The sequence below is a fragment of the Neopsephotus bourkii genome, unplaced genomic scaffold (assembly GCF_033783945.1).
Source record: "Neopsephotus bourkii isolate Nb327-2 ecotype Australia unplaced genomic scaffold, CSIRO-AGI_Nbou_v1 NB_678, whole genome shotgun sequence".
Classification (NCBI taxonomy): Eukaryota; Metazoa; Chordata; class Aves; order Psittaciformes; family Psittacidae; genus Neopsephotus; species Neopsephotus bourkii.
In genome coordinates this window covers 2,578,308-2,722,486 of record NW_026901177.1, presented here as the reverse complement: position 1 = coordinate 2,722,486, position 144,179 = coordinate 2,578,308, and the positions used below count along the sequence as shown (strand labels likewise).

The 144,179-nt window shown below is 39.7% G+C and overlaps 1 protein-coding gene across 8 annotated transcripts; it reads right to left on the bottom strand.

Moving 5' to 3' along the window:
* Nucleotides 1–25,667: 25,667 nt before the first annotated feature.
* Nucleotides 25,668–140,745, bottom strand: TBL1XR1 (TBL1X/Y related 1). Of its 8 annotated transcripts, XM_061353562.1 has the most exons (19): nt 140,510–140,745; nt 89,539–89,603; nt 67,448–67,661; nt 66,292–66,359; nt 48,656–48,788; nt 48,190–48,292; nt 45,875–46,020; nt 44,227–44,446; nt 42,018–42,150; nt 41,720–41,861; nt 41,390–41,453; nt 41,191–41,288; nt 39,453–39,513; nt 38,155–38,276; nt 37,600–37,674; nt 35,026–35,153; nt 34,682–34,847; nt 32,860–32,961; nt 25,668–31,061 (listed from the first exon to the last, which is right to left on the bottom strand). In XM_061353562.1, the coding sequence occupies exons 6-19, from the start codon at nt 48,245–48,247 to the stop codon at nt 31,035–31,037; spliced, it is 1,542 nt and encodes a 513-aa protein (XP_061209546.1). In that variant the 5' UTR covers nt 48,248–48,292; nt 48,656–48,788; nt 66,292–66,359; nt 67,448–67,661; nt 89,539–89,603; nt 140,510–140,745; the 3' UTR covers nt 25,668–31,034. The 8 variants fall into 8 exon arrangements, with proteins under 8 accessions (XP_061209546.1, XP_061209544.1, XP_061209545.1 ...); XM_061353560.1 differs by lacking the exon at nt 48,656–48,788; XM_061353561.1 differs by lacking the exon at nt 67,448–67,661.
* Between the last annotated feature and the right edge of the window lie 3,434 nt (nt 140,746–144,179).

Here is a 144,179-nt window from a genome sequence, read left to right as displayed (position 1 = left end):
CAAGCCCTGCTATTAGTTACGCCAATGCAAATGCCAGCAGAAGTTGAGCCTGTTGTTAACATCAGTGGAATTATTGTTGCAATCAATTTGTCTCATGGTTGGAGTTTGAGCTCATTTTTCTGAGTACTTTGGAAAAAAAATCACCTGCTCACAGCCTCTTCACTGATTGTGATGTGCAGAAGTTGTACAGGATCATGATACGCCTCAGTCTGAAAACATGACTGATTATGGATGAGGGAATTCAGGTGCAGAGATGCTGAAAAGACATTAGGTACCCAAATGTACAACAAGACAAATATTAAATATGAATGTATTTAGCTTCCCTGCTCTCCACTCAGGCAGGTACATCTTCATTGCTTCCACTACACAAGGAAATTATAGTGTAGACAAAGAAGTACAATGTTTTCAAAGGTATTCACTTCAGTTTGGGTCTGCCTGATCTAGTCTCAGGCACCTGACAGGTTGTGGCGATTTCGCAAACCAAATCCCCTCTGCAGACATCCATCTCCCTCTGCTGGACCACAACGGTCCTGACTGCAGTTACCTCTGTTATGTGTCAACAGTTTGATGGCAGAATTTCATCCCTGACTTTCCTAAATGTGGTCACATCCTCATTACCCAGACCTCAGAGAAGTGTCAGTGCCAGGGCTGAACAGAAGCCAGGTCTGGTCCTGCTCCCAGCCACCTGCCTGCTGAAGGACTCTGTCCCCGCACGCAGTCCTACCCAAACATCCCTCCTGCCAAAGCAGTACACATTTTCTGTCCCTGCTGCTCATTTCCACAGGGCAGAAAACCATGCTGTGACAGTTTACATCATGTTTCATCCATTTGCTACTCAATGAATAGAACGATTGCATTCACATGATTAAGTAGTCTCCAGATAGGGCATTAAATGCATAAACTCTAACACTGACGTGCGGTCCCAGACATGCCTACGTCATCATGTTCTTGCTCACATCTCTAGAAAAGCCTTTTTACAAAATTAAACTTGGTTAAGGTGCTAAAGGACCCTTCTTTCCTATAAATACAACTTCAGACAGCAAGCATAAGAAAATAAAATAAATTTCATAACAAATATGCACTGTAAGAAACTGTATAATCAGTGCAAACTCAGTGGATTTTGGGTAACTCAGATGCACAGAAATAGCAATAAGGATAGAAAAATATAGAAATAACAATGCAGTTTCTACTAATCCCAACATAGAAACCTAGCAAGGCGGTCAGTGCAATGCTCTTTGAGTTTAGCACTAATTAGCAAGGTTAACCCAATACCTATCTTGATCTTCCCAACTGCTGTGAAGCACCTTCATTGACTGTGTAAGAGTTCACAAAGCACTGTCAACTTCCAGTGATCCAAATCTTGACTGCAGTTGCCCCACCATCATGATGCAGTCTTTAAAATCAGGAAGTTAAAAAACAAATTTCAATAAATACTAACAGCATTTAGCAATCATTTGTGGATGACGTTTGCTTTTCTAGGTAGGAACTAACTTCTGATCTTCAAAATACAGGGTCATATTTGCTTAACATTTCAAACTTTTCTCTGGAAGATAAAAGTCTGATCTTTCATTTTCTTTTCAAGAAACATGAGTTTTACCTAAAATAACATGATTACAGCAACCAGACCAGTTTTTATTGTTGGGGCATTTTTAGTTGCTAGACCAGGTGATATGACTGCAGCAGAGCCACTTCCATGGCATCTACTAAGTTTATGATTGTTGTAATACAGTCAACAACAACTGTGTTACTGCCTATTTGCTCTGAAGCAGCCCCATTTACCTAAGCCTGACTTCAGGTCCCTCTTCTACTGCACATGCATGTTATAGCAGCTGAGTTTCTGTCCTTCAGGGATGCAGCAGCAATAGTGCAACATAGTGGGAAAACAGAGAAAAGACATTTTGTTCCCTCTTTATTCCTAGAAAATAAGGAGCAGGAAAAAATAGTGTGTCATTATTAAGCTTTTCTATTAAACACACTATGCTCATGCTCAGAAGTAGCTGGACTCAGAATATCTCTCCAGCCATGGTCACAGAGTGTTTGCTTAAGGCCAGCATCATATCCAGGTCTGAATTGGCTCCCAGTTAAACAGCTCAGAGTTTGGGCAGCATTGCCTCGTATCAGCCTGCTCATGACCATGCTCACTGAGAAGTGGGTACTTTTGCCAGACAAATTGTCACTGCCACTGGCATACACAGGAACAAACTCACAACGCATGCTCCTCTCAGCTAGGTGCTAGCCAAGCTCTGTGCGTGGAAAGGAAAGACACATGGGCAATTGATTGCAAAATGCATTTTAGTGTCACAGTGGAAATAATCTGTCCAGCTTCCCAAGTTAATGTTGCTGTGGATCTATATGCCTCGTTCCTGGGGCCATGCTGCATGTGTGCAACCTGCTGGGCTGTGACTACTGAGCCTGTATGTTGCACTCCGAATGTTATACCTCCATAACTGGAAGTTTCTTGTTCTGATCTTTGGAGGCCTTCCATGGAAAAGAAATCTTGAGGACAGAAAAGCAAATATTTCCAAGGTAGCCCTACGTGAAACTGTCCTGAAGAGGTTCTGGAAGGGATGCATGGAACCTAAACTGACTTCTGGAAAGCCAAAATACATTTTTTCCCTCTGAGTGAGCCCTGAGAGGACAACAGTGACTGGTGAGGTCCTTGCCCCAGCACCACTAGCCCTTACATCTTTTTTCTCACTAATGCACAGATAAGGGAGGGCAGTATATAATACACAACAGGGGAGTCTGGAGAAAGTCAAACTTTCTGTGTATGCATTACCATGAAAAATAATCACACTAAGCAAGTATACTCATGATTAAACTCTGAAGAACACTTTCCTGAGCTCTTTTTTTTGATCTTCCTCCCCACACTCAAAGTTTTATCCTTCTGACAATCATAAAATACAAAACTTTTACCATTCCACCAGTGCAAGCTTTATGAAATTAAGATGTTTACACAGCTACAGAGGTTAAATTCACATATTTCCGGCTGACTTCACTAGTTTTAACCTTTTAAGTTTGGTTGTGAAAATCCGCAGCCCATCCACATGAAACAAACTGAAAAATTCAAAGAGCAGTTTTGTTTGGGATTACTCAGGGGTGTCCGAGAAGGTATTAGGTCTGCCTCTCTCGAAGCACTGCAAAAATGATTTGTCTCCCTGTAAAAAAAATAAGATAACCCTTTCCTATGCACACACACAGAGCTGCATAGGGGCAGGGCAGAGGGTCAAAGTTACTGTGTATCCTCCCTATTTTAAAGACAGTTGAACCATTTCTCTACCAGTCTGTGTAATACACCACAGCCACAACTACTTTCCTGTATCAGAAAATACCTCTTGAACAGGGATGACTGCCAGCAGGTTCAGGACAGGACTTGGATGCACAAGCACACTAGGACAAGAAGTAGTCCTACATGGATCTGTGACAGCAAAGCTGCTCCAGGAAGCTGGTGAAGACCTCAGGTACACAGACTTGCAGAGAAGCCATTCTGGTTATAGCTACCTGGATGAGGGATTAAAAATAACAAAGTGAAGGAAGGTTTGGGGTGTCTTTTTTTTGAGTCAGGTCAGCAAAAGAGGCAAGAGCCTTAAGTCTACACCTGGGTTTTTATTATATTTATGTGACCATACTCAAACGGAGCATTTACAGCCATCTACAGGTTCTTCTGAAAACCCTGCACTTCCTCATCGCTCATTAAGAGTGTCCTCTGGCATCAGCTCAAGAACATGTCGGTGCTAGGAAAGATAAGGTCTTGTGTGCCAGGCTGAGCAACAGAGAGGAGTAGAGCCCTACAGAAAGGGCGTTTTGAGAATTACACCTCACAGGAGGCAGTGTTGTAGCAGACAGGAGTTGTTTTCCAGGAGTGTGGTACATCTAATTACATTTGATATTCTCCAGTGAGGGCTGCCTTTCAGAACAATAAATATTTTTTGCCAATTTTTAGCATTCTCCTGTCAGCAGCGTAAAATCTCTATGAAATTAAGACTACCTGAATTCTGCAGAGATCTGCAGCATCAGGAGCTGAAGGCAATATGGCCCACAGTCTGGGTGTGTGGGAGTCCCAGACCCACTTGATACCTGTGCAGAGCTCAAGCAGCTTATTGAGCTGAGACTGAACAAGAGCACAAGTGTCATTGCCTCTTGCTCAGAAAACATCCTCATTATAGAAAACATTAGGAGCAAACAATCAATTAAAGGAACAAAAGAAATGTTCAGAGCCAGGACTTAGAAACCCATCTGCATCTGTTTCTCTTTTGTCATGAGTATCACCTTATGCTTTCTGAGGGTCTGATCCTGCTTTTGATGCATAAGCATCAGCTAGAGCTGCATGCACATAGCAAGGAGAGAGTGAGACCCCGTGAGCAAAATCACTCAGTGTTGCTGGAGCACATCTCAGGTTGATGACAATGTTCTTGACAACAGCAGAAATGCAGAAGCACGCCCATAGCTGCGGTAGATATCACATGTCAACATCAGCACTTCCCATGTTTATGAAGAATTTGATTGAATAAAGGGCCTGGCAATAAACTATACAAGTGATTCCAGATTGCAGCACACATCCATCATATGCCTTTTCTCCCCTAGAATATTGCATTTCACCTAATTGGTGACACAATGTTAAGTGACTCAGACTGTTGACCACCCGTGCAGAGCAATGGTTCCCTCATTCTTCATTGCTGTGCCTTCCCGAGAACAGCAACTCCTCCAGGTTCACCAAAACCACCTCATTTCACCAAAGTACATTCTTCCACCTTTAGTGGGAACACAGCATGCACATGAACTTATGACAGTAAAACGTAATTTGTTCACATCTTTGCCTTCAGGGTGAACACTAAGATGCTGCCACCAGCCAGAAAATTTGTGATCTAATTTAGAGGCAGTGATACATGTCTTTTCTCTGAGGCTTCTGGAAAACAGAGCTGGGTTCTGCCTTTCACATGCTAAAAATGTCCAGGTTTTATCCAAAAGGCAGCAGGCTGAGACAGAAATGAAGGCACCTCACAGAGGGCTGTTGGCTGTGCACACAGGCCCGTGCTCCAGGCAGGCTAGCATGCACTTGGACACCAAGTTTGATGCTGGGAGTCCCTCAGCTGCTGCCGGCAATGGTCATTTGCAACCACCAGCAAGGGGGAAAAGCAGGGTTTTGAGATTCATTTTTGTCACAGCTGCCCTATTAATTGTTTTAAATGGCTGCTCTACAATCTTCTATGCACTTTCTCCTTAGCCTTCAATTGCAGTGCAGAATAATGCAGCTACAATGAGTGATAGGATGTTTCAGCTACAATTTTAATGCACAGCATCCCATTTCACCTGCTTAACCCTGCCTCCTGCGGGGTGTTTGAGATGGGCTTAGAAATATCACACAAAAAGACCAGAAATATTTTTTCCTCTTTTAGAAAATTTCTGGGTAAAGTCTGATTCTTCCAGTCAAGCTAAAAATACTGCTGCTTCATTGTGAAGCAGCACTCGGAAAGGTTTCCTAAAGGTCATAGACTGGGACTGAGGGTTTGAGCTCCCAAGATTTACACTTAGCTCTTGCTCTAAACTGTTATGTGTTATATGCCTTTGCTCTCCTTTGCCCTGACGTACTCAGACAAGTGACAACTGCAGGGTTGGAGATGCCAGCATGTCCAGCTCATACGTGCCCTGCTAAACAGCAGCTGGAGCACAAGATACCACCACACATCCCCAGGCCAACAGGGTTGTGAGGGAGTCATCGCCTTGGCTCCTGGTAACTTGGATTAGGAGGCTCTTTCTTGGGGAGGGCCATTTCTAGCCAGTCTCACATCTGGTACTTAGCTCTGGCTCTATCCCCATGGCATCACCCAGCAGATGAGCAGTACAGAAGTATGGTTAACACCAGAGAGCACTGGATTTGGGGCAAAGAAACAGAAAGATATCCCACACCTTAGCAGATCCATCCCTTCTGACAGAACATTTCCCTTGTTCTACCTTTCTTCCCAGAAGCAACTCCCTAGGGGCACCAGAGGGGGAGACATGGAGATCCAGGGCCAAAACTGAGACCTGAAAACGAAACATTTACCACTAGTCCAGCTCCTTGCTCCCACCATGGGACTTACATACTAACCTAATTTAGCAAGAAGCGTTGCTGCTGCTTTGTTAGGGATATCGCTTTAGTGGTAAAGACAGTGTCTCACAAGAGCTCCGGTTCTCCTCAAGTTAACTACAGCTGAATGCAACTGCTTCAGCACTCTCCTTTTGGGGGCTTTCAAGCCAGGCAGAAATTCAGTGGATTTGGAATTAAAACCTTGAACCAAATCTCCCTGATGAACAGTAATTTCCAAGGAGCTTCTTAACTGTACAATAAAAGGGTTTTCCAGGCTTGTTGATATTCTTCGCTGCAGTTCAGCAGTAGCATGGGCAGGAAGACAAATACAATACATTACTGCCGTGTGCTGTCAAGAATTAACAAGTGAGAAATAAGTGTGAGCTGCGTGTTCGGCAGGCGCTGCCTGCACCCTCAAACACCCTCCGCGGTGACAACAGGCATCCCTCAGGGACGCGGCTAAAACCTCCGCGCACTGATTCTCGCCGCACCTGCCACGTGTAACGCCCCAGCTGCGGAGCTGCGCAGGAAGGCGATCCTGTCCGAATCCCTGCGGAATCGGGCCTGTAGTAAGCATCAAAGCTCCTGAGGTAACCCCGGAGGCCAGGGGTGAGTTTTGGGGATGACTCCGGGTCACCGCGGCGCTCAGCTCGCAGGAGCGCTGAGGGGCGGGAGGGAAGCGGTACTGCGGCGGTGCGCGGGCGCCACCTGGCGACGGCAAGAAGCGGCTGCAGCGCGGGGCCCTGCAGGGACGCGGCCCCTCAGCAGTACCGGCCTCCGGCTCACGCCCTCCTTCCTGCGGCTCGGGCTGGGCTAAATTAAGCTGAGAATCACCCTTGCCGCCGCTGGGAAGCTGGGGGACTGCCAGCGTCCCGCTCGGACCTTCCTCCACAGGCTTCACCCGCAAAACCGAAGTCAAAGACCCTACAACAGCACTGGTGTTGCCGCAGCCCGCACAGGCCCGTGGCTGCAGCGCAGTCTGCAGTTTGCCTGCGGTGCCAGGGAGGTCAGCAGTCACCCACCCACCGCCCTGGATAACCACTTAAATTATCATAAATAACGTTGTTACCAAGCTCTTCGACAGAGTTTCTGCCATGCAGGCCAGGGACATCCTGCCAGCACCCAGAACAGCTCTGTCTCATCCACAAAGCACCAGAGCTGGCAGAAATGACTGTTACAGGCATTTACGTTCAATCCCTGCTCTCCAGAAACTAAGCTCTTCCAGCAATTGAAAACAGTCAGCAGTATCCTAGATAGTGTAAACAATTGCAACCAGGAAGTGAAGATACCACTTCCCCATCTTAGCTGCTGAATGACTGCTGCCATATGATACCCCTCCGATCCCTCCACTTTGTCACTTAAAAAAAAACAACGAACAAGCCCCCAAGAATCCACTCCCTCCCCCCCCCCCAAAAAAAAAACCAAAACACAACAATCCCCAGTGTTTACATCATAGCAAGTAAAGATAATGTGAAAGATACTGGGTTAAGCCACTTACATACAACGGTGTTGTCCAATTCCACAGACAAGAAGACCTAAGAATACGTGTTAGGTCCTTAACTGAAGTCTCTTGACTTTATAGCATTGTTGGCTTTAGAGGTGAGAAGAACTGGAACACAAAACTGGAAGGCTCATATTTAATTCTCAGCTGTTCTCTGAGGCTCCTATGACTGATTTCAGACCTGCCCCGGCACCACAACCTGGACATATAAATGACCTCATCCACAGGGTCTGGAGCATTTGTGATTTTGGGTTACTTGCCCTGTGTCTCACTCTCCCATCCATGATGCAAGAAGACAGATGACTGTCACAGAGACTTGTGTGAGATGCTGGTACATGAATTAAGCTGGTCACAAACCTTTCCCATTCACTTGTCACCCATATGAGGGAAAAAAAACATCATCATGGTACCTTGCTGCCAGCCTGGGAGAGCAAAGAGAAGATGCAGGTTATGCCCAGGAACAGCCTGCTCCCCATATTGGCACAAGCTCACTTGCAGTTGGAAATCTATCAACTGGCTTTTGCAGACGTCTTGCACATTTACATCTCTCTGCAGACCCTATTTGTATCTGTCTGTGTATTTAAGCCTTTCTGTTGGAGCCAGTTAGGAAAGAAGAGGGTGATTCTAGACAACACAGTAAGGTGACATTAATGCTCCAAGCTCACAGCCTTAAGTAGAGGATCATAACTATTGTGGGGCTGGGGTATTCATCATCACCAGGGACTAGAGTGAGCATGAAGCCAACAGCATTCAATGCTATGTAAAGGTCAAACTGCACACTTGAACAACATCTTACCTCAGAATTGCTTTCTGGGGACTATTAGCCCAGTTTCAGTGCCTTGTGATGATGCACTGAATAACCAGTGCTGTTCCCATTTAACATGTGGGTAAGTGAGATGGAGATAAAATGATTCACCTGCCCAAACATTACTCCACTTGTCCCACCAGCAAACTCCACAGCAGCAGTTACAGTCAGAAATTCCCAGGCCCTAAATCTGGCTTTTATTCTAGCTGCTTTCCACCAGAAAAGAGACTTAAATGTTGAGATTTCACCAAAGGTGAGTGACAGAGTTTCCCCCATACAGGGAAGTTTTTATCTGATAGAAAATGAAAGCTTTCCTGGAGCTCCTGGAAGGAAGAAAGGCCTGTGGTGAAAAAGCTGACCACAATTCCATCACATGCAACATTCGTTTTGTACCCTTGGGGCTGCCTTTGCTTTGTCTTCTGTGGGTCCCGGGGACTGAACAGCTAAAACTTAAAAAAGCCTGGCACCCAAGTGAGAGCTCAAAGGAAAATTGTAGCTATCAGAAGTCAGAGCCTGGAAAATGAGCATTATCATCTCTGTGGAAAAAACAAGTGCACATACAGCTGAGATCGGTCATTTCAATCTTGGCTTCTAGAGCTCTACCAGAGCACTCAGACTGTGATAATTTATAATTAGGAGTGGGTGATTTATTGCACACTGATAGCCTTGTAAATCAAGCTGAAAAACCAGGCCTGTCAGAAGCTGTCTGTTAGCATTTCTATCTCTTTCTATGCTTACTGCTACTGAAGAAACTTCAGACTGTGCTATTGCAGGTCCCACTTTCCTTTCACCTGTCATTTTAAGAATTTCTGCTCCTATGAAAGGGCTGAAAAATCTGGGGTTTGATGCTGCAGGTCATGGCCCAAAATACTCCCCCAAACCTATTCCTCCCAAGAACACAAAAAACCTCTCCCGTCTACTGCATTTTGTGTCCCGCATTTAAGGAACGCGCAAAACTTCAAATACACTCAGAGACAAGCTGGTTGCAACTCACAGGAGCAGTGCGGGCAACCACAGTGCAATGCAAAGCCAGATCAGAAGAATGAGGAAAATATTTAATCTCCATGAATCTTCTTACCAGCCTGGCTCCCTGCACACATCACATGAGCTCCCCGCCTGCTGCTGCAGCCCATTTTGACAAACGAACCATCCTCTCTCTGACACTGCTTTTCGTCTTCCCTGGATGTGGGTCTCCCCAGGGTACCAGCCGTTGCATGCACCACCTCCCCTGTCTGAACCCACTGCTGCAGTATTAGTTTCTCCACCTGTCTTACAGAGAAATGGCAAAAGAGAGATCCATAAAAGATGCAGATAATATATTTATATAATGTAACACTCCTGCTGGCTGGTCTGGTCACCCTAGGCTAGTTGTGGGAAGGACCACAAAGGTCCAGGCACATTTTCCCTGTTGCTTAGTTTACCCCATGAGGAGCAGTGTGGTCTTTTCCCACTTTGACACTGTTTTTTCCTTTTCAGGAAATTTCTTCCTGACCCCATCAGTTTGTACCCTGAAACATGAAAATAGATAAATATAGAGATGACAATTTCATTTCCAACCATATTTTTTGTTTTCATAAATGTCTCTAGTTTAAGGTGCTTGGCAGTTTGCATATTAAATAGCCTGCCTAGTTTTCATTTTGCCACATCTTTGTATTATATTATTTTTACAGCTGACAAGCACTGTTAGACTGTAGGAATGCTGCAGTGTCAAGAGCAGATTGAATTTGCTGATTGCTGGAGTTCTTTGTGCTGCTCACACAAAATTTCTTTCCCCTATGATACATCTGTTGTTTGTATATTCGATAAAGTTAATATCTGTGAAATCAGTCATTTCCCCTAGCTCTAAATTATACTGCAACAGACAGAAGATTGACTTCATTGTATTGACAAGAGAGCTCTCAATGCTTATTATTTGTGGTGACTTGGAGAGATTACAAAAGCACACAGAATGGCTTTATCAGGGGAGTATATTTCTATAAAACGTGATAAGGTGGTGTATGCACACTAACAGTGGGAATACTTTTTAACAAACTTCAACTTTTCTAGTATTTGGGGGAGGAAGAATTAAAAAAAAAATAGCTTAAATCAATGTATCATTCTTTTCCTCCCTTCATGCCAGTATCCTGTTTAACACCAATCTCATGTGCAATATTTATGTCTACATAAATAATTTAGGAACCAATTAATCCAATTCTTTTATAATTACCTCTTATAATGGCATACAGCCCAAATCCCAGCAGCTTAATTGCTACTTAATGGAGATATTTATGACACCAGCACTAGTAAAGAATATAGGCGCTCTCACTTATTTCAAGCAGATTTGAGGCTTAAGCTAATAAACTGCTGATTTGAATTTCAAACGCCTCCAAAGTTCTGGCATTTGAAGACACATGTTTTTTTCAATTTGGAGCAAGAGGCTTCAACTCTTCTATTTCACATCTGACCAGATGTTAGGGCACAGGAGTCAGCACTCATTTACTGCAAGACAACAATACTGCAGTACTATTTCTCTGATGCTTTTGTTAGAAAAAGGTGAAGATTTTATGCTAAAACAATCATATAAAACAGTAGAACTGATTATATTTAAGAAATTTTAAATCAATAGTGTGGTTTTGTATATTAGGAAATGTTGTAACTTTGTAGCTTGGTTTGCGGTCCTGTACCATGGTTACTCTAAACAAATGTTACAATGGTAGCAAGAGCTAACATACCCATATATGGTGAAGGGTACATGAGCAGATATGAAAAAGTATTGTAAAACTCTATTGAAGCAGAAACCACGGGCATACTAAGGGTAGTCAAGTGAGGATAAGAGAATGCTGGCGTCTACATAATGGTTGGGGCCTGTCCAAAGAACGAAAGGTGAAAAAGGACAGAGCAAGGAAGACTCCTTACTTCATCAGGGCGACCACCAGAGGGGGCTGCGCAAGCACAGGGGAGGATGATGTCATAATAGACTGATGTGGTAATCCTTAATGCATCTGTATTAGTCAATGATGTAATCTGTATTGAATAGTGTATAAATTGCGGACTCGATGTGATGGGGGTCGAAGCCAGATTTGGGCGCGTGCCCCTGGTTTCCCAGCGCTGCAATAAAACACCTCGTATAACCATTCCGGCGGTTATATGCCAGTTCTTACGCTAACACTTTGACTCTTGCAAGCAGGGCTGTGCTGGGTTTTGACCCCACAAATATGACCAAGTTTGACCAGGTTAGCTTAGCACATCGTGAGTATAACCAGAGTGCAGATCACTCTGAGTTCAATCTATAAGCCTTGCTCAGTACATGGGAGTGCCCTGATTGCTAAGGGCATCTCAGATGGGAATGGGATGCGATGCATTATGAATCCTGTCTTAATGAACCACCCCAAGGACCATAGTAAATGCTTAAGTGAATAGCATCACTCAGACAGGTGAGAGCAGAAATGTATCATGTAGATCTGGGAATGTTAGAATCAGGTAAAAGGTTTCTTATGTACTATTCACCCATCAGAGAGAAAGATGTAAGGGCAATCTCCAGCTTTGCCAATGTTCCCACCAATGCCTCTATGCGGATCCAGGAGTTTATCATTTCCATCTGTGGCCAGCACTGCAGTGATCCAGCATGCCACAAACCTGATTAGCACAAATAGTCTGGTGCTTGACACAGCTGCCTGTGCCAGTCCCCAATTACATTTTCATAAGCATGGAAGGAAAGTGTAACATGGCAAACAAGGATGGTCCTGCAACTCTCTCAGGACTGGCCAAAACTGTGGGAGCAGCTGGCAGTGAGAGGCCCTGACATCTGAGTGCCAAGTTAAGGTCTGCAGCATGCATCAGGATGCTCCTGCAGAGATGGGAGTGCTGTAGCCAGCAGTACTGTGCCACCCTGGCCAGTCCCACAGGAAGGAGGACAGAGGTCAGATTTTGTTAGGCTGGAACAGTTTAAGGATTGATTTTGCTTATTTGCCACATGCAAATACAAAATTTAGTAACAGCACAACCTCACAGTAGATGCAGGTAGCAGCTTAGTGAGTATTTATGATAGTTACCTGAAAGAACTGGATAACCAGCTTTGTCTGCTAACAATAGATTAGAAAACACTTGGAAAAGTAAACAGCATATAAAGGGATCTTTCAGGTCATAACTCAGCAGAGCTTTTGCTCTAGTCATATCTGTTGACACTTTGATGTCTTGTTTTATGCAGTCAGGTTAATAAGGAAATTAAGATCACAAGCAGAGTCACGAATAATCAGGTGTCACTGGTCACGTCCTCTTGTTCTGTCATTTATACCTCAATAGGGGAAAAATGACATGATTTAGAAACAAAGGAAAGTTAGCTCTCCCTGCTTCAGCTTAGCAGGCCTGTAATTTTTCCATCATCCCTTCAGAGGAAAAAGTGAAAAAGAAACCTTACAAAAGGAATAAATGCTTAGGGGCTATCTAATTTGGTAGTCAACTCTACAACATGATTTCAAGCGAGTAGCATATTTCCTGAGCATGGTTTGACACACACTGCCTGCTATATGATCATCTTGTGAGGTTGTCTCACACATCATTTAAAATAAACCTCCTTGAAAATGCGAGAGCATTCCTTGAAGTGTCATATAATTACATATGTGGTGCCTTTTCCTTTGCGTATGTTGCATGTCTCTCAGTATGGCTGTGCACATGCTCTGACATAACTCAACATCTAGAGCAAAGGAAGGGGAAAAGCCTGGAGCAGTACCCTGCACCCTTCCTGGCAGGGATGCTTCACATTCATGGACTGTTTTAAGCAGCATGTTACAAGATAGGCACTGGTATTCAGGTAGTCAGAGGCAAGTGTGGCATTTCTGAGTAAGGCTTTGTCTGCATTGGGTGGCTGCATCAATCTGGTTTACTTCAGCCTCTGAAGCAGCAAAGTTTATTAAGCAGTACAAACAACCATCGGCATATATGCATTTGGGATTCAAGGGACTGCATTCAAGTCGAGCTCAATGCAGTCTCGAGTGATTTAAATTAAGGGAAAATAAACAGTTCTTAAATGAAAAATGAACACCCACAAATTGTCTGGCACAGGTTTATACTCTCAGAAAATCACTCCTTCTACTAGTGTAATTTTCCCATCATGAATAAGTTCTAAAATGTTAATGGCTTTCAACTTGCAAGCACACAATGCCCTGAAACTTTGCCCTGTTACTTGTAAAGTGTGCTCTACCAAGAAGTACTTGATAATTAGAGGGGAATGTGCTGGTGTGAATATAGAAAACTCATTTAAAACTATTTAAAAGCTCAAGAATACAGCTTCAAACTGAGAGTCACTTAGGTTTTATGATTGCTTTTATCTGTACTAGCAGCTAAAGACATCCTCTGAAATCTTAAACTAGTCCTAAAGATGGTTTAGTCAGGGTATTTTCACGATACCTGCCAAATTTATTCCATTGTGCTGCTATTAACTGGTGGATATTTATGCATTAAGATGCAAAGGAGTCACTCCTACAACTAGCAATTCACTAAGGAAGGCTTTGTAATTAGACCAAGAGACTGGGAATTTGGATTCCTGTGTTTCTTCTGAGCTGTGGGACAGACATAATGTGCTGTCCTCAAACTGAGTCACTTTTATTCCCTTATCCACTGAATGCTCAATAAAGTTGATAAGAAATTATTGTGATATGTGTCAAGAACTGCTCAATAAAAGGATGAATTTGGGGGCATTTGATTCCCTCACCTGCATGCTCACTCTAGGGCATTTTACTGCTGGTAAGGATCTTTGAGATTCTAAAATCTACTGTTATGAGTACTTCTATTAGTGTTTATGGGTGGTTAATGAATTAATCCCAATCTGTTTGTCTCTGACCTGAATCACAAAAACCAGAAAGCTGAATTTGAACCAACAACACTGGGTAAGAGGTAGAACAGAGACATTTACAAGGAAATTAAAAAGAAATAGAGTTGTTACTGAAAGTATTTTCAAATTAGCCCTTTTTATTTGGGGAGAGGATGATATTTTTCTGGAACTATCAAATTTCTTAGGAAGAAAATTAAGCCACCCACACTCCAAGACACAAAGACTGAGGCTCACCATTTCTTGGAGAAACTTCCAGCTTTGTTTTCTCAATAAAATAGAAAGAAAACCTGACCTTCTATGTACATGCTCCTAGATCCTTCACTTTCAGCATCTGATGAACAGACAGGGCAGAGAAGCACCAGCAATCACCTGAAGAAACATCATGCAGCAGTCAGCAGGGGCCTCAGAGGGACACCACTTCACTTGTCTTGCAGAAGTCCCAAAGGGTAGCTTAGAGGGAGCATCAGGTTTCCTCTCCTCTATCTGCAGAGAGCTGGGCAGACCACTCTTTCCAGATACTGTTCTAATCTCAGCCTCTTGTTCTATTTTTAGTACACTTGTCCCCAAGGACAGGGTTATGAATAAGCCCCTTGGAGAGTCCCATCATTTTTAGAATTATGAGCCTTAATTGTTACCTCCACGAGAACTTCATCACCAGTGGTACTGTGCCCAGGCTGTACCGCACCAGTACAAGTGTGGCAAGTGCTGATCTCCCATCTCCCCACTCCTCCAAATAATCACTATCAACATTTATGATATGGGAACAAAACTGAACGCTATCAAAAGCGTTAATAAAAAAATGGAAGAATCACAGGCCAGGACAGCTCCCATGCCAGGATAGCTTTCTATGGATGTCCTCACTGCAGTCTGCCACAATTCCAGGTGGGCAACCTAACCTTTGGCTGTTGCATGGGCCAGTCTAGCCCTGAATACAGAAAACTGCTGGGTTCAAATTTTTCACTGAAGTAGCTTTATCTGGTTGAAATGTTCAACAAGACACACTCTAGAGAAAGATATTTTATCCAGAAGAATGTCTTGAGTTTAGTAACTCCACTGACTTCGATGGAAGAAGTCTCCTTTCTGAGCTGATGGTGATTTATCTGCTCCATTAAGTCCAATGACCAAGCGCACAGTGCTTTCAATGGGACCAGAAATTAGACTGTCTGTGAAAAGGAAACGGACAGAGGTTTCACCTCAGTTACTCTGATTTAAATGCAGAGAAGCTCTTGTGACTTCTTCTGTGTTATTTCAGTTCTAAAGGAACAAAATGGAGAGCAGAGCTGTGCCAGTGAACAGTTGCCTAGGCTCAAAATAGCAGGTAGTTAAAGCAAAAAATATATTCTTTTATCATGGAATTCCCCAGTATATTTGAGAAGTTACTGATTCATTTCTCACAAGTAACAAATTATTTGCATTTAATGAAAAGAAATCCTTTGCCATTTCTCACTTATTTTAAGAACATACTTACCTGAACCTGTGTATTTTGTTGGGTTTTTTTCCTCCACATATCTCTCAAGGTACAATTCAGCTAACAATAAACAAATATCTTATCCCCCATATTTAACAAATGGAATTCCATGGTAATTTCACAATCAACAATGCCTGGTGTTAAGGATTTCATTATTAAATCTGATTGAATATGATTAAACATGGCTCATGCTTTCCAAAATGGGTTGCATGATAGATTTAAATGAACTTATTAGTGGTTAATGCAGCAAAGCGTTTTCTAAACGCTAATGTTTGGCTGCCTTTGGCTCGTTAATTAGTTTGAAGATTGTGTAATTATCAGAGGTTTCAATTAGCATACATCTACTTCTTTTTATTCCCAAACGACAGTTGTTTCCGTGTAGCTATTGGAAATTCAATTATATTTATAATAAAAATAGGACATCAAACTGCACAAACAAGCACACTCTGCATGGGAACAGCATCTTTTCCTTTAAAGCCTCTTTTATTACAGCTATTTTCAAAAAGAATATAGGCTCAGCAGCTTTCTCTCAGCACAAAGAAGGGATAGCAAAGTACACGGCTTTACCAGATAATTATATACCTCTGAAGAGTTGTGCAAGATGCACGAGGTCTGAATAGGGCTTGGAAAGAAGCAGGAGCAAAGCCTGACTTTTTTTCCCTCCCTATCCCCCCTCCTTTTTTCATTTCTTTAGTACTTTGCTTTTAAAGGCCAGCAGCTATGACATGAGGCAATACAGCACAAATGCCCTATCCAGAACAGCTGAGCTGCTGTGTACATGAGGACATGGCACAAACCCAGATCCTGGTAGATGTGCAGAACCACAGAGCCATGGGCTTCAGCACAGACTAGGGAAGGGTCACCAGTTAAATACACTGATATTCAGAACAATGAATGCACCAGCAGTTCTACTTTAAAAAATACAAAAGCATGGAGATAAAGCAGAAATAGTCTCTTAAGCAGATACTAGGCACGATAGGGCCATAAATGCAACAGAAACTGAGAAATGAACAAAGTGTTACAGTCAAGGCTTGTGTCTGTAAAAGAAAGATGTGGGTTATGAGATACGGGCACTTCAGAAACATCAGCATGGACTTAGGAGAGGTGCCATAAGGATAACTCATGTCCAAGTTTCCTGGAGCTGGAAGGCTCTTGGGTGGAATTAAAAAACAGCTTGCTTTTTTTTTTTTTCCTGCAGGCATATTGAATGACAATAGCTAAAAAACCCCACAACCTGACTGGATCATTTTTCTCACACTTTTTAAAGGCATCTGTTTTCTCCAGCAAGCCTCCATGATTGTCTTTACAGCACATGCCGAATTCATGTCAGTCCTTACAACTTTTAACAGGGAACTTGTTTGTCATCAGTAGGTCTTGTTTCCACTAAATGCGGAATTCCCTGCTGTAGTTAGAGGGCCAAGCAACTGAAGTGGCAGCACAAGTGTACAAGCCAGAAAAATCAAACCTCGTAGCTGCTGGCAGAGAAGGGCTCTGTTCAGGCAATGACATGCATGCTAATGAACCACAAGAGCCACAATGCATTAACAAATGGAATAATTAAGCCCAATAAGTAACTATTACATTTGCTAGTGAAATAAAACAACTTCATTTTCTCAGTCAACTTGTGTCTCAATACCAACCAACGTGCACCACTTAGGTAAATCACCTGATGAGTTTGGGTTTTAAATTGCTATTAATCGTGAATGTTCATCCTATGCACTTTTGTGTGTGTACTTGTTATTCAAAAATGATCAACATGGCAGGATTAGGTGGATAACACTTTATGCCCCCCAAAACCTCAACACCCCCAAATCTCCATTCAAGGGAAAAAGGTAAAGAATGATTACAAAGCAAAATGTGTCACCCTTAACTTCTAAGCTATTGCTTGTTCTAATGAAAAAACAATTTTTTAATTCTTTGGTTTTCACTAAAGTAGCTGCCTATGCAATTCTTATTTCAGACAGAGATCTACCTCAACCAGTAGCAGGGGGGTTAAAAAGATAAGGCTGGGTTCCATTAATAATTTACAGTGAAATAGGGATGCCAAGGTGGTATCTTAGAGAAAAAAGAATCACACTTCCAGTGGATGCAAAGGCCTGTCACCAGGTTTACTGTTATACAGGAGCACAGACACGTTACTGGACAGGTTACCCAGTGCTCAGCCAAATTGATTAATGCCCGCAAATCCTCTCAGACCCTGCTTCCCATCTCTAAAACATGCACACCCAAGCGTCTCAGCATGGCCTAGGAGATGGCAATGACCCCCCAGCAGCAGCTCACTGTCAAGTCTTGCTGCATGTGAAAAGCCACGTTCTTCCCTCAGCCTCCACCGCCAGCTTAGAGAGACAGCAAACACAGACAGCCCATGGCACATAAGGCCCAAGGAATATAAATGGGCCCATCAGGTCAGTGAAGAATATTATTGTTGAAGGGTGCAGGGACTGGCAACATGGTGAAAAATCACAGAGCTTTTGCCACAGAATCTGAAGGGGAAGGCAGAGAATGACGAAAGGAACCAGGCTCCCAGGCAGCTCCTGGAACCTGTGAAGAGTCCCCTGGGCTGATGAAAAACTGATAAATCAAAACTTGAAATATGCACTTAAATCATTGCATTGACTTCAGGAAAAGGTGCGGCTTGGTTCAGCAGGACACCACTGAAAAGTGACAGGAAAGCGTGGCTTTTAATGGCAAATTGCAGCTGCTGAGGCAGAGGTCTCACCAAAGGTCTACAATGAATTTTTAAAGCCAGCAAAAGTGATGAAAATTTTGTTGTTCTGATGTTCTCTAGAGATTTGGCTACTGATTTCCATGGAGCCAGCAGTCAGTCACCCTAGAAATATCTGCAACACCAAGAGGGAAAAAGCCTCCCACTCTCCTGGGTATGACATTTATAGATGGGAAGGGCAAATGTGGCATTGCTCAAATGCTTTTCCTTGCTGTTGATTAGGAGGCTGCCTCTGATATTAATCATGCAGACATCCCTTTAAATCCTGCATTTAGTGCTAATGTCTGTGGGCCATGCCCCGGGAAGCTACAACAGTGGGATCAGGCAGCTCTCCTCCAAGACAAACCAATGCAAGGAAATGAGAGGAAGGTCTTTTAAATGCACAGTAGCTGACCCCAATCTCCAAAGACAACTGTGTCACACCATGCTGACAGCCTGCTACTCTTCATGCAGCCCTCATCTTTCTCTTCTCCCCTGTACGCCCACAGACACACACGCACCTGCCATAACAGACATTACATCGGAAGAACACTCCATCCACCCATCAGCTGAAAGGGCTGATGGTCCCACCGCATCATCTGTTGTATTTGCCTTTTTATCTCTTGTACTTTTTTTCTGTACTTGAGGCATACTCCAGCATCTTTAGTTCTGCAGACAGCAAAGGCCTGTACACTATCATTTACTCAGTGGATGATGAATTTGACAGCCTAATCTTAAGTTCTTAACAGCTGTGTTTATTTACTAAAGTAGTAAATTGTTTCCTCTAAAGCACAGAAGGGTTGGTTTGAACAAACTAACATCTCTGCAATTTGCTGAGATTCGGTACTCACACATGCTTTCTCTTGAAACTATACATTTTTCTATCACTGATGTATCTGAATTATAGGCAATCTTGGGATCCAATCTTTATTTTAATGACTGCTCTGGCTGCTGTATTGCATAGAGAAGGAAGTGTGGAAGTACAGTAAATGGGCTTACAGGAAATGTAAGAACCTCTGTTCTGAATCTCACTGACTACATTTGCCCCCATTCCAAGACTCTTTTCTGTTTGGTTCAGATTACACAACTCATTGCAGCACTACACTGCTCTTTTATCTTGTCTCCACACTTAACACAAACTGGACACTGGATAGTTGCATGCAAGCAGCAATGCTCTAGGTCAGAAAAGATGTTAGGATACCCTAATGTGTCTCACCTGCCCACTGAAACTTGAACCCCAGCCCTATTAGCCCAGACCAGTTTGGGTTTTGAGTTTCTGGAAATGGCTTTCAATAAGAGGCGAGCCTTGACCCCTTGCAGCAGCCCCTGAGCTGCTGGGCTTCCCACGGTGTCTGGCTTGCACCATGATGCTGCATGCTCCTTCTCTTGCCCCAGGATTGTGACTGCTTAGGAGCCTGTACAAAGCACAGCTCCTGCCCTAACAGCGGGGAAAGGAAAGCAAAATCTTGCAGCTTATCATGAGCTAAGTGTAGGTTTGCTGCAGCAAATCCAGCTGGAACAGCAGGTTTTGGAAGACCGTGGAGATGCACAAACCTAGTGGGAATACAGCACATCTTTCTTGTTCAGCAGACAGTTCAGTGATAAAACAATGCTAATAAAACCTCCTTTTGTAGTTTCCACTTCTCCTTGGGGGTATGGAAGCAGCTGAGAATACAGTACACACTTGCCCCCTCCACCACCACTGGGACTGTTGGATCCTTAAAATCCCTCTCTCAATTAGGGCCGATAAAGGAGATGTCTTTTCTTCCAACTTACTTCCTCCAGCATCAGCAGCAGTCACACCAAGACCCCAGTAGGAACGGTTCAAGTGGCTCCCCAATACAGGAAAGAGCAGAGCAGGTCATAACCCAGAACTAGAAGTGATCTGCATACTGAAAGAACAGTTTATACTTCCCACCCCCCCTCCTTTTTCTGTCATTCCCCACATACCCATAGACATGAAAGCATTTGCTCAAGAATACATCCAGACATCTCAGCATGTATCAGGCTTTTGCAGTGCGTGCAGGTAGATGTGGCAGCTGCACCCACTCTGCTGCTGGGTGATCCCACTGCCTCCATCTCTGCTGTTCCTCCCCTATAAAAACCAGACATTTTTTGCTGGGTCAGCAGGCTGAAGCAGCACACAGACAGGAACCTTGTCTCTCCTTGTGGGAGATCTTAACTGCTCTTCTACCAAGGAACACATGGTGGATGCTGTCTTAGCTGGGATGGCCGGTGCCATGTAAGCGGTATGCCTGGAACTGGTTGCTCTGGTGGCCTGTCACAGGCTGTTTCACAGTGACTAGGGCTGCAGCCAGCTGTGACTGCTAAGCAGAGTACTTGAGAGATACTACAGATGTTTGATTCTTACAACTTGCACTTTGTCCTTCAAAATTCCCATTTAGATTGAAATGACTTACACATGGCATCAGTTGAGAATTACTTCTGCATGAGTTTGCAGATGTTTGGGGGTTTTCCTGTTTTAAAAGGTGATATGTTTTTAAAAGCTTTTTATTTACAATAGATTCGGTTATTTTTGAAGCCCTGTGACACTGGTCTATTTAAAAGAAGCTCCTTGGGAAACAAGAGAGCTCTGTGATCAGAAATCAGGAATATGTGGGTCTCCCTGAGACAGAAGCAGCTCTGACTGAAATATATTTTTATCACTTTAAAAAACGTTTATTGCCTGAAAACATATTTGATATAAAGCATCAAAATTTCTTTCTCTCCTTCTTAGTACTCTTACCAAGCATATTAGCGTATCACTGGAGCATTTCATGAATTCATTCTGTCTCAATGCAGGCACCATGGCGGTGCCCCCCAGGGGGCCCTTCCCCATTTTCATTGTTTCTGGAACATTTCTGTAGCAGTGTTGGTTTGGGAGGGTTGTCCCAGGTGGAAGCCATGGGCAGATACAACCCTCAGCCTGGTCTTCTGTTCTATTTTGAGGGAAATTTAGTTTTATTTCTATCTCTGCTATAGACTTGCTTGGCAACTATGGACAAAACCTGTCACTAGCTGAAAACCAGGAAGGGGGAATAGTGCAAAGGCTTCTAGGAGAGAAAAAAGGCGTTTATGTAAAACTTCCAAGAACAATGGGGTCCCATCTTCGCTGGGACATCAGTAATGCAAACCCATTAATTACTGAGCCATTGTTCGTATTTGTTATAGCAGAATTGCAGAACTAGGAGTCTCATTTCATTTTCAGGCCCCCTCTTCCTCTCTTGTGACCATATTTCTTACAAAAGATTCTTATTTCAGTATTCATTAGATTGTTTGTCAAGAAGAGCAGGTGGTGTTGATGAACTGATAAAGATGCAATGAGGAAGGTTCAGCCTAAACAAGAAAAGACACAGTAACAGATTTCAAACATGCAAAAGGCTGCTGCGAACAATAAAGAAACAGCTTTTTTCTTTCCCCCACATTTAGTGTGGACAAAATAGTAAGATCTAAACTGCAACAGAGAAGATACAGATTAGACAAAAGTGCTTTGACATTAAGGCTATCACACAGTATTGAAACAGGTAGCTCAAGACAGCCTTTAAGGCCAGACTGGCAGGTGTCTGTCAGAAACAGGTGCCTGCTGCCTGCATGCCTGCTGAGTTCTCTTTTAGATCTACAATTGCAGTCATTTCCCCTTGCCTCCCCAATTATTTGATGACTCCATTATTTTCAGACACTCCAAACCCAAAAGTATTCCATTTGGTCCTGCTGTTTAAAAAATCCTCCTAAAGTGGAAAGTTGAGAAGCTGGAGAGACAGAACCTCCAAATTCCTGTATCCATGCCTGTAAAGCATGATCCAGCTGCAAACGATGCAGAAAGCCATGCAATGGGCTGATGTTCAAACTAACAGAGTACTATGGGCACATATTTCTTATCCTTATTATTCCTTATAATTGTTTCTTATTATTTCTTGTCCAATTCAGAGGCATAACTTACCTGCAATGAGAAAAGCATCTGCTGGAAACACCAAGTTGATTCATCCACCCAGCCAAGTAAATTGCAATAAGCCAAGAGATAAACAAATAAGTGGGTCAACAAGTATTTCACACTTAGAGTGCCCTAGATAAGAAATCATATACCTAAACCCCAAACTCGGAGGCATACCCACTGTCCAGAGACCAGCAACAAACGACACCTCTATTTAACTAACATTTCAAATTGGTACCAAACAGGAAATTTCCCCCTTTTTAACAACACATGGTGCAAAGTTACAATTTGTTTGCTATGAAAACTCTATTGAATGATTTCTTGCAAAATTAGCTGCAGGAAATGAACTGAAATGGAATATCTAATAGAATAAAATAATAGAATATTTAATTCAGCACACACAGCAAGATTTACTGACTTGAGCATGAGATGGTAAACAATGCAATTGCAACAAATACACAATGCTCCTACTTCTTTGCCTTGGGAATTGGCTTCTGGCTTCAAATTACTTACTGCTAGAAAGCAGTCTGTTGCCATCCACCTAATCAGCATCTGACTTTGCTGCAGTATTCAAACAAACTGAAGATAGATGAGATGTGGCAATAGAATGTGAAAGAACAGCAAAACTTTCAAAAAACAATTTAAAAAGTAAACTAAGCATGGGTAATTGCATTTTTTCACTATTTTCCTGAGGAAGGAATTCTCTATCTTAAAAATTATTCACTTAAAAGAAATTAAGGGATGTATGTCAGAATCCACTGTGGCTCCCAATTTAAATATCAGGAATGCATGGTTATTAGATCATAAGATCATACCCTTTACAGAACAGTTTGGATTGGAAAAGGCCTTAAAGACCATCTAGTTTCAACCCCCTGCCATGGGCAGGAACACCTTCCGCTAGACCAGGCTGCTCCAAGACCCATCCAACCTTGAACACTGCCAAGGATGGGGCAACCACAACTTCCTTGGGCAGCCTGTTCCAGTGCATTGCCACTCTCACAGTAAAGATCTTCTTCCCAACATCTAACCTAAATTCACCCTCTTTTGGTCTAAATTCTCCCTTGTCCTGACATTAAAATGTCTTTTTCCATATTCATGGAATGTAAGGTGTCAATGCAGTTCAAGTGTAGCAGACATTACACTCTTAGCAGCTTTTGTAATTGAAAATGATGCAGCACTGCAACTCTGTAAGCAAGAGAGAGATTTTAACGACCCAATGCAGCTTTGGAGAACCAACAGGCGCATTCAGAAGATTTACACCCTCCTTGTGTCTGGCATTTACTGCAGGTTGACCCTTACACCTTCAGATATTCTTGTCAATAGAAGACATTTGAAGCAGGGACAAAGGTAGCAATTAAACTAAATGGAGCCTGCAGATTTAATGTTTTCTATCAAGGCTGATAGAAAACATAAAGAATGCCTTAGATTTGTTGTATGTGCACTTCCATACAGTGGAATGGGAAATACGACCTTTAATAGATGGGTTTTTAATATTTGTCAGAAAAAAAACCCTCATCTCACCAACATTTATTTTCAGAAGTGCTGCCCTAGGTCTGCTCACACTGAAGTAACTGGAAATTTCCCTTCAGCATCGCTGCAAACAGTGGCCTTTCATTTTCTGACGGGAAAGGGAGAACGCCCAATCAGAGCTGTCATCAGTGCAGTGAAGATGTCTTGAAATGTTCAAGAACATGTAATTCAGAAAGCTCAAAATGCAGCTCTCTCAAAATGAAAATCAGGGTTCTCTGCATATAGAGCAAGTCAGAAAAATCTCTGCGGAAACAACAAAACGTTCAGCTGAAATTACTTAACCTGTACTGAGACTTCTTGACATCTTCTTGAGACTAAAACTTTGACTTGGTGTCAGAAGAATGACTCCAGGAGCTGCACATTTTTACATTCAATCTAGCAAGAAAATCTTCTTTAATCCTTCAAATAATCCTTTATGGTACCAATTTTCAGTTAGTCAGATAAATGCACACACAGCAACTCCTGGGTCAGCATTCCTTAAGGACAAATTGTACTAACTGGGACATTACTGTTCTCTACAGAATGATCAATAACTGCCTCCTAAATTATTATTCTGTTACAGCTGCTCTGTGCTGCCATCAGTGAACCAAAGATGTTGCTTAGACTTCCATTAAGTCATTTCCCTACAAGGTAGGGAACATGGATTTTATGAATCTGTGACTCGCTAGAGAACTGCAAACCCCAGGTTGTTCCAGCACGAGGGTAACTAACCTTTCACAGGGAAGATGTGGGCAGTAATGACATGAGGCACCTACCTGGGATACTGTCTCCTCCTCCCAGGATGGAAGTGGGCATCACTACTGCACAAGCATAGTATTTGTGTACCACAACACTGCTCTGGGGTTCCTGCATCTTATGGTGGCCATATTCCGGAGGGCAGCATTTGTGCTAATGAATCTTCCAGACACACAGATTTTTGTATCGTGACACTAGTTACTACAGTCTGTCTCAAACCCACGAAATTGCTTCAATATTGCTATCTCAAAATTCAAACAGCAACGGAGAAATACTCAGGTGAACTCAGACTCCAGGGGAAGGGAATCCAAGAGTGGTTTTACACTTGTAAAATATAGTCTTGCCTCTGTTTTCAATCTATTATATATGCTTTCAACAGCAAGTTTCAACATACTAAAATTGATTTCGGTAATATTATTGAAATAAGAAAGCTTACTACTCCTGAACACTTTATAGCAAATAAAAAACCTACATGAAAAAGCAGTATTTCACCATAAAGCTCTAGCAACATTAAAAATAAGCCATCCAGGTTCTCTCTCTTGGATTATGACATGACCCACAATTCTAAAGGAATTAAACCATCGTTAAGTGTAGATGGATGCGTGTTATGGCACGTGCAATCTAAATGCTTTCAAGTGCCTGAAATACAGTAACGCAAATGACATTCCTTTGCATAATCAAATTGAATCACTCCATAAGAACAGACCTCTGATGTGACCACAGAGCCTGCTCCCACACCTCCGATGCCTTCTGAACAGCTGGAGCGTAGCTGCGAGTATCACTAGACTCAGCTTCGCTTCCACAATTGCATGGGTAAAGAGAAGATGAAGCACATAAAATGCACACAAGAGAATTCAGTTCGCCTAAATCAGACGCACAGCGGTAAATGGTGGCAGAGGATAGCTCCACTGTTTCAGAGGATCTATTGTGTGTGTGCACAAAGAGTACATAGCTATACAAGGTATTGTCTCCCACTACTTCTTACATATTCTTGCAGCTGGAAATGTACCAAACTAAATATTAAAACCGGTGTTTCAGTCAGTCACTTCTCCAACTTGATCTGTAGATCTTCTGTACCGAGCATTTAAAGTTACTGGTATATAACATACAGGCAAGGTAATATCAAAATATATTTTATTCTGGACCTCTTTCAGATCTGATTCAAATTACAGTTGTCAAAGCAATACAATGCAAAGGGAAACTGCAACAGAAAATGTGCCTAGAAGGGATATAAGGGCCTTGGGGACAAATCATTGTGATGTAGAACCAAAATACATCATAAAGTGTAATTAACATGGTCCAGGACAGTATAGAACATCTATATCAGTCTTCTTTAGACAATAATCATGAAAACGGAACAATAAAAGTCCTTTAAACAAGTACAAAAAACTGTCATGGGCTGGTTTACACTTTTACAACAGTTGTAATTTAACTGGATAACTGAAGAAATGATGCAGACATTTTAATCCAGTGCTATAGGTAGGCTCACAGAATTAGACCCAAAGGATTTGTAACTCCAAATGAAACCATTACAACTACAATGTCAATGTCAGGAGAGAGAGAAAATTACTTCTGTATTCTAGAATTACTGTTCTGCACACTGCAGTCTGTTGGGGACAAGATTGCAAAAGTACACTGGACTAGCAACAACATGCAGACTGGTTTCTTGTATTTACCCACAAATGTCAAAAAACATTATGAAGTAGAAATGAATGATTATTTAAAAAAGAAAACAAAACAAAAACATGCCTCAAGTTATTGTCAAGCTTCAAACTTAAAGGCCGAGAGAGCGAATTATGTACTCAAAACTACTGATCTGAAGCACTATTAACACTAAACCTGCAATCCACAAGAAAAGGCAGATTTTCCTGGTTCATCTGCCTTCTATCGGACTGACAGCAAAGACAGTCACACCTTCACAGAACATGGTATTTCAGAGCTTTCTCTAGAAGGAGAGGTGAGGATTATGCCACTGCTCTCCCCCTACGGAACATGTTAGGGATCTTGATGGAGCTTTACTGCTGTCTCCCAAAGCCATATTTGCTTCTAACATGCCACAATGTTGCTTCTGCTTTCTTCAGACTTCTGGAGAGTGTGAAACTGCTCCCACAGGGTAATAGCTCTACAGGACTTTGTGAAGGGAGAAGCACTCATGCTTGTCAATGAAAAAGGAACACTGGGCTGAATCTGGCAGGCCCTGCTGTGGCAAAACGCTCACCTAAGCCAAGGGGAGTCCTGGCTCAAGCGAGATGTGGCTCGCTTTACCTATGCAGCACGCTGTGCGGTGTTATGCAGACCCAACACCTCCAATGCCGACTGTGGCAAGGTTTTCTCATGAGGTGAAAGACAATGGGATTTCTGGTTATGTAAAGATTGGAAAAAATCGTGTCCCAAGGCTCCTCTTTGCTAAACAGACAAGAACATACAACCTCTTATTTACAAGCTGAAAAACCCAGTTTGCAATTTGTATGAAATTCCTTCATTCAGCAGAACTGAATGCATCAGCTGCTAAGACTGCTCTGTAGGCAAACTGGCACAACCGCCCTATGCCACCTACTGTTCTTCCTAAACACAAAGAACACTGCGAAAGTACAATGTCCCATTAAATACCCTAGCATGAGGTAAGCAGTGTAAGGAAAAAGGAGTGCTTTTCAAAATTAAATTTAATTAAAATTGGTAGAAATCTTTGGCCTTTCTCTCAAGATGCATTAAAGTGTCACGAAATCAAGAAACATGCTTCAAAATGCCATGTCATTCTAACTCTGGTAACTGTTACCTCCCTCCACCCAACCCAGAAAAAGAGGCACTTTTAGTGTTTCATACAAGATTTCCAATCATCTAGTAGACATGCTAAATAACCCTGCACAACTGTAGCCCCAGAATAAACTGAGTTTATCAACATTACAAAGAGTTTAAAAAAACATTTATGAGGACCTAGATATTCTCTTAACTACACTAAAAAGTCCACTGGTTGGGAATCTTTACATCAATTTAAAAATGCAGAAAAAGGTAAAGTAAAAATAGAAAAGAGGAACTCTACAGAAACCTGGACCTAATTATGCAGAAATGAGAAATGGGATTCTGAGATGGATGCATAGAAAGACAGAGAACTTGAGTACAGTTCATTTCTTATTCCATCATTAATTCTGAGCCCAGTTTTCCCCCTTCCTTTTATCCTCTATTTAGATGTTTGCCCATTAATGACTCAAACAGGAAAGAATAGGAACTATAATATATGCAAAGGCTTATGCACATGTTTGCCTATATATTTGGGAAACGGGCAAGACAGAATTACTCAGTACATAAGACTAAGCATGTGCATACATTCATACAAAGTCAGGGTCTCAATGACATCTGGCATACCCAATTCATAGGAACAATTTGGACAGTCACCTCACTACTGAAGACGAGGTCGTTGTGCTATAAAAGATAATAATTAATGTCATGGTTTGCTTTTTTTTTCTTTTTGCTTCATGTAATCACAGAACCTAGCACACCTTGCATGCATGCATTTAGCAATGTATAAAACAAGAGGTGAGAAGAGGTGTGAGCAGGAGCAGCACTGTGGCATGCTAGTAAAGGACAACAATAAAATACCTATTGGCCAGATCCTTTGCTAGTGGAAACTGGCATCATTCCACTACAGTGGGACACTGGATTAACACCAGGTTGGGGGTCACTGCCTGCACATCCAGAGCACTCAAGTCAACAGATTTGACGTTCCTGCTGGACTGTGCTTCAAGCACCTGAAAACCCTGGACCTCTGAGACTGAAGCTCTGTTTTTCCTATTTCTGAATACGTGATTCTATGCTTAAGCAACCAGAATTACAACCAAAACAGCTGATGATTGAGAAAGAGGAAAATGGCAATACCTTAAAACATGGCTGTGTGATTTTGCAGCTATGTCGCAGAATTCCACCACAATTGTTTAGATTGGCTGAAAGAATCATCCAATAACTTGTATGAAAAAGAATAAACTGTCCATATTAAAATACAAAAGTACTATCAAGAATCACTTCTGACTTTCAAATTTAAATTCAGTGCAATTGACAAATGCATTGCTAAACGAAAAATGCAGCTTAAACATACTCAAAACATTTGTGTCTATTCCTGGGAGCACAGTTTAAAATTATTGCACAGATTTTATTTTTTATTTTTTTTTCATTAAATGACAGAGGTCAGCCACAGTCATGGACCTCCAGCAATAAAAGCAATATTTCAAGTGCCAGACACTCAATATATTAAATTACCTACATATTGTAACTCACAGGTAATTGCTCTAAACATTTGTAATATGTTCCAAACCCCTAAATATAGCTGGCACTGAACCACTGCAGATGACCATCTTTATCGATATGACTTTTCGTTGGTTTTAAATGTTGTGTATGAGAGTATTATAATCCTGGGGTACATATAAAAGAATGCGTTTTGTTGACTTCTCTATACCACTGGCAAATTGCTATCCTACCTTAACCAAACTCAGACTTGCTTCAAGTCATATTTATTCCATGAAATAGCAGAAATCAATTCCTAAAGAACAATGGTTAAAATGTCAAAGCTGCATTACCTCAATTAAATCAATTTGTACCTAACTTGAAGGGAGGAAAAAAACAAAACAAAAACAAAACAAATAGGTTAGAGACTAGCAGTCATAAGCCACAAAATCATTTGTGATTGAAACAGTGTTATAAAACTGGTAACTTTGCAAAGCTCTGTAATATAAACCATTCCATAAGTAAAATTCCTGTGACATAAATTTGACAACCTCTCTTTTTATAAATTTACACTCTTGGAATCTTATGCAAGACATGATGCAACCTTTTCAACTACACGTACTTGTAAACACAACCTCATGCTATCATTTACAAATAAAATCACTATCAGTATACTTTTAATCACATGAGCAGAAAAAGGTTTGCCATATACATCTGTCATTGTAAGAAAAATACTTGATATTGTAAACAGAGTAAAAGACGCTATATAGTAGTGATTATTAAAAAAATAGCAGCTTACATCTACCCTATATTTGGAAAAAAATGTAGTCACAAGATACAATAAACTGCAGGACTGGAGCAGCAGGGGAATTAGTGCAAGTATTCATCTTTTAAATAAGCTGAATCACTGCTATTAAAATAAACTTGAAGCAAGTCCTCTGTTTAAGGTTTGTGGGGTTTTTTTAAATCTAAGGTAGTAAACATTTTGCCTCTTAATGGCAGTGTTATCAAATATATGCCAAAGATTTTAATAAAGAAAATTACATGAGATACTTTTGATACTGGAGTTTGATTACAATTATACATCTAAGCTCCTACAAATAATGATGGGCAACTCTCGAAGAAGCTGTGGCATGAATCCTTGTCCAGAAAGATCTTAGACTCTGAAAAACAATCCCCCAGCTACACTTTGCTCCTTCTCACAATAGTGCACAATTCAACCATACTTCAGCTATGGTCTGAAAGCCACAGAAGATACATTTTTCCTTTTTTTTTCTTTTTTTTTCCTTTTTTTTTTTTTCCCTGCATCCCTGTATTTTTTTCTGTATTTTTGTGCCCTTCTGCTCTTAAATTTGGCAGAATTATGTCTCAAATAAGAAACTACTGCATTTCAGCCATGTCACCAGAAAATAAAATATAGCATTACACCCATTACTGTCATATTTTGTAGATGAGCAGGACGTGAAACATCACGCCTCGAAGCAGGATTTTTTTTCTTCTTCTTTTTTTATTTCTGTCTCCAAAATCCCTTTTCCACCCTCCCTCTGTTCACAAAATTGTGCTCTGGGAGCCACAAAATGTACCGAACAGTATCAGGTTCAATCTACCTCTTCAAAGAATGCACTAAAATATGTTTCAAAGAAACACTTTTTTCCAAGGTGAAAAAAACATAAACAAGAAACTAATTCACTCCCTTACTTCATGCATCCGTAAACTTAACCAAAACAAAACAGAAAACCCAACGTTTAGAAGCAAAGAAAAAAAACTACTGCTGCAGATTTCTGTAAGTCCATTTTCTCTGTACACACAAACTGCTCAACTACTAAGAAAGAAAACAAAAATACCCCACAATCCATTGTCATAACGAATTTAAAGGGGGGAAGGGGTAATGAAGGCTGCCATTAATATCTTCTGAATTTGGTATGTATATGGGTCTGCTCTTGTATATGGTATATTTCTCTCTCTCTCTCTCTCTTCTGTTTTTCATATCCAAAACCTTTAGATGTTATTTCGGGGCACAGCAGATTCCAGCACTTGGTGAACAGGATTCACAAGCTGTGACAAAACTCTGTCATCCTCTTCAGGGTGTCTTTTTATTTTTTTTTTCCCCTCATTTTTTTTATATACAGTATATGTATATATTTCTTTTATGTTTGGCTGTAGTGGACTGGCCATGGTTCAATTGGGACTATAGCAGTACATGGGTCAGGGACAGTCATTTTGGCTATGTACACATTCATAGTCGGTCCATGGCTTCCAACTAATAGCGCTATTTCCGTAGGTCTAATACACAAACCTGCAAGAAAAAACATGGATACAGAAATTGCACATGGCACAATATTACATACTTACACAATAACGTGTCAAGTATCTGAGCAAAACCTACAAAACAGATTGTGTAAGCTTAATCTTATATCTATTAAAAATAGACTGGGCAGAAAAAAAGTCACCAGGTGAACAATCTGTCTTACAGTTAGACCCGGGTACTGCTGCCTAATGAATTACTATCAGAACATTAACAACATCTTCTGTAAGTGGTTTTCCTGTTATTTGATATTATGGAGCTGAGAACTTACTTCAATCTAGGCTATAAAAATACAGTAAAATGAAATTAAAAATTTGTGGCCAAATCTATAATTGATCAGAACAGTTCTGAATAAACAGTTAACGGTACACAAATTCCAGTTTTTGTCTTCACAAAACCTTCACCAACTAGTGCTTCTAGTTCTGTCAGATATAGAAATCTATAAAAGCTATGCTTTTAGTCATCAAATAGTTCAAAAGTGCCTGTATTTGTTTAGTTGTTACCAGCTATAAATATATTTAAAACAGGAGAGAAGAAGGGCTTTCGCTAGCAAATATAGAACAAAATAAGCTGAAAACTTTTAGAAGAGCAGAAACTAAATGAAAGTAAGTCTGCTGCAAGTACAATCAGCCTCTTGGGACAAATTAACTGGAGGACTGGACAGGTTTCACAGCATGTATATAAAAGGGTCATCGGGAGGGAGTGATAATTAATTTCTACTCAGGGTATGCCTTGAGCTTTTTCTCTATGTATGATACTGCCTATACTTGCAGGATTAAAATAATATGAAAGACAAATCAGAATCAATTCTCTAGAATTTAATCTACCTGAAATCTAGAACTTCCTATTTTCTATTCTTAACTGTAACAATGTCATCTTGCTTACCAGCATAGAGCATGCACAACAGGAGAGTGCTTTGGCACATCTGTCAGGATACTGAGACTGGACTATAGAAAGCCACCAGGATTGCCACTTACTGACATCTGTTAATTTAAGCTACAGAGCTTCAAAATATGATCCCTTTATGACTCTCATTTTATTTTAATTTTGCTTTTCCTTGGACTCCCTTCTCCTTTTTTAAAAACGATGGCAAGAGAAAGAGGGGTAAGCAAAAAAAAAATCCAAGCATTGTCCTTGTTTTGAAGAACTGCAAGTTATATCTTACTGCAATACTTTGTAGAACAATGTCAGAAGAGGAAGGAGATGACGCTACAGTACACTAGATGATAGAGGGTGCATTCATGATTAGTTAAACGTGAATCAATATCCTGCTTTTTCTAAGCACAGTAAGCAGACTGGTATTTACGTATAGCTCCTACCATTTTTAATAACTTTAATGATGAGCATTCAGAAATTTGTACTTTGTTTTGCTGTACTTTCTGCTGAATGCAATGCAGAAGATATTTAATTCCTATCATGCACTGTAATAATATCACCTACATTGAACATTTTCACTCAGAAAGACTAAAATTAATTTGTTTCCAGGCTACAATGAAAAGACCAGTCACACTGAATACATTTCCATAGTAAGCTCCCATAAGGACAGAAAATCTAAATTAGAGGCATCTTCACCTTCTGAGATTTTTGGAGGATTTAGAACAGTAATGCATTAAGCTGGAATAAAGACATTCTCCTTATGACATTACCGAACTCTAGCAGGCAAAACCTACAAGTGAGCTGACTGCATTCAAACTTCAGCTACAGAAGAAAATTTTGTCTTCGTTGTTAGTCAAAAGATTTCCAGAAGATGCTGGTTGTTAGAAGGGCAGCCAAGTCAAGCAACACTTACTGAACCATCTGAAGCACTTGCTCCAACTTTGTCTCCTGCTGCATTCCAGCAAACCTCAAAAATCCCTCCTGTTCCCCGGTAACTGTGAACTAGGGCGCCTGTCTAAAAAAGGGACAAAACATGTAATTAATATAATGAATAAAATCCAAGCAAGCAATTAAGATTCGTATAAAATGTAAAACTTTCCCACGGCTTTTAAAGGCTGAAATTCTCAGAGGAAATGATTCAGATGAGACTTCTGGGTAATCTCAGCACTGTGTTAAAGGACACGACAGTGTACCTTGATCTCATGTTTGACAGGCAAAACTGGGGATGGCCATGACTACCTGAAATTACTAAAATAAACCTCTTAAAACTTAATATCCAATTAATTCCCAGTAGTCAGAAATCACATGTTCTGACGCAAAGGTCTTTAGACTTTCATTTGTAATCAGCCTTTTTTTTTTGTTTACCTGAGATGCAAAGCCAGTAATAGTGTCCTTTCTTAGAATGCTACATTGTGTCATCATTTCTCACTTTACATTGTCTTATTTTCAGTGAAATTCAATAAAATAGCTATGAGATTTGTATGTCTACACGTAGTCATCACTTTCAAAGCAAAACTGTTATCAAGAGTTTAAAGTTAACAAGGAATGCCATCCAGAGGGACATTGACATGCTTGTGAGGTGGACTGATGCCAACCTCATGGAGTTTAACCATGACAAGTGCAAGGTCCTGCACCTGGGTTGAAGCAATCCCAGGCACAGCTACAGGTTGGGCAAAGAAGAGATTCAGAGCAGCCCTGCGGAGAAGGACTTGGGGTGCTGGTCGATGAGAAAATGAACATGAGCCGGCTTCAGTGTGAGCTCACAGCCCAGAAAGCCAACCGTATCCTGGGCTGCATCAAAAGCAGTGTGACCCGCAGGTCAAAGGAGGTGATCCTGCCCCTTTATTCTGCTCTTGTGACACCTCACTTGGAGTACTGTGTACAGTTCTGGTGTCCTCAACATAAAAAGGACATGGAATTGTTGGAACAAGTCGAGAGAAGAGCCACAGGGATGATCGGGGACTGGAACACCTCCCATATGAAGATCGGCTGAGAAAGTTGGGGCTGTTCAGCCTGGAGAAGAGAAGGCTGCGTGGAGACCTCATAGCAGCCTTCCAGTATCTGAGGGGGGCCTAGGGATGCCGGGAAGGGACTCTTCATTAGGGACTGTAGTGATAGGACAAGGAGTAACGGGTTAAAACTTAAACAGGGGAAGTTTAGATTGGATATAAGGAGGAAGTTTTCCTGTTAGGGTGGTGAGGCACTGGAACAGGTTGCCCAGGGAGGTTGTGAATACTCCCTCCCTGGCAGTGTTCAAGACCAGGTTAGACGAGGCCCTGGGTGATATGGCTGGGTTGGATCTAGATAGTTGGGTTGGAACTAGATGATTTTAAGGTCCTTTCCATCCCTAACTATTCTGTGATTCTATCACAAAGACAATTTTTGGATGCAACATGCTATTGGAAACACTGCTGAATGTATTTTGTTGGAAGTGGTGTGGTTTTGGTTGGTTGTTGGGAGTTTTGTGTTTGTTTGGGTGGGTTTTTTTTGTGGGGTTTTATTGTTGTTTTTATTTCTAAGTAAAGACAATGTAAATACAATTATTGCTTCACCCTAGCCAAGAACTCAAAGAGATAAATTAAGTGTACATCCAGCAACAGAAATAACATTAGACCAAAGAGAAAGCGAAGCAGGGTGTTAGGAATGGCAAAGCAATCTGTGGCCAAAACATGGTGGAAGGGTGCTGATGGAAAAGACCAAAACACAAACTTCTAAACAAGACAGAAGAGCTATACCTGTGTATTCCAGATGTGTACACATTTATCAAAGGAGCCACTGGCCAGGTATCTGCCATCAGGACTGAAAGCTACACTGTACACAGGTTCTTGATGTTTTGTCAGAGTATGAATACAAATTCCTCTGTCTACATCCCATAACCTAACAGTAGAATCAAAGGATGCACTGCCAAGGAAAAAATACAGATTAATTAACATCTTGATTTGACATATTTTTGTTACTAATACAAACACAATATGATAAAGTATCTTACATGCTTCAAAACATTCTGTGAACCTACATATATAAAGAGTGAAGTAAAAATTATGCTTAATAGGTATTTAAAATCAGGATTAAATACTACCTGGCTAACATAAGATTGGCATTTGGATTATTTGTTCCTGGTCCTGTAGGACTCCATTTGATAGTATAAATTTCTTTGTTGTGTGCTTGTAAATCATGGACACAACTGTCTTGTTTCATACTCCAGATCTACGATAAAAATGAAAGAGAACACAAAGACACTTAGCACAATATTCTACTAAAATACTTTCTTCCTTATCATTTGCAGCTTTTTAGGCCACTCAAAACGTTTGCTATGACTACTGGGTTTCTTAAGTAATTATGACAAATATTATTCCAGTACCCTCCATTCTTTGAGTTGTAAGCACCTGGTGGGGTTAATGAGTAATAAAGGTCCTGTCTATTGAAAGCAATCTACAAATGTTAACTTTCAAAACACTTTTTAAAAAAGTGTTAACTTTCAAGCCTCTTAAAAAGTGCACGGATGAGAACAGATGCTAAAATGAGAAGAGCAATGTGTATATATTCATGTCTGAATTGAGAAGCATCACAGTCCTATTATAAATGAACTTTTTGCTACATAGACCAAGTGACATAAAGGTAAAGGAAGTAAATGTTCTGCCTCTATACAAGCATTTTCCTGGCTTATTTGGATTTGCATTTCTAGGTGTTTGTTCAGTACTTCACTCAGTTCCTTAGGACTGCAACTCCTTCATGATAACCTTCGATAAGCAAAATAACTTTATTCTATTAAGGGTTTACATTGCCACTACAGAGGAGATTTTGGAAGGCTCTTACACCTTTTCCTAAATGTGAAACTTGATATGGTAGCTAATCATCTAAATGCTTTTTTTTTTTGATGATATCTGTTTCAGTAGTGCTTGTATCTCACCTTTTGTTAGAAAAAACTAAGAGGCATGTTTAAGCCCAACTGTACTCAAGATACAATTGAGGCAAATGTTTAAATGAATAATGCTCTTCAGAACTAGTGCCTCACTGAAGGGGAAGTTGATTTTCAATATGCAGACAGAATTAAAATTTTTTCAGTTTAAATTGATGGGATCAAAATCTAGTGTCTCCAAAACTAGTAGAGATAGAAAGAACCTTAGAGAGCATCAAGGTGGTATCACAAGAGAGAAAAATACATAAATCAGTCAATCAATCATCTTCCATATGCTTCAAACCCCGACATTCATTGCTACTGCCATTGAAAATAAGTGGCCCATTAGTGATGTGTAAACTTATCTACAATTAGTCTTCTAGATAATCCCGAATAAAAAGATAAGATTCTTTCCAGTCTGGGCTGAATTCAAAAAAGCAACCAAGTGAATTGCCTGAAGTGCCTGAGCCCACAAACAGTGACATGTTCCCAATTGTCACCTCTCTAACTCACTGAGAGGCAGCAACAACACCTTAAACTCTAGACTGGAATTTATCTCACCTGAGTTTCAGCTGTCTAAGTATTAAATAGCTTGCTTAAGCTGGCTATTTTGACTCCATCCATTGCCAATGGAGAGCGACTGACGCTCTCAGGGGTTTACTCATCACACTTGACTTAGACACTCAACTTAGGAAAAGATGAATTATTCCCCAGTGGTTCTAGACACTCTCTGGACTAAAGATTTGTAGACATCAAGCTTTGTATTTAGATAAGGTGACTTCCATTGCAAAAGCCTGACCGTGTGCCAGCAGAGGAGGGAATAGCTGGCTACTCATTCAGACATTCCTATCTCTGATTAAACGATAGCGAGCTTGATGGAAATAACTGTCCCAAGGGCTACTAGCATGACAGCACTGTCAACATAAAATATGATATCTGAAACTTGACCTAACACCCTAAAACACCCACTAAATGTAAAGCAGTATGGGAGTAATAGGAAAGCATCTGTACTGTGGAAACAGCACAGGCCTGTCAGGCATGAATTACCTCATTTCTTCTAGTGTATCTAACCTGGTGGGATCCTTCTATGGTTCTCCAATGGATTTTGAAGTCATACGTGTAAGTTACAGTATGCTCTACATTCATGAGTTTGCCTCAGTTCTACAAGCAAGCATGTTGCTAGGAATTATTTGGAGGAAAAGAACCCAGGACAATGGGCAACTAAAAACTTACACTGGGAGTAAAATTACTGGAAAAAAACAAAGACGGGAAAAAAAAAAACAAAAACAAAAAAGAACTGGAAAAAAACCAAAGAGAACTCTGTCTTTTTTAAGACACGATATGCCAAAGATTTTAGCTAAGAAGAAAGGGAAAATAAAGGAAAACCAGGAAAAGGGCTAGTCATCCATTCTTGTATGTGGTACACAACTTGTATGCATTCCAACTCTACCTTCTAACCAAAACCAGCCACCTAGTGTGACAGGTTAATGATTAATGACCCGATTCTGTAAACAGCTAAAAGCACCTAATAAATCATGCTTCAAGTCTCAGGGTGTCAGCCTGTAACAAGTTCTCTGGACAAAAGCTTGGCTCTGATTAACAAGTATTTGCTAGGACTGCCTAACTTTGCTGTATTAAAAAAGAGTAAATATTAGACGACACGGCAAGAACAGTGGTACTGCTGGATTCCCCAAGCTAATGCTGTGCATTTCAGAGTCCTGCAAAGACAAGAGCCAGTACCAGAACTCCCGTTACCTTTAGAGTCATATCATCAGAGCAGGATGCTAGAAGATTACCAGTTGGATCCCATTTGATTGCGTTTACTTCATTCTAAAATTGAACAGCGAGAATAAGTTGGAGTCTTCACTTCCATGACACATGACAGCTTACAAAAGATAAAGCTGGACAGTAGTTTTAAGTATTTGTATAACTTAATATTCTAACATTTAATTTTCATTCCTAGCTTTGCCTGCAGTAACAGCAACTATTACTGAAGTTCATCATAGTATTACCATCATTATCCCAGGCTGTGCATAACAAAGTTTTAGAGTATTTCCTCTTCTGAAGCTAATTTTTGCTATGCCATCCTGGCACTGGGAAAGAAAGCTACACACGGGAGTCAGAATTCTTCTAATAATAACAGAGACTACAGTTAACATATGACCTTAACTATAACTACCTGCACATGTGTATCCACTGCCTGTTGCCACAGACCCGCCATCACACGAGTGCTGTATACTAGCAAGTATATATGTCCCCCAATCTCTTATTAATAAAAATATATAGCAACCCCAGTTTTTCAGTACTTACTGTGTGACCCTGGAAGGTTTTGATGGGCCTATCTTGTCCAAGTTTACAGACGTGAATACACATGTCTGTACTGCAAGAGGCAAATGTGTTGTTACTCTGCCAATCAACATCTAATGCTGGTGCTAAAAGAAAAACAAAGATATTTAAAACTATAGTATGCATTCTGCAGGAGTCTGATTTGCAAATTTAGCATGGACCACCTTAGAATAAATCCCAACAGGAAGCAATCATTAAATTTACAGCAGTTCTGAAGATAATCAAACACTATGAACAGTGAGAAATGCAGTCAAAACCAGTCTCACACAAAGAAACTGAACAAAATTTAATACAAGTCACTAAAACATGGAATATATCTGAAATGAAACAGTCATACAGAAGACAGTACAACAGGACAACAAGATGTAGTTAAGCCACCTATGATTAAATCTCAAGAGTCAGCAACAAGAACAGGTTCCCACAACTTAACACATCACCATGCGTGACCTTATCTCCACTAACAGCCTATGCTTGTGCTGATACATGGCAGCCAGTAAAAGGTAATGATTTATTTCCTTTCTTAATTCCAGCACTATAAGATGTGGTAACTTGAAGCTTAATCATGGGCAACATACTCCATTTGATCAAGCCAAGATATTTATGGCAGATAACACACAGAATTGCTTGATGTTTTTGACTGTTGTCATACCACTGAAAATGCAGTGCGAGTGGAATAAAAGCCAGAAATGAGACACATCCCTTGAAGGCCCTTCAACAATGTGTTCATCATCCTCTCTATTCTATTTACCAGCTGATTCTGGCAGGCTTGCACAGCATGCAGCCCACAGAGCAATTTGTCTGACCTCCTGAGGCGCTGTGCTCTTATCCCAGCTGGCCAGTGAACAGCCTTTCAGCTGGTTTGTGGCCAAACAAATTGGGGGCAGCACAGCAGGCAGCACAGAACAATGGGATGCGGAGCTGGGATTATTACAGCAGGAAGATGACAAATGCACTCCTTACCTAATAAACACAAATCCTTTTTGGCCCATCCACTTAATTTGTCTGCCACTGTACTACAAAAAGTCAGTAATATTGGGGTTCTCTCTTCACTTTCATAGAACTGTAATAAAAGTGTGAGCTACAAAATTATAAAATCAGAAAAAATCTACATTTACATTCTCAAAATTTCTAAGATTATTAATATAGGAGTCAGTATCCAAAGACTGCCTGTAAGACTTCAAAAGGGTGTAAACAATCACCATCGATGTCATTTATTTCATCCTTTTAGATCATAATCCTGAATGATCAAAATCAAGACTTACCAGAATGAAAAGGAAACTGCTGCTTGGCTTCACCAGTGTGGGCATCCCAAATAATTGTGGTCTGTATTAAACAGATAAATAATAAACAAACTTATAAAAATTGCTAATATCCCCACAACTACCACCACTGATATGTATAAGACTACCTAGTCTACTTCCCATTGCCCATATCTGCTCCTATCTTCCCAATCGTGTTTCTAGTGTTTTACCCAGTACTTAAAGAAATGGTAGTAGAGGTACAGAGAAGAGTAAAAAATCTTAGCATAATGCAATATTAGAAAGGTGTTTAATCACGTTTTGGGGTTTAGAGGGAAGAAGGGGATTCTGTTGGTTTTGTTTTTTTATTTCACTTAATAAACAAAAATGAAACAGATTCATTTCTTTAGTCCTAATTGTATTCTTGTAATCCACTCCACACACCTTTTTTAATTTCAAATACCTGTATATTCAAATTATAATTTCAAATACTCATTTGTTCCTAAGGAGATCTTTACATAAACAGTCTCATGAATATGAAAGATTTAAGGGTTGAATTTTGTTCTGACTTGTTCTCTGCCAATACTTCTGATATCTTTCCGATGAAAGAAATTTTACATGACAAAATTAGTACTTTATAATCACTACATTATATGCCAATAATCCTGACCTACCTCAACAGTCAATGAGAATTTTGACACGGGAAGCATGAACGCAAATTATTCATGGAAAAGCAGCATAAGGTTGGGTCAATCTTTTTTGCTAACGCTGAATATTTCTCAAAGCATAATCTCAGTGGTTTTGTCCAAGTTTTAGTGACTGAAACAAGGCTTCTACCTCTTCCAGAATACCTCCACAAAGATTTAAAAATTGGCATATCACAGCTGCCAAAAGAAGAAAACCATCCTTTTTTATGCTTCAAGACATTTACTTTTCCCTCCTTTGTGCCAGCACTAGCATTTATAAAGCTGGGCACTAAAGTAAATCACATTAAATGTTTGCAGGAAAAAAGTAATAAATAAAGAAGAAAATCTAGTACTTTACAGTGACACTGCCAGTTTTATATATTGTGGGCCTGTGGTTTTACTGAGCTTGTAGTTTGCCAGTCTTACTAAGAGAAAGCCTGTGTTTACTTCTGCACTTTAAAAGGGAAAACTAAACTCTTGTTACTGTTTGAATAGTCTGTTCTACCCTTTGAATTCATCTTAAGTCTATTCTTCATCACTAGGTGCTTTTCCTACCTTTCATAAAATTTCCCTCATCAACAAAGGCTTTGAATTTAAAGACCGTGTGAGTCTAAGTTTGTTTAGAGATATGAAATAAAACAGAGTTATCAGTATATATTGACTTTTCTTACGTTCCAGCTCTAACCTTTTTAACCATTGTCAGGCTTGACTGATACCCAGATCAGCATCAAACTACTCCTTCAGTGCAATTGTTTTTTTGTGGCTTTCATAAAGTGCTTCACCAAATTTTAGATGATTTGGTTTTACAAGGGTTTACTGTTCCTATGTTCAATGCACTTACTTAGGCTAACCTAATTGGGAAGAGATCTAGGGACACTGAAATCTAATAAAATATCTCAATAAACGACTACATAACACAAGGAAGCCTTGCTAGCATTACAAGTTCTTTGTAAGCACATATTTACATCCCCTGCCTTTAGTTTCATTTACTTACTTTCTATTGCTTTGCTATTACGTTTACAATTAGATTATAAAGGTGAAGGAAAGAATTTTAACTTTACCAAAGATTATCTCACCTTGTCCACTCCTGCACTTAAAATGAAGTTTCCTTTCTTGTTCCATTTTAACGCAAATATAGGACCTTTATGTTGCCCTAAGGTGCTGGCAAGATTACCTGAAAATTTATATTGATATGAATACATTAAAAAAATAAAAAACTATGCTGTGAGCCACAATACAGGAAAATATACTGGAAATGAAAACTATTTAACTTACCATCTTTAGTCCATATCCTTGCAAAGCCATCGTAAGACCCAGTTGCTAGAAGTGTACCTTCACTCTGCCAGCAGAAAGGTTATTTTACTTATTTTTACTATATGACACAAAGTAAATGCAAAAGATTTACTTACAATATTTATTCCACTGACTATAACTTACTAAAAAGTCCCTGAAGCATAATACAAGAAATTACAATGGAACTCAAAAATAGAAATATTTCAGGAACTGTAGCAGAAGATGCACAGTTGCTGTCACTTAAAATTTGACTATGCAATATTACAGATACAATTTTCTTGGAGTATTTTGAGCACTGCCATTTCTACTTACGTTCCAATCCAGCGATGTCACATCTTTGTTGCTGGGTACATCCTGCCCTCCTTCTCGTATACAGTGTCGAAGTACCAGCTGTGTAGAGCCGCTCGTGCTGTTTTCACTGAGGTTCCATATCCGTGCTGTTGAATCTCCAGATCTACAAAAAAGTTACTGAGAATATAAGTCTCCCAATTAACTCAATTTTTAAAAGCACTATTTTTAGAACAGTAATTATTTTAATTTGCTACCATCAACATATAAAAGTATGCCAATGAGCACTGATATTATGTACATACATGGTTAATGCACATACCCTGAGGCCAAAAGGTCACTAACGGGATTCCAGGCACAAATGAATACTTCAGATTCATGGCCACGCAGCACCACTGCCTTGTTGGGAGGAATTTCAACATCACCATCTACTTCCATCATATCTGTATGATTATCTGCATTATGGGAAACAACAGTATAGAAAGGTGGATTTTAATATTTTGGGACAGTACACTGTAACTACTGTATGTGTCATATTCTTCCAATATGAACATAACTATTAATTCACAATTTATGTAGATCAAAAGTTGACAAAGCTGTAATGTCCCTTTATTTTTATTTATGAAGTACTATAAACAGATGGGATATTTCAAAAATATGATAAAGCTCTTAACCCTTTTAAACATCATCATCTAAATGGATTTAATTTTGAAACTTTAAATTGAGGCCAAAAGTTAATTCTTTGCTATGTGAAAAAATAAACGCTGATGTTGAAAGTATTGACAGTTTTTCAGGCACAATACTGTGCAGTACAATATGTTACCAGTCTATGTTGTGCTTTAAAAATACGTTTATGACACATCCATTTTCAAAACTCTCTTTCCACCAACTGCAGTCAAACAGGTTTTAAATCAACATCTCAGACGCTTCATTTACAAAATGGCTTTAATTAATATAATAACATTTGGTGATACAGTAAACTGATAACAGAGCGTTTTAAACTGCATCGGCAATTACGGTGGAATTGTGGCAACACATAGCTGTCTGTGTGGAAGTGATGTTGAATCCATATTGTTCTGCAAAACGTACTGGAGGTAATTCAACTGACAGAACAGTTTCCTTGGCGGCTACCATCAATAATTTTCTTTTAAAAATAAATTCACACTAATGTAAATGCAAAATATAAAAAATGCTGAGGAGTTCACCTGCTCTGTATTTATTCACTGTGGCTAAAGAAACCATTTCACATCTATTACTTGATTTAACATTAAGGGTTTCTGTTGCTGTTTGTATGCATGAGAGAACAGAAACGAGTAAGAGAACATGCATATTTTAAAGAAAGAGCACCATATAAAAAACATTGCTTCAGCTTAAGAGAATCAGTGCCAGTACAATTTGGTGTAGCAGCCAGTAGGGGTTGCTGGAATCACATTTAACAGTGGCTAAAATCTGAAATTTACACCTACTCTATCCAGTTCACAGTTAACAAGTAAATATTCCTTTGAGATTTTTAAATGAAAACATCAAAGTAAAGAGCTTATTTTTTTAAAGACAAGGATTATTTTTCCAGTTTATTTATCATATAGAATAAAGAAAAAAAATCTACTGAAATCCACCTGTAAAATGCAAAACTTGGATGTGGCTTGATACTAATATTCTCTCAAAAATATCTCTTTTCTCCATGTGCTTTTGCAGCAAAAGCTGTAGCTCCACTCAAATATGTAATTCAATAACTGCCAGAAGAATATTTTTAAAATCACATTTTAATGCCTGACCAGAACTTTTCTGTACTAAGCTTGATTGTAAGATATGTTCCTTTGACCGGTGATGACAAATCTTGTTTCAGGAATCACAATTAAAATGGAACCAATGAATAACCCAAACCTGCAAGCAGTTGCATTGAGTAATTCTGAACAGTAAATCATGAAAACTGATACCCATAAAGGAGACAAATGACGCAGGATTTGTCTCAGCAGCTATGATGATCTCAGCATGACAAGGAGGTCTGCCCTACAGAGAGCAAGTTACAGCTCTCCGATGCACAGGGTTAGCAGAACCCATCAGAAGTAAGTTTGCAGAGCTTCACAAGAAATGCTCAGTGTGGATTAGAAAACGCTCCTTATTCTTTGCACAGCCAAAGCTGAGAAGATGTAATATTTAAAGTGCTATCTCTGATTCCTCCCCTCTCTCCACACCCCTTTACGAAAAGGCTCTCAGAGAGTCCTGTGAAAAACCTTCAGATAACTGGAAAAGAGCAGTGCTGGAAGTGAGACTGGTCAAAGGAATATCGTGAATTAGTGAATTCGGAAGTCTGCATCTCCTCCTGCCATATGTCAAACTGGGGACAGTCAAAGGTGAGACACCATCTGTTAAAGTATCACCTGTGAAGAAGCATTCCCTGCAAGATGAAGTGTTACTAGTACTTCTACACATTTACCTCTCTCTACTAGCTCATAGTATGAGCCTGTACTATGACAAACGATAAGTAAATGATGTTAACATAGGTTAAGGTCATGTCTGTCTCAACTTACTTGCTATAGTATGTGCTCCATTCTCTTCTCCATTTGCAGTATTTTCTCCATTTTTCGCTGATCCCTGTTGGTTAGTTGCTGCTGCAGCTGCAGCAGCTGCTGCCTGCTGTTGTGCAAGTTTATCTCTGTAGGCCTGTTGTCTTGTCTGTACCACATCAGGCATTACTGCATCTATCAGTGAGAGAGACTCTATCGGCCTACCATCAAACAAGGTACCATCCTAAATAGCAGCAGAGGGAGAAAACAGAAAAACACAAGACCAAGTACAAATTAACATTATGGGGATAAATTCCAGGAAAAAAATAAATTTGAAGCTTTGATTTAATAGAGTAAACCAGTTTACAAATGGTGATATTCCATGACTGTTGTGTTTAGGATTGGAATTTTAGTCTAAAGTCACCACCATAAATATGCAAAAAAGGCACTGCAGGCCTCTGGCAGAACTTCTGGAGTCAAAAGTTACATGCTTCAAGTTTGCTAAGTAGTCTGCTAAAGCAAAAAATTCTGTAAGCTTTCCACGAGTATGATTTCAAACATGAGTGGCCGCAACAAAATCTAATGGTTTGTTTGAAGAGCTGCCAAACATTGCAAGCCTGGTCACTGGCTTGTGAAGTTATTCTATCTATTAGACTAATACTTTCCATAAACATATTATCTGGAGAGTTGACTAGTTTTCTTCCTTTTTTTAAACTGTGCTGGCATGCTTTCAAATAGCAAGAAAGAATTTTATCCTGAAATGGACAAGACCCAGTTAAAAATACCATGATACATATGCTAGGGCTTTGTAAGGATCTATTTTTAGGAGCTAGAAGGATTACTTGCAATAAATACAGAGTCCCCTTCTATTCCAATCACTTGCTTTATTTTTCTGAGGCTTCCTAAGGGAAAGGATTTGCTTCACTGGGACTGTGAAAACTACACATACACAGCAGACATAAAGGAGACTGGAAAGAGAGCAGAATTAGTAAAAAACCCACTTTCCTTCTGTAATATAACTGACACATACGAATGCTGCTAACCTTCCAGGCATAAATGAGAATGGAAACTGAGGGTGAGGATCTACACCATCAGGCAGGAAGACACATAGCTTTCTGTATTGCTGGAATAACTACTTAAACATCAAATTTAATAGATCCTACTAAAGATGAATTAGCCAGCAGAGGCGAACAAGCAAACTGGCATATACCTTCATCCTTCCTGCCACAAATTAAACCCCCCTCTCTATCTGGAAACCTTGCCTTTGACCTCTCATTACTTCATTATAATGATACATCACCTAAATGAGAGGTACATAGTGCTCTCCCACCTCCCTAGTGCAAGTCTACAAAAATAAAGAGGTTACTTGTCTCAATTATTATCTTATTGCTTTACTACAACAATATATTAGGGTAAAAACTCTACAGACAACGGACCTTTAAGCAATGAGCCAGAACACCATGCCTGGTGTTGTGTGGCTGCACTGGGCAGAACCCCTACCCAGTTATGTCAGTCCATTCTGGTTCCACCACTGGAGTCATGGTGAACACCAGCAGTAAGGAATCTGAAGTAAAAGTAAATAAATAGGATACAAGAAAGTTAAGAAAAAATACTAACATTCAAACTTACTGCAAGCAAGGACATAATGCTGCTGCAGGCAAAGCCTCCTTACCTCATTAATACTGACTTCTGCCTCTACATACTGCAGACCTTTCTGGATGATGGAAATCAAAGCAGCTGGTGGCACCAGAGCACCATTTATATTAGACTGGCTGATATGGCTCTCTATACCAAAGGTAAATGCTGAATGGGAAAACCCTAAAGACAAGGCAAAGACATCATAATTGATTTATCGGCAATGCTACTTGCCACACCACTGCAGGATCTTCTGTTTACAAACCTATGCAAATTATACAAAGTTATAGTATGTTTATGAACTACAAAAAAACTCATAAAAACACCTCTGTTGTTTCTCTTATGTTTTTAGCTTAAATGTACAAAAAGAGAAAAACAAAGTTTATATATAAACACAGAAGTTATTAATTACAGTATCATTGGCAAAGCATTTCTGAGTGACTAAATACAAAAAAAAACATAAAATACACAATTTGCAATAGCATTTACATATACTTACATATTCTCAAACTATATATATGTATTGTATCACACACAGCATATAATAAAATATCTCTCTCCAATACACCAAGACTTACTTGTTATTTACACTCACTGATTTGCTATACATGAAAGTGAAATGAATCTGTATGTAGAACAGAGTTCCATTCATGGTACAGTTCTGTCATAATTATATATGTTTTGGCACTTCGAACTACACCAGTATTGTGCACTGATTAAGCAGCAAGCGTGCTATGGTGCAGCACTCCTAGTGGCTTGCTATTTATTTGATCATCCTGAAAAGGAAAATTAAACCAAGAGAAAAACAGTTGTTTCAGCAAATTAACTTTACTGACACAGAATTTTTTTCTTAAACTCCTTTGATTTTTTTGTTGTTGTTTTTTGTGGGTTTTTTTGGTTGCTATTTTTTTCTGTCAGGTAACTAAGAAGCTGACTGCAAACTTTCAAATGATGATAAAGCAATTTTGTAAGTTTGGCTTCTGTAACAAAAGCAATATGAATAAGAACTTGTAATAGTTTTCAGTAAATTCAGGTGGAACAATGAGCTTCTGCTTTCTTCTGACAAGCAGAAACTGAAAAACTCTGCTGTCCACCACTGCTCCTTGTGCTGCTTTGCCTTAGTTTGAGAAATCCATGAGCAGTGGACATAAGCAGTGCGCAGATGTTACATCAGTCAAATGCATTTTCAAGAACCCTGAAGCCACCTATCAATCACTGAACAAAACTAAGAAACAGTAGCTGTTGAAACAACAAAGTAACATACACATTAAAGCTGGTCCTTACATTGTTACCTTAACATTGGGATTCGGGGGGAGGGTGTTTTGCTTTAATATTCTGGCTTTTTTTTAATGTATTGCTAAGGTCATATTCCCTCCTGCCAACTGACAATCATCACTTGTTCATTTCCTGGGGCATGCCCTGATTTCCAGCCAGATCACCTGTTCTAAATGTAGGCTGCTTTAGGCAATTGGTATCACAGCTGTAAGTAAAAGATAATGTCTTTTACGTAGCTTCAAGACCAAAAAAAAACACTGCAAATCCCTCTCCAACCACATGGCTAAATCTAGAAACCCAAATATGCAACACAAACTGCTAATCCAACAGGGTTTGGGAAGTTTTAAACTGTCAAGGGAACACTACTGCATTCTATCTTGTATTTTCCAGACACAGCCAGTTTGGACAAATATGACAGGACAGAAGTTCCTTGTCAAGTTCGGCAGTATTCAACCATCTCTGGCTCTTATTCCTAAGAAGCAAAAAGCTTTGGCTAGCCTGACACTAAAGGACAAAATCCTCCAAGAAATTCTCCTGCAGGGAGGAAGGATTTTCATAACTCAGGAGTCACTTCAAATGATACAAGTTACACCGGCACAGTTGCCACTTCTTCCTTTGAAATACAGAAACATCTGCCCTCCCCCACAGTCACATTCGGGTAAGGAATTCAGCCATGTAAGAGCAGCTCACAGGAGCACCATTACTCCAAGACAGAAAAGGAAAAAACAGTATTTTGGTGGTCATCCTTTTTTCTTCTTCATGCAGCCCCAATGAAAATGGTGTGAAGTATCATCATCATCCTGTAGATAAGGGATCTCCAGGAAAATGCATTTCTAGCAATCCTTGGTTGGTTGACTGCCATCTGAAGATTCCAAATGACTAAATCTGATTAAATTACAGACGGTAACTTGGCAGAAATTCATTCTCTTACTGAGAAAAAACACCAAAAAACAGTTCAGACAGAAGCACATGCCTACTGGCAAAATAATTAAACGAGTCCACATTTGCTAAAGCCAGTTGCAGATGAATACCAAGTAAATAATGCATTATTTAACAACCAGAATTGTAAGAACTCACCTGACTCTTGCAAGTATCTATATACCAGGAAGTTAACCTCATCACTGCTTATACTCATCTTTATTCCCAGTTAAACCATGAGGTCACAACAAAGGACACAACCCTGAAAATAAAGAAGTAGGTCAATTAAATATGTTTAATTCTTAATATGTATTTCTCAACAAACACTGTATTTATAAAGTAAGTAGCTCCCTGGCAGCATAGACAATGCTTTTATTTTATAATGCAAATAAGTCTAGTCATGAAAAAGTAATTTCTCTCACCACAACATAAAGGTCAGTAAATTAAATATTGAAGGGCAGATTCTCAAGTGACACAAATTGGTAAGGACTTGGGAACTATGCTGCTTAATACCAGTATTAAAAAGGCCTCAATTCATGGATTTAAAAGAAATAATCAAGTGAGTATCATCTAATCAACATTGCTGCTATAGAACATGTTTTTCAAAATGTGGATTTCTCTCTACCTGTATAACAAAGACCTAGACCTTGGTTTCACACCGGTATCCAGACAAGATCCCACTTTTACTTTCTCATCCTTTTCAATTTTTAGGTACTCCTGCTCTAGTAAAAAGGTGCAATATGGGTTGTACCATGTATCTGTTCAAAGAAAGCCCAGATAGTTCCACTAAAAATTAGAAAACATCTCAGCCATACACTTAGGCTTTGCAAAAGGAATTCTCAAAATAAGAAACAAGCTTTAACCAGACCATTTTTAGTAACATTTCTCTAGGTTTTCAATCAATGCTTTAAAATATGGATGGACATACACACAATTTTCCCTTGATTTTATTAACAGTAAATATTCAGCATGACAAATACTGTATCAGACAACACATGCTTCTGGATGACAAAGTTTGAAAATATGAAGCAACAGCAGTCTTTAAAACACAAGATAGCAGAGACGGAAAACATTATTTTCCTAACTTTAAGCCCTATTTTTGAGAACATTCTCAAGACTTCTGAACATTCGATAATCCTCATCTTTCTATAGCATCTAGTAAATAATAAAAACATCAGATCCACAACACAGTATGAAATAAAGTCCATCTCCTGTTCCTAGTATCCACCCAACACTTTTCAGTAGCATCAAGGTTTTTACCCAGCCACCCACAACTATCACTTTCTCCTATGGAACTGCAGTCTGAGAAGGTGAAGGACTTTCCTACTTTTATTTGACAGTTCAACCTGGAACTGACATAAAAAATGGGACCACAGAACAGGTTTTCCTGTTCATTTGAAATAAAGAGTTCTTGCTACATGGCTGCGTGGTAAGGCAACTCACCACTGTTGCCCAAAGTGGGAAAGCAGTTAACACGACAATAAGCAACAACTGTGAGATTATGATTGGATGAGATTATGATTTTATATTGCATAGAAAGAAGAAATTCTTTACTGTGAGGGTGGTGAGGCACTGGAATGGGTTGCCCAGGGAAGCTGTGAATGCTCCACCCCTGGCGGTGTTCAAGGCCAGGTTGGACAGAGCCTTGGGTGGCATGGTTTAGTGGGAGGTGGCCCTGCCCATGGCAGGGAGGTTCAACTAGATGATTTTAAGGTCCTTTCAAACCCTAACTATTCTATGATTCGCATTACAAGGCTGCCATACATATTCTTTCTAGGTATCTTTTCCTAGCAAGATTTCCCAAGGAAATAGGAGAAAATAACCACATTCTCTTTCTTATCATCTGACTTCTGAATTTTAACAGTCAATTGCAAACAAATTTGATGGTGGGAAGAGCTCTTCAAGATGTGACTTTCCAGAAGTCCCATAATGTTGTAGAAGAAAGACCCAATTAAACTCCTCAAGAATAAGAGAGGCTACAGGATGTACCTGGACATCAAAAGGTCAAAACACATGAACACTGGTGAGTCAGTGACCACATGGACACCCCCAAACCCACCATAGCCATGTGGCCACCTCCCAGCTAATAGCTGGAGGAAAACATTATTTTCTTAACTTTAACTTCCTAACTTGAAGTGGGACCGGGAAAAGTAACGCAGCCCAAGAGCTGCACAGGGAGGGCTCAGACCCAGTAGGGGCTGGTGGGAGAGCTGGGGTTATCCTGCAGGGAAAATGGGGGGTTGTAAACGATGCTGGATGTGTTCACAGAAACCCACGTTTCATGCTTGAGCATACTGTGCTGCCAAAGGTAAGAAAGATGGGGTTAGTTGACTAAAGAAATAAATACAAATACAGAGCTACTTAAATCCATCTCATTTCTACATGAAAAAATAATTGATGAAGTGCAATAGCTTCTAGACAGTGCAACACAACTTGCAAAGAAAGGTGCTTTGATACTCAAGCCACCTCACCCCTCCACAGCCCCCAGCGTTGTCTGACATACAAGGTATACCTGCCAAACTACAACATACCTTGATGGCTCATTTACTGAGCAGTGTGTGAAATGAATGTAATTTTTAGCCATTTCATGCATTAGCAACTGATTCTGCCATGTGCAAGACCAAACATTTTATTTAGCAATGTTTTTTTGTCACACCTGGTGGAAACTATCTTTAAGACTGCTTCTTAGAGAAGTTCTGTATGAAGAGAAACAATATTCTTCTTAGGAAAAAAAAAGGTAACTAAATTTCTGAAGACTCGTAAAGAAGCCTTTATATATTACATACGTGCACAAACAGTGTACTTCATAGATCTGTTACTGATTTTTTAAATCTTACTGCATCATTGAGAAGGTAGATCAAAATGCAGAAATCAGATGAAAATGCCATTTGCCACACAGAGATGACCTGCGTGTTTAATAATGTCCCCCCCCCGTGTCATGTCGTCGCCCCCCCCCCCCCCTCCCCCGGAGAATTGTGGAGATGCCACGTATTTTCACCCATTATGGAGCTGGATAGCTAAAGAAAATAAAAGCTAACATTTTGCTTGTCTGTCAAAAGCGTTATTCAACCTGTCCAAGTCAAATGAGCACCACTTTTCAAGGCTAGTTCACAGTGTTTTCCAGAAGATGCTTTGGTAAGGCAAGTACTGCCACATGCTGTCCTGCCCAGCTATCAAGAGGTGGCAGTGCAACACTGGCTTTGGTACTCTAAAGTCCAGAAAATAGAAATGTGTTCAACAAATACACAGCTTGCCTCATGAGGACATGAAAACGAAAAGGGCTCAAAAAGCTCCAGTTTTTTTTACCACGATATTGTTTTATCCGTTATTTTTTTTATGCGTATTTAAATTTTGTGAAAATATTTCTGTATTTATCCCTCCTCACAGGCCCAGTCATTCAGCCCTGGAGACAACCATCACTCAGCAAACACACAGTCAAGGGAAGTGAGGAACTGCGAACAGATCAAGCAACACCAAACCACCTTCCTGCCCATCCCAAAAGTAAACTATCACATTAAAGAGAAAATAGAGCAAAAATACAGATAGCAGAGGATACAATAATTATTTCTGCTTGACAAACTTGGAATTGATACCAAGCTTGATTCTGACTGCTGGGCTTATGCTGCCAACCCTTGAAAGCAAGGGCTGAGCCAAATACCCCAGCAAAGGGCTCTGCAACATAGCCACCTCCAGCCTCAGGATCAGACTTTGCAGACAGATGAAGAAGCAGGTCAGAGCTGCATGAACCCCATCACACATGATGGTGAAGCTGCTGCTGTTCCTAGCCCTGGGAACCATGCTGCCTCCTTCTTCGTTCACAACTTCCTGGGATGTAATCAGCAGGAACGACCTGAGACTGTGGCAGCAAGAGGATGATGGGGAAACGGAGCAGAGGCAGGATGGGGAGGGGATCCACTGACCCCAGGGCCACCAGCCATATTGCTCTCAGTGCTCATTACGCATGGCCTCCCCTTCATGCTGAAGTTACAACTTACCAAGGATGTCTGCCAAATTAAAAACAGTAATGGGAAGGAAAGTAAAACCCCTAACCTATGAAGCACATGAACAACAGTTTCCCTAATGCCCCAACACAGCCCCAGGCTTTGTTTGGGAGGTGACAGAGAAGATTTCTTCGTGGTGTCATGTAAACGGAAACATAAACATGAACAGAGGAGGAAAGGCAGAAAATAAGTAGAGGAAAAGCAAAAAAAAAAAAAAAATTTACCTTTATGTATGCACCCATGCATGTACACACTCCACGTACTAACAAATCTACTTCATTAATGCTGGTGTATTTTCCCTAACTCCCCTATTTATATGTGCAATCAAGTACTTATTTTTGGCACTTCATAGATATTAATATTGCTTTTTATTTTAGATACAAGAACTAAATAACCAAAAGGACAGAAAAATGAGCCAAAAATAAATAGATGTGACACATGATTCCTGTCAGTCTTAAATTTCTAGCCTAATTTGCAAAGCCCATTAAAAATATCTCACAATATCTCTATGCCCCAAATCCATTCTGAAAATAAAACAAGATCCTTGAGGACTTTTTTTCTGGCCCTTATAAAAATTCCAAGTCTTCATCCAAACATTCCATGAATTTACAGGAAACACAGCAAAGTATGATGCACCCACACTACTGTTTTAGCTCCAAGTGCGCTTTTAAAGGAAATCTCTCCCACTTGCCTCTACTTTTGTTTTGCACGTTGGAGCAGTCACAGTGCATGTGAAGTAGATTTTTTATCAGTACAAATAGGATTAAAACAAACAAACAGAATTAAAACATGGGTTAAAAAAGGATGTGCACAAAGGCTTACAAATCATGCCCCTATTGGTCTCAGGCTTCCAGTCCCTAGGACCACACCAGGATTGATATTAATTGCTCAAACAGAGCCCACTTCCGCACACCTGTCTCTCAATCCACACATGTCACTGCAACGTTCAGCAGTGCCACAGTGCCAGTGAAACTGTATTACAGCATAGCTAACCCATCACCCTGTTCTCCCTCAGTCATCTGAAACCACTGGTTATCTGTAGGATTCCCAGCCAAAACCAGTACAATCCCCTTCCTAAGCCTGTGGTTTGTAACACCACTGTTCAATTAGAATCAGCACAGTACCAAGATACTCCAAGTAATTTTTAATACTGCTATAGAAAGTCTCTGAACTCCCAAAATTTATCAGGAATAAAACGTATCAGCCACAAAAGTCAACTGTCTATACAGCTGCTGGCCTCAAGATCTACTCAAGAACTACCACAGGACAGGAACAGACAAGACGCACGTGTCTGCTTTAGACAAACTGACCTACCCATTCCAACTCTGAATACGTTTTAGAAATCCCACAACTACTTTTTTTCAAAGGAAACGAGGTTTCTTGCCCTAAAGCCAACATACCAACTCTGACTTAGCTTCCACAGAGCAAAAATGTGCCTGTACTTCTTATAATAAGCCTACAGTAACTCAGACACATAGGTGTCGCAGAGGCTTGTCCATCCCTTGAGGACCATTCTACACTTTCATACCTGGGACAAAATTTACAAGTAAAATCCATTATAATGAGATTAAGTTTCACTATCACAAGCACTGCCTCTGCAGACTAATGGAAGCCCAACAGTACAAAACTGATTGCATTTCTTACAAATTATTATTCTACACTGCAAGTTCACGCTAGCTTTGTATTCTTCTTCCAGGTTCATGCTAAATGCTGGAGAACAGATGCCACCTGATATGGCTCTTGGCCTAATAGGTGTTTTGTTTCTTTCTTTTTTTTTTAATAAACAAACCTGAACTAGCAGAGAGAGTTCGTACATCAGATTAGTGCCCTGTATCTCTCAGTCATGGTTTTATAACATATAATAAATCTAACTGTAGCAAATCTACTATATCATCAAACAACAGCCTAAGAAAGCAGTATTTCCGCAGTTTTAGGTGGGCTCTAACAGATCCTAATTAGGTAGGATAACAGAAAAACCTGGCAGGCTGCTGTGAATCATACTTCCCCAAAACATACCAATCATTAGTTTGATACCAAATGTGGTAAGTTAAAGGGAACAGATAATGCTCTGGGTAGCTTTGAAAAATGTTCAGTGTTCAGATATAAACAGAAGCATGGCTACAGAAACAACAAATCCCCTACAACAGAAATATTGCCCCTAGTCCTTTTTCCTTCTTTCACAAGAAATCCAGACAAATATTTTGCCAGCATGTGTGCCCACAGACAATGATACCTTTTTTTTTTTAACTGCTGTTTAAGAATCTTTTTTTTTAAATGACTATGATGATTTATTAAAAAAAAAAAAAAAAAAAAAAAGCAAGTTACATGACCCAACCTGGAAATTTTTTAATTCTTCCCCAAACCCCTGAAATTGTGTAAATGTCCTCTGGAAATTTTTATTACAATTCTGTTTTACATCTGTATTACCTCTCTCAAGAATAAAAATGAAGTCCTGCATGCGATACACAATTCCTCTTCATTACACTTTGCAACTAACGCCGGATCCCCTCAGCCTGCCAAATCTACCTGCTGAGTTCAACAGCTAAGTGCTTGCTGTCATGGTGACTCAGGAGACAGACAATACACCATAGCTCAGGAAGGCGCTGATAAAACTGCATCCAGGTCGATTAAGACTGTGAGGTACCAATGCCACCAAGTCTGCTTGGATTTATCAAATCAGAGGCGCTGAATAAAGTGAAAAGGGTTGCTATTTAAGTCCAGCCACTCAGACCAGGTGAAATACTGGATGCATGAGGTTTCAGAAGGACTTAATTTGGGTACTAAATCTACCATGTGAGTACCTTGCAGAACTGGAGTTTTAAACCAGGACTCCACAAAATGCTGCTGTTGGTGACTGATGCTGTACAAAGGCATTCTCCAAAGACTCTTCCCAAGATGTGGTGTGTCTACCCCAAATAGCTGCTGAACTCAGTAAGACTATATTCAAAATAGAGTTATGTATAGCCCTTTAGAAATAGTTTATAAAAGAAAACTCGTAAAATAAATTGGTGGTTCCGGTATGTCAAGCAGGCAGTGCACGACCAATGTTGTATGTCCTTCTCTGTAAGAATTTATTAGACATCAATTTCAATCAAAAGAACATTTTCTCATACTTTAAAAAGAAGAAAAAAAAAAAAGGTTGAGTTTTCTTTAACCACTTCAACTGATAGCTCTAAACACTCCTATTTCACATCTTCACTTTAGAGATAAGGTGCAATACTGCATTGGGCACAATATAAATGAGCCTTTATTAAAGTTCTACTATCTGACAATCTGCAATTAGGAGTTCTTTCTAACCTCCTGAATTTAAAGGAAAATGATTTTTAACTGAAATGTACAAGCTTTGCTGTAATATATCTCAAAATGAAAGTTATCTTATTTTCCGCATTTTTACCTATATCTAAATTGCTATTACCTAAATGTGCCCTTCTTAATTTTAAGATTCAATAATCTATGTCAAATGTGAACTTGCAAAAAAAAAAAAAAGAAAGAAATCTGTACTTTCACCTAGTGAACCTTCTTACTGATTTCCCACATGATCAAGCTTTACTAGTTTTCCTTCTAGCAACTTAAACAAAATGCTTCTCGTGTTCTAAATACTGCTTTGCTTTTAATCTCAAAATACAGCTTCATTTCCAAATACTAAAAAAATACTTTTTCCTTTCCTCATCTGAATTGTTTTCCTTAGCTCAGGCGACAAATATTTGTATTCTGTACTTCAGCTTTAGTGACCTAATTTATGGCAACAGCCTCTGTCTTTCTGTGCCAATTTGAGAGTATGAAGCATACAAGATGACAAAGCCAGTCTGAAATTTTCTGAAGAACAAGAATTACAGCCCTGAAAGGAAGAAGAAAAAAAAAAATTGCCAAAACCACCCAAAACCTTAGCTAAATATACTGCCTACTTATCTGAGTACTCAGTCCCCAGAAATGCCAAGTGCAGTCCTGAGTACTATTACAAAATAAGCTGCAGATGAAGCCCATTTGTTGGTTTTGCCTAGAGCAAAGTAGTATTTAATTACTGAACCATGAATCTCCTCCCCAAAGTCATATGCTGCATGACCCAGGAGACTGGGATTCCGGATGTTTCTGTAGAGAAACAAGCCACAGTATATTCAGTATCATATTTCCAGGGCTATGGCTACAAAGCTGCAAAGTTTTATGCTTTCTAGAGTCTTCCTGGGCAGCTATATGGCATTTTGCAGTGATTCCTGGCTGCCATATTCTGTAAATGCCTAGACTGACTAACGAAGGATATTTCTGGTACCAACACTTTCTTCAGCACTCTCTAGGTTCTTAAACATCTTTTTTATCTTGCTATAGGGCAACACAAGAAGGAATGAAGTGTTTAGGGGAGACATTTTTCTCCTTATTTCCTGTATTAGAATAGCAAATGGTTACTGTATATTAGTATTTTAAAGACCTTACAAATGTTTGGGGAACAATGAAAATAGACATCTCTTTCCAGACACAACTCTTATGCAAGATAATTACAACCCTATTGAAATGGAGGTAAGTAGGGATACATCTTTCTTGAGAAGCAAATATGCTATTCCTCAAAAATTAAAAGACAAACCTAGCTGCTCAGCACATGCACCCATATTCCAGTAAAACCACCAGCAGAAGAAAAACCTGCCTCAATTTTGACTACTTCATCAAAGCCATTCCTCCCTAAATTCCCACAAGATCCCAAGCCCAAGCATCTCATCTCACTCTCCTGGGGGCAGCTAAGGGGAGGTTTTTTAATCACAGACTCACTGATGCAGGCAAATTAGGATTAAATGAAAACTGTTCAAAAGTAGTAGTTAAAAAGCTAAATCACCAACCTCTTTCAATACTTGAATAATTTTTAGAGTGCTCCAGGAAATATAACCAAATGTTATGATATTCTCCTTAATAAAACACCTCATCCAGGCTAAAGGCATTTTGTTGGAAAGAAGGAAGCCACAGCTTGATGGGATGACCTACAGGGTTAGACTGTCCTACCTGCACAGAAGTTGGGCAGATGTCCATAGCAGAAAAACTGGAAATGCAACATTTGTAAAACTGATCAGAAACAGATAGCTTCTGATCGATGACCAGAATTAGCACAGTTACCTGGGAAAGCAGCAGTACCGGTTCAGCCAGTATTGATTACTTCACAAGATGTCCTGCAGAGTCCATATTCTAGGCTCTGTATGCTAAATATACGTAAGTCTGTAATGAAGAGGGAAATACCAAACAAATGCTTGTTGTTACTCCAGAGAGAGGCATCTGTCCCCCAGAAAGGAAGAATTTTCTTATTGGTGGCATCATCAAAGAAACAGTGGCAACATCAAGCAAGCTGTAGTTTCCATTCTTAGGTCATTAGAAAGTTGTCCCTTTAGACAGAGTTAGAATCCTTCACGAACACCTAATTTAAATGGAGACTTCTGCAATCAAACTAACAGACCCTATCCCCAAAAGGCTTTGTAGAATTTTTAACTGGCTTTACGTGCTAAAATAATGGCGCACTAATATTCTCTGGACCTAGATACAGAATAACAGTAGGTTGCTGGAATCAAATACAAGAAAGACAAAAACTGGAAGAAGAATTATCTGCTGTGTTGTTTAAAATCCCATGAAATGTACCTCTTTGGCAAGCACCCAGTTCTAAGCATACAACTATATGACTGCTAATTTCCCATGCTGCATTAAAGCCTTAGCAAAAAAAATAATTATGGATGAATGTGGGAACACACCCAGTAATCCTTGCTTGGATCAAATTGTGTAAAAATTTCAGAGAAAATAACAGATTGAGAAGAACTCCTGAGTCAGTCAAAATGAGCCCTATCAAGAGCTTCTGCTGAGATTAAGGTAGGGGAGCAGCAATGTCCAAGAAATGCCTTCTATTTGTGACCATGCACCACTAAAATAAGTATAAGAATTATGTTTTGAACTTTCTGATCAAAAATGTGTAGAAATTAAACTGTTAAACAGAGTTAAAGATCTCCACACTGTGCTAAGTTTCTGCTCTTAGCTGATTTATTCTCATTTTCACTGCTGGAAAACTCACCAAATAACACAGCCTGTAAGCCTGATCAAGAACGTACCATTTTTCCAATACATTGTTCCTGATGCTCCCACAATAGATCATTCAAGGCTCTAAGGGACTGCATCAATTAAATTGAATGATGTTGTCGCCTGCTGGTACATAAATGCAAAGGCAAAGCTGAGGGGGTTTATTTTCAAAACAGGAGACATTGATCCTGTGACAATGTTCCATTACCCTGACTTTATTTCTGTTAGAGACAGTGATTACATCTACATCAATTGCTCTAGCTGATGGATACTGGTGCACTAACAGTGACACAGTTTTTCACTATGCTGCTGCTTCTGACCTGCATACTGATGGCTTACAAAAAATGATTCATTCTGAGCTTGGACTGATGTTACTTATTTATCAGTGGAAAACTACTGAAGATTGGGCAAACTTTCATAGTTGGTCAGTTTTCAACTATTTGTGGTTTTGGGTTGGTTGGTACGTGTATTCTGGAAATCTCACTGTGGAACAGTGATTAGTGACCATGTAGTCTGGCCTAATTATGTTTGTTATGATTAAAAAGTTTATATTGATGCCTGATGATAATAAAACAGCACACGTAGTTTTATAAGCATCTGTGGAAAGATATCCCTGCACACCTACAATAGCAACTCTGTTTTGACTGGGGACTTTTTCAGACAGATGTATAGACTCTTCTTCCATTTCCCCATACCATTACCCTTTTACAGTTTCTACCCACTGTACCTGCCATCTTTCCCAACCTGGTGATTCATCTTCTGGGCTTTCATCTCAATTTGACATGCGATCTTCAGCCTGTGGTCACACACTTGCCCTGGTTTTCACCTCTTCACCATGCACTGCCTACATGCACTCTGCACTCCTGAATTCATCTCTCCAACCACATTCAAGAGTGCTGCCTTTATCTGTACTACCTTCAGTCACTTCTTTTCTACATTCTTCTTTCACCACTTCTCCATTGCTACACAAGTTGCTAACATTTTGCACAAATAAACTCTGATGGTTGAAAAAAATTCAATTAATCTTTAGAACAGTGATTTCTATTCCAACTAAGCCCTGTTCATTTTATTTGTCCGTGTTTGTTTAGCCTTGGGCCCTCAGTCATGTCCTGAAGTGCTTGCAAGAGAAAGGCCTTTGCCAGACTCGCTTCAGTGTATTTACCACAATGGGCTCCCTCTTTCTTGGTTTGCAAGGTTTTTTAATGCTGCCATAACAACAACAAATTGAGGTGCTTTGAAGTTATACCTACACAGAGTAACAGCACAGCGGAGGCTGAAGTTAGCAGCATCTGACTGAGTGCAGAAACCAGAACAGCAGCACACCTGCCAGAACCAACCAACATCTTCTCACAGCACCCCTCTGCACCATGCTGACACCTATAACTCACATTAAACACAAGGCTGGGTACCTCTTTGGTGAAGCTCATTCCACACTGCACATCTGTAGTTTTTCCGTAACCAAAAGGAACACAAAAAGACCCCAAGTCTTCCTCTGCAGTATGCCCTGGTACTCATGAGGCTGAGCATGTGGGGAACCAAGCAGCCCCTGCCTAGGGGACCCAACTGCATTCAAATGAACAGCAATGAATTTTGGTAGAGTCTAAGTCTTTAAGCACGCTTTAGAGGCCACCACTGCCTCATGGCTTTGAATTGTGTCTTTTTGGTGAAATGAGAGGTTTTAATGTTTTATTAAGGTTGCTATCATCATTTAGGCAATTATCCTGAATTTCTGCATGTCTCTGGGACCTGGTTTGTCTTTCCAGTGAACACCCTTAAAACTAGGACCAAATGCACTTAGATCAGTCTGGCCACAGACAGCTATGTGAACATGACATTTTCCAACAAAGGGATCCACTCACTCACTTGCTCTACCCTTGGCATATGAGCCTGAACACTCTCACCTCAGATTTTTTAGCACCTACAAAGCTAGTATTAAGTGTAGATTTTATTTTCAGTACAGAAGTTGACAAAACTACCCTATAAATAATACTAACTACATAAAAAGAGCAACAGAAGCATTTCCTGCAGTGGAAGATCCAAGGGAAGGGGTTGCTCTGTGTGTGTGAGCATCTTCCCTAACTCCTACATTATTTTAGAAAAGATCTTGGATTGTCTGGCACAGCACGTAACTTCTGTAGTGCTGGGGGTATAAGCATGTGATTTGATTAGGGAAAAAAAAAGAAGAGAGAAAATAACAAGGTGTTCTGTTCACAGAGCAGGTGAAGAGGGTTTGATCTATCCTAAAAGGAAATAAACCTACCTGATTTCCCCATTGTTAAGCCTAGTCTTATATGGCTTTCCTGTGAGAAAAGAAGTTCTGGAATTATGTACCCTGACAGCATCTAGTTTTGGGACAACAAATAATTCTTCTGAAAATCCTATGTGAGCACAGAAAGCTGCCAATTTTTTCCTGAGGCAGATGTTCTGTTGAGTACTAACAGCTCCAAGTCTGCTGCTTCTGAAAAATGAAGGATGAAATGTAAAACCCCTGTGAGGAAATACCATCAAGGGGTCAAAAAAAGAAAAAACGCAAACAACCTCACAAGACACAGAGAACATCCTCCAGTTGCAATTCATTACAATTTCAAGTCAAGAAAATATAAACCTTAACAAGGAAGGACATCTCCAGCTTTAGTGGCCAGTAATCAAAGCAACCACATCAGAACTTGCTACTTACTGAAAAGAAGGCCATATATATTCATTTATTTTTTAATCTGGGATGAAGAAAAAGCAAACAGCACCCTTCAGATAGGGAAGGCAATGAATTAATTGTATTAAGAATGCAGGGGTTTGTTGTGGTTTTGTTTTTTTTTTTCTTTCTTTTTTTTTTAATAAAAGCATCTGATTACTTCCGACTACTTGGGGCAAGGCTAATATTAGTCATGAGTTATGGACTCATAGGCAAACAGAATAGCACTTATAAATGTTAACAGTAGAAATGCTCTGTACTTTAGACATGTTTTTCTCTATTAACAGATATGTAACATGTTGAGAATCTAACTGCAGTTGGTCGGTATTGAAAATATGTGCTAACATTCATCAGATTTAGTGCTTGAAGTTCTCTACAGCTATGAAAGATATCCTAAAGTCTCAAATAAATTAAATATAAACTGACAAGTTCTTTCTAGCCCCAAGATGTTCACCTCGAAAGATTTAAGGACATGTAAGTCATGACTGACTGCAGCATTATGCATGAATGGAGAGTTTTAAAGAAAGCTTAAGAAAGTTTACACTCAGATTAAAAATTCAACTCTTTCCTTTACCCAAGCATTTTCACATCCATCCCTGTTTACTAAAGCTGCCTGAAATGAGCCTGTGGGAATCTGCAGGTGAATAACCATTATGAGTTCAGGACCTTTAAAAATAAAAATTAAAGGTCTTCCCCCCCCACACACACATTCACAAAACCAAAAGTAGACAACATGCTTCTGCAATTGGTCATATGAATGTAAAAACCCCTCAATATGTGAATCTACATTAGGTATGTCTACTCCCACACTCCTCACTATCCCTGTCTTATTAGATTGCTAATCTGCAAAACCAGGCATCCTTTCCTTACAACTACTCTGATACCACCTACAACACAACTTTCTTCTATTCTCAAATAAAACCCAAATGCAACAACAGTATTAAAAGGGCAAACAACAGCTTTGAATCTTTAAAAGCTGTCTGCACATTTTTGCTCAAGAATAATCAAATTGCAGTGCCTGAACTTAAATGACAGAAACTAGTTACCAAACAAGATCAAGTGCAAAAAGGCTGCATGAAACCATTTTCACACTGGCTTATTTTTTTTTTAATTGAAGACTAATTAGCAGGAAGAAATTATTAAATCAGAGCATACCTCACAAAAGAGATGTACTAATTAAGATTTAATGCTTACAAATTAATTTTAGAAAAAGGACGGTTAAAGTAGATCCAGGAATTAACCACCTACTTTAGCACCTAAAGATTTAACCTCAGATGGACTTCGAAATTGGGTAGCTAAATTTCCCAGAAGCACCTAAATCACTTAGAAGCCTTATTGGAATTAACTTCTAACGAAGAGCAGGATGTGAAGTGTCTGCCTCTTCTAGCAAGTTGATGTGCCTCTCAAAACCCGTGAAATAAGTTAAAACACAAACACTGTCTGACAAACATGATTTCTGGTATGCAAAGAGTCAAAGCTGCTCTTATCTGCTCAATTTAAATCATGTATTACTCAAGTAAGAGTTTAATATCCATGATCTTAGCTCTCCTAAGGAGACCAGGCACAGCCACTCCAGAACATGACTGATTGCAGCCACAGACAATATGTAATAATTCATTTGTCTTCAGTTGTGACACAGCGTGATCAAGTACTCATCCTATTTTCTATTTACAACCTAAAATAATGAAAATGTGAGAGCAATGTAAAATTCTCAATTCTTCTTTCACTGCCATATATACCAATCTGCAATACACATGCAATCTGTTAAAATGTTATCAAAAACCAAAGCAACAACAACCCAAGCAACATCTCAGAGATGTTGTACCAGCCAATGCAGCTGGTCAAGTGGGTGTGTGTCTGAGGCGGCTCTAGAAATGAGCAGCCTAGAGGCAGGTTAAAAAGGGTGCTGGTACAGGTTGTAAGGGCAAAATACTGCTTTACTTCTACTGAAATAAATTACTGGGAAGATTGGGCTGGGCATTTCTGGTCCACCGTTCTTTCATTGTTGGCCTCTCACGGCTGTCGCTGCCTCTGCCACAAACTCTCCAGGAGGCCGCGAGACAATAACTGAAGAATGAGAGAGGCAATGAATTGACTTGCATAACCCCTGCCTCAGATTCCACTGGACACTCAACCACACAAGAAGTTGAGCTGCAGACCTGAGACCCTTGCCAGGATAGACGTAAACAAAACCACTGCTATGTTAATTGCCTTTGATGTAGACATTCAATCACTGTACCTTTACATTTAATAAAAAACTCACTTGTGCCTCCAAAGGTTTGTCTAGACATTAAGCTGGTGTCCCTTCCTGCCTCCAGCAGCTGCTTTTTTTTTTTTCTCTAAATGAAGCTGTATCAAGGGTCTTTTGGCAGAATATTAAGAACAGCATATGTGCTGAGGCGATATGCCTGTATTACATGGAAGAGACATGCAATACAGTCATCATCCTTGATCAGATCTTTCATGCCCTGCAATATATCCTTTTTTTTTTTTTTACTGAGAGCTGTTCCAATATCTGAATCACCAAGGATAGTCTTTTACAGAATGCCCTGAAAAAAAAACAAGTTTCTTTGCTTGCTAGTTGAAAATTGAATATTTTAACTCCATTGAGCTAACTAACTCGAACTAAGTGGCTAAGGACAACTCTAAATGAATGCCAAGTTCTGATACTTCATCAGAGTTTAAGTCTGTAAGCATATTTATACTACTGCGAAGAAAAAATTCCCAGAGATCCAATGAACATGCCTGCCGTAAGACAGCCCCAGACTGCTCCTGAACATTGCAGTCATCTGTATCTGTAGAAGCAACTGCACTGATGTTCTTAGAAGATTAAAGAAGCATGATGTTCTTATTGTTAATTTGGCACTGTGCAGACAGTCTGACCAGTAAAAGAAACTTGAACACACCTGTAGAGGTATATACAATGAGATTGAAAATAAAGTATTAAAAGATGGTTTAAAAGAACACTATTTTTGTTTTTCTGTATAGAACATGGGGTATAGAAAAGCTATACTGAGGCAGCCTGCTGCATATAAAGTTTCTGTTCTGGAGGGAAGCACCCTTCCAAACGGTATGCAAATGATTGCATGAATGCCTAGACACATGCATAAAACCCTTAAAATTTGAAATTGTTGGCTTTATACAGCAGTAGTAGAGAGTCTACTGAAGAAAACCTTATCAAATGGGCTGAGAGTCACAAAGGATCCAATTAAGATAAAAAGTTCAAACCCAGGACATTTCCTCTTCTTTCTGACGCTCAGGACAACATCAGACATCTGCTCTCACTAATTTTTTAATTAATGCCCTTTGAAGCAAACTATTCAAAACCTGAGGATACATCATCTGCATAATAGGATAACCCCGTCTCCCCCACTAGAAGGTTCTATTTTGAATTAAACAGTCTTCTCTACTGGTGCAGCTGGAAACATGATCATAGCTTTGTGTAGAGAAAAGTTTTGCTTAGTCAAGTTAAAATATTAGCAGATGGAAATGCACCATGTCTTATAACTGCAGGCTATCATTACATAGGCAGCCGCACTGAAATGGTCTTCAAACTGTCCCACAAACGACCTTTACCGTATCTTTTGCAGAATTAAGCAATCACAGGAACTAGTTCTGCTAGTGCAGATTTAAACAAATTAGATAGGGCGGCTTTTCACAAAAAGAAATGCGCCATATTAGGTTATCTTTGCCTTGCTTCAAACACAGGAATAACAGGTTCCACACATGAAAAATTCTGCTAACCCATTTCCAGTAATAGAAGCATTATTTGAAAATAAGGTGGAGAGGAAGAAGTCCGTGCCTTCTCCACATGACATTATACTTTAATAAGCACTGTGCAAATTGCTCACAACATTTTGAAAAATTTTCAGCATTTCTCAGACTCCAAAGAGCTCCGATCATCTTTCTTTTCTTACAATATTTATAAAGCTGTGATGTCTTTTCTTTGCGGAATTGCTGTTTAACATTCTTGAGTAATGGTTCTCAAAACTTCACTATGCCATTTCTCTCACCTAAATCTGAAAGCTTATTTTCTTCCACAACAAGATTTAGAAACTCTAATGTAAGCCTACATGCGTGATTTGTTCATGCTCAAGGTATAATGTACCTACAGAGCAGGAAACCATATAATGTTAATAGTACAATGCCCAAATATTTTAGATAGACCAATCTAATGCAATGACAGCAGGGAAAATGGCTTCAGTCTTTACAGCAATTCACTTGCATCTTCAAATAGCACCTTTTGCTTCCCTAATTCAGAGCCTTCTCAAGCAAGCCCCTATCCCACCCAAATCTCCAACACAGAAAGACATACTGTCAGCTTCTTAGGCTGACTAGAGAATCCCATTAAGAATTTCTTATGAACCCAACCTTGTTTTTAGGAAAAAGCAAGGAGCTTGTGAAAGTACACATGGATATAGATCAACCCAGAAGAATATTTAAACATATTCTAGTCCCATCAACTTCAATTGCTTAAGTGACTTGTTGGAGCAGAGCCAGTACAACAGTTCCCTACAAGAGGAAGGACGTAAGAGTCAGCAATATCCTTCTCTACCTTGTGGGGGGTCTACTTGCAATATAAGGTTCGTTAAAACAAATTCTCTTTGTCTTGAGTACCCTCTATAGACCTAAGATAGTACACTAATAAAGCTTGCCAAAAACCTTAAGGAAATGTGATTTAAAAAAAAAAAGGAAGAAAAAAGAAAGAAAAGACATCTGCTACACCCACAAGACATTTGTTAAATTACAGTATATGTTAAAGATTCTACAGATACAAATGTGATTATCAGTTATCCACTGATGAAAGAACAAATACTCAATTGCGCTCTTGCAAAATACTTAACGATGGCTGTCTATAGACTGGTTCAGAACCAATCTTGCCTTTATCAGAAAAAGTAGCTCTGGCCATTTGGAGAAGAGACAAGAAAATACGCTTAAGGCAAGTGTGCAAAATCAAAAGAAATGATAGAAAGACTGCAGATGTATACATTTAAAGAAAACAATCACAAAGTCATACATTACATTTAAGACACAGAGACTAGTCACAGCTCATGGTCTGGGTATTTGCCCTCTGAACCACATATTCAAATTTTCCTTCAGGAAACCAAGCTTTTAGTACTTGAAAATAAAAAAGGACTATGATCAAAACACAGTATTTTCCCCCACATAATTTTTAAAACCTAATACACACTAAGGCAATAGTGACTCCATGCTTCAAGCAGACATAAGATTTTTACAAGGTGCTTCGTCAAAAGATCCATTTATTAATATTTCCATGCTGTGGACTGATGTGCTATACCACAACAACTTTCAACAAAATGAATATGGGTTTACACCAGACAGTAACAGCTCCAAAAGGAGCTGTTAAAGACCACTGAATAAAAGAATAATGTAAAGATTCAGAGGACTGCAGAAACTGAAACCTAACAAACACTGTAAATGCATGTAATTGCAATTACTAATACTAAATTGTACCAAACTATCAGTCCACTTTTATGACAAATAAATAGATAAATCATTGAGTGTCCTTACCAGAACTACTCTCTGAAACCCCACAAAATTGTGATGTGGCAGCAGTACAGCCCTTGGTATTACACCACCTGTAACACAAACCATATTATGATAGTTTCTATCAATATTTATTATAAAGGATGAAAAAAGGGTAAAAGCTATTTTTCTACTAGTCTTTTTATTGAAAGCATTAAAACAACATTGTTTCCTACTGATTATAATACACACTTAGCCAAGAAAATAATTGAACAAAAATTAAAGACTATCTTTTGATTAGTTACATTGAATTTATGTAAAAAAAAAAAAAATAGAGGCACAGTTTCAAATCTATCCTCTTCTCATTCTTTTAGTTGAAAACAAAACCCTACTACAGAATAGAACAGTAGCTTTAAAGGAATTTCTGTTCTTTTTGACTGCCCACATTGACAAAGGGGATCTTTACAAGAATTCCGACTAAGGTTTACAAATGGCTAAGTATTGACGTGGTAGCTTATTCTAACGTTAGCTAAAGTATAAAACTAAAATTCAATAGCCAGATTAAAAACAAAACAAAACAAAACAAACCACCACAAAACACAAGTTTATGATCAAACCACGCAGCGTTTTCAAAACTGACCATTTTGGATCTGAACTTAACACCAACAAATTACAAAGAACATGTGATATGAAAAAATCCTTGAAATATCCTCATGGAATTAATTTCCACAAGTAACTTAAAAACTTAAACACTCCCTATGTGATGAGAACAATTACTGATCCTGTATTTGTATAACATAGTGATTATTCCTACCACCAATATTCATTACAGATTAAATCATTAAAGAGCAATTTTACATAAACTAAGGGATTAAGGAGAAACCTTTGAATACAGAGGAACAGGAATGCTATCTGGGCACCCCAAGAAAAGAATCCACACATCAAGAGAAAGTACGTCCTGCTTCAAACAGCGTATTTATAAAATATATAACCCTGCCCAAAATGAAGAGGATCATGAAAACGGCAAACTACTTCCTGAATACTGAGCTCCAGCCACAAAGGCTCACAAAATACATTACAAATAACACTGAAACATCCCAAACACCTCCTTAAAACAAGGACTAAGACCAGGGAAGGCAACACATGCCTAAACAGCACATAGCATTTCAGAATTTCCATTATCTTAAAAATAATCATTGACCTCTAAGAAACCTTTCGCTATTTAGTCTGTTACTAAGCTGAATAAGACTTGAAAATGTTTCTTCCTTGTTTTGATTGAGGAACTAGAGAGTATTTTGGTCAGCAATCCTTTTCCACGTTTAAATTCTAAAGAGATTCAAATAAACTTCTTCCTTATTCTTGCAGAGCCCCTGACAGCTGAGTGGACGTTAACCTCCAAAACTACAGGAAGCGCCCTAGGCAAGAAAAGGGAGAATGTCATGAAAACTGATGGCAATAGCCTCCACAACATATAAGGAAACTGCAACATTTGCTTAATTAGTATTTACATATTAATTGTTCTCCTTTTCAGAATGAGACATATAAATACTACAACCTAGAGGTATGAGAAGTAAATGCTACATACCATCACGTGGAGATCATCATTCTTCTCATAATAAAAGTCAGTTTATTCATTACTGCATTCCTGAGAAAAACACTCCAGTAGCACCACCCTAGCCTTCAAGTGTTCTGGTCCTCCTCTGTAAAACCATTGCCTCAGAGTAGCTCACAAGGTAAGTGAAAAGGGCCTGACCCTGTATGAATGTAATTTTAGTTCTCTACTAGGCTATTACATACTGTATTTCTATGAACCTAACTCTATATACCAACTGTTTTGATAAAACTTAATTCAAAAAATTTTGAGAAGCAAAATTTAACACACTTATACAACATTAACACTAAATGAATGATAGTGCAAAAGGCCAGTGAAAGGCTATGCGGATCATGCTGGCTGAACAAACAAGAGGAAGCAATTTCAACACTTAAAACATAAAAACTTCAAAGGATGTAAGTTTACACTAAATATTTTTCATTCACTTAAACTCTGTTTCAAGTAAATAATTGATACTGCCCCCCAAATGATGCCTAACAGGAGAAAGAACCAGAATGAGAGTGGTGTAGCACAACCCCCAAAAGAAGCTGCTGTAACAGGAATTTCTTTCCTCTCCACAACTCTCCACTGAGCATACACAAACACACAACACACCCAAAACGCCAGAAATTCATCATTATACTAGACTCTCTATAACTGCAACAGGAAACCTGTTTACAGTTAACTAACTTGCCATAGGATGGAGAGAGCTAAGAGCTAAGCAAGAATTCAATGCACAGCCAAACTTAACAGGTCTTTTAAGAATGACTAAGTGACGAAAGTAATTTTTCACATGGATCCCAACTGCCATCTACTTCTGAAGACACTTATGCCACATAATGTTACCATCAAAGAATCCACTAACTTAAATTCTTTTATTCTGCTTCAAATTAATAAATAACATTTACTGCATGTGCCACAAAGAGTTACAGATTACATGTACGGAATACGTTCACTTTTTTTTGTTTTAGTGACGTTAACAAAATTCATAGCATGTAGGATAAAACCCTCACATTTAATTATATTTCTATCAGGCAATGTGATGAAATGAACAACATCACAGGTGCCTACCTATAATCATAGGGTAGAATTTCCCTTACTACATCCAAACTTGAAACTTTCCTTCTGTGGTAATGCTGTGGGTTGCTTCATAGTTACACGCTTAGTCTTTTATTTCTCTTTCTTACAAGATGCATGCCTATCTACACATATTTCAGAGAATCTGAAAAGAATCAAACTGCAATCCTGCAGTCTCATTAAAGGAAAACCAAAACCAAAACAAAAAAGTTAAGCAGGAGGGGAAGGGCTGAAAAGATTTACAAGCCTTAGGGAGAGAATAAAACCAGGTAACACTGAAAGATGGGTTCTCAAAATCATCCACAACATTTTACACGACGCTAACTGACAAGCTTAGCAATTGTATCTGTTACTAAAATGCTCACACTCCGTATGAACTTGTGCATTGTGAGCATGAAATCTTTTCCTCTGCAGCTTAAAATATTTGTGTATATGAAAATACACATTACCTTCCCATTTCAAAATTAATTACAGAGCAGGAACTTTATCATGCTACCACCGATACCTGTGATGATGTCACATTTATACATATCACACTTGTTTTGGCACACGAGAGAAATATTGATGGTAAAATTAAAAAGATTCTATGAAAATGTCACTCTCCTTCTTGTAGTAGTTGATTGATATCGGTGAAGTTGGAGGGCTGGATACCCGAGAAGGCCACACTGGATTCACCTGCCACTAGGGCGTGCTCCTTGATCAGCACGCAGTCCTATTTACCCATTTTGTGGGTGCGGCTTCTTCCACAACCTTTTTCATTTTGCTGACTGAAAGAAACATAGGGAAGAGTGTGTCTTGTACTTCTCTAGATTAAAGGAATATAACTGTTTAAAAGAAACTGACGCAATCTCTTAAAACCTTCCCATGCTTTTGGGCAGCAGTTTTCATTATAGATTCTTCTCTTCCATGACTTGCAACTGAAATCTTTACTACTATTAGACTGGGGCTTCTTAAGTCAATGCAAGTTTTTAAAAATAATAAAAAATTTTTTTCCAACAAACGAGTAACATTTCTTTCTTGAGTGACTGTCTAGGGTTTTGGCTTATTTTGATATTAAATCACACGTAGTTAGGGAAAAAAAAGACAAAAAAGGTAAATTATATGTTCATTAAAAAACTACCAATGTGCATTTTATAAACTGAAAGTGGCCCAGTAGGGAGATAGAAATTACCTACTTTTAGGAACTATTGTTTACTGCTGCCTTCCCCACCAGAACACCTAAATTATAACAAAGACTGCTACTAAGGCGGTGAAATGTGCATGTATGGAAAAAGAATTCAGTATAAACTGACATTATATAAAAATGTAGGTCTCTCTCTTGAACTTAAAGAAATGCATACATTTGGATCTTCAGAGAGCTCAATGCATGAATATGGCCTTATTTTCAGTCTGTCCTATGAGTGCAGCATAATTTCTGGTCTGCTTCTCATTCTTTATTTGCATAAACCCAAATGTTATCAGCGAGATATTTGATCTGCTTGCTACAACTTATTCCCTCTAATCCCTCTATTTCAAAGACCATCCAAGCAACAAATGTCACCAGCAGAGAAACTGAAATCCAAGTAATGCGTTAACAAAATAAGGGTTGGTTCACATATGAAAACATTTGCTTTTCCATTTTGACTCTGCAAACAGCATCACAGATCCCTTTTTTGCCACACCTGAGAAAAACATACAACTAACAGGAGCAGCAGCTTAGAGAAAACTAAAGTCTTGGGCTGAAAAATTCATGTCAGCCTCTTAGAGCTGCTTTATGAAATGTAAGCAAATCTATTTAATTTTCAAGTAAGGCTGCATTGATTGCTAAGTATTTTGTTATAATTTGAAGCTTACATGCAGCATAACCAAACATAGCATCAGAAGTTAAACTGACAATAAAGCATTTATCACATGCAAAGTTTAAGATCGCAACTCACTGAATAATATTTATGATCACAAAGTAAACATGATAAAAGTGGTATTTCCTTGATAATAGCAGACACAGTAATTTCAGAACACATCACAGAGGCAGACTCCAAAACTGTTAACAGCCCTAATCCCAGTAAAAGAGACTCACCCATGACAGAATGCTCAGATCCTGAAAAACGTATGCATGGATTAAAATGCTACAGACAAGCAAAGCTTCAGTGCTATTGCACCTTCCAGTGTAACTGTACTATTAAAACATTACTTGTTAGTAAAACAGTTATTTCAGGTTCTGAAAATGAAACTATGAAGTTTAAGATCTTTATCTGTAAAACATTACTGTTCTACCTTGACTACCTAAAGGCAATATCAATTCCCCAAGTGAATGCACGCCTTCTCTTCCTTATCTGTTGTCATTTCCATAATTCATCTTTCAACGATTTAAGAAGTGCAGAGGGTATTTTCAGAGGACATTGATGGTGCTCAGAAAGTCTTGTATTTGACTAGCTGCTGAGGGGCACACCAAGGAAGCACTACTGTGTACATCTGGATAAGCTTTGATGGTACTTTGAACAGACAGGTTTTTGAGCTTTATAGTGTTGCGTATTTGTGAACAGAAAGGTTCACCCACACCACAAACAGAACAAGCAGCCTTCATCTTTCCATTTACCCCCACTGAGTCAGTGCCACCGTGTTCTCCCAGGAAAAAAGTGTGAGAGATGAAACACTGCAAGCAACTACAGCTAAGGACATTCAGAGATAAGGTCTGCCCTTGCTGCTTTTGGACTGTGACGGGGAAGAGACCATCTGCCAGGCAGTGACCATGTCTTGCAGGAGCCTCAGTTCCTTTTGAATAAATATCAAGTGTCACTTCTGGGATGGAGTCCACTTCAAACTGGACTTTAATTTGCTTGTCTATGCATGTTAAACTGGACCAAAAGCAGGTTACATCATAATTATGTCATACCTAATTAAAGTATGTACCACTAAAATAGAGACCTGCCCATGTACACACAAACATCATTTGACAGCCACAATACATCTCAAGCCTGCAGCTGGAACATACCTCAGGACCTGAAACCATAAGAAAGCTACAGAGTGAGTAGCCTGATTTCCAGAATTTAGGTAGATTTTACTTTTGCTTATAGCACTGTAGTAACACTTTACTAGAGGGAAAGACAGGTTCTTCTATTTCAAACTTGCAATTCAGTAGGTATATGGAGTTACAACACACACCTCTCTTGCACACTCTCAGGAGACTCGAGTTAAACTTTTGGCTCAGGTTTGTAGTGAAAATAGACAGCATTAATCTAGTCACGATTTTTTCATAAATTACACTGAAAAAAACCCAAACCCAAAAGACTGTGAATGTATCCATCAGACTAACAGCAAAAATAGTGTGCCTGACAAGGTCTTTGAAGAAGCTCTTGTAATCTATCATCTATTTACTGAGACAAAAATCATCTTGGGACAAGACAGATTCACAAAACCAACCAAACAACTCAAACCAGGCTCACCAGGGCCTGCAGTCCTGCTCTATGGAAAAGACTTTGACAAGGAAATAGAAGACTCATTTTCTCCAATTCTGGAAGCACTGCAGCTGTGTATTGCTTAATAATTTAGTTTATTAAAGGCAACAACTGTCAAAATCTATACAAACTAATTTGTCATGCAGCAATTTTACATTATTGGAACCTTGTTATAATCTGACTAATGCATGCTATCACTTTCTAACCATGCCTATAATTGGTTTCTTGGCTGTATAGGCCTAAAGAGAGTAATTCTAAACATCTTCCAATTACACTAAAAATATGCATGTTTGCAGAAAGTTACATTGCTCAATTTTCAGACTCAAAGGGCTTTTACTAATATGCGATTAAAAAATGTGTGCAAAAGGACACTAATTTTTGGTGCTTTTCTGAAAGTTATGTGTTTGTGTACAAATATACCATCTTAAGACCTGTAAATGCTAAAGCAGCACATACTGAGGTAGTTATGCAACACTAAACAAACTAGAAGAAAAAAGTTCAAAAATCGATTTAGATGGAAGAATAGATTCCAAGTCAATACATCCAAACCAAACAAGAAATCCAGTCATTGAAAGTCCCAGATCTCAAAACTTAGGTAGGTGTGACAGTTACTCATTAACTTGTTTACTTCCAACAAATGGGACTGTCTACTGCCATTGCCTGCAATTCTTCACAGGGCACTGGAAATCCCTTGAATGTGTTGGTAGATCAGCAGAAGTTCAAAACATGAGCACTTTGCACAGGAGTAATATATCCAGTGCACAATCGTTGACAGACATTTTCACTGCAGTAGCAGGATTGGCATACAGGTTTTTAAGGCGTTTAAAGTGTTGTAGTTTGATATATTAATACTTTGCAAAAACGGTTTACTATTTTTGATAAAAAATATTAGCAAGTAAATATTGCAAGGACAAGCAGGATTGCCCAGATGCAGATATGATTCTTAGCAGAGGAGAAACCCTTGAAAATGACATCTGAAATGAAAGAGAAGGTTTGTAAAATTATCTTTTTTAAACTACTACAGAATCTTCAAATTTGTCTATAAATCTTGGCAGATTAAGTGTGCACCTTATGAGGGATTCTCATGATTACAGTGAAATCAACAGAGCTACGTTACATACAGGACAACATGCAATAAGCAGATGCATAGATACTATATTCCAGAGCCTGGAACTAAAAATAAAACCAAGTACAGTCATGCAATAAGAGTGAGAAAAATACATGAGGAAGGATCAAAAAAGCTGCAAAACAACCCCATGACAATCACTCCCAACATGCCTCAAGCTGACTGTAAAACAAGAGAAATCATGCTTCAAGTGCCCTGCAGAGTTTAAACATGGGAATCATTATCTGCCTTCATAGACAACTCTCATCACCAGAGTAGGTGTGTGCTTTCTTGGTGTCAGTCCTTCCTTGGACCACTGTGAATTGGACGAACACTACCAGCTGAATTTTATCAGCGGAGAATAACTGAACCTTAACCAGTTGAAATGGCCTAGATCCCACGTAATGCCTCAAACACCAATCTCTCCAGCTAAGCTCTCTGTATCAGTAACACAACAAATTGTTTTGGATTGGTTCTCTGCCCAGATCTGTACCGTGCATAGTGAAGTATGTAAGAGCCAGAAAATAATCCAAAAAACCTTAAAATTGAAATCTTTGGATATCTGCAATAAAATGGAAGGAAGCAGCTTGCTGCACAGAGTCTGTATATCCATAGTTATTTCTTTCACAACAATGACAATATAAACTACACTTAAACACAGGCAGAGACACAGCTTTGGGGAGACAGGCAGCAGAAATAAAATACAAAGAGCTCATCAGTTTTGGAAGGACATTGGCAGTTGCCAGCAGAACTATGAAAGCTCAAAGGCCCGTGCTATGCTTCCTCTGCCACTGATAACCATGCCCTCCAACAAGCAAACACCTGTAGCACGCTGCCCTCCAAAGTACACCTGTGTGTTGTTAGACCTTTGGAACTAATATGGGCTTTTCCTCACACTTACAAACAGACACAGAACATGCCGCATGTGGTTGAAGATACTGCTGATGCTTCTACTGACAGGAGAGTTTCACAGATAACAGCCTGCAGGGTTTTAATCCAGCAAACACCTTCCAGTACACAGCTTAAACCTCCTAAGGCAGCTAGCTAAATGAATAATGAAGTCTACAGATAGTGGGGAAACAATTTTTGTTTCCCTTGAGTTGAGTGCTTATAGCAAAGTTGCTTGCACAAGAGGGAAAAGATGCAAAGACAACACACACATATTCCGCAGTCAGCACTCACAGCCTGGGGTACCGCAGCACTCCTCTATCAAGTTCAGTGGAATGCATCTGAAAATGTTTAGGTATGTGACAAAACAAAGATTTAAAAATATCAAGCACGTGCAAAGTATAATGCATCTCTCACATAATCTTCCTGCCTTATTATAAATTTATTTAAGAATTCATAAGAAGGACAAGGACAAGGACAAGCATCACACATGCTTATTAAGTTACAGACGAGTATAACTGCAAGAAAGAAGGCAGGAGGTGAGTAGGTAGAAGAGATATGAACCTAACGTGGAAATTTGTCCCATCAGAGGAAACAAGAACATAATGTTTCTTTGGTATAGTAACATGTGCTATGAGAAGTGACGTGCACTTGAATGCACGTTTTACTCTAATCCCAAGAGAACAAGCTTCTTTGACATGCTCCTTCTTATTTTATTCCTCTTCTTCAGTTTGTCTATGAGCTACCCACTTCCACTGGATGCTTAAAAATTGCCCTATGTCTTAATTTACACACAGGAAAACATATCGTATTAATGCTGCTTTGACTCTCAAATTAAGGTGAGATGTAGACAACGCACTGTTGGCTTTCCTCTCAGGCCTTACTTCAGAAGCAAGGCTTTTCTTAAAACAGTTTAAGTGCCATTACTTTGAAATCATCATCCTCAAAGTGGTTTTGAGAAATATAACCAAATTGCTTTTAACCATTTGATTGCAAAGGCACATAAGCATGAATGTTACTAAAGCAAAAGTTTCAGAATTAAACATATATGCAAAGATGGCTACACATTACAGATGAATGATCTATATCTATAAATAAGCAGAAAAATAGACTTAAATATCCACATAGCTATTAAGTTATTAATATTAGATCTCTGGTCTAGTTCCCTTCAAATTAGCCACCCACTAGCAAAATGTCAATTGCAAAACAAGAGACTATATTTATAGTACAACCTACTTGGGAGGTTTGAAAGACATGTCAGCCACTGCTAAATTACAATACCCCTATTGTGCACCTTCCCAAATTAACACGTAACTTTCATTATAGGCAACTATATGTACAGAAGTCGCATTAGTTTTTAATAGTCTTTATTACACCACATAAGCTGGTGCAAACGTTTTTCCATATAGATGTCTACATGGAGAGAAAGAAAAAGTAGTATTAAGTAATTCATTGGTATGAAGCTGGGTCAGACACTGGCACAGCCATTATCTTAAAAGGTCCTGGGCAGCAGTGAGGCTGGGAGGAGAGAGTATCAAGGAGATCAAAAGTAATACTTGGATCCAATTTTATTATTTCCCATCCTGAGACTTTGATTGCCAGTACTACGAGTGATGCATCATGAAATGCAATACAACATACTACTCCATCTTTAAACTGTATTTATATGGAAGAGTCACCAGCAAAGGGGAAACAACTTCTACGCCTGGTGACTGCCAGATCAGGAGGATGGAAAATGAATGATATGCATGGCTACCTATACTGAAATGCAGAAGTCCCTCTATATGGCCTCTCCGGCTTCTCTTCTATCATGGAGAAATCAAGTAGAGTACAGTTAGCATGGGGCGCCTCTCTGTGCACCTTTGCAAATGATGTAATTCATGGACCCCTCTGGCAAAACTAGACCGTGTTGGGGATTTCAAAGGCGGTTGGAAGTCATTGCAGAGAGCTATATTTTTAAAGAACGTGGCCTAATCCACTAAGTTCACTTTTGGTTTGTGTTTTGTGATTTACTTTGAAATCAGTTCTCCTCCCCTTCTCTCTCCAGATGCCTGACACTATCTGCAAAAAAAAGCAGAAAAGAGTATCCTGCAGAGGTTCACTGAAGATGGGAGAGCTGGCAGGAGAAACCCTGGCAATACACACTCAATTGCCTCAAGCCTTCTGCTGAGAGAGAATTGCAACTTGTTGCTTCGGGTATGTCTGCCACAGAGAGGAAACAGAAATAAGAGAACTACATAGAAACAGTTCTCTAAATAAACACTTAAGACTAAGGAACACCATCCCCTCAACAAGAGGTGACCTGTGCTCACATTTTGGCAGATAATAGTTTATTCTATAGTTTCATGGCAGATTAATTTGGAACATTCAGAAAAGTCTGAAAGATAGACTTGAAGGGAAACATAGTAACCAGTGCTGCTCATCTTTACTCTTGGGATAAAATCACTTCACTTTCCATCAGCTTGCAGAAGCACACTGCTCCTAATAGCACATTTTACAGAATTTCCTTCTAGAGCTAGCTCTTATTCTTGTAAATAAATAGATAAAATCATACTCCTAACCTTAAGATTTGGACAAAACCAGAGACCCTGTGCCAGCTGTTTAATTTCTTACGTATTTATGCATACCAAAGTATTTGTACACAGATATCAACTGTAGGTGCAACTAATTTTGCATGTTGTCTATTTACCTTTAAATCCATCAGGACTGAAGAGAATACTGAATTATTAAGAATATCATTTGCTATCTGGTAATAGCATTGTCTATGTTTTTCTATTCCCTAAATTTTCGTTTTATTTTAAAATTCACTTTAACACTGTAACTATTAAAAACTAGAGCATTCAAAATTGAGAAAAAGAAACAAGAGCTGTAAGAAGAAACAAAATACAAAGCCAGCTGGGATCCAAAGCCACTTTCATCACATGGGATATTTTTATATCCATTGTACAATTTGTTTTTTCTAATAACTGTCACACATTTAGCAGGAAAGCCAAAAGGTACTTGAAAAGGAGGTAAAAGAGATGAACACATCCCTTTCCATCCCTTGCTGTGCTTTTTCTTTATATGTGCTGAAAACATTTAAACATTAAGGAGATTATCTAAAAATTGTCAGGATTAGGGTGGGCTTGACCAGCTAAGTGGAAGTCTCCACTATCAGTAATTTTCACTCAAACAATGACTGCACAGATCCACATGTCTTATACCTATGAATAATAACAGGAGCCCAGCTATCAATAAGCAAATTTGCCTCCATAGCTAGAACACTGCAATCGATCGCACACTGCCTGCTTTCTATCAAACCGGAATCAAGTCAAGACTCAGATCCTACCTTTGATTTTTCTCCTATTCCAATAAGTTTAATGCAACAGCTTATCTTAAAATATGCAAACAGTATCAGCAGAAGGAAAAGACTATTTTCATTTTATAATTATGCTTTAGTTACACTTAACCCTAGGCAAAGCTGGCATTACAGAGGGAAGGACATTTGACACAGTTTTTAAGTTTTAATTAGTCTTAATAGAAATAGGGATAGAATTTTAGGTTTGGGTATGTTACGGAGATGAAGGCAAGTGGTTTTCTGGGAAGTCCTGGCTCAGACAGACCCCTCAGAAATCCACAACAAAAACTTCTTCAAACCACAGAACAAGCCAGTAACAGACACTTAACTCCTCCTGCTGACAAATTAACTCCCATTTCCACATGCTATTTCTTCAGATGACTACTGCATATCCCACAGGTTCCCTGCTGCTGCTGAGGGCTGCCTTCCACCAGACAAACCACAGACTTCATGGTCAATCTGGTCCATCTCCTGGTAAGAGTATTCCCCCTCAGAGAAACCAGGGAAGCTGCCTTTCCACTGACTTTAACAACATTAATCAGTTAATATGTTACCTGAATTGAAATTATTATAATTGAATATGCTATTATATAACCACAGAAACAATAAGTACTTTGCCATCACATCCTCCACCTGAACTGCAGTTAAGAGAGACAAATCCAATGACACTGCGCAGTTAAGCAAGAAAAGAGGACACTCTTACTCATGCAACCTCTGTGGATAAAGATCAGGGCAAAAGCCTGATTCAGGCTATGTAAGTCAGCCTGAGGTGGAAGAACAAGGCAGCACTGTCAAGTGATCATTGACTTGAGCTTTGGCTCCTAAAGCTGCTAGACTCTTAAAAATATAATTCAAAATATATAAAAATGTTATTTTCTGTCTCAGGTGAAGCAAACCCATCTGTCTATTCAGAAGAGCAACAAACAACCAGATGAGAAAGAGGTTCACTGTAGATACACCATAACATATATTACTGAAAGGGAAAAAAGCTCATTTTGTCAAAAGAAAACTGAGACCACTTGCAAGTAAGGTTTGTAGGGCTTTCTAGACCTATTATACCTTACATTTATACATACAGAATGTATTTTTATTAGTGCCAGAAAAAGCTAACAGCAGATCCTTTTTATGTCCCCTTTTATACTGAGAGGGAAACTATTCAAGCACTAGCTATCCTGACACTGCAATTAAAACATGACCCAATTTCTAGATATAAATAAGCTTCATTTTTCACAGAGTAACCATATGTAACCAAGTTCATCTCTATTTACCATGCCCCTCAATTCCACTTGTAAGATTGAAACATGAGGAAAAAACCCAAGGCTACTACAAATCAGTGCCTCAGAGGAAAATGAGCAGGTATGCATGCAGCGGAGTGGGTGGCAGCCCATGCAGCTGTGCTTTGATGACTTGTAAAGAAGAAAAAGCCAGACAGGTCTATGTGCAGAGTTTATATCACTTCTCTGCACTGCAAAACAGACAGCAAATGAATTATAATGCTGCAAAGCCAGGATTACATAAACCCAAAAGAATTCTGGTAGTCACGAGCACTACTATCAAGCCCAAATCACAATATGCGCTGATACAAACTCTTGTAAAAACTCTAACGTTGCTATATACACTTGGATAAAATGGCACTGTGCAAAAAGAACTACAAAATACACACACAATTAAGCAACATGCAACAGATCATAGGGATTTTTTGCATTTTACTTAGTTTTTCTATTCTGTTATTTCAGGTACTTCTCTTTTTGCTGAAGGAACCTTCTCTACAATTAAAACTAGATATTACGAACATTACCACTATTTATTTGCAGTAATAGCAGCATCCCAAGACCCTTTTTCCAAGATGGGGGCCCCATTGTACTAATGTTGCACAAACATGTGAGACTTTGTTCCTGTGCTTGAAGACATCATAATATAACCAGTCAAGGTCAACAAAAAAACCCAATATGTCAACAACAACAAAATCTCCTGTATAGGACTTTGTTGTTTTGTCTTAATACATATTCTTCAGACCACCTGCTACTCCTCTTACCAATCAAGGTGCTCTACATAGCCTGCATCACTGCTGGTGCTGATTCTGTCTTCCTAGCACAACCCATAAAAAAACCACCTGCCTCCTCTGTGGGAGATAAAAACACCTAACTGTATTTAAAGATAATGAAAGTGCCAAGATGCAACATAACTTTTCTAGTCAGCCCTGAAAGTGTTAGTTGTTTCTGAGTTAGGATAAATATAATGTTAAATATTGCCCTCTTCATCTACATTCAGTAACGCCTCTGGACAGTGAAATGGAGTATTTATACCATTAAATAAGGATTAAGTGCTGCCCCCTGGTTTATTAAAAAAACAACAACAACAACAACAACAACAAAAAGCAACAAAAAAAACCCCAAACCCAAACCAATAAATAGCTATATAAGAAGTCTATTGGACATTTGGAAAAAAACAATCTATGTACAGCCTGTAGTGAGAGAATGCCATTTCTCTTATTTTTTAACTATATAGCAAGCAGCCTCCTACAGATAGGTCCTTGCTGAGCCCCAGTGAACACAGCAGAAATACAAGCACTGACCTAGCTCAGAACCTAGTGAGCAGGGAAGCATTCTGAGGGAACAGGCTGAGACAGGAAAGGAAGAAGGATCATGGGAACAGGCACTTTTCTGTTCTTGGCTCTGGCTGTTGGGAATGTCATATTAAACAGCTGAAGCTCAAGAAATTTGCAGCCATTATCCCAGTGTGAGGCAAAATGTTACACATACACTTTCTTCATTCAGCAAATATTTAGTAGATATAAGATTCCCAAAACAAATGATTTTCTATGTGTTACTAAAAAAAAAGAAGAAAAACCATACAGCTCACCTAGATTTGGCTGCAAGTGACAGAGATGTAGTTCCTACACTGAAGTCCATGCTTTGCAGATCCTACAGTTGCTCCTCCCATTGCAACTTTGCATAGGAGAAAGGAAGCAAAACCTTTTCTTCAAAATGCTTCACTTGGGAGGATTTTTTCACCTATTTTTACAGAAACAATTGTCTTCCTCCCCCTTTCAATATATCCCTGCTTTTTGGCAGCATCACTCTTTCCATTTAACCCAAGATGTCTATTAGGAAATTCTTCTAAGAATATATAGCAAGTAAAGGAACACTTTACCTTTTGACAACTGTATTTGAAGAATGTGTGTTTTACAAGGAAGTGTCTCCCCACCCAATTCTTCAACTCAGCTTCCCAATTACACACTCTTATCACAAGATTTTAACATACGACAACAGAAGCACAGTATAACACACTGAATTTAAAAATCAAGAAAGCCACAAAATTGCTCTTCAAACACCCTAAAACCTCGCACATGGGAACAGCATACTCTCGTTTCTCAACCCTTACACAGTGTGCAGCAAGTTGCTTGTGTAAACAAGCCACAGTGTTACCTTCCAAATCTTCCTAAGTGACACTCAGGTCCTATAAACCATGCAAGGAAGGGCTACAAACACTTCTCACTGGGCAGCCATGTTTCACTCACTTCTGCTCCAGACTGGACCTTTTAGTTCAATTCTAGGCAATTTTCATGGGTGTAGCCAGCAGATAGAAGAGGCAAGGCTAGATTTATTGGTTGGTTTTTTTAATATGTAACCACTCCAACATGCATTAATTTTCCAGTGAAAGATTCCCAGGGAGGCAGCACTGTTCAAAACACAGACGACATGCTGCCAAGGGCAAGAGAATAAGCAAATCAGTGTGTTATTCTGCAACCTAGATCTCCTAGCTCCTTCCCTACCCAGAGCATTGTGCCTACAAACCATTGTAGATTTTCCAGATTGTGGGTTTCCAGGTGAGTTATAAATCACAAAAAAAAAAAAAAAACAAAAACATGAAACAATTAACTTTGCTAAAGCTGCAATGCTTTTTCTTCAAAAGCAAGCGCTGGAGTTCCTAGCTTAAGAGTCCTGCATAGCTGAAATCTTTTTTAAGTAGACGTCAACTGCTGCAGCTGTAGTTTGGCACTTCTAGTAACACTGATCAAACTCTGCCGTTGCTGCTGTTTCTCCACTCATGTATTGTGCAGAAGGTCCCAGATCAATCCTGGGGTAATAACATTAGGAATACCCCAAATTAGTATTTTTTCCATAGGTTTGCTATGTACAGATTTCACAAGTCCTCTTTAGAAGGCTTTAGAATTCACGTACTTAACACTCCTTTTCAAAGCATAAATCTAAAGACATTTACATAACAGACTGAGCTGTTTTCCAAATCAGACAAAAATTAGTCTAAGATCTTTTAACATACTACTGAATTTGCTGAACTGTCATGCTCATATTCATTATATTATTTTCTCCCAGGCAACACTTTTTGTCCCATGTTCCTAAAAGGATGTAGTTTACTTCTATACACATCAAACTTGCTAATCTGTCAAAAGAACATAGCTGTGAGATGGCTGATGTTCTCTCCAGGTTACACAAAATTAAGCTTTCTTATATTTCAAAACCAAGAATCTGTTATTCCACAAACAAATAGTGCTTGCCAGAAACACCATGGGTCTCCCCTTTTGAGCACAGTTTGTGTAACATGAGTACATCTTAAAACTAGCGAGGATTTCTTGCCTCCCATTATATTTTGGGAAGCTTATCCAAAAATCTTACTCCCCTGGTGGATGAGATCTGATTTCTAGTTTCCAACATGAATGTACTCCTTGCCAAGATGCACACATTTCTTCTCTTTCCAGTGCTGTCTTGAATCTAACTTAGAAAATAGTTACACTCACTCGTCTTTATCAGCCCCTCATGTATTTGGAGAAAGCAATTGTATCCTCTCCCAGACTTCACTTTTACTGAGATAAACCAACCAATCTCATAGTATCCTCCTGCGAGACAGACTCAGCTCTGCCTTTGCCCTTTCCACAGTCCTCTTCTGCACCTGCTCCACTTTATACTCACCTTTCTTGAACAGATTTATCAGAGTAGTTTGGTTTTATATATGGGGATTTAGTGGTACTACCTTGCACATGAGCAGCATTAACACTTTCCTGTTCCTGCTAGAAGTAGCTCTTCACCTCACACATTTTATGACTACATTTTTCAAAGTTTCGATTTTACTGGCTAACATACTGAGGTCTTCCTGTTCCTCTCCATTTTCAAGGGATAAGCACCCAAGGTTAGGGCTAAATTACCATCTCTCCAGAGATGCACAACCATGCATCCTATACTGTGAAATTTCAGTCCACTTTTCCTACTCAAGTCCTGCAGGCCATCCAGCTGTTCCTGTAGAATACTCATCTATACTGACAGCATCTCCCAACTATACACCACTGGCAAATTTTATTGCACACTCCTACTTTTGGTGCCGAATTAAGTGAATACACTAATATCAGCCCAAGACCAGTTCTTAAGACAACTAACTTCCTTTAGCCCCAGACATCCCCATGAGCACAAAATGACGTGACCTTCCTTTAACAGGCATCTTATTCACCTCACAATTCTTCTACAACATCTCATCAGTATTTTAACAAATAATTTCCCACATATTGCTGGAGTAAGCATCATACCACAGTCTAGACAGATTAGCTCTAGCACATTCTTTTGTCTGAAACCAAAACCAAACAACTTTATGAAAAAAAGAGAACACAGATGCTATGCAGGTATCCATGAAGACCATATGCTTAAACCTTGTCTACTGTGATTATAAAAGTATACACACACACACACACTGCAGAGTAGTAACCCTTCCTCAGTTCACTCTCAGTGCAAAACCAGAGTTCCCATGAACTCCAGACACTGAGACCTTCGGACTAAGATTTCAGAGGATCGCAGTTATGTTATGCCATGTAAAATTCACTTTTCTTCCAAATATGCTATAATCCACATCTGACTGTGGATGACTGAAAAACAGTCCAATGAAAATTAGAAGCATTAACAGCAGCAGTCCAAGGGGTACTGTCAACCTCAGTAGGGTAATCCTTGCAACTGCCATGACACAGTCATATTTCAAGACAAAAATCAATAGTTCAGTTTGCATTCGGAGAAAAAGGAAATACATGGACCACCGCAGAGACAATCAAAGCATGTTTGAATAATGCTAGGCCATGAGAAGATAACTATACTGAAAAAACTTGAGTCGGCTTTGGCAAAAAACAATGGTGGTACAAAACTGGACGGGTCAATGAAAGCAACTTGGCTCAACAGCCTGTTCACTGCAACTTCCACCTTGAGCCAAAACCTCAGACATGAAAGAGTCCTGCTCTTTCATGACTGGGGTGGACTATCAACCAGGACTCTAGTATATTACAACAGCATAAGAGTTATCTTAGTATACTTAGTAATAACCAGAATTGAACACTTCAGCACAAAAGGATTTTGGTTTTAGAAGTTCAATAAAAAGGAAACTAGGAATTAGGGTAGTAGGAAGGTATGCCAACAATCTGTTCTACACTGCACTCACATTCACAAACTCATACCAGTTATTTGCTTTTCCTAAAAATCATGAAATCTGTAGGAGACAAGGTGATCTTGCCTAGACATCTCTACAGAGCAGCGCATCACCTCAGGGATGCCAATTCTAGGAAATAATAACTTGTATTGTAGCTTCTATTTCAAACAAAACCCCAGCATCCCTAATGTATTAAACAGCCACCTCCTCGCAGTGTTCCCTTCTGTTCAAATACCCTTACCTACTCCTCCAGTTACTTCCCATTTCCCAGATGGTCAGTCTCTAGAAAAAAAGTCTTCTGCACCTCAGCCGCTTCTTAGTTAAATCCATTCTGACGGCTCATTAGTAGAATAATTTCTCAACTGTTGTAAGAATAGCTGTTATAAATTTGTTTTCTATGTAAATCAGGCTCCATGCAACTAGGATGGAATTCAAACCTTTTCAAATGCATTTTAATGTGAAATGTTGACATCAAGTCTTAAGTCCATTTGATTATTTTTCTGTTTATATTATTAGTAATCAGTTTTAATGGCACTCTTTTCTGTTCCACTTCAATCTTTCAGTTGGATTACTTGAACTCCTGCTGAACTGCACCAAAAAAAAGGAAAATTAACTAATGCCTCATTTGATCTTGTGACCATAAAACTTGTGTTTTCATCCCCTCTTTAACCTTTGACCATCTATTTTCCCCCTTAATTTGTGTGTTACGTACCTGATAGTTTCAAATTTGTTCCTTTTATTCATGAAAAAATAATCTGCTCTGACAGCTGATCTGCCCTCTATTCATTTTAACTACTGCTGGCTTAATTCTAAATTCTCATTAAGAAACAAACACTTAAAATCCCTTCTTCACAGTCCATCATATATTATTTGACTTACTGTATGCTCTTTACCAGAAGTGCACGACTGTTTTCACAAAAAATGTTGACTACATTAATAGAGAAAACAAGCTTGCAAGAGTGAAAGAGCTGAATTTTAAAAGCTTTTTTGCCAGTTTATTACATTAACAAAGTCCTCTCCTTTTCATATTGTTGGACTTGAATTTAATTTGTGCTAGTGAATTAATATTAAAAAAAAACCAAAAAAAACAGATGTCAAACACCTGAACACATGATAAAACGTTCTTACAACACACAAAGACCATAATAAAATATAGTCCATCTACAGCCAAAATAAAATAAATGAAAAGGAAAGATTTCATTATCTTTGAGTATAAGTGCTGCAACTACAGCTCACATTTGACATCAGTACCATTCACTTATGTGACTATATGCGTAATGCTCAGTATTAACCTCAGGAGGATCTAGATCCCTTGTCTTGAACAGCTTTTCTGTATTTTTTATAAAATCACAGTAAGAACACCACATATGACGTTCATTTACAAATACAGGTCCACTAACCCAGTGACTATTACCTTTATTTCTATTCACATGGTGAACTAGAAGCTGGGCATGTAGGTGCAGTTTTCTAGATCTGGAATCCATGCTGACGGCCATGTCAACACAGGGTCTTTGGTCTTTGGTGGCCAGGTCTCAGTTTCTCCCAAGTAAACAGAAGTCAGTATATTCAGTGTCATTCTTCTCAGCCTACAGACATCCTGTTGTTCTGCAGCAATATTCATTATCTCCCAGCATCAATACCACTGAAACTAAGGGCATCTTTTGTTGACTTGAGCTACTACCAACTTTCTGTTGACAAGAAGGAAACCAGGATCATGACCCGATGATACAAGTGACATATTGACATGGTTTTCTCCAGACAGTAACACTAACATCCTCAGATACAAAACAGCCTGTCCTTGGGTTTTCTTCACAACATCCTACTTCACTCACACCTAACATCCAGTTTCGTTTTTTAAATTTGCAGCAAACCTAGTCATTGTATTGCTAATTCTTTCATATAATGGAGCAGGAAAAGGGTCATTTCAGGTTATGCGACTTCACCATGGGCATATGGCAGTGAACCCACAGTAGAAACATAAAATCTCCCTCTCCTCTAAAGCAGATGGCATGCTGATCAAGTAAGATATAATCTAATGCTAGCTGCACTACTGCTGCTATTAACTATTGAACCAAAACCAGTATAAAGCAGTAAAGACAAAAAACCCAAGGCAGGGGAGAGTGAAGGATAAGGAAGATAAGAAAAAAACAAACCAAACCAACAAACAAAAAAAACCACAAAAAAACCTGTAACATAAGACAATGTATCATTGCAGGAACAGCCTCTTTTCAGGCACATTTATGATTTAAAACCTAGGAATGGCAATAGGCAAGGAACAACTATGGACTTTATCCTGTTTTAGAGGACATTCCCCAGATTTGAGATACTGGCCCATTTCCCTTCGCTTTTGTGATTGCGCTGCACTGGGCACCTGCCAGTGGCTAAATATCCCAGCTGCTTAGATAATTACATATTTATGATTCTGCCGAGAATTCTTAGTCAAAGCTTATTTCTGAACTGCAAAACGGTTACAGAATCAGCAGAGAAAGTTCTCTGGCAAATGCTCCTTCAAAGTAGAGCCACCACTGCTTAAAATTCTTAAGGACAGTAGCTATCCTTTCACTCAATTCATCCAGTGGGGAGCTTCGATGCTACAAAAAGGAGGCAAGGGGTGTTTTCCTTCTGAATCAGAAAGGGATCTTACTGATGTGTTTAACTTAAATTCTGTAAAGAAAGAGAATTTAAAAAAAACCTTGAAGAAAATGGATCAGAACACAGAGGTACATAAAATGTTTAATGCTTACCAAGTATCTCCCTGCCACACATTTTTTTCTTCTGTATCACGCTATTAGCACTTCCTCTTTAACAAATATATCACTAGATCAGCTAATTCATGCTGATCCAATAATTAAACTTATGTAAGAATGCTCTGACATATTTCTGAAAATTCAGCTGTAATCAGTTATCAGAGAAAATGCGCTGCACTTCACCTTCCTTCACTGATAATAGCATCCACTGGTTTCAGGAGAACAGTCCAAAATTTCATGCTGTCCCAAGAACTGTACCTAGTTTTCCTTCACTTAATGGGTCTTTTTTGTTAACCCTTTGCATCCTTCTAAGATTCTGAGGAACGTTACAGTTGACTGGAAGAATGGGAAGGAGAACTTACACCAACTGAACACAACCACAGTCTCTATTAGTAGCCTATATCACAACATAATTTTATTTTAAAAAAAATTGCCGACAGAATATGTTTTTAAGTGGTAACTGATATTACACCCTATTTAGCTACCAGTTAACATATTGTATGTGATGCAAAAAATAAGCATCTTTTAATTACTTTTAAAACAGAAAAGTAAAGGAAAAGCAGAAGAGGAAGTGTAACTTCTATGGTTTACACCCCCTGTCCCCCCCCTTTTTTTTTCAGTACCAAGAAATGGAACTGACAAGCATGATCAAAATGCAAGGATCCTTTCTGATTCAAATATATGTATTGAACACGGGTAGCTAAGTTCTGTTTGGGAGAACACAAACTGCTTTTTCAGGTCAACCTCTGGCCCACACTTTGTCTACATACATCAGAAAATAAAAACATAATACAAACCTATAAAAGTCTTCTTTACTATAAACCAGATTAAGTTATCGTTACTTTGGGGATGATGAAGAACGTGTCTAGCTTGTCTCTTAAATTTACATTCAAAATGTTCCATAGTTAATTAAGAGGTAATTGTTCAGAAATCTCTAGAATAATAAGATACAATAACTTACAGCACAAAAGCAGCCCTTAAAGAAAAGAGTGGGAAGTCTTTCACTTCACTACAAGTAAGCGTTGAGTATGTTTTATGATCGCTTCAACAACTAGTATGCCCTTGAGACTGTGCAATTCTGAATTTCTAACATAATTTGAAGGGGGAAAATTAGGACAAAATGCAGTAACATTTCAAGTACAGTCTTTCAGTATTTTAAAATTGTATGAAGTATAAGGATTAGGTTAATATGGAATGAGTCATGTTTTTAAAAGAAGCAGTAATACAGACCTATATTTTAAACCATAACTAAAACCATACTCAACTGCTACAAAATAAAAATAAGTCAGGGTAGCTTTTATTTGGAAAAAGGTCAACAACAACAGTGAAAACTCAGCAATAATAGGAAAGCCTGAGAGCATTGTTCGTTTCAGTTTTGGGACGTTAAAATACCAGGCTAAGTGACCAGGTAAAAATTATACCTTCTCACTCAACAAATTCATGTCCATTAGCTGAAATTCATCCCAAATCAATATAAATGTTACACATATCACCTCTGAGCCTAAACAACAGGCTATTAAATGACATATACACATGGTGCAGATTGTCTGATATCAAAGTTATATTTGCTTTACTTAGCGCCAAATACATGCTGCATTACATTTCACTCTGTGATGTCTTCAAGACTCAACAGAATAACTTTCTGTGTTTCAAAGTAAGCAGTTACATCCAAGCAAACTCTCTTGGAGTCATTTTGCTCACAGGGTGAAGACACTGGAGTTTTAAATAAATTATATCCTCATTCAGACCTTTGCATATTCTTTACATCCATGTCCACATGCCAATCAAAGGAACCCAGCTCAACTCTTAGATCCCAAATTGAGTTTCCAACATGGAAATACCATCTCTTTAATTTCTATTCTGATTACAGTGATCTAGAGATGCTTGAAATACAAAACTCAGGCTAGCACCTTATGCACTTATTTCTTAAGTCTAAGGCTGCAGTTACCATTCTTGTATATATTAACTGTCACAACACAAGATACCACAACTGCTGAAAAAAAGATTTGATCAAAGCTGAAGCAGAAAGCTCCAGCCCTTCTCTTCAGACCCCACCTCTGCTTTCCATATGCACAAGTATCAGGAGGCGTTAAGTAAACCATAAAGACAGTCTGCAAATACAAACTTCCAATACTCTGTAACATTGAGTAATATTCCATAAATGAAGTAAGATCGCATGAACCAAATCACTTTCCAAAGAAGCTAAGACTTTAACTTCACTAGTCTTATGCTGTCAAATGTGCTGAAGCAAAATACACCTGACATTGCATAGAATTTTTATATTATTTTCTTTTTTTTCTCCAAGGAGAAGCTGTTAGTCCTGAAACAAACTGCAGAGAGCACCCAAGCTGGGGCAATAGAGCACTCAGCTTGGCTACAGCTTGCCCTCAACAGGCTTCTGGCAAAAGAGAAAGCAAAATCAGCTGCCATCAGGACGAACTATGTCATTGTCAAGTCACACTTCTCGCTTCAAAACTAACATGCTGCCTTACTTTCCACAGGATAAAATCCAGATGCAAGGGTAATATTTTAGTCATACAGAATAATGGTCTAGATGTTTCCTAAAAAATTAAAACAATCCACTTGTGTACTAAAAAGTAGTTATTCTAAAATATACTATTTGCAGTACAAGTCGGCTTACTTGTACTTGAGAAGGAACCACACCACCTCTAATCAGTTAAAAAGGTACTTACCATTGGCAGTGCATTGATATGTGGAAGTTTTCCTTTCAGGTGCCTCTTGCCACAGAAGGGTGATGCTGACAAGGCAACAGACAAAATAGGAAACGTTATTTATTATTTTGAAAAGGGTGGCGTTAACACAATAAAACGTTATCATGGCTCTTTCAGCCTACTCTGTTCAAGGAGTTGAGTGATTACCACTGAATTTGTACACAGCCCAGAGCAGCAGCAGCAATCAGGCCGAAAACAGCATGCAGAGCTGGGCTTTTGCATATATCCTGTCACTACCCACATCACACAAACTGTTCCCATGGGGAGCCTGAAACACAGATTTTGAACAAATAAGTCTGTTGTAGGAACACTTTTACCACCAGACCTCTAGAGAGTCTTATCCATTCAGCAGGAGCACCAAACAGAACCTTCATATAAAAGTCCTGATGTCTGGATTTTGCTTTGGCTCTCCAGAAAAATCTTTGGGAAGTTAACTAGGTAAAGTAGGTAGTTTAGAGTATCTTCTGCCCATGACAAATTTCTTCAGGAAATAAACCTCAGCTATCGACTTCTACACACTCTGAAAAGCCCCAAACAAAAGAATCAACATTCCAGTGGTCTGACCTCCAAAATGGTTACACCCACTGTGTTCCTAACACATACTGTGCTGAATAACTTCATCTATGTACACAGGTGTGCCTATGAACCCAGACAGTTACCAGCTCCTGCAGTGACCTCAGTAATTAAAACAACCAGCTCACACTAGTTGCTGGTGACACTTGACAATATGCATGTTACAGAAATACTCCTACTGCAATATTCAAGAAAAATCTTTCCTATGTTCAAAAAAATTAACAAAAACATAATTAATCAATCAATGCTCCTGCACGTTTTTAGTAATTTTGTTTACATATCAATAATTTCATGCACCTAACAGTTAAGTATAAGAAAACATGTTTTGATGTCCAAATATGTGTTAAATCAATCCACTTTTTATTCAGTAATGACAAATTATTTTAATTCATACTAACATTTGACTTGTTGCTCTTCATGCAAATACTTGCCCAGACTACTTTTCTGTAGGAAATAATCTAATTGCTAACTCACGAGAGCAGGAAGGGTGACAGATGAAAACGGGTGACTAATGAAGTATTATCAGACTATTTTTAGATTAAACTATTTACAAAGCATCTGTAAACTGTGTTCAAAAACTCTGACTATGAGCACAGAATAACCATGGGGTTTTGGACTCATGATCTACACGAAGTTCTCACATGCAATTTTCAAGTTCAACCAGCAGGAAATCGTTTATTATAAAGCTATTTTTGGACTCTGCCAAAATAAACAACAAAAAAGCTGCGGCAGTCAGGCTTAGTTTATCCTTAGAAGATATCACCACACCACTGAGGCAGGTAGAAACGTAACCTTCACAGCCCAAGTGAGAGACGCTGCAGAGAATGATGAAGAATGCAGGAATGCTGGGAATTGAAAGCATTTGCAAACCTGCTCGTTTCCTTGCTTGGTTGCACTGGTGATGCAGAAATTATGTAAATAGGCTGAGGAAAACTCCACTCCTCAGTGGCACAGTTTCCTATGTGGAGCTACTTAGAAAGTTTGTTTTTTCCACAGTGAGAGTTCCAGACCAGTAGAGAAAGCTTTTATCACCTCACTTGGAAGACCCCATAAAAAACATTACTTGCTTATATCAAGTTTTCCTTAAAAACAGAACAAACCACCAACCAACCAGTATTATTTTGAGAACAGTCTAAATCATTATAAAAGCTGTGCACAGAGAAAGTCAGAGGAGGCCCATTCTGCCTCATTCTGAGTGCGATGCTTGGTTTGGGTTATTTCATTTGTGAAGGAACATGGCAAACATAAATAAAGGATGATTGCACAAACATAAACCATTTTCTTCAATGAAAAAAGGCTTTCTTCACTATACACTACCCAAACTGTTTCCTTCCAACACCTCTTTGCCCTTATGCAATCTTCTGAGTGCAGCACTTATCATTGAAGCCAGAGACAGAAACCCTTCCATGTGATCTGTAGAAGAGGCTTCTTGTCCTTCACTTTATATTTAAACAGGGCAGTGAGAGAGAAAGAACCTGGAAGCAAAGACTCGAGAGAGCAGAGAATGACTGCTTCATTCCTCACTCATGTTAACTGGGTAATTGGGCTCCAGTTTTAAATAACAGCGTTTGAAATGACACGTAAACATTTAGAAAACTCTGATGTCCTTCTTCAGAATCAAGTGCTAAGTACAAAAGCCTCTGCAGCAGCTTTTTTGTTTCCAGATTTATCCTACTGGGTTTTATAATTTTAACATGTATCTTGAAACAATGCAGGTGACTGCTATAACTTGTTGATTTTTAGACTATATCTCACCTTTACATATTGACCTGTTACAGTGATTTAAGCAGGTGCCCATGTGCAGCAACAGCGGCAGTATGTGACACCTAGAAATAATCCACCAGATGCTCTTGAACTGGATAAAGCACACCTGGAGAACACAGTAGTTTTTGAGTTTGGATCCTTCATCTTGGAAGGTCTGGGGGCTCACTGTGGGCTGACACCTTCAACATTGACTGAATACTGCTCTGCTCGATTTAACTAAGATTTTTGTCTGTCCTGACCCACTCCCAGGCAGTCACCCAAAGCTCACCAGCTTCGCCCACACCGGGATTTTCTGCACAAGAATGACATACATGATGCGCATTTCCTCCCATGAGACTGCACCCAGACAGCTCACTACAACACCCAGCATCATCTCCTTGGAAAGAGCATCCCACTCCATTGCATAGAGAAGCAGCAATGCCCAAAGACATACGCTTGAGAGCTGCTTGTATGCAGAAGTAGCAGAAAGGTCTGAGCAAACAGGTTGCACAAGACAGCAGTTCCCATCTGCAAGACCAAAACTAACATGCCAAACTAGCTACCAAAAAACCAAATACCAACACATGTTGCTAGCACCAACTGGGCTGCTGTCATCAACCAAGTAATAATCATGCAATACAAAGACAAAACCACAGATAGAAACAACCATGGCACCAGCAGCAAGGAATCTGCTTATAAACCCATAGCACAGATGTACACTAATGTTATTCCTTACCTGTTTCCCAACATAATCAGTTCAATGCACAGATTCCTCTAAAAGCTATTTGCAAAAATGTTTAGACACTTACTTATAAAAACACCATCATTTATACTACTTTCCCCTATCTATCTGTTACACTGTGTTCATGCTATGGCTAAAACAATGTTGTCTGCCTGAGTTCTGAAATGCTTTGGTTCCTCACGTGAACATGTGCACTCATGTTTTTCTTCTAATCCTCTTAGGATCACACTGTTTATACTACTTTCTGAGATTTTAGTGCTATTTGAGCTCTAACAACAAATTTAGTCATTAAATGTTGTGCTCTGTGAATTACAAAAGCCTTCTAAGGACACAGTATCTTTTCTTCTAAATTATCCTCCAGTATCCTGCTTTTATCTGGATTCAGTATCTGGAAAGAGTGTCCCAATCCAAATAGAATTAAAAATAACTAATCCTGGATATTCCCCTCAGTAACTAGGCTGCAAAAAGCATCAGACAATAGTTTTTAAAGCCTAAATTGAAAACTAATCACTCTATTGAATCCTTCCTTTCATTTGGTTAATAGGCATATACAAAACTTGCCATGATTCTACCACTGCAGTGCTTGGAACATAAACAGAGAAAATCAAACTTATTTCTTTTAATCACGGTTCCACAGCAATGCATAGCAACTTTTAAAAACAATTCAACACTTCTACAATAACATCTGCTTTTCAGATATTACAGAAAAGATGAACTGAGGCAAATACCAACTCAAAAAAAAAAAAACAACCCACACCCGAAACAAAAAAACAAGAGAAACAAATACATATATGGGGGGGGGGGGGGGGGGGGGGAATCAGCACCACACCTGAGATGCATTAAAAACTGTCATTACCTGCAACTAGTTGGCAGCAATAGGGTTCCTGCTGAAAAAAAAAAAAAATAACATACACAGACTGCTCCAATACTGCACTCTGATGGAGGGGACATCACTGAGGGAATTTTACACCATTCAAAGTACCCAAGACCTGCCCAGAGACATATCCACCTATATTCCAAAACTCTATCTGAAATGGCTTTTCTCCATCAATCAAGAAAACTTTATTTTCTGATCTTCAGTCTGTCTTTAGGCCTTTCTTACTTCAGAAATATGGGAAAACATGACACTTTCTGGATGTTTCAAAGAAGAAACATTTAACATATATTTATATCACAGAAGAGCTGCACAACTTCCCACACCTCAGAAATACTCTTTCGTATAGCAAGCACCTGTACGTCAACAGATTTATGTGAACCAGCTAGTAAAACAAAACAAGATATCTGAGGAGATAAAGAGTAAGAACTAGGGAAACAGACAACACTGTTCTGCAAAAAAAGATTATCTGGATATAGGAACCACCCTTCAGAAGTGCACAGAAACAGGATTCGCTGTGCAAGAGAAACACAGACCAGAGCAAAAGAATATTGTAGTAGCTATATACAAGTTTAAACACCAATTTCCATGGAAGTCAGAAGTTGAGGCAATCACAGAAAATAGCTTGTAGCCTACTGAAAAGGAAGGGGAGGAAACCATCTTAGCCAACTCTACTAAAAACACTTAATGCACCAGAGAAATCTTGTCAATACCAATCAGCTAGTACCACTGAGGAAGGAGGGAGGCTGGGCTGGGCTGCAGCACAATTTTACTTGCAAGGCATTTAAGTGAAATTCACTGGTAAGTAAACCAATTTCCCACAAACTGAAAGTGAAGAGATCCTACAGAATGAAGTCAAATCCAGTCTAGACAGGGAAGGAGTATAAACATTCCTCAAAGCACTATGTGTTAGGTGAAGGGGCTAGAGTAGTCACAAATCCCATCTTCACAGACTGCTACATCTAGGGTCAGTGCCCACCTATGCAAATTCAAGTACAGTAATCTGTGCTGCTTGTTCATTTTCTGAAAATAGTGGACATGTTGACTAGTGGCATACTGATAATATTTGTAGCACAATAATAATTATTTTTGTGGTTTTATTCTAGAAATGAGTCAGAAATTTAAATTCATGACAAGATTAATCAGAGAAAAGACTGAGAATAACAGCCTGTCAAAATACCTTCTTCCCTTTCCATGCTTCTGCTAACAGAGCCTTACATGTCTGGTTTTAGATACTGAGAGCAAGACATTGATGTGCTTTGGGACTGGGGGTGGCCTTGCAAAAGAATCAGTCTAGATTATGTCAAGCATCAGAAATCCTCACTGTGGGGCAAAAGCACAACTGCACTTCTTTCTTAAAGAGCTTAATTTATTGAATTTGTAAAGACTGCCTCAAATGTGCCATGACTTGAGAGGTGGGATACACATTTTAATTAGACATCACACTGGGAACTGGGCTCAAAATGTTTAAATAAGGAAATCTCCGTAAATTGTAAGAGGATATGACAACATAGCAGTATTTTCAGCCCTCACGAATGTAACCACCATTCAAGTCCTGTCCGGGTTTCCCCCAGTGTCAGTAACAGTCACCCTCTTTCTTGGGCAACCAGAGGTCAAATGGAGTGCTCTTTCAGAGTAAAAGCTCGATCTGCATTTTTGTCAAGCCAAATTACTGAGCCTTGGAGGACATTTAGACAACGTGGAGGGATCTGGGTTCTGCTGCAAGACAGCCTTTGCAGAGAGTTTAACATCAACAGCCTCAAGAAGTCCCACTGTGGCCGCTGACCCTGAATATCATATACACCCAGTGCTGCTGAAGCTGTGGCTCTCTTCCTATCTGAGAACATGTTACAAAGGCTGGTTGCCTCCTGTCTGCCTCCTGCAGGAGTGCCTCACAGGATATTTGCCCTCGCAGCAAAGTACTGGGTTTAAAAACAGATGGACACTGAAATGTTATAAAAATCTACCTTGTGATGTTGGGCATGTAAAAGTAATAGCACAGTCTGAAGAAGTAGGATCTGAGAATTCTTTAGCCCTCATGAGTTATTTCAAATACTTAAAAGCACTTAAAAATCCATAAGTATGGAAACATTTTTCTGAAAACTTAAGTCATTCCAGAGGTCAAAAGTAAACTTTGTGGTGGAGCTTGGGCTCATGTACTCCAGATGTTCCTCAGATACAGCTCCCTAAAATAAGGTGTCTGTAATACATTCCAGATTCTTCCTAAAATTATTACTGCTATTTTGTGTAAAGCCAAAGAAAGACGTAAGCCACTCATGCTGCCAAAAGAAAGGTGACACTCACTGCCCTGGAAACACCCATTAAACATATCAAAGAATAATTAAATATTTTATTCCAGAAATACTGCTCATCAAAAGCTGCTGCACTTGTGCTTACAGTCCCCTCTCATTTCCCCAGGAATTGTTCAAAACTGAATGACATTTGGTGCATAACGTACTGGTGTACTATTCAGAAAAATTCTGTGTCTTGCTCACATTTTCACACAAACAACCTACATACTAAGCTCTTCCTACAAAGGTAAATCCTGTGATTGAGCATCAGTCCAAGTTGCCCAATACCAAGCAACACAAAAGGAATTCTTCCCTTTTTCAAATCTCCACATCCTAACATCAGTAGACAACATTATCTTTCCTACAAACCCTCCTGCCTCTGGCCTTCCCATGCTCCACCATTTCTCTAACAGTGTAATTTTGGAGTGTTACATAAGGACTCTGACTCACAAGGGGTTAAACACCCACCTGGATAGGGCTGCCAATGTTCATGCACTGGTTATCCAGCCATTCATGCTAAAGGGACAACTTAAACACAGCAGCTACTGAACTGTGACAAACTGCAGACAAGGGGACAAGACTGTGCCACTCCTTATCACAGCAAGCTTTCCAGGTTCATGAGCAGATAAGCCACCCCTGTAGCAGGTACTAGAAACTTAGACGGCAGAGAGACAGCACACTCATTCCCAAATAAACTGCCTCTTGTCTGTAAGAGTTCAGAGGTTGTAGCTCACCTGAACACTTTGGCTTAGTTTTATTCTCAAGTAACAACCTAGCCAAAAGCTACCTGCTATTGCATGGGGAGAGCTGGGTACCCTCCCACCATCCCAGGTGGGTACTCTCACCACTTCCTTTCCCCTAAAAAAAACGTAACAATAATAGCTTTGTATCACTCCCACCAGCATCCACTGCAGGGTCAGAAGAGGACAGAACTGGCTCAAGAGCACGAGAGAGTACACAGCCCTGAAAGGGAAAAAATGTGGGAACAGCACTGCTGTGTCGTCAAAATACACCTCTGTTTCCAAGAGTTGCACAGTGTTGAGTGCACAGAGTTGGACAGTGATGAGGATCCCAGCAGAAAAATCTCAGAGCAAGCATGGAATGATGTACTAGTTAATATGAGTCATACCAGAAATAATATAGACACTAACTGTACTATATATGTATTATTCTATCGTCTTTTCAAACCATGTAGATACCAGAGCTGAAAAACTATGTCTGTCACACTGATTGAATAGAGAAATAATTGCATCAATATTAGACTTATACATGGAATAAAGAGACACTGAAACCTGTTCCAAAGAATAAGCATCCTACACTACAGATAAACATGGCAAAATATTTACTTTAGCAGTATGGCAGAGGAGAATAGCATTTATTAAATAGATGGATTAGAGTCATTAATCATCAGTGGCATTAGACCAATCTAACTATGCCACTTTTTCTTCACCTGTTTTTTGTTTGAACAACAGGTCCTAAGCATGATCAAGGAAAACAAATATATTTGGTTCATCTATGACAGCATATTCAAAGGATTTATTTATCATCAGGATATGAAGCCACAGAAGAGAAGACTTACATGAAGACCATCACCAGGCTATGATTAACTGATAACCTAACAGTGCCCTTACTCAATTCTGCTGTAAGTAGTAAAGTGGGGCTTAGCTACATGTATACAGTTAAAACTATGTACCTCCCACCCTACGTGGTCTATTCTGAAATTAAAAAAAAAAAAAAAGAAGAAAAAAAAGAACTTTTCCTAAAACTGCTGTTCATTTTGTTAATTAACATTTCAATTATACTGGGCTTTCCTACTGTATGAATGTGTTCTCCTTGTTGCAAACGGGTAAAAAAAAGCAAACAAAAAAAACCAGAAAAGAAACAAAAACCTAAGCACACTTCATTTGCTGCCAAGATGTATGAAGTCAATATTTTTGTTTCATTGGAAATATTTTCTGTTGAGTTTCCTACAGTCATTGCAGCTATACAGCTCAATTTACAGCCCCTTTGAACTCATGTGTTACATATACAGAGCAATATATAGCAGGTGTTTATTCTACAAGGAAATGGAAGTGTGATTAGATAACCTATTATACCACTTTGCAAACAGTTAAAAAAAAAGAAGTGAAAAAACTTGCTAATGTTAGTTCCCCAGGACCTTGTATTTTCCCTTATACAAGATGAAAGACTTTATCCAAACAAAATCGCATAGGACCCGAATGAGACCTGAAGACTGGCCATACTGGATCAGGCCAAAGTGCTCCCTGGCCCATTACCCTCTCTCCAGCAGTGATCCAAAGGCCAATAGCCAAAGGAAGAGTGAAAACAGCACCAACACAATCTAGTCCGCTAAATAATCTCCTTGCCTCCAGCCATTTTTGACTCTGACAACTTTTCAGAGCACAATTTGTTTGGTGTCTGTGTGTTTAGCAACTTCAAAGGAATTATTTTCCATTAACATTTCAGTCCCTTAAACATTCAGCATTTACTTATTGTGTACAGTTCTGGTGTCCTCAACATAAAAAGGACATGGATCTGTTGGAACAAGTCCAGAGGAGGGCCACGAGGATGATCAGGGGACTGGAGCACCTCCTGTATGAAGACAGGCTGAGAAAGTTGGGGCTGTTCAGCCTAGAGAAGAGAAGGCTGCGTGGAGACCTCATAGCAGCCTTCCAGTATCTGAAGGGGGCCTATAAGGATGCTGGGGATGGACTCTTCATTAGGGACTGTAGTGATAGGACAAGGGGTAATGGGTTAAAACTTAAACAGGGGAAGTTTAGATTGGATATAAGGAGGAAATTCTTTCCTGTTAGGGTAGTGAGGCACTGGAATAGGTTTCCCACGGAGGTTGTGAATGCTCCATCCCTGGCAGTGTTCAAGGCCAAGTTGGACGAGGACTTGGGTAATATGGTTTAGAGCAAGGTGTCCCTGCCCACGGCAGGGGGCATTGGAACTTGATGATCTTAAGGTCCTTTCCAACCCTAACTATTCTATTCTATTCTATTCTACTTCTGGTAAGAAGTTTTAAATGTCTCCTTCCTGCTCAGAAAAAGAACAGCTTGTGTGTCTCTCTTTTTACAATTTTATATATACGCTTTAAATATCTTATTGGCTTAACTTGATGTTTCTGTAACAGAAAAGAAACCTATGACCCCTATTCACCCTCTCCATGACTCTCGTGTCTCCACAGAACTCAGTATGCCCCACTCCCATGTTGTAATCTGTCCTTAACAAGCTGCTGTGTGAAAGACCTACACATGGTCTCTATATTATGGTTCGGTATGTCAACTGCACACTTTGCATGGGATTAACTGAAGTCTCCCATGGCATTTCCAACTTTCCCGCCCTTTTTGATCTTTCTAGCATTCCCATTTTGATAGGGTGGTCACTCATACAGACCCACTTCTATGGACAATTTGTACAACACCCACAAGAAAAGAAAGGCACTTACACATTGTTATTGAAGATGTTCATCTATTAAAGTATTCATCTAGGAATATGAAATGGGAAATTGAGCAACTAACATAGAATGGTAAATGTTAAAATAATGCCATTACATTTCAAGTCTATTTCTGAAAGAGCATTGGCCAGTATGTGCTCATCAGCATAAGCTCACACCTACAGAATAACTGAGATTCTTACATATTAGTTTTTATTCTGGAAACTATTAAATTCCAAATCCTATATCCACAGTAACCTGACTAATGCTCTCCTCAGTGTCTCACCTTTCCAATTCTGCTCTTCAGTAGAGCTCCCCATAAACAGGGTTAATAGCATTTTGTTTTCTCTGCGATAGGCATGCCCTAATAGCATCTGTAAAGAATGTGTCGATGCTATCAAGAACGACATGACTTTAAGCTTTCTTAAGCTTTTCTGAAGAACTGACACTACATTCACCATCTTCAAAAGTATCCCAGAATAAAATTAGTTTTGTCAAGCATGTTATTTATCAAAATCCATACAAAAAATAGAGCTAGTTACAACCCTCTGCATTAAATGTCTTTTTAACCTCAGTGAAAGTCTACTTGATAACTTTGAAAGCTGTTAATGGATCAGGCTTCAAATACAAGTAACTAACATCTCCAGCCAGGTGAAGACACACAGCAATTGAACAGGAGCAAAAGTCTAGTGGAAGAAAATATCTCACATTTAGCTGAATCTACTGAAGATGGTGTAGCTGGAAACACATTTTAAGTAACAAGGAAAAAACAAAATCATGCAGCTGAAGAACAGTTATGAGAAACAGCTTATGCTATGGGACTCCTGTTATTTTAAGCAAAAGCAGTAAGGACTCTGAAAGGAGTAATTCTGCCTAAGGAAATATCTAGTGTATGGCACTTGATCTAACAGGGCTTTTCCCTTCCTTTACTTTTTGATTCTTATCTTGATTGTTTCACGCCAGGAATCTGAAATTGGCTGAGCTGCACATCCTGTAAATCTCGTTTAAACTAAAACAGGCTGAAGATAGGATTTTACCACTTGGGAATTCTGCCTTTGTGGTTGCCTGCAGAATTCTACACAACTACTGTCAGGACTTCATGAAAGAGGTGAGTCTGGGGCTCTTCACATTTATTTTTTTTTAAGTCACCTCACATTTATCAGTGATCTACTAGACTGATCAGAGAAAGTAACAACGACTCAAGTCCTCTAGTTTTGGCCTTTGATTTTCCAGCTTATTAAATGTACAAAATTTACTCACACCTTAAAGATACTTAGATGTAGGCCTGTACATTTTGCTCCTTTCTTTTGTGATCATGCTAACACACACTCGTTAAACAAGGAAACAAGTGACAAATGCTGGGGTGAGGAATATCAAACACGCACGTTTGTCAAAGATACTCCACCTAGTAAAAGTATTTCCCTTCAGTGTCAGACATGTCAAACATTGGGGTCTGGTTCATCTCCAAACAGAACACTGTAGATATTATTTTAGTCACACCTACTCAAGGGCTTTCTTCCCCCCTTTTTTAGCTCTTTTTTTTTTTTTTCCTTTTGCTGTGCTTTTCAAAGTTAGTGGCAGGATTCTAAAATGGAACAATATGAAGTATTTAGCACTAATAGATAGGCAAAGCCTATACAGTACTATGTAATAAACGCACAGAACTTGACAGCCCAATGATGTATCTTCTATCTGCCCACAAGTAGTAGCAACAACCTAGGTTTACAAGCTGCTGCAATTCAGAAGAGACTGTTTACCGGATCAGATAAAAACAAGGTTCAATATATATATATTTTGTTGCATGACACTGTACAGCTGCAATCATTTATCAGACTTTTTCTTGTGTCTTATCACCGCCAAAGGAATAAGAAAAATCTTGGCATTACAAAAATGCCTCAGACACTAGCATTTCTGACTCATTTAATACATCACAATTTTTTTACACCCACTTTATCCAGAAATAAATCAACTTGCCATATTCTCATAGGAATACTGCTACTAGACTGATTTTGACACCTTTTCAGAGAAGTCTCATTTGACCCTCTTGGACTGCACGTGTAGCAGGCTGTGAGTGCACACCACAGACACAGCGACTCTTCTGCTCCCACAAAAATAAGAAGGATGCCATTTTCCTACTTGCATTTGTAACCTAAGCAACCTAATTTTAAGAGAAATTAGCACTATCTGTTCTTTTCTCAAGTTAAAATACTTTCATTATGGCATTTTTAGCTAAACAATTTTAAATGCAATGATTCAGAAAACATTACTACTTTAACATTATTATGAACAAAAAGATCTTGCTGTAAAGTAGTAAAAATAAACTACATTCATTTTTTCATAGCCTGCGTGCAAAGAGTTAATTTTTATTGCTTCAGTGTGTAAAGATTTTACTACAAAATTCTTACGTGACTTGGACAACTGCCAGTCCCCAAAGTGACACATGCCAAACACTCTTGCCAAGTTTTGAAGATGCTGGCTGCATGGACAAGCCACAGACCACCCATGGCCCCACAGGGCAAAGACGAGCGTGGATGAAGGCATACAGCTACAGTGAAGTGCCAGAGAAGCAAGAACAGCAGAAAGTGTTTGCAATGCATGCATTAACGTGGTCTGTGAAGCCTCCTATCACTGCATAGAATCCCACTGTTCCAGCACACGCTATACAGCCATAAACAGTAAGATAAGGAAACGGACATGAATTCTAGCAACATGGCATAATGAAACTCAGCATATGCACATGTATGATGGGAAACGTAAAGAGACATAGAGGTTTACTTCTTGGCTTGCAATTGTAACAAAGGTATCAGCTTTTCCCGCCTGTTAGTGTGTAACAAAATTGCCAATAGGGCAATTTGATTTCACATGTAACTATGTAAAAATCTCTCATGTGACACATTTTAGACAGAGAGACATATTGGCAAAACATTAAAGGCAACATTTGCATTTATCTTGAATAACAAACCAGAAAGATACTACTGAGGATTCAAATTGTCTGCTCATCCTTAGCTACCATAAGACTTCACCTGGTGAGCTCAATTCAGCAGACATATCTGAAGCACTCCACCTAAACCCTTCTGTGGTGTGGTGTGACTGTTTTTTACTTTTTTAAATTAACCATTTCTCACTGCTATTAGCGGTGACATAAATCAAGGTTAACTGATAGGTATTTCCTAGGTCACCCAACAGATCGCTGCAGCACTGCCCTTACTATTGCCCCATCAGCTGAATGAAGTTACCAAGATTCAGAAAGACTTCACTGTGGCTGCTCACAGCCTGGACACGCACTGGAGTGTTTCCAATACCCCCTTCCAAAGGAAAGGTATAGATACTACCTAAGATAAGCAGCAGAATTATTCATGGCCAGAGAGACCCAAAATAAAAACAAACCCAGAACTAAGGCATGGTGAACTTAAATATGCTGGTAAAGATACAGAGCACAGATGCTTTTCTGATATCAGTTTAATTGTGTTTAGAAGGAAGAAAGATTAAAACACAAACCCTACCGATACCACACAGTAAATTTCAAACCCCGCTGCTTATTATTTTGTTCCAAATGGAACAAAACAAAAATAAATGACAATGCCCAAAGATAACTGGAACACAGTAGCTCCAGCCCTAGCACAGGCAGGCTCCCCACAGCTGGGCTGCATCTCCTGCCCAGTACCACTACCTCACCATGGCATGAGGAGAGCAGAAAAGAAGAAGACGGAACACCACGGAAGTCTTGCTGTTTGTTCTTTTTAAAGAGTATTATTTTTTCACCTTTGGAAAAAAATTCTATTAAAAACAAAACAAAAAAATTCTTACTCTTGAATTGAAATTCTTCACTGTGTTTTGACAACACGACCCTGCTGCAGCACCCTTGGTATGTGCACTATTATTCTCTTAAAAAAAAACCCAAAGCTTTTGCAATGATACAGTTCATCTTGGATCACATAATTTTAAGGTTGAAATTAAAAGACATTGGTTAATATCAACTGGATCTGACAGAAAAGACAGAAATCCAGAAATCTCACTGATGCCCTAAAACATCTGTCCAAGTCAGATGGAGAGGAGGCATCTGTTCCGATACATACCACATGTCTTGTAAAAGTTCTTTGAGGGAAAAGGCAGCATTGATTCACACAGGAGATCCTTCAAGCATAGGAAATCCTTCAAAACTTTGGAACGCAAGACCAGTTTACAAGGAATCACACACTATTATTTCCATTTTCCATAGAGTAACTTATGGATTTCTAAATACAGGCGGAAAGAGTTCATGACCCTCTTCCTCATGTCTCCGAAAAGTAATGATGGTCAGAGTACAACCCAGTACCAAACTCTTTACAGGTTCAGAAATTGAAACTGGTACTTCAAACTGACCAAAACCACACACACAGGCAATTCTCTCAGGAAAGCGCTAATTCATGTACACAGAAATGCCTTACGCCAGGACTGCTGACCCCTACACTAACTCAAGGCCATGCTGCAGGCTGGCAGAGCTGAGCCCCAGGTGCGCAGCAAGAACACCACCACTCTGGCCACGGTGTTTCTAATCTTAACCAACTGCTAAGTTTAGATTTTAAATTTCAAATTTCATTTAAAATTTCGACAATTTATGCCAAAATCTGATTTAAGCCACTATAATAATTTTAGACAAATTAAATATTCAAACAATACAGAAGTTTTAAAGAAAGCTAAACCACCAATGGAACTGCTGGAAATCGGAGGCATAGCATTCACAAAAAACATTTATTTATTTATTAAAAGTGTTAAGTTCTTACACTGGCACAGAAATTATTTTTAATATCCCAACCAGTTCAACTCGCTTACTTGTATGTACTCTGCACACTCAAAGATGGGATGAGAAGTTTATCTGCCAATTATAAGATGACAACCCCCCACTAATTCTGAAATACTGAAGAAAAAGATCAGTTAATTTCAGTACTCACAAAATAAAATTCTCATATTTTTAAATGCAAAAGTTTTCATAAATAGTCCCTCTTTATCCAGTACACTGCAACAGTAAAACATAGTTAACACCTTGTATGTTAGATACCTGCTTTCATCTAAATGCCATTTGACACAGTAAACAAGAAACATGCATCAACTTGCAACTTCATAAAAAGTCATGAAAACTTAAATAACCCGAAGGTTATTATATGCTTATGCAGAGCAAAGCAGTAAATCAGCTTGATTAGCAAAAGAAATACCAATTTTACTACAACTCATTGCTAGTAGCAAATAAAACATTTTAATAGATTGCAGCACAGCTATTTTCTTGACAAAGTTTGATTTCTCTAAATCCAAGACAAAATTACAATCAATTACTTCAAACAAGGGCTTCTGTGTGTTGATTAAATTGTTTTCACTTTGATCCACCCTGGGCCTAGCAGACATTTCTTCTGGTATTAAGCAGTCAAAGGTGTAAATTAAACCTTGAAAGACCTCCTTAAAACAACATCTATTATAAGCCTTGACATTCAAACAGCAGTCAAAAATCTTTTTCTTTTGAGAGTACTGAAGTGGGGTAGCAAGGTATGCAGCAATAGGCAGTCTTTTTCTCCATGCAAGTCGCTAAAAACAGATCCAAAGAAATCCCTAGGAGGACAATCGCATATCCTGAGGTGGCCAGTGCTCCCTCACAGTTAAAACAGCCAGCATCAACCAAATCATTAAGGGAGTTTAACTACTCCATTCTAATAGGAGCTCTCAGATGTTGGCATTTTGGTAAACTGTAACTTCGATGCTGCTGAACAAAAGAACATCATTTATATAGTGACAGCATCTATTACAGTTATTTGTACTGTGATGGCACTGGGGTTCCAACTGCAAATAAAATCCCCAGTGTGCTAAGCAAAGATATAATATACCTGTAGTTTAAGGATAAAGTCAAATTCTGCAGAGATGTAACATAAGGAGCACAGAACCGCCCCAGTGAAGTGAACAGGGTAACAAGAGGGGTAACAGCAGGCAATGGACACCGCACACTGCACAGAGATGAACTCTCAGAAACTGGGTGTGTAGCAAAGCTGCTTCGGCTTCTCAGGTTGGTCTGAACCCCTCCAATCCACCAGTACTGAGCACTGCTGATAAACACAAGTATAAGCTCTGATGTAAAGGCAGCCAATCTCCGACCATCCAACACAGCAGGAAGGCCTAGAGACTACACAGAACCAAAAGAAAAGGGTCCTTACTGCCCTCCTGCAAGGCAACGGCAAGGCTGCAAGTCTATTGATTATAACATGAGAGTCTATTGATTATAACATGAGAGAACTCCTGCCTGGATTTACATTGAAAAAGAAGAGAGATCTGAGATATCCTCGACACATTCATCTTTACACTTGGAGAAATCAAATCAGCATTTTGAATAAAAAGAGCAGGCAGTAAAAAGCATACAGTACCTGCAAACTTCATTCTCAAGTTCTCAGGTGTTGGAATTGCTCTTTCTCCTGTCCTGACAATGAACTCTCTAAATTAATGTTAATATATCTCACATTGTCAAATATCCACAATTTATAAGCCTGATCTATTTCGCAGTAGATCAGTTTTACAGCCTTATTTTCAGCGACTGATATTAACATGCCACGGATCACAAAATTAGAAATACAGAGGTCAATACCTGGGCACTACCAATAATTAGAAAAAGCAGTCTTCATGTTTGGGGTTGTTCTTGTTTTGTTCTTTAAGTTTAGCTTTTTCATTTAATTCTAATCCAGTGAACAGATATTTAAATAAAACACTAAATTTTATGCAGACTATAGTAATCTTCAAGTAATTACACTGAGAAAGAAGAGAGTAAGAGGGCAATTGCCACATGAAGTCACCTATCTTAATGATACCTGCAATTATTTTTGTATTTGGTACTCATTCAAAACTCATCTTTTTGCACTTCACTCCAATAATTCATACGCAGCAGAGCTGTACTTGCTCTCACTTCTGCATGCGGGCACCCACCAAAATGTCATTTTCAATATCATAAAATCTCAACTCATTGGCAATTAATTTGTATATCTCAACTAGAAGCTTCTGTACAGTTCCAATCCTATATCCTCTCTAGAGCATCAGTAAGAAACACCAGTGACTAGACTAAGAGCACTCATTTTAACTAGTGTTGGAAGAACACTGAAGTCACTCCCATTTGTATGGCAGAAAATAAGGAATCAATAATAATGTAAAAAATATACTTTATAATAAAAAAAAAAAAAAAAAACCAAACAAAAACTCAGACACTCCCTTCTGAACTTAAGTTTCACTGCCTTAAACACTTCAAAAATCTAGAAAGACCATGAAAGGCCAATACAACCACAAGATAGTAAGGTGCAGAAATCAATAAATATATCTTGGTTTTTTTAAACATGGTAAATTACATGGTAGCAAACACTGAGATAAATCGAATGGATCTTCACATAAGAAACAAAATAGCTGATACATCAAGCACTTCTAAACCTCCCATATTTTCAAATAGGGAATGCTGTGAAAAGAATGCATGACAGAGAAATTGTTTTCTAGGGGCATTCAGGTTTTTCTTTCATTTCAAGTAAAAACGTTTTTTAAAGGAGTGTGATTTCTAAGGATGTACCTTTAAAGAGCTTTCTGAGAATTTGCTTTGTATTGAGTATCACTGGTTGGGACACCAAAGGAAGAGGAAAGAACCCTCTGATCAGCAGATATAACCCTTTCACTAGTTTGGGAAGGACTTGACTTAAAGTCATTTTTTAAATATTCATATTGTAGGATCAAAGCCTCATTTCAGATCATTTCTGGTTTGGAGACTTTGAGGATTCATGTTCTGCTAAGTCATTGCTCCTGTGAACCAGCTGAGCTCAGACACTGGAGTCCCTCAACAGAATGGGCATAGAAGGATCCAGCAAAATGTGCCTGGCATCTAATTGCCACTCTGGCTCCACCAACTTGATTCATTTTTATTCACTTCAATACCTGAGAGATTTCCAAACAAGGCAGAATGAATCTGCCAAACCCTGATGTACATCCACACCACAGTGACACTCACTGGACTGACTCTAAGAATGGGACACCCTTTGGGAAAGCTAAGAAAACAACTCATTAGAGCAAGAGGATAAAAACCTTTTACTCCATGAACACTGATGTGCAATGTAATAGAAAAGGCTATTAAGCAAATACGATTGACTCCAAACAAATACAGGTAATTTATTGAAGAAAAAATACCTTGCATTTAAGAGACAACATAAATTAACACACACAGAGAACTTATATGCCAAAATGGCAGGGGCCTGTTGTCCCACAAAAATAAAGCAGCAAATGCAGAAAGACAATTACTGACTGTGTTTTGATTTAGCAACAGAAATTAAAAATAATCCAAAACTGAGGATGTAATTGCCAAAGGGAAAAAACAAACACTACAGAAAAAGAATAATCAAGACTGAAGAAAAGGAAATTATCAAAGGCACCTGCTATCACAAGAATAGAAATGAGATCTTGAGAAGCCCTGAAGAACTCCTTACAGAAAAGGAACAGGAAAACCTACAAAAATTGATCATTACAGATTTGATCATTTTAGCACACAGAGATGTACTAGAGATGCTAGAAACCGCCAAAGGGAATAAAAACAAAAAGAGGGGGTGATGGGGTGGGAGGGGGAGGCAGGGTATACGGTATTAATCTTGCCTGTACCATGCCAGAAGAACTCCCCGTCTTTGCCGCCTGCATTCAGAGCCCTGCAACCTGTTGATTCTGAGGCAGCTGCATCACTCTCACTTCACAGCCACAGTGCTCCAGAAAACAAAGGCACCGGGCTGAAACATCTCTGTGAGGCTAATGCATCATCTTCTAAAAGATTTCCACTGACGGCTCTGTTGATGGCTTCAGCCCCAAGACAGCACTATTTATTCAGAGCAGAAAACACACCGTATCAAAGCAAAGCACGAGTTACACTGTGTTTTTCCAGCCTGACCAGAGAGCCATTCACGGTGTCCTTCTCCCTTGCCCATGAATGCACACTACAGAGTACTTAGCTGCCTCTTTAAAAGAGTCCATGCCCAGAATACAGGTTGATTAAACACACTGACTTCTACAAATTAAACAGGTATCTAAAACCTAACAGTTTCTGTAACAAGTTTACTTATGTAACTTAAAAATCCCATAGGAGGATCCTGTTTGATATTTGAACAGTCTACTGTAGCTACCTGAGATACAGTGTAAAAATACTGTTTCGAAACAAATTCTGCACATTTCTACTCATTTGGAACACGATCAAAACGCGTGAGAAGTTCTAAGGAGAGCACTTTAATTTTGTTCATTCATCCCTGCATCTACCAGCTCCCTGAGTTCATGCAGCCTTTGATAAAACAAGAAGAGCCCGCTAGGTAGGGACAGAGAGAGTGCACATTACTTAAGCTGAAACTACATATGAGACACCTTTCCAGTTTTATTTTTAGCACAACATATCTGTTGTAGAAAGCCTGTATTTTAACACTGAGAGGAATGTAATGGTAAATCTATTTTAAGCATACAATTCTAGCAGGTCATAAAGACTTTATCATTATCCTCCTTGGACAGTAATTGGCAATGCAAATACATGCTGTTCTCTTAGTTTTTGGTCCACCGATGAGTTGTGAGGAAAGAGAAATCCTGTTCATCCAACATGCTGTTTATTTAATACTCAGCATTCTTGAACTCTTCTTATGCAAAGCGCAAATGCTGATGATCAATTATCATAGCTATCATAAGTCAAACTGAAATTTTACACTCCGTAAACACATTCTCCTGACCACTGCATTGCACATTTGAAATATTCCAGTTGCAGCAACCCAAAAAAATGAAAACACTGCATTAGCTTTACAGTAAAATTCTGTGCTGACTATATGTACATGAAGTTGTTGTTTTTTCATAGCAGTAAAATGAATGTAGCATGCATATGCTGAATATTTTTCTATGCAGCGTACAAATGCACACATTCACACACTAAAACACTCATGCACTTTAAATATTAAATAAAAATGAAAAATATTTAGACTTCTCTGTAAACAAAAAGTTATTTCAAACATCATAATGTTTTTAAAATTAAATTATCAGGTAAAGCAGAGAAGTCAAAGGAGAGCTGCTGCCATTTTTGTGGGAAAATTTCCTGCAAACTTCATTAGGCTGACGACAAGGAGAACTAAGGTTTCCCTGAAACAACCAGTAGATCTTTGGGAGCAATCTCAAACTCCCTCACACTTAGTGGGTGGCCTAATACATCCCAAAATGTAAGTCTATAATTAAATAAAAATTTGCAAAATTCAGTTAGACTTTTTATGGGAACATCTAACATACATGTAATAGGGCTGTAATGCACATCCTGCATTACATTTCACTGACAAACCGCAACTTTTCAAATCAACATTTCAGGAAAATGCTCAGCACACAGTCTGACATTTAATGCTGCAGATAATAGTAAAAGGCTAAACAGGAGAAAAGTGCGCCTGTTGCTGAAGGAGGTGGATAATTTAGTGACAGCAGATGGAGGTAAGGCTGAGGCTTATATAAGGGATTACTTGATACAACTGGACCCATGGCACCAGATGGGCTGTGTCCAAAGGTGGAGAGAGCTAATGCCATAGAAGGCCATGTAGACTGAGGGTCCTAAATGACTGCAGGAAGGCAGATCTTGTGCCATCTTCAGGAAAAGGGAGAGAGGCAGAGGTTATTACCTCAACTTAGGCAGGCTTGGCACCATCTGCCACAATATTCACATAACCATTCCGGGATGTTGCCATGTGGATGAGAGACCACCACACAGGTAGAAACCTGGTGGAATGGCTGGGCTCCACAGGGAGTGATAAATGGGTTCTTCAGTTGCTGACAGGAGGACCACAAAGATCATCAGACGGCTAGAGCACCCCTCCTGCGCTGGACTTGCTCAGCCTGGAGAATGCCCTGGGAAGGTGTTAAGAGCAGCCTTCAGGTACCTAAACATGCCAGAGGGCTAAAGGGGCTAGAGAGGGACTTTTTACAAGGGGGGGGTGTAGTGATAAGACAAAGGATAATAGCTTTAAATTGACAGAGGGGAGATTTTTTGATTATATGTCAGGAAGAAAAGCTCTTCACAGTGAGAATGGTGAGACAGAGGAACAGGTTTCCCAGAGAAGCTGTGGCTGCCCCCTCCCTGGACATGTTCAAGGCCAAGTTGGACGGGGCTATGAGCAACCTGGTCTAGTGGAAGGTGTCCCTGCACATGGTAGGGGATGTGGAACTAGATGAGCTTTAAGGTCCCTTCCAACATAAACCGTTCTACGATTCAATGATGACCTCAAAGGCAGTAACGTGGGATACTGCAGCCAGCCAGCCATCCTGGGACCTGGCCTATTCAATGTCTCCCTCAATGACTTCGACAAAGCCAGGGAGTGTGCTCTCATCAAGCTTCCAGGTAACACCAGTTTGCGGGCAAGTAGCTGTTAGGCTTGAAGGCAGGGCTGCCATCTGAAAGGAGCAGGAACCCATGGCAGTTCAGCAAGGAAAAGTGCAGAATGCTACCCCAGGAAGGGAAGAGCCCTTGCATCACCCCAGACTGGGACACTTGGCCAGGGAACAGCTCTGGAGGCAGGAGAAGAGCCTGGGATCTCAGCAGGCAGCAAGCCAAGCACCAGCCAGTGGTGCTTTGTATTTGCTGGCCTCCTTGATCTTACAGTGGTTTAGTCTGCCTCTTCACTGCCTTTGGAGTATTTGACTTTAAAATTCTATTTCAGCAGTTCTTTTATAAAATAATGTAGACCAGCATGTCCACATCCATCAGGTACTGCTGGCTGCACACTTTTTGTTTCAAAAACATGCACTCCATCCTTCAGAGAAAATTAGCACACAGAGCCTTCAGCAAAATAACTAAAAATTGTGATTCTTGTGTCTATAATTAACCCATGATTGGCATTTTAAGGGGCACATTCTATAGTGCATGCTGCAAAAGGAAATACTATGTGCACAAAAAAGTGCCACATGGTGACTGCAATGAGCATCTGTACTTGCTTGCCAAAGGAGTTCCTCAAATTTGTATTTAGCTCCAATTTTTCATCAAGTATGCTAAAAGTCAAGCAATTGCAAAGTCCTATAAATATAAGTGACTATTTGAATTTTCATTAATATGGTACTTAACACGCAAAACCAAATGTATTTATTTCCTCAAGCAAAAATCTGCCCATGTTGAAGAGACAGCACATGCTCACACACTTGCTTGGAACTGAGCAAACTGCTACACGTTTACAGCAAAAATACACACTGGGCATATGCCATAGGTAACTTGTGAACACACGATTGCTATTTCTACCCAACCCAAAGTAAATCTACCCAAGAAACATGTTCATATAGACACATTATTATATATACGTATATTTGCACACACACACTTTTAAATCTTTTATATAGAAGCACATGTTGAAAGCATGAAAATTAAAGTGTGCTGGGGACAGAGATTCCTACTTATCTTTGGATGGGGAACACAACAGCAGTTGCACAAAGAAAAAGTTAGGGTTAAATCCCGAGCAGTCGGAGGGAAGAAAATGAAGCAAGAAACTCTAACTTAATGTCTTCCAAAGCTTGAACAGCAACCCTACCTTCAACATATCCCATCTTGCTAATATTCAAAGATATGTTACAAAATTCATCATAAAGTATACTGAAGTGACATATTTTTATCATATGAGCAAAAGGTTTCTAAGATTTATGTAGATAAAAACTGAGCTCAGAGTTGTTAAAAGGAATTCTCTGAAAAATTAAGACACAATCTGACATTAAAGTAGACTTAATTTGGCAGTGTTTCTATTTTAAAAATTTGAATTTTGAAATACCTGCAGAATTCCACTTTTCTCTTTAGCTAAATATATGCTTAGTGTCAAATTTCTTCCCACAGAAAATCTCCAGTATTAAAAGAAAATAAATCATAAACACTCACAAATTAAGGTTTCAAAAAAGAACCAGTGACATCTACCTGAGCAACACTTGGCAGATCACAACATACTCTCATATAATGATCATTTTGGAAGAGAAAAGTTAATTAAAGCATATACTTGGAATATTAGCTGAAAGGCTGACTTACACCACCATTGAATATCAATAGAAATCTTCTTAACTAAGCCTGCACAATCAGAACATCTGCTCCTTAAATAATTATGAAGAAAAGTAAGACTCATTCAGTTCTCAGGGTACATTCCAGGGCTCCTTATACTTTAAGCAAATAACAATAAGAAACAAAGGTATTCTTATTTTTAAAGTGGTTTTGTAGGGTTTTAGACACTCTGATCTTCAAAATGCTCAAGTACATAACATACAAGATTCAAAACATCAGTACCACTCATTAAAAAACCCACACATTTTCACTGGTCAATATGCCTCTATTTTTATATAGAATACAGATTTAACTAGGTTATATCTAAATTTTACAATTCTTTATGCATAGCACTTCTAAACCTTGGCCTATTTCATACATTCATATATACAACTTATGGATGGGAGTTCTTACCCAGACTTACATTATAGAAAGCCTGAGCTTATGCTGATCCTGGCAAAAGCAAGTTTGCCCTATTCTGATTCACTTAGAATCTTTCTGAAAAGATTACTATCTTTTGTCTTGCCACATCTCTTTGTACTCCTTCACCTTCTAATACCCCACATATAACACACTTAATAGGTTTCGCTTTTAATAGCCAAGAAGGGCCTTTGTGCTTTGTTTATCACTGATTTGGTACCAAAGAGCTAACTTCAGCTACCTCCAAATGGCTAATGATGCACTTGCATTTTCTAACAAGCATCATCATGTTTTCTCACATAGTGCTCATTATGAGAGGTGCTCCCAAATTCACAAGCCTTTGTATCCTTTTTCAAAAGTCTCTATTTCCATGTCACCTACAAAAACTGTGTGTTCAGTAGCTCCAGGTGAATTTTTCTTCCATGAATATATACAACGGCTTTCTGAATTCACATACAGTTTCAGCATTACCATGTTCTGAGGCAAAAAAATTCTGCAGGGATATTCTAGGAAAAAATACCTAAGTGTGCTTACTTTGGACATCACTTTCTAGTTTCGTTTGATGCCTTTAGTATTAGTGTAGCAACAGTCACTCTCTGACGACCTTCACTATAACACTCTCAATTTTACAAGCCTCCTCCATCACCTTACTCTGCTGTTACTGGGTTCCTGTAACACAAACTGCAGACTACTCATCTGTTTGATGAAACTCTTCCACTGCTGATTCTGACTGCAGACATGACCTTACTTGTGAATCCCAGCAGACATTTCACTAAGTTTCTAGTAAAGACTTAAAAAGAAATAAGCTTGTTTTCTCATTAGCAGGACAGGCTTCTGGTATTGTTCTACCTCAAGGACATAACATGCTGAGTCCAGTGTACAAAAAAACGTGTCAGCACTACTAATTTCTGCTGCCAGGAAAAGAGAGATGCTCCGTATTGCCCCCGGCAGCACAAGGGAAAGGACAGCAAGCATTACTGAAGCCTGTCAAATCCTCCCTCAGCTGCTATGGTTATTTGGTGCCCATACCGCATCTTATTACCGTGAAAAAATAAAGAATTAGATTTTCTCTCACAGGTTGAACTTCACTGAGGGTGATGAGGTACCTGTGATGAACCAGAAACCTGCAGGGAAGCCACAGACCTGGTTCCCATGCACTTCGGTAGTGGCTCTAACACAACTGTTGTTAGAGACTAACCTGCATCCTGGTCCAATTCCTTATTCTTCAACAGCAGGAAAAAAGTTCCTGTTACAGGCTGCAGAAGGGAATGGCTATGTAAGGAAGTTCAACATGCATGCCTCCATTAATCGACTAGATAATCAACTTCCCCATGACACCCACAGCAAGCACAGCAATAACATCCTAATAAACTCATTTCTAAGTCAGGAAATCCACTTTTGGTACAGATTTGAAGTTGTCTGAGACACAAACTAATGTGAATCTGTAGTACTGGTTTTCTTTCCTTTGAGCATGAATCTATAAGAACCTTGGTAAACACACTGAAAGGTTTTATGGTTTCACTACTTTATATCTTTATATTCACTATTTTATATGCTTTTCTGAGATCTGTTTAAAGAACTACTGACTACTGAGTCACGGATATTTCCAAAGCCCTAGCCACATCAACCACTGTTATTTTTCAGTCTCCAAAAGAAGCAAGATACTAATTAACTATAGCATCAGGGAAAATAAACTCCATGCTGCCTCACTAAGTTAACACTGCGCATCCAATAAAAATAATAATTTCAAAAACTATAAAATCATTCAAACAATTTTAATCTTTGACGTTTCTCTTACCACACTTAGCCATTTTTTCATGTTTCTCTTAACAAGGCTTGCATGAGATGACCTAGTTTATTTGCACTCCTCCAAAACTGTGAAGTAGAATGTGTTAACATAAACCAAATGGTCCCAGTCATTTTGAAACAAGCTTCTCCTCTGCCAGCCACTCACCCTCTGCCACCTCTGTCTACTGCCTTGACATTTTCCAGCCATTTTTCCTCTCAGGCCTTTGCTGCCTTTTCCTTTGTTCTCAAATCTTGCTACCCCTAATACCGGGTATCTCCATGCTTTTTTTTCCTGGGCTGATGCCAATTTGTACTCCCTCCCAGGCCACGCCTTGCAACCTCAAGCAGTTGGGTTCTACCTTACAACCAATAGCTCTTCACTTCCGATGTCACCAAACATTGCAGTGTGGGCAGCAGTAGCTCAAGCCCTTGTGAAGCCAAGTGCTACTCATCGAGCACACAGTGCCTGGCTCTGCCTGCTGTTTAAACGAACATAGTTTTCTTTCCAGGAAGCACAGCCCAGTAGACACCACAAGTTAACACCACTGCTTCCCACCATGTGCTATCAGAGCAATTGAATGCCCTGTGCATGGGAGAAAGCCCAGCTAGGATTCAGTGCCAAAATACAGAGGACGGATCGGCATATCGCCTATACCACTGCTAAGCAGAAAAGCAAGAGAGCCATGTAAACTGATTCCGTTGAGGTATCAGTGCCATCCCTGGCATACAGTATTACTCAGGTTACTATTTTCATCTTCGCTAAAGCAGTATCTATGGTAAGACAACAGCCAAAAAATTGCATGATACAATGGACAGGAGGACTGCTGGTGCCTAAAATAAAAAAAGAAACAAACAAGTAACAGTGAAGAAAAGGCCTTTAAAACTTTCATACTGTTGTGGCACTGTTCTGCTATTAAAAAAAATTAATAAAAATATTAAACTACCTTGCAATAAGCTGCCTGAAGCAAGCTATTTTCATGTTTCCTCTAGTTTAATGACTGCCTATTTCCACACTCCAAAGGCATACCTACAAGTGCCACAGGCCACACAGGAGCAAACCTGTGTGTGTGCCTGTGGTAGTTGGGAGAATACGCAGCGAACACTCACCCATTACGCACCAGCCTGAAGGACAGATTGAGGATTGATAGCAGAGGACCCAACAAGCAAATAAGAGTCCACCATTCATACAAAATGCCTTTCATTTCTTTAAAATCACCTTAACTGCACATTCCTGTCAGAAATTCGCATCCAGATACCCAAGACAAACGGAGGAACTAGTACAAAGTTATGTTGCCAGAATGAATTCCCACAAAAAAGCCCAAAAGGAGCATCTGTTCTCTGGCATACACCACATTTGACCAGAGCCTACCTCTCCTCCAAAGGCAGTGTATCAGTCGTGTCATGCTTTTGCTGATTTCCTGGAAATAAGACAGTCAAAGCAGCACACTGCTCAACCACTAGCATGAACGTGGAGCCCTTGCTTAAGTCTATTTTTATGAGAGTTTTTAGGTAGTTCAGGTAATTTATCTAATCTTACATCAGACTGAAAACGGGACAGAGAATGAAGATGAGATTGTAATTTTTCCATTTGGCCATGTACTACAATCAACTGTTGCAGGGAACTTGAACTGTAGTGTAGAGATTTGGGGCTCTTAAATATGCACCCTCTGAAACTGTACAGCTGCCTACAGCTGCTCCTTGGGATAACTAGAAAAAAAAAACACCAAAATCTCCTAAAGCCACTCAGAGCTCATCATTTCCAGGAACATGCAGCTCAATAAAATGCAACAGAAAGTCACTGCTGATCAAGAACACAACATGCCTCATATCCAACCACACACTGCACTGCAAGACAGAATTCTGCCTAAGACGGTATCTGCATAAGACAGGAACCAGAAGCCACAAGCAAGGAGAACTAATTCAGTCCCTCCACACAAACAACACACTTTGTGTGCTGGACAGAACAACTCAAAGATTCAAGAGTCTCTTCTGGTCACCACATTTCTCCACTTGATTCTTTTCTTAATTTGTTGGGTAAATTGACACCACCTTCCCCCAACCCATAACTGGAAATTATAATTAACAAGATGATATAGGAGAAGAAATCTGGTCTCAGTCAGTACTGAATGCTTGTGTTCTTGCACGTTGAGAAAGGAAGTTAAACTTCATTCTGAATTTTGCACAAATAACTGCAATCATTCAGCATGGCCTCCTGAGAATTTTGCTTCCACTAGCATGATTAAAAAAAAAAAAAAGTATTTCCTAAATGAAATAAAAAAAATAAAGGAACACTAACGAACAGGAGCCCAAACTGGCTGGTTACCAGCATAACACAAGATCATGTTGCAGGCTCTGAATTTGCACTGACTTGCATGCAGCTTATTCCTCACTTTTTAGGGGAAGACAACCAAAAGCCACTTGCCCTTGCACAGAATTATATCTGTGACCTCACATTCTCTGAAGGATCACAACTGTAATGTGCATAGGTCTGAAACTAGACACCTAAATGAAAAATATGCTATGACGATTATATGCATCAAATACAAAGCACCAGAAATTCCCTCCCACATACACACACTCTTATTTTAATCTCAAATACATAGAAGCATGGTACTGCAACCGTCAATACAACAGTTTAACTGTTTGGAGGCTTCATTAGCTCCCAAACAGAGTTACATTTTTTGCCTTAAAATTCTACTACTTTGTATAACTCAACAAGGATGAGGACAACAAGAAAGCCTTGTATATCAAATATATCAAAAATATCAAATAAACATTGCTGCCCCCAACTTACTGTCTCCAGAACATACTCCAGAAATGGTCTCCTCTACAGAGCAACTCTGTCTTGCAGATTGCCTAAAATCCAGACAAATGGACAATCAATCTTGCATACTCCCTCTCTAATGGGAAGATAACTAAAACTCAACTAGTCCATGCCTAACACTGAAACTACAGCATACTCTGTATACCCATGCTACCCAGCGTCATCTAGAAATTCATATGGTGAATATTCCCCTAGCTCTCAACAGTTTTCAGTGAAATAATTAAATGTTCTTCTCAACTGAGTTCACTGTGAGCAAACATATGTCAAAAAGTTATCCTTGCCTTCCCATTTGAAAGCTGTACACTGCACATTACTTAGGTAACCATCTTGCACCACTCATTCTCAACTAAAATACCCTGAAACTGGCTATTAAACAGACACACCCTCTCCAATCCAAAGGACAAAAAGTAACTTCCTTCAATTGTGGTGTAGATGGAAGGTATTAGTAAGAAAACACTCAAATTACTGTTAGTAAATGAAAGTAAAATGTTCCACATATCCGTCAGCAACAACCCCCAGAAGATCAATCTTCACAGCCTTTACTTCAATAGTTTCTCACTCCAGGGCCATTCCCAAAGCCAATTTAATTCTTCCCACAAGCTGTCTTCCCTTCAATGTTACCTACCCTCTCCATACTTAAAATGTACGCCAGTTTGTATTTCTGTCGATTCCAGCCTGACCTGCTCATGAAACATAAGAAACTCTTATCAGATTAGTCCACAAGCCACCAAAACCATTACGAGATTTTCTCCCAGTAAAGGCTGGAATCAAAGCCAATCATATTGTCAGCGTGAACTCACAACAGAAGAAGTCAATACAAGATGGGACTTCTCAGTCTATGAAGTACATCTCATGACCACCAGCAATAAATGAAAACAGAAGTCCTTTCTCCTCTGGGAGCCACTTATTTTCATAAGAAGTGAAGTCTGATTTTAAAAGATTAGTGTTCTAGGTCACAGCTAGATCTGCACTTCAGTACACGTAATATCAGTTGAAGACATTATTTTGAGCTTCAAAAAAACACACCGATACAAGGAAACCAGACCTGGAGATACCAAAGAAAGGCTCAGATCTGGCTATAGTTCAATGTGTCACCTATAACAAGGGTCCTAAAAAGTCTTTCTTACTCTTCTCTGTACCAAAACATGAGTAAGACTACTCTGCATAACTCAACCCTAACTCAGCGCTCTGACTTTGGCTTCGTCCTCACTGAGCACAGGGGATCAGAGCTGCAGCCCTGTCCAACACCAAAGAGGAGTCAGTAAGCTTTCTGACCCCAGCAGAAACATAGATTTAAATCACCTGAGGCCTTAAATACAGGCAGCAATGGGAATAGTATTCTTTTATTTAGGTGTTACTAAAAATCTTCAAGATGGCATTACTAGAAAGGCAATCTGGGTCATGTTATTAATGCAAGAGGTCACTCCAGCTGCTTGACCCAAGTTGTCGCTAAACTTCATGCTGAACATGGTGAAAGCAGGACACAGGCAAACACAGCCAAAAATCATGCAGACTCCACATAGGAACGATGATGAGAGTCCAAGCATTTTAATTACATCACACTTGTATTTCCATCCTATTTAAATAATGATTTGAACACAATTAATTTCAATTATTTGCATGCCTATCATAGGAATTGAAAGATTTTATTAAAAGGTAGAATAAATAGTATTTCAGACAAAGCAATTTTATAGGGACCTTGCAATGAATTAATTATAAGCCAATACAATGAACCAAAACATAAAAATTGCTCCATAAATAATTAACTCCCTCAGTCTTCCCATGCCACCCACATTCCAGTAATCATACTGGCTCACTGAATACTACAATGATTTCCACTATTCAAACTGAACAGAAAGAAAACTATTCCATTTGCACACATGCACCCGCAACTGTGACAGAATATCAAAGCAAGCACCTGAAGCCAGAAAGTCACTCAGTTTCCCAGTATGTTTGAGCCGCATTCAAACTGTTACAATTTTTCCACCTCAAAATACACATTATAAAAATGTATCTTTTGAAGAAGAAAAAAAAAAAAAAAAAAACCAAAACCCATGAAAATTCAAGCTAGAACAATTCAGGGATCAAAAAATTCTTGCCCTACTCTTCCTGCTCAAGTTGTTCACAATTAATTTTTATTATAAAATATTTTATTATAAAATTCCTAACAGTAACCTTAAAAAAACCCATCCCAACAGTAAGGTCAGAACATAGAAACTGAGGGAGGCTCCACAGAGAATCTGGTTTGGTCTTACAATTGTATTAAGCTGAACGGTTTGGCAGAACTGGCTGTTAAATTGGAAATGGATGAATAATGGGGTTTTATTGAGGAAAGTAAACATGAGAGAGGGAAGGGACAGGTGTTAACATTACTGCCATCAAAACTGGTTTTGCTCAGGCACTAAGGAGGAGTTTGAATAGAAAACAGCACAGCATTATTTTATTGTTTTTGTTAAACAAGCAAAAAAAGTCCTGAATACAAATAACCAAACAAAGCGGTGGTAACAGTAAACTCCATCAAACTAGTATGAAGTATACCTGATGTAAGTTCTAAGTTTCTTTTAATTTCAACCAACTTTGATATTAAAACCAGAAATACTGGCATCTATTTGTTTATGTGGCACTTGCACCTTCTATTTTCCCCTTACTTCATTCGGTAAAACCACTGATCCTGCAGGAACACGTACTCAGTTACACAGAGGACACTATTACCTTGTCTAGGCCACCAGTGACCAGTTTTGATGGGAGATATTTCTGTCTGCATTTTCCAGTGAAAGTAGATTCATAACACTCTTCAATATATTAGGATTTTATTTGCTCATGTTTAACAGCTTGACAGCACAGACAGCTAATAAATTACCCTAATAAATTACTCTCTTACTTTTGGATTTAAATCTAAACTATGACTGGTTTCTTGGTAGCTTAACACTGCACTACACAAAGAGTACTTTTTTTTTTTTAAATTTTGAGATGCATTCACTGTTTAAAAAAAAAAACAAACACAAAAATCCACAAAAAAACAACAACCAAAACCCAAAATACACAAAATCAACTCTCCCCCACCCTCAAAAAAAAAAAAATCCCACAAACAAATGAAAAACAAAACAACACACACACAAAAAACCCACCAAAAAGACAACTCATGCTGTATCACAAGCATTAATGGTCTTTCAAGACCACATCTTGTAAATGTGTAAGGAAGACTCATAAAAGCCTTCTAGAATTTGGGAATCCCCCTACAACTGATCCAACAGTACAGGGAGCTCCACACTGTTTGGACAACATTTGCCATTCAGATGCAGATCTCACTACCACTCACCACCTAAAGGAACAGTGTAACTAATGGCCTGATGCAAGGATTTCAGACATCATGTTTATTCTGCCATGCCACTTCAACAGGTGTAAGCAAATAAAAATCCTAAATCACTGAATATTGTTACACAACTACCTCCTTGTGAAAATATATTCAAAAAACTCTAGCATCATTTCATTTCCTCTGCTCATTTCATTAACTTTGCTTCTACCCTTCATTCCACTACTGTCCTTCCTAGTCCCAGGATTTATTAACTTGAGTGAAAGCGATTCCAGTGTTTCTACTAAGGCAACACTTGGGAAATGTCTAGTATCTATTTTTATACATCTCTAGAACTAGTAATAAACATGATTTTAGTACTGCCATGCTATGTTTTTTAATGAGACCTCATTCCTTGTCTCTGTTTACCAGGAATTACATTGGCCACAACTGAGTCCATATTATTATACCACATGACAAGAGTTTGGAAGGCTGAATGGAAACTTTGGGTTATATATGAAGGAATGCTTAACAGCTAGGGATTGGCCTTCTCCCTGAGTCTGTGGACAGCAAGGCTACTCAAGACATATACTGGAAGGTATCTAAGGGGAGGGAGACGCCTGGGGAGGTATTATGTGTGAACACTCAGACTTCAGAGCTTATTTCCATCCATATCCCAGGCACAGTGACTTTCACAGGACTGTGCCAAAGACATTTGTCCAAGTCCGAGTGTGTGACTCCTAGATGAAGTCAGATATCTGGGCAGCCAGCCAACTTCCTGTGGAAGTGATTTTAATACTGCTGAAGTTCAATCTAATTGTATTCATCATGTGATCACTTATATAAGGAGCAGGCAGCTTGCATAGGTAGTCTGTATTTTTTAATCTAATAAAATATGTTTAGAAAATACAAAGAGATAAACAGAAATCATATTTAAATATCATGCCATCCTCTAAAGCCACTTACTGAAGAAAGAAACAGATGTTAGCCAAGAGAAATTCCATCCTTGCTCAACTGGGACTTAAGACAGCCTATGATGTAAAGCAGAGTATTTTCTCACCTGCAAATTTACAATTGTTCCATACCCATAATTATACCTTAAACATAAAGCCTTGCTCTTTCTACTCATGCTTCATAATAGGTTCTCACTGCCCCAAGGCTTTTCCCAAAATTTGCTTGGTTTTTTCCCTTTGAGATCCTTCTCTCAAATCTTTTCTGTAACATACAAAAAACTCCATTCAACCAACCAACAAGCCACATTAATTTGAAGACAGTTACTTTATGGGTTACTGAAATGACCATTCCTCTTCCCAGGCAGTATTACATCAGTACTTCCATGCACACTTTCATCTCTCTGCATTAATTTACCTACTACGCCATTTTTTTACTGAAGTTATAACTGCACAAAGTCAAGCACAACTAAGCCCTGTTGTGTGTCCAGAACGGTAGTGGAGCCCTGTCCCGCCGGCAGTAAGCAGTGCCACATCAGGAGGCAGTATTCTGCAATGCACTCACAGTCATAAAGTAGTTCATTTTTAACAAGCAGAAATAGGAAGCTAGTGAAGTTCCTACCATGTTAAAGCAGGACACTGAACTGAATGTGCTCACGTAATCAGTGCTCAAGAGCATTCGGGGATTAACATGCTCCGAGATATGCTTTGAAACACAAGAGAAAACACAATTAACGCCACTCCTCCCCTTCCTCTATACTCTTTCAGCCCCAGTCTCCTCTTTCAGTCCTCCTAAAGGAAATATGCATTTGCAACACCCAGTTCAAATTCCAGATTCTAGCAGGGTGTTTCCAAGGTCTTTGCTGTCCTTTCTGATCATGTCTCTCTCCTAAATAACAGCTCAGAAGTTCAGTGACAAACAGCAGGAGAAGGACAACAGAAAAGGTTCTGTCCTTCAGCAATGCCTTTAGGATTCACCATGTCTGAAGGACTGTACTAACCATAGCAAGATTCCCTCTCTGTTCACTGCACTCTCATAACACTTCCATGGAAATCTCCAGTTTGTTTCTACAAATTAAATTTGAACCATTCTCTAGAAGTGCAAATAAAGCAGTCAAAAAATTAAATTAAACACACACATCACTTGCAAAACAAACCCACAACCAACAAAAAAAAAAAAAAACAAACCACTAAATAGAAAATAAGTAAAATTAAAAAAATAAATTAGATTAAAACAAAATAGAAAACAAAATAAAAGATAAAATAGAATCATAGAATAGTTAGGGTTGGAAAGGACCTTAAGATCATCAAGTTCCAACCCCCCTTCCATGGGCAGGGACACCTGGTTCTAAACCGTATCACCCAAGGCCTCGGCCAACCTGGCCTTGAACACTGCCAGGGATGGAGCATTCACAACCTCCCTGGACAACCCATCCCAGTGCAACACCACCCTAACAGGAAAGAATTTCTTCCTTATATCCAATCTAAGCTTCCCCTGTTTAAGTTTTAACCCATTACCCCTTGTCCTCTCACTACAGTCTCTAATGAAGAGTCCATCTCCAGCATCCCTATAGGCCCTGTTCAGATACTGGAAGGCTGCTATGAGGTCTCCACACAGCCTTCTCTTCTACAGGCTGAACAGCCCCAACTTTCTCAGCCTATCTTCATATGGGAGGTGCTCCAGTCCCCTGATCATCCTCGTGGCCCTCCTCTGGACTTGTTCCAACAATTCCATGTCCTTTTTATGTTGAGGACACCAGAACTGTACAAAATACTCCAAGTGAGGTCTCACGAGAGCAGAATAAAGGGGCAGGATCACCTCCTTCGACCTGCTGGTCACACTCCTTTTGATGCAGCCCATGATACAGTTAGCTTTCTGGGGTGCAAGCACACACTGAAGCCGGCTCATGTTCATTTTCTCATCGACCATCACCCCCAAGTCTTTCTCCACAGGGCTGCTCTGAATCTCTTCTCTGCCCAGCCTGTAGCTGTGTCTGGGATTGCTCCGACCCAGGTGTAGGACCTTGCACTTGGCATGGTTAAACTTCATACGGTTGGCATCAGCCCACCTCACAAGCGTGTCAAGGTCCCTCCGGATGGCATTCCTTCCCTCCAGCAGATCAACCGAACCACACAGCTTGGTGTCATCGGCAAAATAAAATAATACAAACAAAAAATGCCAAATCTCTTTTCCCTCTGTGGTATTTTTTGCACAGGACGTATGTGCAGTAGTCTTAATCACTCATCACTATGAAGTATATTGTGCAACAAAGTCTTTGAAAGCATTCTCAAGTTTTGGAGAAAATGAATGGGAAAGCTCCATCCACATAAGAAATATATTAAGTTAGAGTTATTTATTATACCAGCCAACATTTAGGTATTTCAACCCTTTCACCTTCATTAAAAAAGGTTTTGTCATCATTTATGTATGTCACAAATGTTTAGTGAACATTAAAACATTTTATTTCTAAGCTTATTCTGCTCTTTTTACACTTTTATTTGTGTACCAGTTAGTGCTATTATGTCATTTATGCTTTTTAGTATTATACACCACCTCTCTACAGTGATTCACTAGCTTGAACAGTCTGCTGTATTAGAAATGCAACAAGCAAGGTTGCCTGTGTCACATTTGTGTTTTACAGAATAGCTTCACCTAACACAAAGAAGAAAAAAAAAAAAGCCCAAACCAAAACAAAAGAAAAACAAAATTATCTCCACGCCTGACACAAAGGTCAGATCTTAGCCAAACTTTAAGCACATGTTCTCAAACAGGAAACAAAGCTTTTCAAGAAAACTATTCCAGCTAATTTGTCAAGAAAAGGGAGTCTACTCAATACAAGCCTTATCATCAAACACTTCAGCCTACTTACAAAAAAGTAGTGATCCAATTTCCCAAATTTTTTCCCACTGCAACCACATTTCCATTGGGATCATAACCCTAAGCAATCATGTAAACATCAGCATTTCTGTGAGGGCCATGACCCCTTGCAACTTCCTCTGCCCATCCTCCATCACCATCTCTCATTAGAAAAGCCCTGAGACAGATGCAGAGGGAGGGACAGCCCTACACCCAGGAGACCCCAACATTCTCCTTTCAACACACCATGGAACAAAAGGTATTTTTCAGTCTGTCAATGACTGCTGAGATTAGGCCCAAAGTCCCAGACAAAAGCAAACCAACCAAACAAACAAAAATAAACAAACAAAACCCCCCCAAGCCAAAAACAAACAAGTAGGAATCCAGGTCTGCAATTCCAGATTGGCTTTCACCCGTGGAAAATACAAGCTCTGACAAGCCTTATTTTGGCATATTCTAACACAAACCACTACCTCTAGCTGAGCCCACCTCAAGTCACCTGCAGCTATTTTGGTGCTGCCAATACTCATGCATGGAGTGGCCCACACATATTTATTGTCTGATTTTTCTGGTAAATTATTATCAGTGATTTCTATATAGTGGAACCAGCCTTTATAATAGGTAGGAATAAATAGGGCCCTACAGGATTCCACATAATGGAAATAAGATACCAGCTCAAAACCCTGCACTTTTAAAAATACTTCTTGGCTAAATAAAATGTTAAAAAAAAATAGACCACGAATATAACCTAGAAATCCTGAACCACCTCAGTGCAACAGTCACACAAAGGATGCTTCAACATATAAGCAGAGAACAACAAGCATTTAAAAAATTGTCTAGTTTGGTTTCCAACTGATTTTATTAACCCACATTTTACTTTTGACTTGGCATATTTAGGGAAAGAAAAAGGGTATTATGGGGGGGGGGGGGAAATCATTTTTAGCAATTTAAAACCACACAGATACACTCCTCTTAAAAGCAGGCCCAAGGCTGTATGCACAGATCTAACTCTGCTTTCTCTGCATATGCATTATGCAATGTGATAAATATGTAACCATGCAGTCACACACTATATCACAAATAGGACACAGTACTCTTCTGTGACCCAAAAGAAGGCAGGCTACACCATGTTCTGTCTGTGATTTCCACATACCACACCCCCTATTCCATTTTTATAATGGTCCAGCATTTATTTTGCAGACTTTTTATACCATCTCATCTCTAAGGTATGTAAATAATTTAGTCAACAGTAATGCATTATGCAATTTATTTTCACTCAACAGCACAGGCCTTGTTAGGTGCAATTCATGGGAAGAAGCAGTTAATTATGATAATTCATCTGCAGACATAGGTGAGCAATTTCACTGTTATTCTGCTACCTTACTTAATATGCATATGCTGTATAAGAGTAGCTAAATGGCAACTTTCAAAACTGACATCCCAAGCCCTGATTCTCTAACAAGCTCTGAACCTGGGCTTTAAGGCACAGCTACAGTAAACACTGCTTCTGGGAGGCAAAGGAGTCGATTTACACAAAACAACTTGTAAGATCAGGGTTTAAGGCAGTCTACTGAATAGACCTCTACAAGATACTGGAAATAATTCTATGCTATTGTATTGCACTATTTGTGGAATGGTATGTGATCATATAATTAGAGATCATATAGTACATTCACACAAAGAATACTTTAGGGCTTGCCGGGGAGGGGGGAGGGAAGCTCTTTTAGAAAAGAAAATTACATTATCTGGAAATTCAGAGCTAATCTCAACAATTCAGAAACGCTACCAAAGAGCTTTTCCTTCGCAAGTTCTAGAGGAATACATTTCAGGTCTGATTTCTGCCTCAGGAAGAATTACTTACGAACAAAACCAGCTGAGGTTTTCAGCCATTTAGGAAAGTACTTAGGAAAATAATCCAAGATATGCTAATATTAAACAAAACAAAAAAAAGAAAGAAAAAAGTGATTTCTACACTGCAGGTATTTGAATGTAATGACAGGAAGCAAAGACAGCATTTGGTTCAGAACCAACACTGAAAGAAGCATGGCCTCAACTAGAGGCAGGAACAAGGCCATTTCCAGTAGAAGCACTGTGCTCAAGTACAGACTGGTTAGCACCTCTATCTGGGGTATCTTCTGCTGACCAGAGCCAGAGGCAAACCAGACACCCATCCCTGTGACACTTCCTTTGGGGCAGCTCAAGCAGCAGCAACCTGACCCAGAATCTGCTTCCCTGGGGGTCTTGGCACATGCCTTTCCATAGCCTTGAAGGAAGACCTCCTTCAAGGAATGCCCTCCACCCTTCCATAGCCTGTCTGCAGGCTTCAGAAACCAACTCCTAAATGATCCAGCCTGTATAACTTTAAAAAAGCTTACAACTACAAAAGGGCAGCCTTCTGCCAGATCCTAGACCTCCCGAGTGAAATCAATTAGGCAGTGCAAAAATCACTGAAGCTCCACTTGCTTTGGAGAACAGGCAGCCCACTCAGCCAAGTTTATCTGTGCAGTGCTCACCTTCAGCTATAAACCAAGCCTAGAAACTTACGAATCTGCTTGAAGTCATAATAACTTTAGATAGTCACTGCAGAAATTTTATGTCTTGAAGGTCTCAGTGGAGCACAGGTCCAAAATGCATGTGCACAGACAGACATTCAGACAGTTTTAATTTTAACCTTATATGCTTTGATACAGCTGCAGGACTAAAACATTAGTGGTCTCCAGCTTGTTTATGACTGACTACATATGCTAGATCGTGTTTTGCCAAAACTCATGGCTAAAATAAAAACAGCATTCAAACAGCACAAAACTCCATGAACCAAATAAACAACACATTGCAAATATTTAAGACTTCCAAGCAAAGGCTATTTCCATAAATTTCAACATTTAAACTAGCAACAAAGCATTTCAGACACCAAAACAAATGACTGGCTGAAAAACGCTACCTCATCGTCATCATTTTAAACGGTTCATTTTTCTGTTCTCCCAAAACATGCACTCAAACCGTAATTGAACAAATACACATATCCTAGCTGTTTAAAACAAAAAAAAAAAAATTGCTTAGCCCAAGACTAGAAAACCATCAGCCCCAAAAAATTAGCTTTGCAGAGCCTTAATGCATCTGAAAATGGCTTACTTGCTAAACATGACAAGCAAATTCCAAAATAAAGGGAAACCCTTTCCCTCAGCACACACACTAATATTCTTCTTTCCTGAAGGCTGGATCATTCCCAGAAAACCTGAATTGACTTCAATGGAGCGATGATATATTTCTTACAAAGAACATGCAGACTGCCTCAGAATACAAGAAAATGGTTCAACTAAGAAAGGGCTTCTCTCAGCTCTTCTAAAAATACCCAAGGATCACACTTAAAAGTGATTATTTTTTTTAATAATTGGGGTTTGACTACATCAACAGCTATATCTGCTGATATGTATGTATCTATAGATATGCATTACACTAAACAGGAATTACACTTTCTTTCTGGAGTCATTCCAAAAAACTGCAAACGCATTGTAAATTCACACTTTTAACTTCCAGCCATGCTGCCTAGAGAGTGTAAATACATTCTTGTAAAGTTTAAGGGATTTATTAAAGTGCTAGCAAGATTTTCTTTTTAAATTAACCACAGGATACTTTTCAGTGTGCAGTGAAAATAACTAAAGTCACAATATAAAAGCATGACTTACAATAGCAAAACCCAAGTGTACACAACTTTAAGTACTATTCCCAAACTGAAGAGATTTCCCAAAGTTAAACTGCTCCCTAAAATTTCATTTTCCAGCAGATGAAAAACATCCAAGCAACATACGAAAACAAGACAATGTAACAAGACACATGTGCTCATCAGGAACACAAGCATAACTGTGCTCATCAGGACTGCAATGTGCTTTAGGAGCCACCTACTCTGCCGGGGAAAACACTTACCAGAAAGACACAACCTAAGTTAGGACTGTGCTTCTTGCATAAGCATTTCTCTTGACAACACCTGCAATGCTCTATCTGCCTGAGGCACACAGTTATGACAAGGTAAATACCACTGGTCCACAGAAAGCACATTAAAAAAAAAAAAAAAATCATGCAAGATTGTAAATTTGCTTAACTATAAATCCATAAACAAGAATCATTTAGAAAGTTATTAAGGAAGACTTGCCCAAATGATACTGTAAGCACATAACAAAGACCATGTCACCACTTATGTCTACTTTACATATACACAAACCCAGCAGTCAAGACAGTATCAGTGATAGTCACTACCTACAGAAAGGCTTGTGTCAGACTGGCTTAACTATTAGCTGGCCCACTGCAGTCTGCAAAGACATTGCCTGATAGCAAAGATGATGTAAGAAGTTCATGTCCCACCCTTACCTACTGCAGGTAGGCTCATTCCTATGGATTAGATACAGTTTACCACCACCTTTGTGGTAACAATGCAAGCATTTGTAGAGTCATGGTGTAAACTGCTTCAGCAAAACCAATAGTTGTTAATACCCCCCACAAAACAGAAGTGGGTTTTAACACAATCCTCACAGAGATGATGTTTGTAAGACCAATAAACCGCTGTATTGGCATGGCAGAGGAGTCAATAAACAATGGTAGATGACAGAAACTTTATTTCCAGATGCAGTGGTTCACAGAGTTCCATCTGTAGCTTTTGCTGTGTCTCTATTTCACAGAGAGCAGGACCAACTCAGGAGTCCCACCGCACCAACTCCCACCACCACTGGACAAGCAGCTGCCTGCATAGCTGCAGAAACCCAACCCTGAAGTGGCTCCACCAAAAAACTTCAGCCATTCCCTGCCCCAAAGAGCTGCCAGTGCCAGGGCCTAGAAAAAGTGCAGGCATCTTAAAACTTCCTGTAAGGCTGCATTTCCACATTACTAAGGACACAAACATGCCTAACTTTATGAACAAAGTAGCTCAATTTCAACATCATTCTTCATTATGTGCAGGCACTATCAGAAAATATTTCCAAAGTCAAGGACCATGTTTTGTCCAACATAAAGCTAGAAGAGAAGCACAAACCTATGAAAATAGACTGAGCACTTGCCTAAACTAAAAGCTCTTAAGCAAGCAGATGCTGAGAACTAAACAAAAGCAACTTCACACTGCTACACAGCCTTTCACCAGAGTATCTCAGAGCAATGAAGTGGTCTGAAAGAATTCCTACTAAGTATTAAATTACTGGTGCATGGGTAAATTTGTTAATCCATTTGCTAAGGTCACACAGAGGCAGAAATAGCAGATAATCCTGACACCAGCTTTCTGTCCTAATCGTTATGTGGACAGAAAATCTTCAGTGATGTAAACTAAAAATGAAGTAAATACAGTTATCTGATACATAAGGGTACATTAGGTGAACCCAGAAAAGCAAAACTGTGAGTGTGGGTAGCATAGGTGTATCTCTGGGAATCCACTGCAGATCTAGACAAGCACCTGAAAATTTAGTGAGAACTTAAAAAAGTAATTCCATAATTCCCTCTACTCAAGCAGTCCCTGTGAAGGGACAGTGTAGACAAACTGCAACCATGCTGAATAAAGAAGTCTGAAAACCTTGAACAGTAACCCACAGGATACATTCTGTTACTGCATAGTACCCACAATAGTACGCCAAAAGCTTGTCATTCATTCTGCATTGGAATTAAAGCAGTATTTTACAGACTGCCTCTAAGCCACCAAAACTGGGGAAGTCTTCTAATACCAGAGGGCAGACAGACACACAGCTGACATTATCGACATGCAGTCAAGAATACTAGGAACAATTGCTACAAGCTTGAATATTTCTACCAGCTTTAGCACCACTATATATGAAAGCATCCTGGTAATACCTGCTACAGATCTTCGAAAATGCAAGACCGTTTTGGTGAATGCTCTTGTATTGGTATAAAACACACTGCAAGCACCAGTTTCCAAACAGGAAGAAGCAAGACCATGAGTTGACAAAAGAAAAAAAACTTATTCTAAGAATTAAAATACTGAACCAGACAATGAGCTGTATTAGCATTATTAAGATGTACTAAAAACAACATAATAAAATCACTGTAGGCCAGGAAGACTAATATTTCTGTTCTTCTCTAGGCAAAACCCTCAGCAATTTCAATGGGATTCTCCACAAGACACGGCTGGATGACTACATCCACAGACTCCACATGCCAAGTTTGCTTCTGCAGTCAGTCGCTATTGCATCCATCTTAGTTACACTACACATATCCTGATTACAGGGATTTATAAACAGCAAGAGTAATCTAGAGGTGATTCACAAAACCATGACTTCAGTTGAGATAAGGTTCACTATTATCGTCTCCAGTGTCAACAGTTTTGTAGTAAAGGACTTATATTTATAAGACTTTCAAGCAAAAACCTTTTACTGACTTTCTCAAATGCACATCTTGCCTTCTCTCCATCCCAAGCATATCTATTTCAAAGCCAGAATACTAGCCTGCTACCCCTAGGTTTCTCTGGGCAACAAGGTAGGAGACAATTTATGATGCATTAACCTCTTCCACTTATTTTCTTAGGTTCTGGACAACAAAACACGAAATAAAAATGGTGCTTAAACATCAAGCAACAGAGTAGTTCACTTATTACGCAGTTTCTAGATGCGAACTCATTAAAGACAACCTTTCAATCCCGAAGTCATAATTCCACAGGCTCATCTGTGCAGTGCAGGACAAAGGCATCTCTGCGCAAGTACCAGCTTGCAGTCTCAAAGCAGTGTTTGTTCACCCAGAACAATGGGGCATGTGACTTGTCAACACTACCCACAATAAAAACAGCAAGATAAGGCTGCCACTGATTTCATGATGACTGACGTTGGTTTTGCTAATTTTAAGTCACAATGTCAATAAAAACATATCTCATTAAAATCCTTTCTTTTAAAAGAAAAGCCCAAAGCTAACTTCACACTGCGCTGAGGTTTTCACTCAGGCTTCCTCAGCTGTTTGCATTTGTACCAAACACACCAACTCCCCCCCAGAGCCTCTGATTTCACTAGTTGGATGGATCAATGTTTCACGCCTAAAGCCAAGACTATTTTTATCAAATACAGGCACTGCCAAAACTTGTCCTCTCTGTTTCCTGCCCTGCATGCCTGTCCCAGCTACCCCTCTGCCCACAGGCAGGCCACTTGCTCACCTCTGTTTGGTGCCCCACTCGCTGCCAGCAGCACAGCCTGCAAAATAAGACTTCCTCAGCAGTCCGGCAGGTTTTGTTCCACCACAGACCAGGGCTGCACCATCCAAACCCATCTTAACTCTCTGGTTTAAGAGGGCTACATAGGATCAAGTTGTGTATGTAAATTTAAGTGAAGTTAGGAGAAATGGGAAGAAAGCAGAGAAAACCGAGAGAACAGAAACAAAAAGGCACCAATTCGGTTTAAAGAACTTGTGAAAGAACAGATAGGCAAGTTCAAAATGACAGCAAGAAGAGAGAAACCCCAGGGGAAAAAAAAAGGGGGGGCTGGGGGAGATCAGAAAAATCAAATAAATCCTAAAAAAAAAAAAAAAAAGGAAAAAGAAAAAGGAAAAAAAAGTACAGTTGCACTATTTGTCTTTTAATTACACAGGGGAGGCTTAGGGGGTTGTTTCAATCACACAGAACAGTAGCAGGCCCAATAGCACCAGACTAACAAATAAAAGTAGGCAGCAATAGACACATGGCAATATATTACAGTTCCAAACTTCCACCGTTTACAGGAATATTAATGCAAGTGAAATCTGACTAATCTGAACTCTGAACAAGTTTTTTCAAAAAACAGTGTATTTCTTTCTTTTCACCTTGAAAAACTCTGTTTCACAAGAGGGTAGTTACAAACCGCAGCTGAGAGAGTGGGAGGCACATTAAGCACGCAAATAAGATTTCGTATGTTTTAACACCATCAGCTGCAGCTTTCTGGAGCTCTTCAGCAATATCCAGCGTACACAAGCCTTGCTGCTGGCACACCAGAGAACCTCAGGCTACATAATGGACACTCTCTTAGTCAGATTCTGATGCTTCGTTTCACATACTCCCCGAATCACTCACATGAAGTCATCCACAGAGTCAAAGAGCGAGTCAAAACACATCAGAAGTGTTTTCCCTGGCTACCTCTGAAAGTTTCCACCCCTTTATATTTTTTTCATAGCATTTCTGTCAATACACATGGGATCTTTAAAAGTCCAGCGTTGTGCCCAGTACATGTATCTCCCTAGCACAGGATCCCAGCTATGTCCCAGACACCAGGACCATGAGGAGAGTGACTAATATTCAGCTTGGTGCTTCCACCCACAGAACCACACAGAAAGCAGAGGGATAGTTTTAAGACGTAAGCAATGCCCATCTATTTTATCAGGAAGTAAGGAGGGCTGTGGTGCCCAGACACTTCAATGGGACGACCAAATGGCTGAGGAAGCTTCTTGTTTTCAATGGAACAGACTCTTCGAACTTACTTTCTAATGTACTTAGTGTTTACTATATGTTCTGCAAGAAAGAATTTTACAAAGGGCCTTGATGAACTGGAAATAAACAATCCACATCAAAATAACTTTGCATGTGTAGAGAGTAGAGGAAGCAACTAACATGGACTTTGCCAACAGTAAGATAAACACATTGATATTTCTAATGTAATCAAAGGCCATTCAGAATCTGCCCTGGAAGACAGTCATAAAAATACAAAGCATTTTTCTTACAACTCAAATAGCTGTGACAAATATTTTCTATAATGGTGAAAGCTGTTGGGGGAAAAAAAGAAGTTGGTTTCTATTAATCAGCTACATTTAGATATCCGTTCTTGCCATCAGATTAAGCTCACCAAAACTGCTTAGTAGGCTGCTTCATTGTATTTTGCTTTAAGTTTTATTGCAATTCAACATATTGAAGTTTCATACTCCTGACGTTTTTCATCTTACACAGTGATAAAAATTTACAGTCTAAACAGGATACACCAGATAGTGAAATTCAGTTGTGTGTTTGAAATAAAGTGAAAAATCAGGCACCACAGCTGCATCAGCAAAACATTCACGCTACACAAGGTACAGACCCCACCTTTCTAAACCCCAGATCTGCTGTGTTAGCTGTGGGAACCAGCTAATCCGTTGCTACACAAGGTACGTTTCTAGCACAATTTATTGCATTACAACACTAATAGACGGTTTGACAACACTGTTCCTCATTTTCCTCCATCCACATTTGTGCTTTGTTTTGAAGGTACCTTAAAAAGTATTAAATCTGAACAAATGTAACCCCAAAGTAAATGTTACAGATTCACAAATATCATCATGGAAGAAATCCATATTTTTTACAAAGCACTTCCTAATTAAAATTTATCACTAACAGTCTGTATTTAGGAATGCATGTTTTTGTGTTAATATCCAAGCAAAAATTTCTGAACTAGAGAAGAATGTTGACATCGATACAAAAATTAGCTGTGATTCATTGTTTATCAGTTGTCTTCCCTTTACAGAACACCGCACACTGAGGGACATATTGCCAAAATGAAAGCACCAGCACTTCCTTTAACCTAATATGAGATGAATTCAACAGCCTCTAAATCTCACATGTCCCACTTTTTTGACCCAGATCTCTTATTATTTCCCCCACAGGTCTGTGCCATATCAAAACTACTTTTCCCCACAAATTTAGACATAAATTAAAAGAGGAAAATGTCTCATCATTTCTGTGAGCTAAACAGACCTAGAAGCAGGAGGGGAGGGTCAAGAGACAGACTCATCTCTGTTACGATCAACTGGTATTTTAAGGTAAAATTTTCAGCCACACTTAACACTCTCCCCAAAAGTTGCAACTAATGGCAAAAACTCTCAATTGTTCCAACAGGACTGTAAGTTGTACCAGTGGTACATGAAAAATATTTATATTACTATTTTTGCAAAGCAAAAATGTATTTTCAGAAGTCATGCTGACACTCAAACATTAATCAGCCCGGACAAAATACACAAAAGAACTATAAAACTTGTTACTCCTTGGCCAGCCTGGACAACTTCTTCCAGGACATCCAACTGTGTCTTCTTTGCCTGGTACTTTTAGGGAATCATCAGGGGACTGAAATTCACCTAGCATGGGCTTACAAGCAGGTGAACTCCCAGCTCAGTTTGCCTGTGACAGGTCACCTGTGTGAAGAGCTTGAACTTTTTACACTGTTAATGTCAAATGAATGCAACTTTTAGGATAAGTTCTATTTAGGGCTCTAGACCTTGACAATTTGTGGTTTTGGAACTGGGAACATATTTAGTACTACTTTTTCACAAACAGTAAATATTTGACCCTTAACTCATAACCTTGGGAAAATGCTCCACAAATAGGCTGTACAGAGATCTTTTCGGCATGCTCTCTAGCCACCATGAGCAGGCACATAGCTGCATACAGAAGTTTCCAGAGTCACTTTCACAGTGCTAATTCACAGAAATCTACCATCACCCTGCTGTCAGTGGGGTTCAGCGGGAGGTCTGCACGCAGCTGGGGAAGCAAATGAATCATTCCCCAAACCACCAATGGGTTAAAAGGAGCACTAGCATTAGCGGCAGAGACAGCTGCTTGCCTGTCTTGCCAGGTTGGCAAAACTACTGCCCTGCTGAGGGGGAAGGGAAGGCCTTCTACTCACACCATACCAGCTAAAATTTCTAGTAACGCACCTTCAGTAACCTGAAATAACTCTTGGGATGTTTGTATAGGCACATGGTTATAGAGAGTGTCTCTGTAATACACACACTGAATAGAGCTTGAAACAAACCTCAGATTAAAAAAAAAAACAAAAACAAAAAAACCCCACATAACTAACATAAATAAAGAAACATAAAAACACGTAACTGTTTTTGCCCTGCATGATTCTGAATTTTTACTGCTAGACATTACTAATAAACAAGGTTGCTCCTTTGCAACATGGAGACTTAACAACAATAAACACAAGGCAGAGTACACAACATAGCTTTTTACTAATACTACACCCTCAGAGGACTTTGCAACAGCAGCAAGCCCTGATTTTTAGAAATGGTAAGCACACACAGACTGTCAACTTCATATGCAACTCTGGGGGCCCAGCATCTTTGAAAATCTGACTATTAGTATCTTACTTTATAGATGTAGGTGCCCATTTATACTTTTCAGAAGAGGCATATTTGCACCAAGCAGAACTACAGAACAAGTCCAAGGCCCTGCTATTCACCCCCACCACACCATGCTGCCGTTCTCTCGGAGCTGTGCAGGGTCACACAGCAGCACGATGGGCCACATGCGCTTACATGTGGCCAACCAAGAACCAGCTCAGTGTAACCAAGCTGACACCCAGTCTGCTTGTGTTACTCACCCTGAAAAAAGCTAAGTTGATTAGAATGACCTTAATATCTCTACATAGCACTGAATAACACTATATATACACTTACATTCAAAGACAAAGAGGGGCCTCTTTGAAAGATGCCACGTACATGGCCGAAACAATTCTGTATAACTCCTCATCATCACTTCAGGGGTTCTTTCAGCAGGTTTTTCAGACAGCTACATCAATTCACCAAGAATTTTTCTTATTGTTTCTACAGGTGAGAAAACATTCTCAGAAGTCTTTCTAGCAATCAGCCCATCCAAGAAAGCAAGTGAGCAGGGTAAGCTGCAACACCATCAATTTCACTCCTTGGCTAGCCAAGCCAGCTAGATCCCATGCGCCCAGCCAGTGCCTGCATTTTCCCCTGTGGTTACACATTCTCCAGATCAGTGACCACTTATTTCTTACCCAGGAAGAATTTTTTTAAGGCTCTGTATCAATATAAAAGGGAGAATCAAAAGGATGTCACAAAAAGATATGTGGTAAAGTATTAAAAATCTGTATTTTAGAGCTATGTATAGATCCTTTAGAACCACCCAAAGGAAAACTCACCTGGAGCTCAAACACAGCCACAAAGACTTCAGGGCATTTCTGTATAAACAAATTCAGCCTTGTTCTCATTACGAGAAGCAAAAAAGGGGCCTTCTCATCATGGATTAGATACCACAAGATAGAATCCTAATGAGGAGAAGTAGTTCACAGTTTTCACACAAACTGGCAGAGTGATTTCTATACCAGACTTCGGTACGTTTTCAGTCAACCTATCAACTCTCACGAAGTGACAGCTGTGCTGCCTCATCTTTGCTATTTCTTACCTCAAGCTAGCTAATTCAATCTCATATCAAATGATATTTCTTATTCCTCATTTCATTGTCATACTTTATCTCAGAGGAAACCAATTACGAGACGAATAAAGCAGTCTCCATCTACTCTGCTTCAGATCACTGGATGAACATTTTTCCAGTAAAGTCACCCTTTCCGTTAAGCTACTTTACAGAAATTAAGACCATCTGACTTCATGCTGCAGTGCTTAGAAAGCTGCATGTATTTGGGACAGGGTAGCTTAATCAGTAGCAGGAAAATAGAAACATTTTTTTCATCACCTGTTAATTTGAAGGAACTACATTAATGCTACAGTGCAACTCAAACACTGAGAAGAGGTATCAACCATAGTTCCTAACGAAAAACTTATGACACTTCTTCCCCTAGCACACTTACTTTTATATTTTTAAATGAGCATGCAATGAGTATATTCTCGCAGCAGGCACTTTTTGTAGGAACCAAACATGTATAATTATAGAGTGTGTGCACACACTTTCACTTCTCTCCCAACCTGCATCTACTTGCATGAGCTGATGTTTAGGGCTTTAAATATAGTCATTGTTACACCCTATACTTTGCATGTGTACGCATGCAGAAACACACACACAGGCCCCAAGGATGGTCAGTACACATAACAGTATCACAATTCTCAATATAAACAACAAGAATTAGATCAAAAATTAGTTGTATGTCAGTATGATACAATTCAGTATCGCAATATTACAGTACTGACAAAACACACTCCTGCAGTACACCCTATTCTTCCCCTCTCTTCAAAGCAGACTGGACCACTTTATGACCTCCCCATCCCAGTTCAGAAGGGGAAGAGCTGGCGGCAGGGTTGTGTCTGCCTCTCCAGCAAGGTGTCAGAATTCACACGGGCACCACCATTCTGAGCAGCTGTGGGGGGAATGGAAGAGACAGGCAAAGCAAGCAAAAACTGGAAGGTGGTGGTTATCTCCTAGGACTCCAGATGAGAAAAGGGAACAGGATTAGTGAGGGAAAGGCATCCCAAAAGGTGCCATGCCTGCCACTGCCCCAGCTTTCCCCAAAACACTAAAGAGTGCTGTGATAAAAGAAAAAAAGTATTACTGTCATGAAAGAGTCACATCCTATTGCCCACCACTAATACAAAACACACTTAACTTCTGTGAGCAACTTCAGACATCTGCAGAGCTTATTCACCTGAACTAGCCCGCTGATGTTCACAAAGTTGTGCGTGTTTCTTCACAGAACTTCCTGACTTCTGCACAACTACATCCTTGTAGGATGTGGGTCTTTACTGCCACTACAAAATTTGTAACAGCAAACACATTCTGACCCAAATGTGAAGTTCATGTTAAATTAAATTCCAGAACCAAAATTGAGTTAGGTAAGATAACTCAGTTTGCTTTACATTATTCAGATTTTTTCTTCCTAACTAAAAAATATTACCTGAAAACAACATTCTCAGCAATTTCGACCATTTCCACTAATTCATCCAGAGTTTCTTTATGCTTAGGGCTGTAGCACTTTTTAGCATTAAACTCTTTCATGATGGGAAAATGACTATGGCGTACTGCTGTTGGGTGCTTAGTGCTTGTACCATGCCCCACAACTTCAAAGCATTACACAAACATCAATAATTACCATATATAGAGTAAAACTGACAGAAGTATTCATATTAAAAAAAAAAAAAAATCCTCACAGAGAAAAAAAGAAGTCATAACCACCTGTTTGAAGAGGAAAAGAGCTTAAGCAACAGAATCTCCTCTAATTATTGCATTGTTTATGCTACACACATGCATTATGGTCATGGAAGTTTAAATGAACAAAAATCATAAACTCTCACCTGGTCTTACAAAAAAGTAACTTAAAAGCCCAAAAGTCAATCCCCAACTCCTTTCATACATTCAGATTACATTTCCTTCCCCTTTCCTCATGCAGTGAGAACTAAGTATTTTCCAGGTGTTCTCAATAACAGTTTGGGAGGCATGCCACCAAGTTCCCAAGACACAGTACCACATGAACTCTGTTCTCATGGAGACAAATCCACCTTCCCCTAAGAAAACTTCAGACCAACAGTGCACAGGCTCAAGTGATCTTAGGTAAATAATACACCACATAGCTATTCCACTAGACCTTAACCAAAAGCAAAGGGAAAAAAAATCACTATTAAAAAAAAAAAAAAACACAGAAAGTTTGCTGTGATCATTTACAGGGCACCACCTGCACCCTAAGCGCTATCACCAAAACAGTACGGCCTTCTAGTTCTATGACTAAGAGGAAAAACACCCTTCCACAGCTCATCCACTAATACCTATCCACTTGCTGAAATCCAAGGACACACAAAAGTTTGCAGGATTAGTCCTCAGTTGAAATATATTCTGAAAAGACAGTTAATATACAGATGCCAAAGGAAGGCCCCAAATCCAGTGTGAGCCTCACATGAACCAGCCTTCAGCTTGCTTGGAGTAAGATGAGGCCCCACAAAAGCCCTGTGCTACCGAAAGCTGCCGTCCAACTCAAAATCCAAACATCAACTTTGCAAATGGTGACCTGGCTCTCAAAGGGGCACAAACCACTGCCCCAGTGAAGACTCAAAGGGTAGAGACTTCAGATACCAAAGGACCTTGTTAGCATGCTCAGTGTGCTCAAACATTTATTTTAGTACTAGGATAGCAAAGAGTCCAGAATAATTGGTGGGTAGGGATTTTTTGCACAACAAAGACTTGGTTTTCCTGATCACACTTCTCATGCTTTAACAATAAAGAAGTAATATGTTTTGTGATCGCCTGTCCCCGCCATAAATCAGCTAAGGATTTGATTTACACACACAGGAAAGCAAGGAAGTTGAGCACACTGGAGAGTAGTAAAAACTTCACCAGAGAACTTCACTTTCCTACACAGCGACCTACAAACCAAACTTTCCTCCAGACTCTTGTGTCATCTACAGCAACGAGGCTCTGCCACACAGCACATACAAAGTTTGCTTTTCGAGGATAAAGTAAAAGACCAGCAAGTGGAGACTTTTATTCTGTCAGGCTGCCTTAAAAGGAAATTTGGTGATGAAAGATTAAATTCACCTGGAACAACACTATGTTTAACCCTTTCGGGGGTACAACAATAATAACAAGCCACATACTGAAGGACCTATATCCTCTACCAAGAAAATGTATACATTGCCCCAAATGAGCAAACCCACCTAGAAGATGCAATGCACGATTTGCACAGGGTTTCGGACAGGGATAAGCCCAAGTAGAGCAAGCTTAAGTGAAGTGCCAAGAAGCTGGTTTTTGTGCCCAACCCAGGCCTACTCCCTGCCACCACCACGGGGTATCTCACGTTCCGCCCTGAACTTCTCAAGTGAAACTGATCAATAACTTGGCTGCTTCACCCCTGGGGGACACATACACAGACATCGGGCACGGCCTGTGTCGCCTCTTTCCGCCAGTCCCCCCAAGAACGGCCGGGCCCCCACCCTGCTTTTCCTCCCCTTCCCCTCCCCCCCCCCAAGTAAATATACGGGGAGGGGGAGGGGAAAGTGCATTTCCACACAAATCTGGCTAAAAATAGGCCTCTCGCCATGGCTCCCGTGTGCCATTTGCTGCCCAGGCCGGTGTGTGTCCCCCGTTAAATCCTGTAACAAAAATGAAGTGGGATGGGGGAGGGGAGGCCAGCGGCGCGGAGAGGGGGAGGGGAAGAGTGGGTGCCGTTTGCTTAAAAAAACCCAACATATTCCCCAAAACCGAGCCCCGGGGCGCTCCCCCGCACCCCACAGCACTGATAAAGGAGAGGGGGCCGGGGGGGCAGGGGCCACGGCGGGCGTTAGGCTAGCGCCCATCCCCCGCCCGCCTCCAGCCGCCACAACGACAAACAGGGCGCCCGCCCCCCGTTCCCTGGCCCGGCCCGGCCCGGCCACGGCCCTCTGCCGCGGCCCCCTCCCGCCCCGCTCCCGGCCCGCGGGGGTCGGCGGTGGGCAGCCCCGGTGCTTACCTTGCGAGCGGCGGCGGAGCGGCGGCTCCCCCCCTCCTTGGGAACGGAGGTACGAGCAATTCACCCTTGTTTGTCTCTCCTCCTGGTTTTTTTTATACAGCCATATATATATACATACACATCTCTGCCGCTGTGTGTGTGTGCGTGTGTACACACGTACGTGTATCGGTAATGTATATATTTTTTTAGCTGAGGTGTCCACACCGAGAGCAGGAGGGAAAAAAAGGGGGTGGGGGGAACACAACCCAAAAACACCACACACACACAGGAGGAAGAAAAAAAAAATAAGCAGCGCGTAGTGCTGTGATATTCAATTATATCCGAGGCAGGGGCCGGGGGGAGGGGGAGGGTGGGGAGAAGGGGGTTAGAGATTAAGTCCCGAGGAAGGAGGGAGGGGATTAAAAAAAAAAAAAAAAGTAATATCTATGTATGTGTGTGTGATTTAGATTGAGGAGGAATTGAGGCAGAATGTAAAAGCTGTTACTAAGGGAAGGAGCCAAGCGGCTCCGAGCAGCCAGCGGCCCTCAGACACACCGCGCGGGGAGAAGGTGGCCAGCCGCACAGAAATGGGCGCCAGAGACAGCGCCGCCGCTGAGGGAAGGGAGGGAAGGGAAGGGAAGGAGCTGGGAGGCGAGGCCAAGCGAGGAGGAGTGGGGCCAGCCTGCTACGGCCGCCCGGTTAAACGGACCCACCGCCCTGGCAGCGCGGGGGTCGATGGCCGGGGCGGGGGATCCCCTCCCTCCCCCTCTCTCTCTGTCCCCGCGCTCTGCGGGCAGGCGCGGCGGCGGCCCGGCGTGCTTGAGGACAGCCGGGCAGGGGGGGAGCCCGCCCGGGCCCCGGCAGAAAGGGGAGGCCGCCCGGGCCTGCTGGTGGTGCGGGGCCCAGCACCCGCCCGGGGCCTGCGCCCGCTGCGCGGGGGACCCTGAGGGAGTGGGAAAGGGCCGGCGGGCCCCGCGCGATCAGGCGGCGTGGTGCAGCCCTGGAGGTTTTTCGAGGAAAGCCATTAATTTGGCTCCGCTGCCAAAGGCGCTTGTGTAAATGCAGGATTTAACATGGTGGTTTACTTCTTTCTTTGTAGCGCGCTGCGGTTGGCAATGGCAGCCGGCACTGGGGATCCAGCCCTGCTCGGGGTGCGGCGCAAAGCTTGTGCCTGGGCCCGTTATTGCGTCTACCCTGTAATTTTATGTAATAAAAAATAATCCCGTACAGTAATAATGCTGTATCCTACCGGGGTGCTGTTCAGTTTTAGACTTGAAATGCTATTTATCATTTACATCATTTATTTTTTTCAAGCAGGCTTTGTTAATCAAAACCATATTCATCACTTAGGCAGTCCTTTCTCTCTTAAAATGTTTTTGAAATAACATTTCACGCTCTTGGGTGTTGGTCCAGCGCCCTCATGTCCAGACGCTGGCACCTGTGGAGAGTCCCAGTGACCACAAACCCTGCGTACATCTTACATCAACATCAGATGTCATTCCTGCTTGTGCAGAAGGCTCCCTACATGCATAAGCCCAGGTCTGGCGCTGCCCAAATGGGGTTCCCATATTACTGTGTTTCGGCAGGACTTGCTTGGCAAAACCAGAAAACAGATGCGCCACGTGAACCAAACTCGGCATTCCTGAAGAGTTATTCTAGTCATAAGATGGCAGTTCTGGAGTTAAGGGTGGATTTTACTTTCAGCCTAAGGACTGGGACATAACATAGCCAGATTTCATCTACATGAGCCTCATCTCACAGTAGATGGGAACCCTAGTCTCTACAAAGCCTCAATGAAAGTAGATGGGTGGGTCTCTGGGTGTAGGATCATCTCACAGTGCTCATGTTGTTCAGGGTCAGGCATTTTTATCTTTCTTCTATGAATAAGAGTATTTAATACTTGGAGAAAACAGATTATTATATTTTTTTTTACAGTGCAGAATCATTAAATTCTGGGAAAGCATTGGGCTACCTTCCTTGGAGAGGCCTGAGTTGTATGAGGAAACCAAAGTCTCTCCAGAAAGCCAGGGACCATATTTGTAATTGCAAACCAGTTGCTACTCAGCATTTATTTCTGTAATGACTGTGATGGCCCAAATTGGCCGCTTTCTCTTCCCAATAGTGGTGTGTAAGTTGTCTGCTTTACGTATGTAAAGAGGTGATAATTTTTGAAGAACAGTCCAATTCCAAAATTTGAACACTTTGCTGTACATTGAGAAATATAAGAGGGGCAAAAAAAGTGGCAAGGGACTCATTAACCCTTCCTGCATTATCATCTCAGATCTGTCCATGCTTCTGAAAGAATTTAACCTCTTGGTACTCTGACATTTCTTTCCCAGGTAAAAGAAAACAAGCAGGAACAGTGGATGGGGGAAGGGGGGATGAGCATAGCCTAAGGCAGGACGAAAGAAAGTAAGGGACCTCTTGCAGGAGACTGGGGGCCTCAGGAAGAGTATGGGAGGAGCTGTGAGAAGCCCAGGAAACAGGCACAGCAGGTGTAAAGTTTAGAAAGCTTGTGAGAGAAAGGGAGGAGGGAAAACCCCTCACGTGTGTGCTGTTTGGCCAACAGGAGCTACAAACACCGTCTTCCCATCCCCGTGCTGAGCAGCAACAGCCTGCAGAACTGAAGCCATGTGACTGAAGGCTTCCAGGGCCTGGTGTTCTCCAAATGTTCGGTCACAACTCTGGGGTGCCAGCCTCTTGTTTTTAATGTGATGTACTCAGCTGGGTTATTACCCCAGTATACCTTCTGCTCTGTTGAATCCACAGAGTGCATTCTGGCAGCTTTCTGCTTTAATAATTTTACACCATCGATTTGTTCTGGTTTTCCTTTCTTTATGAAGAAGGACACCCACAGGACTGCACAAAGGCCTCACTTTATGCGAGGAGCTTTAGGCTTTGTAGTTCTGTTGCCCAAAAAGGCAGCTGGGCTCGAAGTTACCAGGAGCCACTTCCAGAGCATTCAGGAGGGGGGTTCTCACTTTCATAGGTTTCCAGGAACAAACATTGGGTAACACAACACAGGGCAGTTGAACAGGTTATGGTTTATGGAAGGTGGTTCAGTGAGCGAGCTGAGCTTAGGGACTTGGCTGTGCCTTGATCTGGGGGAGGCACTTTTAAACAATAACTGTTATTGCATTTCCTTTCACAATGTCTCCTAGTAGCGAGAAAGACGGGAACAATCCCTAACTTCTGGATGTCGAACTGGAGCAGATCTGAGGTCTTGGTTCATCCATGCATTTGCATAAAGGTGTGTTTTCGGAGTGCTTTACCAGCCCAGGTGCTCATGTCCCATGGCTCTGTCATCCCAACTGCTGGAAAGGCTTCTCACAGCCATATTTGTAAGACAACAAAATAGTTGCAATTGTATCAGTGCGTGCTCGGCCTACAAAGCACATACAAGCAAATATTTGCAGTAACTGGACCAGTGTTTGTACAGCACCAAACACATTGCCTGGACTCCATAAATAATAATACTTGGCACTCATGGGGTGGTTTCCATTTTCAAAGCACTTTAGTCATAACCCTTGACACCTATATGGCCTTTTACATCTTTACAAGAATTAATTAATCCTCACAATGTCCTGTGAGATAGGTATGCGCTGCAATAATAACAATAATTCATTGCCTTCTACTCAGAAATTACTTCAGGGATTAAAATGCTTCAGTAATACTTGTTTTTTTATTAACA

Coding starts and splice junctions, on each gene's coding strand:
- TBL1XR1 (XM_061353562.1), bottom strand. CDS start 48,247: ATGAGTATAAGCAGTGATGAGGTTAACTTCCTGGTATATAGATACTTG. Junction 41,454..41,719: donor TGACATCGCTGGATTGGAAC/GTAAGTAGAAAT, acceptor TTCTGCTGGCAG/AGTGAAGGTACACTTCTAGC. Junction 31,062..32,859: donor CAAGTGCTTCAGATGGTTCA/GTAAGTGTTGCT, acceptor TTTTTCTTGCAG/GTTTGTGTATTAGACCTACG.